Genomic DNA, 136538 nt, shown 5'->3' with positions numbered 1-136538 from the left:
TAAGAATAGTGAGTCTTCTGGCCCATTAACATGGCATATCTCTCCATTTGTGTCTTTTTTCCTGTCTTTCATCATTAGTATGTAGTTTTCAGTGTACAGATCTTGCACATTATTGTTAGATTTATGCCTAAGTATTTCATAGCTTATACTTATAATAATTGCATGTTTACTTAATTTCGGTTTTTATTTTTAGTTACAACTCTATCAAAATACAAGTGATTTTTGTGTATTGATTTTGTATCCTACAATCTTACTGAACTTATTTATTAATTCTGAAAGCTTTTGGCAGATTCCATCAAACTCTACATCGAAAATCATGTCATCTGTGAATAAAGACATTTTTACCTCCTTCTTTATCTTTCTTTTATTTCCTTTTCTTGCCTTTTGCATTGGCTAGAACATATAGATCAGAACTGAATAGAAGAAATAGGTGTGAAAATGTTTGTATCGTTCCTGATCTTAGGGGGCAAGCATTCAGTCTTTCGCCATTATGATATCAACTGAAGATTTTTCCTGGATGCCCTTTAGCAAGTTGAGGACACTCCCTTCTATGCCTAGTTTAGTGAATTTTTATAAGAAATGGATGTTGGATTTTTTCAAATGCTTTTTCTGCATCTATTGAGATAATTATATGGTTTTTAGTTAATAAATTACATTGATTGATTTTCAGATGTTAAACCAACACTACATTTCCTGGATAAACTCTATTTAGTGACAATGCATTATACTTTTTATAAATTGTTAGATTTTATTTGATTAAAAAAATTTCTTAGAATTTTTGCCTCCATTCTCATGAGGGGTAATGATGTGTAATTTTCTTTCCTTGTAATGTCTCTGTCTGGCTTTGGAATCAGCATAACAATACCCTCATCGAATGAAAAGGGAAGTACTCTCTTCTCTTAAATTTTCTGGAAAAGTTCGTTTAAAACTGTATTATTTCATCCTTAAATGTTTGGTAGAATTCACTAGTTAGGGCATCTAGGCCTGGAGTTGTCTTTGTGGAGAAGTTTCTAACTACAAATTCAATTTCTTTAATGGGTATAGGGCTATTCAAGTTATTTATTTCTTCCTGAGTGAGCTTTGGCAGTTTGTGTCTTACAAGGAATTTGTCCATTTCATCTGAATTTATTCCTATAAAGTTATCCTTCTGATATTTGTAGACTCTGTAGTCATCTTATCTCTCTTACTCTTTATATAGGTCATTTGTGTCTTCTGCCTTTTTTCCTTAATCACTTGGACTAGAGATTTATCAATTTTATTGGTTTTCTCAAAGAACCAGTTTTGTTTTCATGTATTTTTCTCTACTGTTTTTCTGTTTCCTGTTTCAATGGAATCCCACTCTGACCTTCATTATTTTCTTTCTTCTGCTTACTTCGGCCTTAAATTTGCTCTTCTTTTTTTCTAGTTTCTTAAGTGGTAGCATTTAATTTTGATATGTTCTACTTTCATTTTTATTCCATTCAAAATAATTTCTAATTTCACTTTTTATTTTCTTTGACCCATGAATTATTTAGAAGTCTGTTATTTCATTTCCATACATTTGGGGATTTTCCAGATAATTTTCTAAATGTATTGAGACTTGTTTTGTGGCCCCAAATATGGTCTATTTTGGTAAAAGTTCTCTGTGCACTTAAAAAGAATGCTTACTCTGTTGTTTTTTGGTGGAGTGTTCTACAATTGTCAACTAGGTCAAACCGGTTGATAGTATTTTTCAAGTCTTCCATATTCTTGCTGACTTTCTATACCAAATGTTGAGTGAAGACACTGAAACCTTCATTTATAATTGTGGATTTGTCTATTTCACCTTTCTTTCAGTTGCTCCACTGATTTGCTTTGTTATCAGAGAAATCTGCTGTTATCCTTATCATCTTTCCTTTCAGCGCAACATGTTTTTTCCTCTGCCATCCTTCTCATTTTATCTTTCTACATAACATGTCTTTTTATTCCCCTTTGCCTGCTTTTAGGATTTTCTCTTTATCATTAGTGTTGAGCAGTTTCATTTTGATGTGTCAGTATAGTTTTCTTCATATTTCTGTGCTTAGGATTTGTTGTGTTTTATGGATCTGTACACTTATAGCTTTCATCAAATTTGGAAACTTTTCAGCCATTATTTCTTCAGATATTTGTTTGCCTTTTCCTCTTCAGAGGCTCTAATTACACATATATTAAGCTGTTTGAAGCTGTCCCATAGCTCAATGATGCTCTATTCAATTATTTTGTACTTGCTTATCCCTGTGTTTCATTTTGGATAGTTTCTATTGCTGTACCTTCAAGTTCACTAACCTTTCCTCTGTAATATCTAATCTTCAAGTTAATTCTATCCAGAATATTTTTTCCTCTTAGAAACTTTTACTATCTTCTTTAGGAGTTCGATTTGGGTAATTTTATATCTTACTGGTCTCTACTAAACTTTTGAAACCTATGGAATACAATGATAATAGCTATACTAATGTCATTACCTGCTAATTCTACATCATTTTTTAAGCAGTTAATTTTTCTCCTCATTATTGGTAGCATTTTTCTGCTTCTTTGCATGGCTGGTAATCTTTGATTGATGTCAGACATTATGTATTTTACCATGTCAGACACTAGATCTTTTTGTTTTCCTCTAAGCATTAAAATTTATTCTGGGATGTGGTTAAGTTACTTGGAAACAGTTTGATCCATTCAAGTTTTACTTTTAAGGTATGCTAGGTGGTATCAGAACAGCATTAAGTCTAAGGTTAATTATTCCTCAGTCATGAGGCAAAACCCCTTCTGAGTTCTCTATCCAATGCCCTATGAATTATGAAGTTGTCCAGCCTGACTGGTAGGTACCATCCATATCCCTGTGTGAGTGCCAGTCACTTTTCTCTGATACTCTCAAGTGGCTCTTCCTCAGCCTCAAGTATTTCCCTCACACACATGTGCCTAACAGTACTCCACTGAATATTCGAATGGAACGCAGATCTCTAAACTCTCCTCCATGCAGCCCTCTCTCCTCTGGCACTCTGTACCCTGAACTCCTGCTTTTTTTGATCCCCTCATACCCTGGCTCCATCTCTCCTACTCAGAGAGTCCACCAAGCTCTGCCTGGGGTCCCTCTGCCTATACTATGGTCTGAAAACTCTCTCAAGGTGGTGAGTGAGGCACTTATCACACTCACACCATTAGTTTCCCATCTCTCAAGGATCATCATCCAACACTGTCTGATGCTTGGTGTTTCTCACATATTTCATCTTGTTTTCTAGTTGTTTCACATGGGAGGGTAAATCCAGCCCCTGTTACTCCTTTGGTTTGGAAGCAGAAGTTGCAAAAGTATATGTAATTTGTTAAAGTTTCCAAACTTGTTTCTTAAGTTATATATATGAGTTTATGAACTTAGGTATCTTTTTATGCAGAGGGCGGTATATGATCTCTAGGTATGAAAAGTTTCTTATAGGAAAACATACTTAATTCATTAATGTGTAAGGAACCCACTATAAAATTATTTAACATTCCTGCCGAACCACTTCATTCTTTTTTTATTGAAGTATAATTGATTTACAATATTATATTAGTTTCATGTGTACAGCATAGTGATTCAATATTTTTATAGATTATACTTCATTAAAAGTTATTACAAAACAATGGCTATATTTCCCTGTGTTGTACAAATAGATCCTTGTTGCTTATTTATTTTCTACATCCAACCACATCATTCCTTAATGAAGCTGTGAAAAAACTGTTCATTCAACATGTACGCAGTCTTCTTAAGCTAAACTCTTCACTAGAGATTCAAGAGAACAAAACCAGACCAGCTGGCCCCTCCCTCTGGGGCCCTATCCTTTGAGTTCAGAACAAAAGAATTGCTCTTGCTAAGAACATATTAAAGCACAGTTTTAACTATTTCCTATCGACAAGATATTTCCTTATAGCCCCTACAGTAGTCTCTTAGGAAGAAGAAAAGTAACGGAGCTTTCCACATTTAATATACCGTCAGTCATGTCATTTGAAACTTTCTCACATATTTTTAGCATAAAAAAGAAAAGTTTAAATTTGACATGAGAAAGTATAAGTTAGAACATTTTTAAAGCAAGCAAATGACAGTGAAAACTCTAGTGTCTCCCTGTATTTTCAAGACTCAGTATGTGAACAAAAGAGAGAAAGAGAAACCCATCTCACCTAGCTAAGGAAGCATGTAAGCAAAGGGCATCACCTCTTTCTTTCAAGAGAGTAGAATTTCAAAGCCTTATAATTTGGTAGGGGGGGAGTGGGGAGGGGAGAGGAGTCAACTGATACCATTAAAGTTAATTGGAGATTTGGGAAGGTGTGGATGAGAAAACTCGTTGTCCACTGCTTTTACCCTGTATTTCTTCTTTTCTTTCTTTTTTATCATAAAGTTTCATTTTTGTGTTCTAAGGTATTACAAATAAGTTATGTAATAAGTAGATGTGAGCTAATGAGTCTACTTTTATCTTTTTATATATATATATAATACACACACGTGTATGTGTATACACATGTATAAATTATTGCTGATATTTCAATTTAATACTTGGAATTACAATGATCAGATACATGTTTCACACTTGAAATGAGATTGTTCTTATAAAAATTTCCTATTAATTTTGACAAATGTAAGTTTGAAACTTTGTGACCTCACTCAGATACATCCTAGAAATCAATGAGCTTAGTTTTTTTAAGAGTAAAATAGGACATTATCAATGAGTGGTGTGTCTGGAATTATAGATGGTATCAGTAACCCTAACAACTTTAGGGACAGAGGCTTGCACCCAGGGATGGGGGCGGCAGCAGCAGCTGCACTGTGTTTGAAACCAGAGCACTGGTTAGTGAAGGACACAGTGTCACGCTTGATTTACTTAGAAATCATCTCACTTGTTTAGGAGCTCAGTTAGAAAATGAACTTAACACATTCAAGCCAAATCGGAATCATCTGAAATTCCTTCCATCCACACCTCATCTCCCATCTAGGAGAAAAAGGACAATTTCAATCAGAATAAATATATACTAAAAATCCACGTAAATTACTAGGTAAAATCAGTATTAACTAGACAGTAGGCTATGTGATCTGTATCCAACAATATAAAACTTCTGAAAGTTGTTTAAATTTACAGGACTCCTCCATGGTGCCCACCAATAAGTTTTATACCTAGGATGCACGACCAAATGATTTTAGACAACATGTATTCACAACCAAATGGTGGACGATCCTTTTGTACTGGACAAATCCCAAGGCTGGGGATTAGGGAATTAAAGAATTCGTGTGTTACTTAAATATTTTTACCAGTTTTAACATATTGATCAGTTCATTAAGGTCCAGTTTACCCTATGGACCTTAATGAACTGATCAACATGTTAAAACTGGTCAATCTTACAGCAATCTTCAAGGTTTATAATATCATCTCAGAATCCTTTATGAGAGGGTAGATTATATATCAGTGTCTGGCATGGTGTAGGCACTTACTACATGTTGAACTTACTGAATATTTAGTGAATGAATACCCTTTAAGAGCAAGGACTGTACCTTTCAGGCTGTAGCTCTTTACTGTTGCTAGTAAGATGACAGTCATTTCATTGTTATATAGGATCTAAGTCAGTGAAGATTTTCTAGAAGCTAAGAAAAGGTCACCTAAAAACTTTATTTCATAACCCCTTCTTATTATTTTTAAAATAACAAAATCCATATAGAGTTCCAAAAATAAAGCTACATATTTCATGTAGACATTCCATATTCATTTACACCTTCATCTGTTTACCAAATATTACCGAGCTTCTATGAAACATTACACATTATACTATGTCCTGTGAATACAGAACAAAGGAGATGGTTCTGATCAGCAAAAAGTTCACCATTGATTGAGGAGACACACATCTAAACTAATAATTATGATACCTATGGGGAGCAGACCAGAAAGAACACATGTAGTAGATTCAAAGAAGAAGGAGTGATTGAGTCCAGATAGGGAAATCAGAGACTTTATTAAGTAGGGGTGGAAGTGGGAGGAGGAGATACCTGAGCTGAGACTTTAAAAACAATATAATTCTGTTCATGAAAAAACTGTATAATGTAAAAAGTCTGCAATATTATAAAAATTATTTGCATGTAAAATCCTATCTTATCTTAAAAAGGAGGTAGAGGGAAAAGATCAAAGAGAGTTAATTAAATTTAAATATCATGCCTCAAACAGGAACACTCAAATATAGTATTTTAGTATTTTACTCAATGTTGAAAATGAGCTGAACAGAGATTAAACATAACTTTGGATAATTTAAAGGAAACCGCTTTGCAAAATTTTACTTTCCAAAAAAGTGGAGGATGTATAAGCAAAGAAAGTAGACCATACAGAAAAAAGACAAAAATTTTATTTTTTTAATTTATTTTTTACGACAAAAAGTTTAAAGGAGCATCAGGGAGGGAAGTATAGAAAAACAGAGAGCAAAGGGAAGCATGACGAGAGTATTAATTAAAAATTTGCAAGTATAAAATGGATAATCAGTCTATGTTAAAAGACCTGTGGGGCTTCCCTGGTGGCGCAGTGGTTGAGAGTCCACCGGCCGATGCAGGGGACACGGGTTCGTGCCCCGGTCCGGGAAGATCCCACGTGCCACGGAGCGGCTGGGCCCGTGAGCCATGGCCGCTGAGCCTGTGCATTCAGAGCCTGTGCTCCGCAACGGGAGAGGCCACAGCAGTGAGAGGCCCGCGTACCGCAAAAAAAAAAAAAAAAGACCTGTGAATTGAATCAAAAATCCAACTAGCTCTTTATAAGAAACACACCTAAAAAAAAGTATCATAAAAATCTGAAAAGTATGAACAAATACAAATTATGCAAATGCAGAATAAATTAACAACAGAAAAAAAAAGAGATAAAAATCAAATAAGTAACTTAGAAGAGTGAAATTTTAACATGATAAAGGGTAAATTTACAATGTACATGGAAAAGTGAGATACATTTGTATGCCCTAAATTATGTTTCATTAAATATTGTTAAATACAGGGAGAAATGGGCAAAATCACTATAGTTAGTATTGACAGTTGTTCTTGAACAGATCAAAATTCAGAAGCATTAAGTTTATCTTTCAATACACCATAGTGAAATCAACATTTGTCTTAGAAATTCAAGTCTTAAAGTAAGAAAATTGTTTTTTAGAGAAGAAAGTAATTATTGAATTTAGAAACAGCTAATTAAAATTTCAAAAGGCAAGCCTCAAATAGTCAGAAATAAACATGAACATAGAGGATAATATAATTAACAGGGCTGATTTCATGCACATACACACACGCATGCATGCACACACATATACACACACATCAGACTGTGTACTTCATTGCTCACAGAATATCTGTAAGGAGTAAAAGTACGTTGGAACATAAAATCACAATAAAATTCAAACCAAAGCAATAATCAAAAATATAATAAACTATTTTCTGAGTTGAAGAAAGAACTCCATGCGTAGATTGAAAGGTCACACGTGTTCTAGATTAGACCACCGATAAAAGTACCCATACTTACATACATATCAGCAAAGTTTTGGAATGCAGAGACATAGAAAATATTACAAAAGTAATCCAAACTGATTAAACAGATGTCCTACAATGGAAATAAATATGGTGTCTCTCATCCTTCTCTGCAACTGTGAATTCCTAAAACAGTGGGAAAATGGCAAGACTGATTCCAAATTCTATATGCAGTGAAATGAATATAAAGACAATAGATATTGTCAGAGAAATGAAAGAGACCTGAAAATGTCCCAAACATACTCCCTTCTTGAAGGTACTATGGTAACATTATGTTAAATAGTTTGCACATATTATTTCATTTCATCTTCCTATCATCACTACAATATAGGTCTTTGGTTCCACTTAAAGAAGAAACTAAAGCCTAGATTAAGTAACTCCCCCCAAGCTCACATACCTAATACCAGATGGAGTCAAGATTTCAACCCAAGTCTGTTTGGCGACAAAGTCCTTGCTCTTATTTGCTAGTTTTGATAATTCCCTTAAATAATTATTAGGATATCTTTCCATCAAAACATTAGACCAAAAAATACACAAATTTCATGACTATTCAAGAGCTCCCTAATCACCCCCATAGCCTTCCAAGTGGATGCTTTTCATGGCACCCGTCAGCATCTCGTTCCTTTTATTTCTCTTCTTTTGAATCTCAGGTGGATAGAATTAAACATGGCATATATCACCATTAGTTCAGGCACATTCTTCTGATTCGTATTATTTCTTCCATCCAATACTATCCCCAATCCCCTTCCTTTCTCTCCTGCATGAGCAACATTCTCTTTATGTTTTCTCTTTGTCTTTGCTTCCAACCTATCTTCCAAATAATTATATTCATGGTCTCTACAGATTCCTGATCTATTGTTCCTCTCTGTCCCTTATGAAGCTTTGTTGTTTTGTTTTATCTTAAGCACATGGTTCATATTTGCCTGGAAAATCTTTCTCTATCTCATTTTTTTCAATTCAATTAACTAATGTGCCCAGCGTAATCATTGAAAAGGCACTCTGACACCCGACACTGAAGGCTAGCTTTCTAATACTTCTTAACAGAGGAAGAGAGGAGGCCAGAAGATAAATACAGGTGTATTTATGAATGAGGACTTTTCATCCTACTGCCTAGACTGAGAGTAACAGTAATGATAAACAAATCTGGAGATATATATATATATATATAAAGTCAAACCAGAAAACCTTTCTTTGTGGTGTTCAATAATGTTGCCTTATACTATTTGAAAATTATTAGGAAGAACAGTAGGTAAAGAACAGAAGTGGAAATATGTTAAAATATATTTCCAGTAAATTTCTAACCTCCTCATCTCCATTTATGAAAAGTTAACCTCATTGCCTTCCTCAAAATGCTCTCAGCTTGACAAGACCTTTTTCATAATAGAAACTAATTCCTTTCTATTTCATTGTCCGTCATTAAAGCATTTATTAAAGTGTGCTATTTATTAGAGTTAGTTGTGTTTGATCTCCCAACTGAACTGTAAATCATCTTTACCATTTCTAACAGGGCCTTGCACATTGGTGCCCAATAAACATTTGTGTAATTGAATACATTAGCGCACAGAAGTATCTTTATGTATTTTATGATTTTAAAACATTGATTATGTGACTGCCATCACAGGGAAAAAAAGATGATTAAGACAATATATGCCAATATATTTTGAGATCAAAGATAAGTGTTAATATATAATATTAGTATGTTGTGATTTTTATTATTCCCATTACCTTAATCAACAAAACAAAACTGCTTCTAGCTTCTATGGAATTACCTTGCTTTGAAAGTACTTAACTCTTTTTAGCAAACTAATGTCTTTATGCTTTTTGGTACTCGTTTTACAATCCTGCATATTATAATATTGCTATAAACTGAATGCTTGTGTCCCCCTAAAATTCATATGTTGAAATCTAATCCCCAATGTGATGGTGTTTGGAGGTGGGATCTTCGGGAGATGACTAGGTCGTGAGGGCAGAGTCCTTATGAATGGGATTAGTGTCCTCTAAAAGAGACCCAAAATACTCCCTCACCCCTTCTGCCATGTAAGGACACAGTCAGAAGATGGCCATCTATGAACCAGGAAGTAGGCCCTTACCAGACACCAAATCTGCCAGCATCTTGAGCTTTGACTTCGCAGCCTCCTAATCGAAACATAACTGTTTTGTGCTAAGCCACCCAGTATTCTGTTAGACCAAGACAAGTATACAAAATGTTTGTATCACCCATTCTAAATACTTCATATCTGGAATTTTAAGTGATACGAAACCTTACTTTATATTTCCATGAATATTATAAAGTTCTCCCATCATGATTTCTTTATAGTATAAGCATTTTCAGCACGTATGCAAACAAAGGTAACACTTTGAAACCTTTATGCTATTTGATTGAATATTTTGTTGTAAAGAAGCAATTTCATTAGAACTTTGAGCAGATTTATTTGCTGTAAAGTTAGCTTTCTACATCTTTGGTACATTTTAAGGAGGTACTGTCATGTTCAAATTATTATTAACTCCATCCTTAACTACAGATTACAGATGAAATGGTTGTACAGATTCATCTCAGAGAAACAGAGACCTGCCCCCACCCAATTTTGTTAATTACCAGTTCAGCCAGATGTTTAAATAAACATGTGTGTCTTGAGACATTGCCCAAGGGTCAAGATAACCTGCTCTGTGTAGAACTGTAGGAGTGTATGCTCTTATCAACAAATGACACTGCATATGGACCTGCTTAGAACTTGTCTCTGAGAATACATGGGAAGAATTATTTTTTGGGAAATAAAATACAAAAGAAGAAAAAAACAGCAGTAGAAGTAGTTTGAAATTTAGATTCCAAGTCATTCTGGACTTGAATAGAACAAACAAGACCTTTACCACGACACAGTAAGTAGGAAGTTATATGGACTACCGGTTAGTGTAGATGACTCAGCGCCCTCAGTGGGAAATAATGGCTAAATCCAACAGGGAGACGGGAAGCTGGGTCTCTCTACTGAAGACTGTTAGTATCATTCAGGAGAGCCCTTTGGAGAATTTGAGCTTAGAAACCATAAAACCAGGCAATCCTCAGGTGTAGGTGCTATTCAAAATTTTGACTTCTTTGCATTACTCTTAGGCAGTTTATGTCTGTTCAGTCCTTTCCAAAGAAGGCTCTTGACTGAAACTGAATCAAAATTCTCACACTGCATTCTTCAGTTCACCCTTCTCTAACCTTCACAGTGAAGACTTTTAAAACTTAAAGCCTGAAAAAGTTTACCTCTCCTGAGGCATGGTGATGCTGCCTCTGATCTGATAATGAAAATTAACTGATCAAGACTCCCTTTTCCCTCAGAGCCAAATCTGAGACTGAATAATAGAATTTAGAATCTAAGCAACTGCATATCTCTTTCCTACCCTGCACCTGACTTCCTACTTCTGCTTATGTTTCCCTTCCTCCTTATTTTCTATGTCTACTTTATTATTATTATAAATATGTATTCCCACTGTAAGGATTCAAATCCTTTGTGTATCAAGGTGGTGAATATGTAAGGAACTAAATGAATATTTATGACCTGTCTCCTTAATACCTTGATCCACCTATTAATTCTTTATCCTCTGTCCCAAGGCATCCTCTCCTCAGTAAATGGCTCCACTGTCTACCCAGATCTCGTGCCAAAAACCTAAGAATTATCCATAATTCTCTTTTCACCATCCTTCACATACAATTCATCAGTAAATTCTACTGGCTCTTCCTCTTAATTATATCCTGTTTGATTTTTTTGGATTTTTCCCCCCTCCATCTCTATCACTTCTGCCCTGGAATACCAGCTCTCTTCTGGAGTGCAAAAAGAAATCACTAACGATTCTCTATTATTCCCCTCTTATTCCACTACAATTCCAATTTTAAGACTGTATAGTTTTAGAGCAGTTTTAGGTTCATGGCAAAATTTAGAGGAAGGTACAGAGGTCCCCATATACCTCCTACCTCCAACTGCATAGCCTCCCCCATTACCGACGCCCCCACTAGAGTGGTACATGATGAACCTACATTAACATATCATCATCACCCAAAGGCCATAGTTTACATTAGGGGTCACTTTTGGTGTTGCAGATTCATTGAGTTTGGACACATGTATAATGACACATCCACCATTAGTATCACACAGAGTATTCTCACTGCCCCCCAAATCCTCTCCTCTCCACCTAGTCATCCCTTGCTCCACTCCTAACTCCTGGCAACCACTGATCTTTTTACTTCTCCACAGTTTTGCCTATCCCAGATTGTCATATGGCTGAAATCATACAGTATGCATCCTTTTCAGATTAACTTCTTTCACTTGGCGATACGTATTTAAGTCGCCTCCATGTCTTTTCATGGTTTGATAGCTCATTTCTTTTTGGCGCTGAATTATAAACCACCGTCACCACAGTTTATTTATCCATCCTACCTACTGAAGGACATCTTGGTTGCTTCCAAGTTCTGGCAATTATGAATAAAGCTGCTATAAACATCTGTGTGCAGGTTTTTGTATGGACATAAGTTTCCAACTCCTTTGGGTAAAAATACCAAGGAATGGGATGGCTAGATAGTATGGTAAGAGTATGTTTAGTTTTGTGAGAAACTGTCAAACTGTCTTCCGAAGTGGCTGTGCTCTTTTGCATTCCCACCAGCAATGAATGAGAGTTCCTGCTGCTCCACACCTAATTACTCTTTTAATAGAGTGATCTTTTAAAATATAAAGCAGATACTTCTCTCTGAGAACATCCTTCTGAGGGGTTCTATCGCACTTTAAATAAATTCAAAACTTCTTTCTCTGGCCAACAAGGTACCACATAATCTGGCCACGGCCTATGTCTGTCCTTCCAATCACAGTGGTCTCCAAGCATGTGGGCCATCCTTCTTCTTCCTCAGACATGCCATGCTTACTCTCGTGTTTCCGCCTGCCGTTGCTTCTGGCCAGATCACTATGCCACAGAATGTCTCGCAGCTGCCTCCGTCTTTCAGGTCCCGCCAACCTACCTCAAGTTCTATCTTCTAAGAGATGCTTTCCCTCACCACACCACTCTTCCCCCTCCCCCCGGCAACATTATCAAGCTCACATTGCTATCTCCCATCACTTATCACCTCTTTCCTCAGTTTTACTTTTTTCCATTGTACTTATCTCCATCTATGTCTTATTATATTTCTTCATTACTTATTTATCTTGTTATATTTGGCATTACTTATTTATGCCTTCCAATATAAGTTTCTTGAAAATACGGGCATTGTCTTTCATGAGTATTGTTTCATCTCCATGTCTAAAAACACATATACTAGGTGCTCAATAAATATTCATTGAGCTAATGAATATTTAATGTTTCTTAAATATAAAGCTCAACTACTTGAATTAGGCCAATGAGAAATGATAGAGAATAGTAAGACACACTGACTTCTAAGAGCTAAGATCTCTTTGGAGGGACAAGCTCAATACATACAACACAAATAGAAATACAAGGACAATCTAGGGAGGGCCAACACTGTGCTATTGTAAATGAGCATGGCAAGTTCAGTGCACAGTGGAGAAAAGCAGCCTGTCTCAAACTTACGGTGGCCCAGAATTTGCTGCTCCTTGAATGCTAGGCTGAAAAGCATGGAGATTAATCTTTAAGCTATCTATCCTGTGTCAGAGGTAGACAGACTACATGTGTCAAAATCCTGGTTCTGCCTTTTACTTTCTGGGTGCATGTCTCTGTTTCTTATTTTCCGTGTTTATAAAACAGGAATAATGATAACAAACTCATTCGTTCAACATGTTCACCCATTCATTAATCTAGAAATAGTTTAGTCTTTCACTTCAAAAGACAAAGGTTCTTGGGGCTTCCCTGGTGGTGCAGTGGTTAAGAATCCACCTGCCAATGCAGGGGACACAGGTTTAATCCCTGGTCTGGGAAGATCCCACATGCCTGCAGAGCAACCAAGCCCCTGCGCCACAACTACTGAGCCTGCCGTCTAGAGCCCACGAGCCACAACTACTGAGCCCATGTACCACAACTACTAAAGCCCACATGCCTAGAGCCCGTGCTCCACAAGAGAAGCCACTGCAATGAGAAGCCCACGTACCGCAACAAACAGTAGCCCCTGCTCGCTGCAACTAGAGAAAAGCCCACGTGCAGCAACGAAGACCCAATGCAGCCAAAAATAAAATAAAATAAAAAAAGACAAGCGTTCTATTCTCATTGAACTTCCTTTCTAATAGGCTAATATTATAATAAATATCGCATGTGTTTATTATGTAAGATAATGCGTGGAAGTGCTTGGCACAGTACCTGGCACCAAATAACCACTCAGAAATTTAGCTATTATCATTTTTATTAGGCATTAGGTAACACTGTAGGTTTGGGAGCAGGAAAAAAAGTTAAAAGTAGTGTTTTAGAAAGAAAAGTCTATTTACAAGAAATAGAAATTATTAGAAAGGATTGAAATCAGAGGCAGAGAAACCAGTTATGATTTTTATAATTTGTATGGCCTCCTACCATTCTGCCTAAAGTAAGTATAACTCGAAACTACATCTTCAGTTTTACTGGGATTCTGATCATCTTCCTTAGGGCAATTCAGTTGCCTCAATCTTGCCAATAATAGATTCTGGCAATGAACTGCATCTTGGTAGCACACTTAGAACCAAGAGTAGATAATAAATACAGCAAAAACCATGTTATATCATGGCATGCTCTCAATTTTTATTTACTAACTAATCACAGGTGTGTAATATACTGGGTAGTATGCTGTGCATTCTTCCCAAATTAAATAAGTTCTGATATCTGAGAGTTCAAAAGTGAGTAGGGAAGAAAAATACATAAGCATATTCTTGGAAAGTGGTGGAATTTTAATACGAAAGTTCCAAAGAAGAGCAAATGGCCATCAGAGAAGACTTCATGGAGGGGATAATGGGATATCCAAGAATTAGTAGGGGTTTACCAGTCATAAGTGGAAGAAGAAATAATAGCATTATTTATTGATAATAATGGTTATCACTAACATTCATTGAGCACTTACTATGTGTCGGTTACTATTCTGAGTGTTTTATAAGGATAAACTGACAATCCTCATAATAAACCATGAAATGGCTACTAGTGTTATTCCTGTTTTATAGATGAGGAAACTAAATCCCAGACTTATTAAATAACTTGCCTATGGACACCTAGCTCTGAAGGAATAAAGGATGTATTTGAATCTGAGGAATCCAATTCTAGACCCCATGCTCATAATCATGTGCTCTTTCTCTATAGCATATATTGCATTGCACTAATTTCCTATCTAATTAATATTCTTTAGCAAAAAGATGTGTATACACATCATGTATACACTGATGTGTATAAAATTGATTAATAAGAACCTGCAGTATAAACAAACAAACAAAACAACTAATACTAAACTTTCTTTGGGTTATTTGTATGGAAATATGTTAATATAAATGTTTCAGACATTAAATTTCTAAAAATCTTACATGTCTGGTATAATGTTATAAGTCATAATTCTAGTTATTACTTTAAAATGTATATCTCAGAAATAACTAAATTTCCTTGTCAACTGCATTATTATGAACTTTCATCAAATCTTTAACCGTGGTCATTTTTAAGTCTTTTGTCATTTACAGACAGTTCTGGGTGTATTCTGATGCTTTTGCAAATGTGCTCCTATAAAAGGGTTTCATCTTCAAGGAATTCATGGAAAAGACTCTGACAAGTACAGCTTTCTGATAACTGACTATACTGCTGAACTGAATGAATAAGCATTTTCAGAACTCTAATGGAAAACTGATGAACTCATAAAAGTGCTAACAAAAGATCAAGATGAAAAAAAAATTACATGGGACTGAGTGAACTGATGAGGATGATTATAATTTTTGTGACTTTCTGTTTCCATTAAAAAAAAATCCCACAAGGACTCAGAGGCAAAAAATATACAAATCAATTTTCACTGCAAAGTAAAGGAGCTGTTACAGTGGAGGATTACTGGACTGAATGTCAATATTATGACATAGTATGAGTGTGCTTCGTGTTTGGTAATTGCAATCATTGTTGCTTTCGTTGTGGTCATCCATTTACAATGGTTGGTGCCAGTCTATTTATCTCTTGTAAAAATAAAATACAGTGTGTGTGTGTGAAAAAAAAAATTCACAAGGTGTATTCTGAAATACAGAATTGTGTATGGAATTGTAAAGGACTCCAAATAACCAAAACAATCTTTCAAAAGAACAAATTTGGAAGACGAACTTTCTGGCTTCCAAACTTACTACAAAGCAACATTAGTCAAAACAGTGTGGGACTGGCATAAAGATAAACACATAATATTGAGAGTCCAGAAATAAACCCATGTATGTATGGGTCAACTAATTTTTCACAAGTGTGCCAAATCATTCAACTGGGAAAGAAGAGTCGTTTCCCAAAAAAATGGTTCTTGGACAACTGATATCCACATACAAAAGAATGAAGTTGAAACCTTACCTTACACCATATACAAGAATTAATTCAAAATTGATCAAAAACCTAAATCTAAGAGCTAAAATGATAAATCTCTTAGAAAAAAATCTAGGGGTAATTCTTCATGACCTCGGATTTGACAAGGATCTTCTAGGTATGACTCCAAAAGCATGAGCAACAGAAACACATAGTGGAACTTCATCAAAATTGAGAACTGCTGTGCTTCAAGAGACATTCTAGAGAAAGTGAAAAGACACCCACAGAAAAGGAGAAAGTATCTGCAAGTATATATCTGATAAAGGGTTTGTACCTAGAATATACAAAAAACTCTTCAACTCAGTAATAAAAGACTAATAATAAAATAATAACATTGGATTTTTACCCAATTTAAGAATGGGCAAAAGATCTGAATAAACATTTTTCCAAAGAAATATGCAAATGACCAGGTAAGCAACTGAAAAGACGTTCATCGTAATTAGTCATGAGGGAAATGCAAATCAAAACCACAGTGAGAGGGGCTTCCCTGGTGGCGCAGTGGTTGAGAGCCCGCCTGCCGATGCAGGGGACACAGGTTAGTGCCCCGGTCCGGGAAGATCCCACATGCCACGGAGCGCCTGGGCCCGTGATCCATGGCCGCTGAGCCCGCACGTCCGGAGCCTGTGCTCCGCAACGGGAGAGGCCACAACAATGAGAGGCCCGCGTACCGAAAAAAAAAAAAACCACAGTGAGATACCACTTCACATCCTCTAGGATGGCTATAATCAAAAATTCGAAAAATAACAAGTGTTGGGAGGATGTGGAGAAATTGGAACCCTCATACAATGCTAGTGGGAATGTAAAACAGTGTAGCCATTTTGGAAAACAGTCTGATAATTCCTCAAACAATTAAAAACATAGAGTTATTATATGATCCAGCAATTCCAATCCTAAGTGTATACCCAAATGCAAACCATATGTCCACACAAAAACTTGTACAGCAATGTTACCAGCATTAGTCATAAGTATTCAACAGGTGGAAACAACCCAAATGTCTATCAGCTGATGAATGAATAAACACTGTGTCTACCCATACAATGGAACATTATTCGGCCACAAAAAGAAATAAAGCACTGACATATGCTACAACGTGGATGAGCCTTGGAAACATTATGCTACATAAAAGAAGACAGTCACAAAAGACCATTAATATGAAATGTGCAGAGTAGTCAAATATATTGAGACAGAAAGTAGCTTAGTGGTTGCTTAGGGCTGGGGGAGATGAAGGTTGATAGCTCAAAAGTATCAGATTTCTTTCTGAGGTGATAAAAACTGTTCTAAAGTTGACTGCAGTGGTGGTTGCACATATATATCATTTACATAGACTTTAAATCGTACATTTAAATGGGTGAATTGCATGTTATGTGAATTACAATAAAGCTGTCAAAAAAAAAACCCAAAACAAAACAGAAGTTAAAAGGGAGAAATAAACAATCCTACTTTCAAACCCTATCTCTCTAGCCACCTCCCCTGTGGACGGTTCCTCAAACACTGATTTCCCACATGTTGTGAGAGCGGAGGGTATAATCTCCTTACCTCTTCCTTGGTCATGGGACAGAAACATAAAAGGCTTTTGTGCCACAATCAATTAGATTTGGAACAAGATATCCATCCCTGGGAATCACCTGCTACTTCATCTATCAATGTCACCAAAGTATTGGTGACCTGAAAGAGCAAGGTCAGGTAAGTAAACACTGGAAGAATTTGGGAGATGCCCAGTTTTATCAATAGTTTTCCTTTTCAAATTGGTACAAAGCAGAAGTTAGAAATTCATAGTCATTCACAGTAGACGTGACACCTGACCGTCCATATTGGATTGTCAGAAATGAGAAGGGGATTTAAGGCAAACTATGGATATTTTGTTTTATTGGGGAAGTAAACCCTCTAACAATCAAGGAATAAAACCAATCTTTCAGACTAGTAAAATATAATTTCTGTTATAAAAAAATGGTGCTTCTTTATCTTTCTTCCAAGAGGGCACAATAAAAGGATAATATTTTTTACAGCTCTAGCCAAGTACAAAGACTTCCTTAATATTGCACAAAACTCCTGGGATATAATAAAGATTTCCTAGTAACTAAACTAATTTTTATACCTATCCTAATATAGCTGTCCAATATCTAATTCACTGATTTTAGAGTAAAATAATCAAGTAAATGTAAACTCCAAAAAGTAGCTAAACCTTGCCTGTTTCCAATCATTCCATTTCCATCCAAGACACATCATTTTGTAACACATTTTGTAGGCCACTTTACATGTTCATGCATGTGTTAAAATAGCAGTTTAGCATAGTGGTCACGAGAATAGATTCCTGAGGTCGACTGCCAGCATTTGAATCCTAGCTCCTCCATAGTCATGTGACTCTGAGTTAGTCACTTAGCCATCCTGTACTTCAGTTTTCTCTTCTGCAAACTGGTGAAAATGTAAGTATGAACCACATAAAGTGGTTGTGAAGATTAAACGAGTGAACACATGTGGAGTTTGTGGAACAGAGGTTGGCACAGTGATTCTCAGTACGTGTCTACTATCACTCCCTAATTTTGTTTTCACACATTATATCATTTGATGTTCAAATTAGCCAAGATATTTAAGTAGGACAGATATAAGCAGTCCTAGTTTTTTTTTATGCACTATATCCTTGTAGACTGTATTTTATGTTTGTATGTGTTTGTGTTAAAATCCTGATTACACACATGCCCTGTATCCTGATTATGAATTTCACAGTGCTCTGCACACCGTAAGCATTCATTAAGTATGCTATGATAACAAAACAAATGAAAAAGATACTTACGATTTCGTGCATCCATTTGTTGGACAGTGATAGAAACTTGCAAATAAGTGGATAAAAAATAACAACAGGGCTTCCCCGGTGGCGCAGTGGTTGGGAGTCCGCCTGCCGATGCAGGGGACACGCGTTCGTGCCCTGGTCCGGGAAGATCCCACATGCCGCGGAGCGGCTGGGCCCGTGAGTCATGGCCGCTGAGCCTGCGCGTTCGGAGCCTGTGCTCCGCGACGGGAGAGGCTGCGGCTGTGAGAGGCCCGCGTACCGCAAAAATAAATAAATAAATAACAACAATCAGAAATATTATTTCTTATGAGGCAATATTAGCAAACAAAAAAAAAAGCACAGATAAGAAATTCAGAGAGAAAACACAGGTTCTGCTGTACTATTATTTAACATTTGAGGAAATGTAGTTCCTACGTGTCTAAATGCATTTTACTTTAACCAAGGAGTTAAAATGCTCACAACCATGAGTATTTACTTATATAAAGTATGTACGTATCATTTGTTTGTGTTATTTGAGAATCAAGTCAAACCACAAACACTGCTAGAATCACTGGGAAGCCCCTGGTCTCCTTCCCTAGCCCACTGGTCAGCCCAGGGGCTCAGCTTTGGATCTACTCCCCTTTGGTTTTAGACCCAGCACCCATTTCATCACCGTGCTTCAGAGCTAAAACCTGCAAGGGATTCCACTCCACTATTTGTCCTCACAAGGAAAATAATTCTCTTTGTCATAAACAAATTGAAGGGTATTAGTAAGAACGTAACCAAAACGTTGAGGAAGCTGGTAATCATATCAGAGAAGCCCAGACAAAGACACTGGGTTGATTAGTAGAAAACAATAAGGGATCAGGTGTATCTGATCGCTGACTTGGACTAGGTGAAAGGCTAAGACAGGGAAGAGGAATTCGACTTGCTCGTAGAGGACTGGTGACTAAATTTAAAGGATATAGATGTGGACTTCAGATGTGGAAGAACTTACTGATAATCAGAATCCTTGCATGGTCCTGAGATTCCTGTCCTAGAGCCGTATCAGCAGGGGCTAGACAATAACATGACAGAGATGCTCTAGAAAACGTTTCAAAACCAGCTGAATGGAGTAACCGCACTAAATGATCTTTAGAGTCTCAAGAGTAGGAATCTACGGCTCTGCAAAACCAGGGAATATAAGTAAGAAAAATGTGAATAAACGAAAGCTCACAAAAATGGTTTCTACAGGACCAAAACCTTCCAATAGCAAACTGTGTTTTTCACACATTTGAAATTGAAAATGTAATGCGCCATTAAATGTGCATATACATAGTCAGAGTACTAAATATTTTACATACTGCTGTGGGTTAGACTGTGTCCCCCAAAAAGCTATGTTGAAGTCCTTCCACTGCCCCCAGAACGTGTGATCATGACTTTAATTGGAAATAGGGCCTTTACAGATATAGTCAAGTTAATATGAGGTCATACTGGATTACTGGGCTCAAAATCCAATGACCAGTGTCCTTATAAGGAGAGAAAGATTTGAGACACGTAGATGCAAAGGGAAGAAGTCCATGTGAAGACAGAGGCAGAGATTTATGTTACGTAATCAAAGGAATGCCGAGGATTACTGGTAACCACCAGAAGCTAGAAGAGGCAAGGAAAGATTCTTTCCTAAAGTGTTCAGAGGGAGTATGGCCCTGCCAGCACCTTGATTTTGGATTTCTAGTCTCCGGAACTTGAGAGAATACATTTCTGCTGTTTTAAACCCCGTAGTTTGTGGGACGTTTTACGGCAGCCCTAAAATACTGATACGCACGCTTTATTCTCTACAGCAACAGTACGGAAGGAATTAGGCTCTCTAATGACGGATGGAAATCCTAAGACTGAGGAGGTTAGAAAACTTGGTCAGGGTCACACACTAGAAAACTGCAGGAACAGACTCCATCCAGGTCTGAATTCCTGACTCCTATCCCCGGCTCCCTGCTCCCCTCTACAACAGGCACTCACCCAGGGAATGTCACACACATTAGTACTGGGGGCATGAAGGTCATCTGACTTACGCAACAGAGCTTCCACCTCCACTTAATTATTCTTGCCCATCCCAGAGGCGCCCAGTTTTTGGCCATCATCTGTAGGGAGCTAGAAGTTCTTTCAGTACCTGACCTGGGGGGGAGAGGTAGGGTTCAGGAATAAAAGCAAAGTGCAGATCAGTTGGGGCCTTCCTCCACAGCACCTGTGTGCTTATCCTGAGCAGCCCCACACCCCTGTCTTCCTACATTTAATCAGATATAAGATATTTGCTGAAGTTTGACTTATTGAAAAGGAAATATAATCAAAGGTACTGAAAACTTTAGACAGGGAGATTAAAAAGTAGTAGCTTCCCAAATAAATATTCTTAGTTGTCGGCTTAAAGGATTCAGGAAACAGGGAATTCCCTGGCAGTCCAGTGGTTAGGACTCCGTGCTTTCACTGCCGAGGGCACAGGTTCAATCCCTGGTTGGGGAACTAAGATCCCACATGCCTCTCTGTGTGGCCCAAAATTTTTTTTTAGAAAAAGGATTCAGGAAACAATTGCAAGACAGTTTGAAGCCATCGCTGGTTTCTATTTTACTCAGAGTTGATCTAAAAATATCATAAGTATTTGTGACATCTTTAAACAGATTTTTTTAAACCCAGCGTAGGGAAAGCAACAAAGAAAACTAGAATTATGGATGAGCTTCTGAGGAGCGCCAATGGAGGCTGACATTCCACCTCGCACATGTGGTGATCATCTGGGGGTTCACGTGCCCCTTCGCCAGAAGGAGCTTCTGGTAGGAGATATCTGCCGGCTGGTGGTAAGCAGCTGCCCGACAAGCCTCCAAGTGGTTGCCTGCCTCGCTTGAGTGAACCTTTTAAAATATTTATATGTACGTGCTAATAAAAACCAAACAATGTACCCAGGTACCTTTTTTTTTTTTTGCGGTACGCGGGCCTCTCACTGTTGTGGCCTCTCCCGCTGCGGAGCACAGGCTCCGAACGCGCAGGCTCAGCAGCCACGGCTCACGGGCCCAGCCGCTCCGCGGCGTGTGGGATCTTCCCGGACCGGGGCACGAACCCGTGTCCCCTGCATCGGTAGGCGGACTCTCAGTCACTGCGCCACCAGGGAAGCCCGCAGGTACTTTAAAAAGTCACGAAAATACTGTGCCACTGTGCTCAGGGAATTGCTGAATTTTACTTTTGAGAACACAGTGCTTCACAGGAGTCATGCTGAAAGAATTTGTGTATGTAGAAATATGAAAGTCAGATTGATCTGCAGTGGTAAACTACTGACATGGTCTCAGATGTCTAGAATGCAGTTGTGAATGTAGGTCTATGTGGGAAAGGTCATTTAGCCTACACAGAACCATCTCAGCTTCCAGGACAAAGCGGGGCAGTGTGCTCCAAAGAAGTTCTCAGGCTAGAGATGATTTACCCTGGCATTCGATTCACCCAACATTTATTGGATGGATATTCAGTGTCTTGAAGCAACTGGGGTTATAAAGCTGATCCAACAGCAAGGCAGGTGGCGTAGTGGGTGGAAAAAACATTAGCTTTGGAGTCAAGTTCCAAATCCCAACTTGTGCGGTCCACAAGCTCTGCTGTCCTGGCAACTCGGCCTCTCCTAGCGTCAATGTCTTCATCCGTGCGCTCGTCATCACGTCAACCTCACAGGCTATTCTGAGTATTATCAAGTGAGACTGTGCGTGTAAAGCACCTAGCCAGGACTTGCATGCAGCAGCATGTCTCAATAAATGTGTCTTTCTTCCTTTCCCTCTCCAATTCTCAATCCCTCCTTGATAGTAACCTTGGTTTTATGTAGGTCCTACCCTACCCCCAACACCTCCTGAGTAAGACTCATGCCAGCTCTCCTGCTCCCCGAGGCAGAGGACCACATGACACGTTCAATACCTCTGGACTGAGCACAGAGACGGGGCCCCTGAGACAAGGCTGGTTACACAATTGTTGAGATTTGTAGGTTATGTTCAGGATTTTATACTCTTTCATTGTAGTAATAGGAGACACAACAGTTTTAAATAGGCTTTCACTGGAGACTGAACTTTGGGGACAGGTGGGGATGCAAGGAGACTTTTGCAGTAGTTCAGTAAAGAGACAGTGGGATTCTGGATTGGGGGGACAGGGCAGGTGTCAGTGGAGAGAAAAATCATTGGATGAATTTAAGGAAAAATGCAGGTAAAATGGTGAACTGGAGACTGTTTAGATATGCAGTAGAGGGAGAGAAAGAAAAAAATCCATGTCGCAAACATAATTGCAAGAGCTTAGAATAGCATCTGGCACATAATGAACATTCAATAAATGTTATTATTATTACTGTACTTAATATACAATATGTTAAAATACACTAAAGCACACATAAATATGATTTTTTGTTAGTACAAAATCATGAAAGGATTTTTATAGTTTTGCTTCTGAAATTCTTTGCCTATGGCATCTCAGTGAATTTACGATTTGTTATATTTTTATTATAAGCAACTTGCATATTCAGGAATTCTTACAAAAAGGGAAATCTAAGCTACAGATCATTTCCAAATATGAAAATTTTGTGAATACTAATTTCAACAATTAATGAAGTTGACTTAATATTATGTTCTGAAGACATTTAAACATTTATCAGTTGTTAGTTTTATGGTTTCCTTTTTCAGATTTTGGAGCATATCATTTGTTTTTAGGACTCAAATATTTTCAAAGGACCTTAAAAAAGCTCTCAGGCCCTAAGTCCCATGCCTGTTATACCTAATTAACAGAATGGACCCGAACCAGTGGACAACTGAGAAAGCACAAAGTGAAGCCAGGATCAAAATACATCAGATTCTGCTAAAGGGGACAATTTGGAGAAAATGATATCACATGATCTAATTTTTCTCAACTTTTATTAAATGGTTCCCAGGCTATCGCCTCCTTAACTTGGGGAGTTTACTAAATGTCATTGTAGTTTAATACATACCATTTACCCTTTTATCTTATGTGTAAATAAGAGCTTATCAAATTATGCCTTTCATCAGACTGTTTAGGATCAAAGTCACTGCATATTAATGATTATCCTTGTGAAAGTATAAGGTTTTCAAAAGGCAGCAAACACTACCTCTGCAGGATAGCATTTTTGACCTTAAAAGGACATTAAATATCATATAATCCAAAAAGGAGAAATGACTTGCCCAAAATCATGTAGCAGCTACTGACATGACCAGGGAAGTCAGTCACTCTGCAAACACTCTGACTAGTTCTTACCAGAGTTCTTACTTGAGTTCTTACTAGTTCCTTAAGAGACAGATGAATGCTGGTCAGCGACTTGTAGCCTAGAATCTCCGTATCAGCTCACAAAGCACTCAGAGTGTTCATACTCTGGTCCCATAAGTAAAGGTAAAAACCTTTAGAACTCACTGAGAACAAATTAGGGAGATTTAAAATGATCGAAACAATCCGGCAGGAAATTGGTTATTTACTACGAATTCTACTTAAGGAACTTGAATGCATTTACGAATTTGCCTGAAATGTACAACGGTAGAAGAAACAAAAACAAAAAACACTCTACTTTTACCATCTCTTCCAGTGGAAATCGTTATAGTTAGTGGAATTTTTCGCAAGTGATTCACTTAATGGCTTGCAAGAAATGACCAACTGAAACTTGATTCATATAAAGAATAACTTTTATTCCGGACAATTCCTACCTGTTACTGCTAGTGGGAAATATCATGAGAAAAGTGAATGCTATACTGATTTTCCAGAGGGTAACACTGGTCATACTAAAATGTTGGAAAGTGAAGCACTACTTTCAGTAGTGTTGTGATAAAGGAATTCTAACTACCAGAATAATTATTCCTTTTCATTGCAGCTACTACTAATTGAGAGCTTACTATGTACAAAACAAAATCATTTAAACTTCATGACACCCCAATAAGTAAATATTACAATAAGTAAATATCACTTTTACAGATGAAGAAACTGAGTTTCAGAGAATTTAAACAGCTTATCCACAGTTACAGAACCACTAGGCTTCAAACCCACATCTATGTGATAGCATGGCCTTGCTGTTAAGAAGTATACAACTCTACATTTGAATCACAAGGTATTAGCCAGTTGTTGGGCATTTCTAAAAACATCCCTGTAATTGGTTACAAGGGCCTAAAGATGGAGCTGGAGTTCTGACAAGAGGTAGAGATCTGAAAGTCATTGGTGTGTGGATGGTAATCAAAGGAGAGGATACATTGTTTCAGTCTTTTGAGGTTTAAATTTGAGACCATCTCATTCCAAAAATATTTAGGGAATATCTATTCAGACCAGGCACTGTTCTAGATGCTCGTGATACATCAGTGAACAAAGGAGACAAAAAGATCTCTGCCTTCCTGGAGTTTACATTCTTATGGGGGGTGGAGGGAACACAGATAAAAACATAATAAATAAGTAAATTATATAGTATGTTAAAAGGTGATAAGTGAAATGGTGCTAAGGTGACTACCCGAGGAAGAAGAGAAGCAGAGAGAACACCAGCCCTTACTAAGACTCCTGTGAAAATTCCTATGATCTGCTTAGTGGACACATCAATAAATGGAAAGTGAGTTTCCTATCAGCTTTAGTACTATTAATACATCTGAGGTGATCCAGAGAGTCTGGGTAAAAATTAAAGTTTTGTAAATGGCTGACTAATAACTCTGGAAGCAGGCCATTGCCCCTATGTACCCCAGGGATGCTACCAGAAGCTAGGAAATCCCACAACCCAGGCAAATACAATCACAACTACAACTCTGATTGTAACTAGCCCAGTGCCCTAATTGAAACAAACAAACAAAAATATGGCATCTGTGTTGGGATGGTCTCGTCACCATCTATCCACCCAAGTTTCTCCTTGCTCTGACCAAAATCACGCAGTAAGAACCATTGCTCAGGAATAGACCCAGAGCTTCTCAGACTCCCAGGGTCATCATAGTTCCTCACTCCAGGTTTTTCCCACCCATTCAGCAGCAATGCAAAGCAGACAGGATGAGCCTTTCTTGTGTATGAAGTAAACAGAGCAACAATGAAGTGTGACTTCAGGGGAAGGAAATGGTTTCCTGCCTACATGAAACAACACATCTATGGAGGAACAATATCTACGAGTAGTAAAATACTCAACTGTAAAATGAAAACATCAATTAAAGCAGAAAAAGGTTCATATCATATACAATCCTACAAATTGTATCTTCAATTATTTTACCTGACTTAAATTTAAATGTATGTGCCCAGACAGTCTCAAAGATATGTCCATACTACGTTACAAGGATTTAAATAGCTGTATCTTGAAATTTATTCTTTTTAATGTGAATCTGCATGGTAGAATGAATATCTCTTGTTGTTTTGTTGCTTTTTTTAAATCATAGTAAAACAACACATTGACATAAAATTTACCATCTTAACCATTTTCAAGTATACAGTAGTGTTAACCACATGCACAGGATCTCTCGAACTTTTTCATCTCGCAAAACGGAATCTCTGTACTATTGAACAACTCTTTTCACCCTCCCCCCAATGCCTAGCAACCACCGTTCTACTTTCTGTTTCCATGAGTTTGACTACTTTAGATCCCTCATATAAGTGGAATCATGCAGTATTGGTTTTTCATGAGGGTCTTATTTCACTTAGCATAATGTCCTCAAGGTTCATCCATGTTATAGCATATAAGAAGATCTTCTTCTTTTTAAAGGCTAAATAATATTCTACTTTTTTAAATAAGTAAGTTTTCTATAATAGGATACAGGCTAAAATATTTAAACTTTCCATAGGAAATTATAATTATGCAGGAAAAAAAAGACTTCTAATAGTCCAGGAAGGTATTCTTCAGTGGCTTCCCATATCACTTCCTAAACCAAAAGTCTTACTCTGTGTTATTTTAAGTTTAAAAATATAAGCATTTCAAGTGATATTTTGACATGTCACTCTTTGGCTGTCCGAGTGTGAAAGAGGTAGGCATGCAGCATGGGAGCAGGGTAACTGAGCTTCTCTTGCTTATTAAGTTTCAATTAGGATGACACTAATTTATTAGTATTTGAGTAAATCTCTTTCCATGGGAAACACATGACACAAAGTATTATAAATATTAACCCATGTAGACAAAAACTAAGATAAAACAAAGTTGTTTCCTTTCACACTTAGGATTTACTGAAATCCAATTTTTTCAATGCCTAAATTGTTTTCTCCTTTAAAGCCAGCTAGAAGTGTTGACTTTATATAAAAGTAAGAAATTGCTATGTTAATTTTGATCAAATATGTAAAGCTGTCACAATCTTTATTATTTCAAATACTTTTTAAAAGACTAGGTATACATTATTAATAAATGCATAAAGAATTAATATAAGCAGATATAATAATCCTAGAAGAATTCAATACGTAGTCAGGAAGTACTGGCTAGAGACTCCATCATTTTGGTTTCACGTTGCTATATTTTTCACTCTTCTATAATACTTTCAATTAACTACATTTGTGGAACATTAATCACAAGTGTCAACCTGCTCCCTCATAAACTTTTTCTCAGAGCAATCATAAGTAAAAATCAGGCAGAGAAAAGAACTTTCATTGCTTAATTCTTGTCTTTCTTTTCCATACTCCAGCTCTTCCCAGACAGATGGTGTACTTCACTCCTTGACGCCTTTTCAGACTTCTCCTTTCAAAATATTCTTCTCTGCCCCGCTCTTACCAAACCTGAGTTCATTATGCAAAACTCAGTTCAAAAGGTACCTCTTCGGGGAGCCTTTCTCAACTCCCTGAGGCAAAATTAGTCTGTATTTTAGTACTAACTCTTTTTATTGTAATTATTTACTTGAAAATCTATCACCCCATCACACACATAATTCTCAAGGATAGAGACTATGCCTCATTCATTTTTATAGTTACGGCATTTATTACAGTACCTAGCACATGCATAATAGGCGTTCAGTACATGTTTATTAAAGTCTTATTACACACACACAAACACACACACACACACACAGATTCTGCTCATTGTTAACACACTGCACTGTCTCCACTTATTTCACCACCTGCAATATGGATTAATAAATTTTTACAGTGAGATTTTTAGAAAATTGTACCAATATTTAAAAATATTCATTAATGTACATTAACTGATCTGGGGGGGAAAGTACTTTAGGAGAAACTTTGGATCTTTAAAAATATACATAGATGATGCCAACAATTATGCATTTGATAACTATAACTCTTGGGCACTAGGCACTCACAGGAGAGTTCTCTCTTGTACATTATAAAACTTTCCCTAAGCTCTTTAAATTGTAGCTAATTAATATTACTTATCTTTAAAATGTTATGATGGGGCTTCCCTGGTGGCGCAGCGGTTGAGAGTCCGCCTGCCAATGCAGGGGACACGGGTTCGTGCCCCGGTCCGGAAGGATCCCACATGCCGCGGAGCGCCTGGGCCCGTGAGCCATGGCCGCTAAGCCTGTGCGTCCGGAGCCTGTGCTCCGCAACGGGAGAGGCCACAACAGTGAGAGGCCCGCGTACCACAAAAAAAAAAAAAAAAAAAAAATGTGATGATGATAGTAATGTTAAGCCTGATGGCATTTATTTCATTCAAGAAGTGACCCAAATAATTACAGACAAGAGTAGGTAATGCTAATACAAAGAAGGGCACTTTGTAACAAAACTACTTCAAAGTCCAAAGGAGTTCCAATTTTTAACAGTTAATGGTTAGTGTGGTTAAAAGAAATAGTTCAAAATAAATAGTGCCAACCAATGAGAGCTCCCCAAGTTTGCAAAGCATTCACTGTTTCCAGACGCCCCAGTTTCTTGTCTCTTTTGATCTGATAGGAGTTAACCTCCTACACCATTTAGTTTTTCCCACTTCCAACATCCTAGCGAATTGGTCAGAAAAAGTAAAAATAAAAACAAAAACACAACCGACCCCCCATGAAACATTAACATAGTACCAAAACCATGCACTGAAAATAAAAAGCCCTCAAACTTGGAGCTGGAAAGGGGCTGAGAGAGAATGTTCTTAATACTCCTCTCTTTCCTGAAATCTGCAGACAGCACTTTTACTTCCCAGCTAATTCAATACAGAAAAGCTAAGAATTAGCCCAGCTTCATTTCTTTAACTTGCAGACAAGGAGCTTGATTTCTAGCAATGATTTTATTTTAAGAAAGAACCATTGCAAGAAAGCAATTTGGAATTTTCATGGGGATCATAACATTCCATTCCATCTTCTTTGTCCCTTTCCTCCTCTTCTTCCCCTCTATCTCCCTGCCCCTTCTTCATTTCCTTTCTCTATGTTTGAAAGAAATCTAACCACCCTTGACCTTGCTTGTTTCAACAAGACCATTTCTAAATTTTCCTTTGATGGATCTAAGTAAAAGAAAATGCATTACCAGCTGTGTTTCCCCACTATTTAGCAGAACTACCTCACTGCCACAGTTCTGGGATGCCAGTAGTGAAGTATCACCAGTGACTGCCAACACCCCTGAAATACCAATACAGTAAACTAGCAGGCATCAAAGGGATTCCTAAATCACACTGAGGACAGTTTTATTACCCATAAAGTAGAAAACCCACACAGAAGAGAAGCTGTCCTGGCTTTACTGTTTATTGGCCAGGTGGAACTGATTAAGAATGTGAGAATCTGTGGTACCAATAATCATGGGCTTCTTGTGTTCAACATAAGAAAGGGTTTCACATAACCCAGCAATAGCAGGGCATTAGTGCTCAAGAAATCCAAACTTGGAGCTATTTATACTCAGGACTGGGCTAGACAGGCTGGCTCAGAGAAAATAATCTTAAGAGACGAGTGTAGAAGACACAGGAATGACTCTCAGAAACCACAAAGAAAGCACAGCAGATTACAATTCCTTTGCAAATGATTGTAAAGATTACCCCAAGTGAAATCAGCAAAGGCTATATTAAAATGGATGGGTAGCTTATAACCAGTCCTGGCTTTATTTAAAATCCTCCTTACAAAGGGGGCCAAAAATTGCATTCCCTGCAGGAGATACTTTCTTGTCTGCAGGCTGCTTTACCAGATGTTGCAACGGGGAAGGATGCTACTGAAGAAGTTAGATCAGGGAGAGAGCAGCCTTTCATCTCTAATCCTTTCATAGAGGAAAACAGCCCTGTTTTATGGAAATTCTAAAGAAGAATCCAGAAAGACAAAACAAATATAATAGGTGGTCTGTATTCATAGTATGAATATTCTTTACATGGCAAAATGTTTGGCGGCAGCATTGCTTTTAATGTGTCCCTAGTACATTTTACAAATGGTTTTATATATTTTTTAAAAAACCAATATGCCCTTATGTTTCCAGAGGCATCTATTGCATAATCTAAATATACTGTGTGAAGATTATGCCTAAAACCTATATACTGCATTTACCATACAAAACCAAACGATGACTACTGAAGGCCAAATATTACAATAAAGTTTGATGATTTTTTCATGGAATAATAAGTAATTAAGATACGAAGACAACAAGACAGATTCAGGTAGAGCTTTGCTTTTAATGAAATCATTCAGTCTATATCAGATAAAAATTCTCACCAGGAATTGAATTTTCAAAACTCTCATAATTTCAGATGTTATTCCATAAAAACTTTATAACTCGCCTCTTGAATTACAAATGATTATCAAAGAAAATAAACTTTACCCTAAATATGTGGAATGTAAGTCACTAAAAATAGCTCTTTTACTAAAGAAGCTAACACTAAAACTTTAAAGAAGGGAAATATGAACACATATGTGCAGACAAAAGTGCACATGTTCATAAATCATGTATCAGTCATCAATAAAATAAATGTGGAAGCACAGCAAGTAAAATTAGAGCTTGGAATTTGATTACTATGGTATATATTGAGCCAAAAGAAAAATGAAACAGCCAAACATAACTGTATGAGTATGCATGAGAAACCATCCGTTCCCAGTACATCTGTGATTACTTAGAGCATAATTCTTTGTGAATCTGAGTATCAAAGATCATCAAAAGCTCTACAACAAAGCAAGAACCTTTCAAGCACTTGGTACATTCTCAGTGATGAGTCCTAAGTCTGGCTTAACATTGAGAGTTGAATTTCAGAATATCTAAATTCTGTTCCATTTTAAGACTAGAAGCAACTTATTTCATTCAACGATCGCTTTCAACTTGAAGGATTAGGATATTCCTGGAACGAAGCGGCCTTCTGCTCCCTTTGTTATTTTTTCACTATACACATGTAGAGGATTAGGCATGAAGTCATGCAACAGCTGTCTGGTCGTGCGTGTGCTTTGGTCCCAAGGAAATTCATCACCCACTTGCATTGCAGCGGTTAATCTGCAGTGGACACATGTTGTAATCAGGTTCAAGACAACCAAATGAAGAGCTTAAAGGATAGAGATTATTTTACTCATTAACTTCTAGACCTCTAACTCAATTTAAAAAAAGGGTTTTTTTGTTTTGATTTTGAGTTTAAATAACTCTCAAGATTTTTTGAGCTATATTGCAATTTGTCAATATCTTATAAATCTTGAAGCTTCATTTAGAAAGTTGAGTTCAGAAAGGAAAATTTCTACAACTGTGCAAATGTGTTGCAGACCTGCTCAGAGAATTGGGGGGTCATGAGACAAGACAGAAAAACAGGAGGCAAAATCTCCTATGGAAGATGAGTTCTGTTTGCTGAGTGAAGGTCTAAACTGATCACAAGTCAAAACATGGGCAAGGGCTTCCCTGGTGGCGCAGTGGTTGAGAGTCCGCCTGCCGATGCAGGGGACACGGGTTCGTGCCCCGGTCCGGGAAGATCCCACATGCTGCGGAGCAGCTCCCATGAGCCATGGCCGCTGAGCCTACGCGTCCGGAGCCTGTGCTCCGCAACGGGAGAGGCCACAACAGTGAGAGACCCGTGTACCGAAAAAAAAAAAAAAAAACAAACATGGGCAAGTCAGGAGAGGCACCCTGCCCACAGGGAAGAGAACACTCAGGAACTTGAACACCTGTCCACTCTGCAGCCAGCGAGGAGGGCCTCCTCCACCAACCTGCCTGACAATGAACGAGCGTCTCCCCCGGACCCAGGCTGAGCAAGGCCTCACAACCGTCCTGCTTCCTACATGCCCACATATGGACTGACGTGTGTGCATTCAGTCCTGTATTTCCCAGTGCCTTTATGTGTTTTCACCTGCTTGAAAGGATCTGAGCTTCTAGAAGACTCCCCCCAAAGAGCTCGGAAAAGGTCTACCTTCACCCTGTGTGGCCCCACCCCCAAACCCAATTCATTCTCCATGGGATGATTTTACAAAGTACAAATTTGATCACATTCTCCTGCTATTTGCCAGTTTTCAAAACAAAAAATTTTTTAAAAACAAATTTTTCTCAGCACAGCCTTCCATCTTTGCCCTGTTACATTGACTTAGGTGTCCTGGGTATAACCCTAAAATATTGCTTATAATTTCTTATTATTTTTGTTAATACTGTTATTCATATTATTATCATTCTTATCATTTCCACCTTCCTCTGCTAAAGTATCAGCTCTGTGAAGTCACTGCTCTTTCAGTGTTACTTCCCTAGTACAGTGTCTGGCATATAGTAGGCATTCAAAAATCGTTGAGTGAATGAATGAAATGTATTGCTCTTGGTTATTATGGCTCATTTCTGTTTATAGAAGCTATATTTTGGAAGAGGAATATTTGCCCTGGAAAACTAAAGAACAATACTTTGAAGACTTTTATTTCAGGTTTACATCTAATATAGATAATATGCTATATTGCATGTAAGCAGTGTGTGTGTGTGTGTGTGTGTGTGTGTGTGTGTGTGTCATACTCAGACTCAGGACTGCTGGGACTTTGCCATCTGTACACACCCAGCACACCAGAGCCTTCCCCTTCTTGCCAGTGTGGTCTATGAACTCAGTACAGTAACGTAACCTTGATGTGGGGTTACTCAGGCAAATGAAGCTGCTAGGATTGCCACAAATTACCCCTGCTGGGTGAATGTTCACATTTTTGAGGTCTTTGCACTAGTAAGAAATAAAGAGCCTTAGAAGAATGGCATAAAAACACCCTTGCTTAAATAGTTGAAAGGTTCAAAACATCGAGTTGGGGGCAGATGCAAATTATTATTGGCATTTGTCAGCTTTGCATTTCAGCTTCCCTTTTCCTCATTACAATTTTGAACTAAATTTATTTTTCTTTGGCTTCTTCCCTACACCCTCCCGGACCCTTTTTTGTCGAACAAATCTATTTCCATATGGTGCCTGTAGCCAGGACAGGAAGACCATCGGCTTCCCTCGGCTTTCTGTGTTCTCTTGATTGTTACAAACTACCCCAGAGAACTGGATTCCCTTGACCTTTAACTTCCCCCTTCCTGGTCTCCGAAATGGAATCACTTGCAGATGAAGCAAGGCTGAAAAATTGCAAACATTTGGGTGCGAAGGTGATTGAGGCTCCCTCCAGAGTAGCTCTGTGCATTGTGTTTTCTTGTCATTGATTTGATTTCCAAGCCCTTGATCTGGCCTGAAAATTACAAAAGGAAGCCAGGGAACTTAAGGTTAAAAATGGAATTTTTTGTTTTTAGAAAAGGAAAAAATTGCTATTACATCAAAGTGTTTTATTTCTGAAAATTAATTCACAAGCACCTTCATGTATAGACTTTAGATTCCAGGTCTCAAAACACCTAGATATATATGTGTATATGCACACTTACACATACACACACACACACACACACACACACACACACACATATATGTATATGTGTATGCATGAGTGCATGCATAGAATTTTCTCTAATTATCATAAGGTCCTTATAATACACATGTTATTATTAAATGAAGGGCTTAAGAAATTTTCCCAAGGTCACACAAGTAAACCAGCAATTGTCAGAGCTAAACTTTGAAGTTTGGTCTCCCTAATACCAAAGTTCATGTTCTTTCCACACACGATCCACTCATAAGTACTATATATTATAAAAGCCCAAGCACGGCTTCCCCGGTGGCACAGTGGTTGAGAGTCCGACTGCCGATGCAGGGGACACGGGTTCGTGCCCCGGTCCGGGAAGATCCCACATGCCGCAGAGCAGCTGGGCCCGTGAGCCATGGCCACTGAGCCTGCGCGTCCGGTGCTTGTGCTCCGCAACGGGAGAGGCCACAACAGTGAGAGGCCCGCATACAGCAAAAAAAAAAAAAAAAAAAAACCTCAAAGAAAGAAATAAGAAAGGGACTATTCTCATCTCACATATATCAACTTACCCTGGACATCAACTGGCCCTTCATAACTGTGTTGTCTGTGATTGCCCATTCTTAGAACTTAAATTACTTGAGATTTTACCAATATTAAGCATCTCCAACATCGTATATAACCTGGGCCTGATATAAATTATAATGAACATATATGTCATATTATTTTGTGTATCAAATACTAAATATTCCAATGAATACAATGTTGTGCATCTCTCTCGCAGGTGCATTGAGGACTCCCCAAATTAAACAGTGGGCCCTCCAATAAATAAGAGAGGGCATAACATTTCCAACCACAAAAATCAGGTCTCTGCTAACACAGAAAAGTTATGAACTGAAACACTTATCTGGAAAATTCGAGTTCCAAATTCAACTATGACAGGAATTGAGAGCCTGAGGCAAAATACATCATAGAGACTAAGTTCAAATCCATCTCAACCACTGTGTAATAGGTCAGATACTCCAGACCTTCAGGGTTCACATGGATTCTCAACAGAGAAATCTCCACGTGGCCACTTTCCCAGTCACCATCAATTACTCAAAATGAACAACTATCTACACATACTCTTTCCAAGTAATTACAACCACCTGATTAACTTAGGCACAGAAAAAAAAGCCAGGACACTTAAGAAGTCAGAGAAGAATCATCTAAGACTAGAGACCATGGCTATGTGATCCCCCAAGACTAAAGCTCTGAATACTGACCCCCTGAGATCCATGGAGTAGAAATATATGGCCTGCGATGGCTCAGAACTCTAGGAGTCACACTGATTGTTCCCAAATCACCTGTTTGGCCACAAACAACCACTAGCGAAAGGAGGAAAAGAAGAGATTCTCCAACTTCGCATTTCCAAAAATTCGTTTTTGAAAGCAAGGATTCCCCTCAGAACTTAACAGCAAATACATGTTATGGCCTTAATCGTGTGGCATTATCTTATGTTCAAGCTTCCCCCAAATACTTAGTTTTATGTTAGCACTGGTTCTCCTTAAATGAAAAGCCTCCTGAGAGGACGTGGAATACGCACCCATCATAGTCCCGTGGGAAGACCCCCTAGTGGAGAAAGCATATGTTTGTTTCCTGGCATCTCCTGCCAGCAAGGGCTCCAGGGCAGGACACATCCTGAAAGGACTTTCTTCTTCGTCGCTCTCTGGGTCCCCTATGAAGTTGACTTGCCAGTATATGTATCTACTGACATCAAGGAAGATCTGATGTAGAGCTTTGCCAAAAGGAACGATTTTGTGAAAATAAAAATGTAAAGACAAACCTTCATGAATGCATCATTGCCTAGTTCCAGAGCCACTGTTTCAGAAAATGAGAATCAGGAAAACAAAGTGAGAACAGAACAAGACATCAGCCCCACTGAAGCTCATGATCAAGACGCAAACTCAACAAACCTGAGGCTTATGAGCAAAACCCACTGTTGGTTCAAAACCTCGGGAACTTCTCAGGCAAAATCTGAAACTGGCTGCTACAAAGGGAGGGCAAGGAGAGACCCAGGGAGGGCAAGGCAGACCACTCTAGATCGGTAGGTGGCAGTTTTAATGAGCAAGGGAACTTACATAGGAGACCTGTCTTAGAACGCCACAAAATGAGTAGATCTCTGCATCTGTCCACCAGAATCTTAAAGTTCATATGGAGGCCTGACCAGGATTCAGTCACATATTCAGTCCAGATGGTCTCAACAACACCTTACTTTCGCACGACTGTATCCTTGAAACCACCTCCTGGTGTGGGAATGGTAGGTGGAACATACCTTCCAAGGACAGGGGAGTAAGTTGAGGAGTCTCTGATTGCCCAGGTCCAGCTCTTGGGTCAACCAGTGGTCATGTCCTCTCGAAGGCCTCCTCCAACACCAATTCCCTTGATCAAATCAAGGTGACGGTTCAGCTTCTCCACAGAGGTCCTGAGGGGGCAGTCAGGTTCCATCTAGCTCTTATTTCAATGGGTGCTTCCAACAGTGTGTCTTCTGCTCAAACTGGTGAGATTGGAGTTGAAAATACTAGCATGGATCTCTCTAGCCACACTTGTTTTATCTGTGTATTTTCTTATTACTAAGCACAGTGCTGAGAATAGAGTAAGTGCTTAATACATGTTTGCAGAACATAATTGAGTCTAAGATTTGAAGACAACTTGAGAGATGTGCATTCCCACTGTTCACACAATTCGGGAATCCAGTGTACACCATCCCTGGTGAGTTTTCATCCACCATCTATTAATACTTCAAGGAACAGGGCTATCATTTCTTGTCCAAGTAATTCACTGTATTTTTATCATGATGGGGGAAATTTCATCCTTCAAAGTTATAAAATGCCTCCTCCAATTTTCACTCACTACTCCCAGTATTGACTATATAAAGCAACACAGAACACAACCATTTCTGCATGACAACCTGTCACACATTTCAAGACAGCTATCCAGTCTACCCCAAATTTCTCTTTTCTGGGCTAGACATACCCTATTACCTTCAGCTATTCCCTTATGACACAGGTTCCTGTAAGTTGAGAATGGAATTTCTCAGGACTTAAGATCTCCAGACAGATCTGAAAAGTAGGACACACTATAAAGTAGTAGATGAAGAAGTTCCTGAAGTCTGGCTTGCCCCAGAACATCTCCTCACATCTGAAATTCTGACCATTAGACATTCCTTCTCTAGGGGAACTACTCCCTGGATATCTGTTAAAATAAAAATACTCAGTGGAATCAAAACACACTTTCCATCATTATTCAGTAGTTCCTTTGCTTGGATTCCTTTATCACATAGCAAAGCATCCCCTTGAAAGGGAAAACACAGAACTCTGTTTGAATAGGAAACTGTTTGATATTTGATAAGAGAACAGGAGAAGCCACACAAGCTGGTGTGTCTCTATTGTTATACAGTTAGTTTGATTCCAACTTTGTGGGGGGTTTTGGTGGGGTTTTTTTAAATTTATTTTTTCATGGAAAGGCATTTTATTTTAAATATAGCAGTGTGTTTTAATCAATCATGCTGTAACGAACATTCTTTCAGATAGACGTGTATATCTCTGGTTCCATAAAATACATTACTACAAACTGAATTTACTGGAACAAAATGCATAAAGGTTAAATTTTAAACTTTTTAATAAATGAGTAATACATGAAATGATTCTCCTTGAGAAGAAGGAGGTGGGGGGAGAGAGAAGGCAAGAAGGAAAGGAAGAGAGGCAGGGAGGTTCTAGTCTGATGAAGCTGAAATCCTCTTGGCCACATACCTTCCCAATCCAAGGCACATCCCCTAAAACAGCCACTGTTACCAGTTTGCTGTAAATCCTTCCAAACTTTTTTTTTCTCTACATTTGCATACAAACATGAAATCACGGAGAATATATATACATTTTAAACAAATATTACATGTTATTTATTCTTAAATGTACTCCTCTCATCTGCTATATCATACATGTAATTGCATGTCTACACTACTCTACAATTCCTTTATGTTTAGACACTCCTCTGCTGATAAAACCAAAGGAGTTTCTCAGTCTTTCAAACAATGGTTCAGAGAATATCTTTGCAGAGGCTTCTTTGTGCTCATTTCTCTGATGTCTACTGAGAAGCATATTGGTGGCTCAAAAGGTTATGTGCATTTTATTTATTTATTTTTTTCTTGAGCGTTATGTTTTATTCGGGGGGAATTTTTAGGACTTCAAGCCCGGGAGGGAGCACCTCAAGTAACCCTGAGAGAACTTCTATAAGGAGGCCAGGAGGGGAGCCACATTGCTCTCTCAGCTGTGCTGTGTGTTAGTGCCTATTTCCCCATACACTGGTCCAAGCGTGCTTTTAAAAGCTTGCCCATCTGGTGGTTACGAAGTAGCACCTAATTTTTGTTTTGTATTTTTCTTGATTATTAATGAAGTAAAACATTTCTCTTCACATTTATTATCTATCTGTACTTTCTTTTTTATACATTGACTGTTAAATACTTGCCCATTTTTCTGTTAGTTGGTCTTTTTCTTATTGAAATTTGGAAGTTTTAAAAATGTGAAATATAGATACCAATCTTTTGTTATATGTGGTAATTTCCCAGTGTTTCATTTGTTTTTTAAACTTTGTTTAGGGTCTATTTTTCAAGTTGATTTTCAGTTTGCTAATGCAAGCTTTCCCTACTTCAAGGTAGGGAAAATTACTCCATATTGTTTTCTTGCAAGTTTTTAATACACTTGACTTTTATTCTTTAACTGTGGGAAGTAGAAACACATATTTTTTCAAAATATACAGTTGTCCCACAACTTTTTCCCATTAATTTGAAAGGCCACATTTATCATTTCAAATTATGACTTACCCATAGTCCATTTCTGGGATTTTATTGTATCCCACTAATTCATTTGTCTAACCCCACACTGTTTAAATTACCATTAACTCTTTTTATATGTTATCTTGCCTATAGATAGGGCAAGTGTCTCTTTTGTTTTCTTCTTTAAAAAATGCCTATTCTTGGATATTTTCTCTTTCATATCAGATTTAGTTTGTTAATTTGCATGAAAAATAATTTTGAAATTATAATATAAATAGTATTTAGTTACTAATTTGGGGAGAATTCACAATTTTTTCATGATTTAGTCTTCTTATCCGTGATCTTTATGTCTCTATGTTTATTTAGCTCTACTTCCCTAAGCCTTGGTAAAATTTACTTTAATTAACTGATTTAATTGTATTCATTTATTTTCCATTTTAATACCTGATAGTACCATTAATACCTAGTAGGCTATTTACTACTACTACCCCATTACTACTCCTTTTCAAAAATTTTCTACCTCCTTTTGCTTATTTTATTAAATAACATTTAGCATACTCTTACCTAGTTCTAAAGTAAAAACCATACTTTGTCTTCCTCATTATGAAAAGGCACATCTATTTCAAGCAGAGGTGAAAAAAAGGGACACATTGAGGGGAGTACATTCCAGCAAAAAGGAAAAGCTTCTGCAGAAACAGAAAAATAGGAAGTCACACGGTATGTTTGATGATTAAACTGTGATGTTAGGAGCACATGTTGAGGGGTGGCAGGTAGTGACAGGAGGTAAATTGAGAAATGGAAGAGGGGATCAGCTCATGGAGAGCTCATGTGTTCCAGGATTATGGTACAGGATTTGACTCTACCGTATTTACCTAACTGTGTGATGCACAAATTTAAACCTAGAGTTCCATCACTAGCATCTAATTACTAATTACTATATATATATATATATATATATATATATATATATATACATAATAGAAGTATAGTTGATTTTACAGTGCTGTGCCAATCTCTGCTGTACAGCAAAGTGACTCAGTTTTACACATATAGACATTCTTTTTTTTTTTTTTTTTTTTGTGGTACACGGTCCTCTCACTGTTGTGGCCTCTCCTGTTGCGGAGCATAGGCTCCGGACGCGCAGGCTCAGTGGCCATGGCTCACGGGCCCAGCCGCTCCGCGGCATGTGGGACCTTCCCAGACCGGGGCACGAACCCGTGTCCCCTGCATCGGCAGGCGGACTCTCAACCACTGCGCCACCAAGGAAACCCTAGACATTCTTTTTTGTAATATTCTTTTCCATTATGGTTTATCCCAGGAGATTGGATTCCTGTGCTATACTGTAGGGCCTTGAGCAAACAGAAGCTCAGAATTTAGGTAACTTTACAAGGTCAAGTGCTGGCAAGTGGTGAAGCTGGGCTTGGAACCTAGGTGTGTCTTATAAGAAAGGCCTAGAAGCAACTATTTACCTGTGACTACCAGTGTCGTGTCAAAGGGACCCAGGGGCCAACTTGAGGCAGTTCCACTGGCCAGAGATGGGGTGACCTGAGCACCAATTAGCACAACTCAGTGGACTTGAAACAATATCAAATATATGTGAATCCATGAGATCATAAAGACACTTAATAAAAACTTGGTTTTATGCCTTTAAAAATAAATAAATAAATAAATAAATAAATAAATAAATAAATAAATAAAATGTAATAGTTTGTATCCACCAACTCCAAATTCGCAGTCCATCCCTCTCCCTGCCCCTTCCCCTTGGCAACCACAACTCTATGTCTGTGAGTCTATTTCTGTTTTGCAGACAGGTTCATTTGTATCATATTTTAGAGTCTACATATAAGTGATATCATATGGTATTTGTCTTTTTCTGACTTCACTTAGTATGATAATCTCTAGTTGCATCCATGTTGCTGCAAATGGCATTATTTTGTTCCTTTTTATGGCTGAGTAGTATTCCATTGTATATATGTACCACATCTTCTTTATCCATTCCTCTGTCGATGGACATTTAGGTGGTTTCCATGTCTTGGCTACTTGTGAATAGTGCTGCTATGAACACAGGGGTGCATGCATCTTTTTGAATTATAGCTTTGTCCAGGTATACGCCCAGGAGTGCTGGATCATATGGCAGCTCTATTTTTAGTTTTCTGAGGAGCCTTCATACTGTTTTCCAGAGTGGCTGCACCAATTTACATTCCCACCAACAGTGTAGGAGGGTTCCCTTTCTCCGCACCCTCTCCAGCATTTGTTATTTGTAGACTTTTTAGTGATGGTCATTCTGACCGGTGTGAGGTGGAACCTCATTACAATTTTGTCAAATCACCATATATTTTAGTTGTGATTTCAGATATAGAGACTCCTAGCACAGCTGTGGGATGCATGCTCGTGGCCAGGCAAGTCATGTTCTAGGTGAAGAAATCTATCTTAGGAAGGGTGTGTAAAATCAGCCAATAAGCACCATCAGAGAATAAAGAGTGAGTCGAGTCAGGTGGATAGACTTTTCCCTTCTTTGTGGAAATTAGAGAAATAAATGCCCTATAGATTAGCAAATTTAAACAGAGCAGCAAAAGCAAATCAGTTTTTTAAATGGGGGAGGGTGAAGAATAGGAAGACTGGGGAACAGGGCAGAGGTTTCTGAGAACGAAGGGTGAGTCAGAAATGCTAAATGTTCCCAGGTAGCCCCTTGCTCTTCCTCTTTCCTTTACCCCTCCTTTAGGTAATTTCTTCCTCCTGTGTCTAGCCTTCCTCTTCTCTGGCCTCCCGTCGCTATTTGCCCTGTCACTGTTCAAGCAAAGAATCTTTATTTACTTCCCTCCTCTAAGAAAACATTCCTGGCCCGTTATTATGGGGCTGTATCCTCTGCTGGAAGGTAAGAAGTGGTCCTCTATTCATGAGAGGAAGAGATCCTACTATAGAACAATTCAGTTCTCTGCTGCTCTGGAGCTCTACTGGAGCTCTCCCAGATCAAATGCCCACTTTCAAGGACTCCAAAAGACAATTTTGGTCAGGGAGGCTTTTAGCATTTCTGGAATCAAAATGAGCCACTCAGCAGAATGGGCCTGTTAGAAATTTCTGAGCAGAAACATTGTCAAGAGAAAAAAAAAAAAAAAGCTGAAACCTAAGACACTGTCTTCCCTAATGCAGGACATCTGGTTACCTTATCCTAAGGTAGTCCGTGCATCCGAAAAATATAAAATGCAACCCACTGATGGCCAAGTTAACTCTGCCACGTGAAGCTTAAGCCTGGAATTTCCTGTATTTGTATTTCAATTATAATTCATTTTCTGGATTGATTCTCCTCATTCTTCCTGAAAAGAGGTTAGGGAGAGGGTTGTCGGGGAGGAGAGAGGGAGAACAGAAAGGAGAGAGAGAGAGGAAAAGAGGGAAGGAGACGGGAGAAAAAGAGAAAGTGTTCAAAAGATTTGTGAAGCTGACATTTAAATGATCATTCCCTCCCACACAGGAGGAAAAAAAAGTCCTTAGCCTGAGAAAGAGAGATTTTAAGCAGACATTTAAGGAATCCCAGCATTCAAAAGAGGTGTGAGGCTTATATGTGTTTTGATTATAGCAAACATCATAAAACACTTAAATGAATACGCTCATAAATAAGACTATTAAGTCACCATCCATCAAGTTTATCTGCAGAGTCTTTTCCCGTCAAATGTCAGAAGAGTAGTTTTAGGGGCTCTTTACTTACACACACATTTTTGCATCAAAATTCCACAATTCTTAGGGATCCAATTTTGAAAACAGTAGTAAAAAACCTTAGCAAAAAGGGATGACATCTCAGTCCTAATCTACTTTTGTGCAGAAGGTTGTTCTTAATGTTCCAAAGTAGACAGGCATGTCTGTGAAATTGCTGGGTTTGCCTGACTGAACCTAGGAAGCAGGCATTTCTCTGTGTGTTTATGACTCTGTGGTCCTGAGTTTGCCACCTGGTCTTCCTCTTTCTTCATTCACATCCTGGGTATAATCAGTGCTGTTGCCAGAGCTTGCTCATCTCAGCTCCTGAGAGCTGACTGCGCACCTCTCTCCTCAGTTCCACGTACAGGAACCCTGAGAGTCTGCGATTGGCCACGGTGGGAATCCTGACACCATGGACATGGTAGAACATTACAAAAATCACAGCTTTTCTCCAGAGAGCCAGCTGTTAAACATTTACCGCAAAACAAAGTATAAAGTGCAGTATCCATATTGTCAGTGTGCTGACAGGCTTTAGGGACATTGTTCAAAAGTGTGTGATTTTTCTATGTCGATTGTAAATATTCTGACTCTGTTTACCAAAGCAGTCTACATGTTTATTTGAACAGGGTTCGTTATAAACCATTATAGAAAATCATTAATAAAGAGCTTGATTCCCTGTTACTTGGAAAAACAATGAACTTTCAGGTCGGGATTGATCCCAGGCTAGAAGTTAATTGAAGTGACGGGTGCTTATTCATGACACATCAGGCCCATCCCAAAGCTCCATTTGCCTCTCAGTATAATTCACTGAAGGTGTCATGAAGGTCCCTCAAAAGTAATCTCATCTTGGACGTTAAAGGGTTAGTCAGAGCTGGCAAAAATTCCAGGAAGGAGCTAGGACATTTGCAGTATAGTTCGGAGTCTGGGTAATTTGCTCCTCCCTCTTTGGTCAGCAAGGATGACAGAATGAGCCAGACCACACTGATGTGAACCACCTTTGTGCGAAGCTAAATGACACTCCTTTTCTGATCCGGGCCAATCTGTCAAGAGGGCCTCCCAGAAGGAATTGTGTACTTGCAAAACCACAACCCCTGAACTTGAGTCTGTTTCTATTAGAGAATTCTTTCCCAGACATTATGTCACTCTATTTTTCTTTTAATGTTGTTTATGAACAGGTCTGCAACTAGAGTACAGGAAATGTGTTGATTATACTTATCACAATGAAACTGTTTTTCCAAACACTTTACAGTTTTCACGCCAGTAAAATAACTTGGAACATCTTGAGTAGATAGACAGTTTATTCATTAAATTGTATATGTATTCATTTATGATGTAATTTTCTATTTCAAATATTCAGATCTCATAACAAAGCTATTCTCTCCTTGGGGATTGAAGCAGTGGTTTTATCTGGTTAAGAAATACAAAAACAAAAATGTATCCATTTTTCAAAGAAATGATTAAGCACTGTGAGACATTGACAAGTTTTTTTCCAAGCTGCAAAAATGTATACCCAAGCGTTTCCTGAATTTTCAAAGGAATATCAGCACAATATACTTACAGTGTATTAGCAATACAGAATCAATGGCTTTATAGCTATGAAGGATGAAGTCCCCCCCCAAAATCAAAGAGCTACAGAAATTAGAAACTAGAGTCTTAAAAATCACGTCTGATTCTCTAATAGAACAGAAGAAGAAGCCAAATGGTGAGATTAAATGATTTGTTGGGGGTCATACATGTGGTAAGGTAGCTGCAGCCTTGGCACTAAACCAGGCATTCTGATTTCCAAGAGCATCCTCCGTGGTACCACAGTCTTTCCAAAATTTGCAGTCAGCGTTCCAACAGAACATTTGCAATGTGACAGTTGTGCCTCCACTTCTCTAGTTTTTTTGACGTCTTCATTTTTAAACTACATACTGTAATGAAGCACCTTTACTAGGCATATGTTGAAATAAAGTATTAACTCTTCTGAGTTAACCATGTTACATCCCATTTTGCCAAGCGTAGGCATTGTATTTCTGGACATATGTTCTAAGTCCAGTATAAGTCAATCCATGTCAGGAATGATTATAATTCACAGTTAGAGAAATTAAGGCAAAATAGGTTACTTAACATATCCAAACCACAGAGTCATAGTTAGAGTCAGGTCACTGCTTTCTTTCAAATTAGATTGCTTTCTAATTAACTACACATCAATTTAATTTTTTGTAACACAGAGGAAAACCACAAGAGCAACCCAGTGGCTTCAATTACCCAGAGCAAACACTCACTTACAGATGCCTCTTCTGGGCTGTAATGTTGGGAAAAGTCCTCAGTGTAATGGAGATATTCTAAATTCAGCCCCCATGTAGGAGAACCCTAGTACTCTCTACAGCGGAGGTTGCTATTTGGAAAGTTGATTGTTTCTATTCTTTGAGCTCTACCCAAATCTCATATTCGTCTTGTATGTGTGACTTTTTATTTGTTCACTTATTAGTTTTCAACTTTTAGAGTTGAAAGAGGTCTTGAAGATCTTGTATAATACAGGGATTCCTTCAGCATTGCAAACAATCATCTAGCTTTTGCTTAAATGTCTCCACTGGGAGGGAACACATGGATTCCACTGTCAGAAATCTTATAAAAGCCCTATTGCAATGCAACAAGAAGGGCTGTATCACATCTGTGGTATACTTCCCCCAAATTCGTAACATTGGTCTAATCATAAAAAAAAAAATCAGATAAACCCAAAATGAAGGGACATTCTAAAAAACACCTGACCACCAGTTTTTCTTTCTCTGTTTTTTGTTTGTTTGGGTTTTTTTTTTTTTTTTATTCTTCCATTCAGTGAAAGTTTATTGAGTTCCGACCATGAGCCGGTCACTCTTTTGGGTGTTTGGATATAACAATGAGAGAAATCCCTGCTTTTATGAAACTTGCATTCTAGTAGAGGGAGGGAGATAATAAACCAAACAAGTAAGTAAGTTGTATAGTTCATTCGAAAGTTTTACACATGGAGAAAAGTAAAGCAGAGAAGGGAAAACGAAACAGTTTATAATTTAAAAAGAGTTGACCCCTAGTTTTTAAAAGTGTCAAAGTCACAAAAGACAAGGAAAGCCCGAGAATCTGTCACACAGTGGAGGAGCAATGATGACTAAAGGCAATGTGGTATCGTGGACTGGACCGTGGAACAAAATAAGACATTAGTGGAAAAACTGGGGAAACCAAAACGTCAATTTCCTAGTTTTGATAACTATACCACGGTTCCATAAAATGTTTATGTTGGGTATTACATTACATAAGCTGCTGACATTAGAGGAAGCTGGGTGAAGGGTGTATAGGGAGTCTCTGTACTCGCTTTGCAAATCTTCTCTAAGGATAAAATTATTTTAGAACAAAGTTAAGTAAAAAATAGCCTACAAAGATATTATTTCTATTTAACGGTGAAGAAAGAGTTTGATTAAGATGTGAGAGTTAAAGAGCAAATCTTTAACTTGAGCCTGTTCATTACCTTTCTGTGTGCCTTCATCAACCTTTCGTTGAGAGGGTCCATAAGAATGAGTGCTCAGTCTTATTTTGAACTCAGCCTCTGCCACTCACAAACCTAGACAAACGTCCTCAGCTATAAAAGGTCAGGGTTATGGGCACAGCTTTCACGCTCAGTAACTGTTAGCCTCCTACTGAATACCCACTGAAGGCACAGAAACCAACTCAGCTCATCTCCAAGCAACCACTTCAACAGGAGTCCTCAAACCTAGCTGAGCAACAAAATCAGTTGGAGAACTTTTGGAAAATATAAATTCCCAGGCCCCAAGGCATGTTTATAAATCTCCTCAGGTGGTTCAAATGTGCAGCCAAATGGGAGCCACTGCTCTTTAGTGCCTAGAGGCTCACCGAGGGGGAGCTCTTTATGCAGTGTTCCTTGAAAGTCAAGAATTTAAAGCTTCGCCTCTGAATGAAGCACCAATAGATCCTTCATAATAGGTAACATTATACACAGTTCTACCTTCCCTGTGGGAGCATTGGAAAAGGGGCATTTGTACGTTATTTAAGGCGAGGTATAACTGCAAGAACTTAATCTCCTAGCCAGCCCTAAATGCAATTACATATTTACGTGTTCTCGTTGTAATCATATTGTATTTAATCCTCTTGCTTTCATTTGTCAGTTTACTAGAGCCAGGAACATGCCCTTTCGTTTAGCTTGCGTTTGCTCATTCAATTACTCAGCTGTCATTTTTCAGAAAATAGTCATGACAAGTTTGGGCCAGGTGGGTAAACCTACCCTGGGACAGAGGACAGTAAGAAAACACTGAACAAAGACAAAGAATAAAGAGGGGACATTGAATAATGATTTACATTTTCACCTAGGGGTCAAGCTTATTGGTTAATGAAGACAATATATAATTAAAATATCCCCAAATATAAGTGTGTGTGTGTACATGTTCATGTGTGTGTATGTATATATACACACATACACACACGTGTACGTGTGTATATGCAAATGTATACATGTATATAAAAACATAAAGCCAAGTACATGGTTTTCTTTTGGAGTCCAGGGTAGGATAGATAGATAGCATGATTAAAAAAAAAAAAATTTAAGAGAAACTACCAGGGGCAAGAAGAGAACAGCGTGGTGAGTAAATAAGATTGAGATTTGGAGATAGGATTGATTAGGCCAGGATTAAAGACAGAAGTGAAGCACTGAACAAGAAAATAGTGAAGAGCAGGCGGGTTACCAAAGGAAGCTACCGCATTTCAGCTACTGAATCACGGGACCACCGCTTGAGATCAACTCACTTCACTGGTTCTGGCTTCTGCTCTGGGAATAAAGATGTTTGCAGAAGACTCATCCTGCTTTTATTTCATAATGATCTTGAAATTCTCATATTCATGCTGAATATTATTTTAGAACAGAATTTGATTTTTATATTTGTCTTACAAAGAATTGTGATTAAAAACAACTAAGCATTTGTACATGCTTTGCAATCTTTGGCCCCATTTCTCTTCTTGCTGTGTCCCCCTTAAAAAGCTGTTCTGAAAACACAGCTTATTCAAAATCAATGGGCAATCCGCAGGTGGATTAGCTCCAGGGGTCACATACAGAGATAAGGCCATGGCTTATTAATGAGCAAAGGTCAGGCTTGAGTTAAGAGAATGGCTTCCCCATTGCTTAGCCCCCTGCCTTCTCTCATCACGTCATAAAAGCTTCTAAAATGTAGGCACTCCCATTAATTAACTCTTAAAGAAGATTTGGAGTTTACTTGTAGACGTGGGGTTTTTTTCAAAATTGACTTGTACTCATCATAATTTGGAAAAGTGTGACCTTAAAATGTCTTCAGAGCAATAGTTCTACTTCTAGAAATCTATCCCAAGAAAAGGATCAGAAATGCTAAGATCTATGGAAAAATAACTTCATCATTGCATTGTTTATAATATGAAAAATCTACAAACAATCCAAATGCCTCACTTAAAGGGAACAATTACATATAATAAGATAGTCATATAATGATGTCTTAGGTGACTAAATTATGTTTATGAAGAATTATTAACATAGGAAATCCTTATGATTATAAGTCTGTAGAAAAAGCAAAATGTTACATTATTTCTAAAGAATGATTTAAATTAAATATAAATGAGCATGTTTATGAAGCAGCAGAGGGTGATAGTTAAATGTTCAGACTCCGGGGTTAGACTGTTTGAATCTGTATTCAAACGCCCCACCACTTTACTCTGTGTGCTCTTAGGCAAGTTGCTTAACCTCTCTGTATTTCAGTCCCCTGTACGCTGGACACTAACCTACCTATCCCATAATATCTTTGTGAGGATCAAATGAAGAAAATTATATAAAGCACGTAGAATGTTTATAAAGCGCTACTCTGTGTACTTTATATAAATTTCCTCATGTAATAAACGCAAAATAAACTACGAAGTTATCGGTTCATAATCCTCAGTAAATGTTACCTGTTGTTATAATTATTGTTGCTTTTAATATTATTATTATTTTATTATTATTAATAACTTTCTTTAATCAAGGAGAAAAGAGGACCCAAATTGTTATAGTGGTTATCTCTACACTGTAGGTTTAATATGGGACTGTTAGTTTCTATTTATATTTTTCTGCTTTTTATAAATTTAGGAAGAGATTCATGCAAGGCTTTTAAAATCCAAGAAAAATGAAATCACCTAGTGTAGACATGAACAAAATACTGCTATGACAATTTTCAAACCTTGAAATGCTGAAGCGTATGCACTATAGTGATTACCGCTTCAAATAAGGAACACATGTCACACACTGTGCTTCTAACACTCTAGTGTCACTTCCAAGTTACTGACTTCAGCTTCTTAGACTAAGAAGGGTTTCCCCAACTGCTGAGCTATAATTTAAGCCTGTTCCTGCCCACAAAATTGTTAAAGTTAGACCAACCTACTCCTAATTGATGCACTTTATTTATGTCTTGTCTTTGAAGGAATACCCTTAAATGTAACATAGTCACCAGTGGGGATTGCTTTGTTTTGTTTAGCTGTGCTCCGGCTCTACCATCAAAAATATCATTCAAATGAAAGACAGAAATCCATGGAAGACAAAAGAACTTCCAATTCTGAAATAAGATGGCATCAACCCAAACTAAATAAGTAGGATTATTGCCACAGAAGAGCTGAAAAACTACCATGGGATTTAGATACCAATAATGACACATCTTAATTTGTTTTACATGCTGTCACCCTCCAGAGTGTAAATAAGATTTGATAAGACCTATAAGCTTTCCAAATCTCTGATTTATTTGTCCCTTCAGTCCAACCACCTAACACTGTCTGAAGAGCTCAGATTTCCACTCTGGGAATCCCACGTCATGTTTAATTCAATTGACACATGCAGAACCTCCTCTTCTCAGAAAAGCTTAAAGGTTGAATTTCAAAAGAATCTTTTCATATGTTTTACATTTAAATCTATAAAACCAGAAACAACCAAATTCAGGGGCCAATAACATACCAGTTCTAAGACAGGTTTGCTTGTTTCCGTTTTTATTTTTTATTACTCATGTACTACTCAGGACATGGTACATCATACCATGCAAATGTGAAAGCTGAAGAAGTCCTTCAAACCAATTCTCTTGGCAAAGGGGATAATTACAAAATAAGCCAATTACAGCAGTTGAGGCCAAAGGAAACACCGTTTTATTTATGTGACAGCCCAATTCTGTCACGTATGTAAGTAGCAGAACTCTCAAACAGACCCAGATTAGATCATCTGCAGGAATAAGAGGATGAGCCTACTCTTTGAGGGCAAATACAATAAAGTATGAATGTACTTTTAAAGAAAAAGAAGTGAAAGTGGGAAAAAGCATCCCCGTGTTTAATAATGGAAAGTTCTACCTGTATGCCACAGGATGAAGCATCAGAATTCAAGGCAGGAAGCCTCACCTGCAGCTCCTGTTCTGTCACCACAAGTTACTAAGTTACTTCATCCCTTCAGATCTTCGTTTTTTTCCTTCATTCTGGAAATGACGGTTTGACGCAATATATGCAAAATATGTAATGTATGCTTAATTTTTTCTCATTTTCTGCCTCGTGAATTAAAACAAAAAAGCAGCTCGATAGGGGCTTCCCTGGTGGCGCAGTGGTTGAGAGTCCGCCTGCCGATGCAGGGGACACGGGTTCGGGCCCCGGTCCGGGAAGATCCCACATGCCGCGGAGCGGCTGGGCCCGTGAGCCATGGCCGCTGAGCCTGCGCGTCCGGAGCCTGTGCTCCGCAACGGGAGAGGCCACAGCAGTGAGAGGCCCGCGTATCACAAAAAAAAAAAAAAAAAAAAAAAAAAAAAAAAAGCAGCTCGATGAATTTTTACCAAATTTGGAGTGCTCTGACTTAACATATAAGCTCCATGGACTATTTATGTTGGGGGTCTAATGGCATCTCAAAAGTAAGAGTCTCCACTGCCAAAGGATGGAGAGGAAATAAATTGTGATTTCAAAGTCAAAAGGGCAGATGATCCACATTTCAGGAGTTGATTAATAATGGAGCTGCTCTTACTTGGGTAACCCCAATAGCTAGCTCAAGGCTGAAGAGTGGTCGGGACTTATTAATTTGAAGATTGCTAATTAGTTTTCTGGAACAATGACAGTCTAGTTGTAACATAGATTTAGGTTGGCATGGAGAGAGAGGGCAAGAATTATTGCTTCAGGGCTTCCCTGGTGGCGCAGTGGTTGAGAGTCCGCCTGCCGATGCAGGGGACGCGGGTTCGTGCCCCAGTCCGGGAGGATCCCACACGCCGCGGAGTGGCTGGGCCCGTGAGCCATGGCCACTGAGCCTGCGCGTCCGGAGCCTGTGCTCCGCAACGGGAGAGGCCACAACAGTGAGAGGCCTGCGTACCGCAAAAAAACTCCACAAAAAACACAAACAACAACAACAACAACAACAAAAAAGAATTATTGCTTTAATGTGTGTTTGCAAAGCACTTCATGGTGGGCTTCTCAGAGCAGTAGGTATCCCTATTCTTTCCATGGCAACTCTACTTCCAGTTGACCCCCTGAGACCTTCTCTAGGACTTACTTTATCCATCATCTCCATATTGAAGTATTTTCAACCATTCTTTCCTCTCTGGTTCATTTTCTACATTCTAAAAACATGCGGTGCATCTTTTCCTGAGTCTAAAAGACTCGGCACCTTATATGTACCAACATTCTTGAGAGGGTGGGCTGTCTTCGCTGTTGTCATTCCGTCCTCCACATTCACTACTCAACCCAGTGCAACAGCACTTTGGATCCTATACCCTGACCAAAGTACCAATGACCCTCCCACAGCCAAGTCAGTGGCTCCCTCTCATATTTTGTCCTGATCGTCTCTGCAGCATTGGATGCTGTCTGACCTATTCTTTCTGGGATACAACACCCACTGCCAGGGTTTTCAACCACCATCTCCACACTGGCCCTGACCTTACTCATGAGCTCCAATCAGATCTCCCTGCTGACTGGCTGTTTCTTCTCAGATATACCATAGACATTTGAGACTCAAAATCTAGATCCATGAATTTTCACTAAATCTGCTAATCCTCTTCATTCCATTAATCAGTTGGTGACACCACCATTCATTCAGTCATTCAAACCTGGAGTTACCTGGAAGTTACCCTCATTTCCTTTCTTAATCACCTCTTTAACTCAGATTTACACCTAAATACTTTTTACTTTCAGTGCCTGAGTCCATTCCTAATGCCCTCAGTAACTCACAGAAGACACGTAGTACCAGCCTCTGAAACAGACTCCACGCCCACAGTCTCAGCTGCTCCGTTACTCCCATCTGAGTTTCTCAAGGTTCTTTCTTTGGCTCTGTTCTCTCTCTGGGATCTTTTCCTGGACAATTTCATACACTCTCAGAATTGCAGTCATTATGCATCGGTAGCTCCCCCATGATGTTGTTTTTTTTGTTTGTTTGTTTTGTTTTTTTGCGGTACGCGGCCCTCTCACTGTTGTGGCCTCTCCCGTTGCGGAGCACAGGCTCCGGACACGCAGGCTCAGCAGCCGTGGCTCACAGGCCCAGCCACTCCGCGGCATGTGGGATCTTCCCGGACCGGGGCACGAACCCGTGTCCCCTGCATCGGCAGGCAGACTCTCAACCACTGCACCACCAGGGAAGCCCCAGCTCCCCTATGATAATCGCTACTCCTAACCTCTGTTCCAAACACTGGTATAAAATTACCAGTTGTCTGGTGGATAGTCAGCATATAATAAACTTAACAAAAACTTAACAAATTTTCTTCCCCCCACATCTCCTCCTCTTTCTTCTGCATTCGGTATTCGGGTTAATTGCAACACTCTACAATGTCTAAACTGAACTCAATTATCTTCCTCTCAACCTGCTCCTCTTATCTTGAAGAGTGCATTCCACTCTTCAGAAAAGCTAGGAATCATCATCCTCAGCTCCTTCTGCTTCATCATCGGCCACAGCCACAGGTCAAGAAACCCCATGGATCCCAAGCCCTGAATGTCTCTTTCAAATACATTCTTACTTTCCTGTTTTGGTTTCCTATTTATTCATTCTTTTCTATTATGACAATAATTTATATTATTTAAGACTCATAATTAGAGAAAAAAATAGTAAGTAATTAGCATTTAGTATATTTCTGGGTTTTTTAAGAGTGTCTTTTAAAATACAGCCATAATAATAATGTATGTGCAACTTATATTCTGCCTATGCCATTAATATTCTCATCATTTTTCTTTGTGATACTATATAGACTTTAAGTTATCTTAAATGGCTGCAATAATTAACCTAGTGCACTTTGCCACATTGATTTCAGAGCCTCCCCCAAACGAACTCTTTGGGGACATCTTTATTCTTATATCCTTGCTGACCCTCCATAGGCACTTGGAAATTTGACAGATGTTCATAAGCAAGTGTCTAGTAAACAGATGGAACTTTCAAAGAATGCTTTCTTCAGCTTACCTAAATTATAACAGGCAATACTTATTCGCGGGGTTTTCTTTTTTGCATTTGTTTCAATGATCTATTGCTTTTTTATTGAAACATAATTGATTTACAATATTGTGTTAGTTTCAGGTGTACAGCAAAGTGATTCAGTTATATATATCTTTTTCAGATTATTTTCCATTATAGGTTATTACAAGATACTGAATATAGTTTCCTGTGTTATACAGTAAATCCTTGTTGCTTATGTATTTTATGTATAGTAGTTTGTATCTGCTAACCTCAGATTCCTAACTTATCCATCCCTCTCTTTCCCCTTTGGTAGCCATAAGTTTGTTTTCCATGTCTATGAGTCTGTTTCTGTTTTGCACATACAGATTCATTTGTATTATTTTTTAGATTCCACATATAAGTGATAACATATTTGTCTTTCTCTGACTTACTTCACTTGGTATGATAATCTCTAGGTCCATCCATGTTGCTGCAAATGGCAATGTTTCATTGTTTTTATAGCTGAGTAATATTCCTCAGTAACATTCCTCTGTGTGTGTGTGTGTGTGTGTGTATACATCTCAAACCAGTCATCTGTTGATGGGCATTTGGGTTATTTCTATGTCTTGACTATTGTAAATAGTGCTGCTATGAACATTGGAGTGCACATATCTTTTCGAATTAGAGCTTTCTTCTTTTCCAGATGTATACCCAGAAATGGGATTGCTGGATCATACGGTAGTTCTATTTTTAGTTTTTTAAGAAACTCCATACTGTTTGCCATAGTGACTGTATCAATTTACATTCTTACCAACAGTGTACAAAGGTTCCCTTTTCTCCACACCCTCTCTAGCATTTATTATTTGTAGACTTTTTATGATAGATAACAACCAATATATCTTATCAGATCTTTCATATTTATCATTGGTCACGCAGAAGGCATAGGTATTATTACTAGATCCTCAAATCAAACACTTAATCCTGGTCTCACAGTAGAATCTCCTACAGTGGGAGTCACTTAGTCTTACCTTACTTCAGAACCACAGTAAGGGGTTTAAAATATGGGCTCTGGAATCAGAGACCTAAGTTCAAAACCTAGTTCATTTATTTATTTAGCTTGTGACTTTGATCCAATTTATTTAGCTTTCCTTGGCCTCAGCTTCCTCCTTCTAACATGGTGATAACAACAGTAATTACTACGCAGTGTTGTCAGCAGGATCGAGAATCAAGAGATGGCATAAGGTATGTGAAGTTCTTAGTCAAGTGTCTAGTGTATCACAAGCACTGAAGGGTACTGGCCATTATAATCATTTCTCAATCTTGTGGAATAAAGTTTACACTCTGCCATGTGTTCTTATTGCTGTGGAGTTAATAAGACTGAGCCTAGCCCTCGTTTTTCACTTTATTTACTAACACACTCTTGGGTTTTCCTGCCAGTCATATACCTCCATCCTTCATCATTGAGAGACAGCCAACGGCCTGAGCAAACAGAGATTCCAATTCAGTCCGTGGCTTATCGTATCTTGTGTCACCCATCAGAGAGCGCTGTGGGCACTGTAACCAGTGGCTTCACTTTGATGATGATGCATACACTACCAAACTGACATCGAGATTGGCTCCTGTCTACACAACTCTCCAGAAGCAAAACATTCGTTCAGATCATTTATTTTTTTAACAAGTTACAAGAATTTACTTTGGATTTTAACAGACTGAAAAATGTTTTTAATTGCTATGATTGAATGTATCCATGCTTTTAATCTATGTAAACGGTGCTTTGGTCACTACTTATTTGTCCTAGTTAGTTGTAAAGGAAGTTGTGAAATACTATTACTAAATTTTTCTAATGAATGAGTTCCTGGTCAAGAATATCTCTGATATTCCCTGTGTATTTATTTGATCTTTTCTTTTTTCATTATTTACTTAAATTGACATATTAAAACCTACGTAAGAAGAACAAGTGAATGAAAACAAATTATAGTTAGAAGTGACAAACCTACTTCTCCCCCCGACCCACCTCCCCAGTTGCAAAGACCAGCTACATCTTTAGGAAAATCTAACTTTTACTCTTATGTAAAATATACCAAAACCACTTCCAAATAAGGCACTGTTTTGGTGATTAGTAACTTACTATTAAAATATCACAAATATGACAATTAACAGACTACCTGCTTGATCAACCTGAGAAAATTACTAGAAAGAGTTTTCAGGTTTTCATAAAGAAGCCAAGTTTCCATTTTCTTTCTCTTTATTTTCTTTAAAGTATCTCTGAAGTTAATTTCTTATAGTAGCTGTATATGGCCCCAAGCGTTAAACAGTCTAATTCAAAAGTCAAGTAAGATTGAAATAGTATCTCCATAAAATATAATTAATAATTGAAAGGCGATATTTCACATTTCACCTTGAAGGTTGTGTGTTTTTCTCCCAAGGCAATGCATATTTTTAAAATCCTAAAGTAATCCGCTTTCATGTAGTTAAGATATGACTTTATTGCTCTTACTATTAAATGAGAAAAAAAAAGTTTTGAGCCATTAAAGGTTGAATGTACCCAATAAAAAAAACAGCAGGAAATTCAACTATTATCAGTGGAATTTGAGTTGTATAGGCAGTTAATGTAAATCATTCACTCCAAACAGTGACCGTTGTCCTTCCTGCAAGGGCTCTCACCTTCCTTCCTTTTACCCACTCTACTTTTTTTTATTATAACTGAGTTTCCCACAGAAATGAGAAGCTCAGAACTCAGAATTTCAATGCACGTAAGCCCAGCTTTTACCCATTTCTCTCTTGCAGATGGCTAGGAGTGAGACGGGTATGTTCAACTTTTTTCTCTAAGGATACACTCCAAAGCACAGAAGTGTGAGATACTTTTGTGAAATCACAGCTACACTTATTCTGTGAATTTGCCCTTTCCAAAGTCATTGAGAGAAAAGTAACTGTATCAAAGTATGAGTTAAAATAAATCCAGTTGTATCATCCCACGTTTTTTCAAAGTGTTGGAGGAAAAGAGCAACACCAGCAAAGCAGCAAAGCCAGGCAGCTGATGGTTCCACTTGTAAAAACATTATTATTGATATAAACAGGTCAAGATAATGTTAGGAAAAAAAACTTACCAGATACTTCTTTAAAAGACACAATGTCTCCTATGTTTTATATCATTATATTTCTGTTGTCTGTCATTTACCAAGTTTTTCTCATGTGCTATGCAATGTAGTAAGCACATGAAAACACTACGTCAAGTCCCACAAAAATTATCTGAAATAGATATCATTACACCCATTTTACAGATTGGAAACTGAGTTGTAAAAACATTAAAAACGTTGCCAAAGATCACTCAGGGTTTGAACTCACACTCTTCACCACCACGGGTAAGTTGATCACATTTCTTCCTACCTTTTCCTGTTCAAAGTAGCTACTATTTATATGGTGCCAACTGTTCGGTCATTATTCATTAAATAATATTACTATGAGTTATTCTTTCATCACTACGTCAAAATAAATGCTGTTCAACTTTTCTTGGGAATTTTTACAATAAATATTTGTTTTGTTTTTCCTGTTTTGTGTTTGTTCCAGTAAACATTTCATGTAGGCTCTTCTGGGGCAAAATTACTTGGTTAGATCACTCAAAAGTTCTTCATTAATTTTTTTCCTCATTTTCTTAACATCTTCAACAAGCGCTCAGAAAATATAAATGATGTAAACAACATCAACAACAAAAAAAGTTTGCTAGCCTTACCTATGCTTCCCAAGCTTCCCACCTCTACCCAAGATCTTTACATCTGTATCTTAAAAGTTTCTTGAATTTACTTCTTTCTCTCAAATTACATGACCAAGGCTCCTTATGCATGGAGTACTCTAACAATCTCTTAACTCGTCTGCCTAATACTTCTTTACATCCCTCTGGTTAGTACTGAATACCTGTACCAGAGTAATTGTTCTAAAACATTAGTTAACTTGATACAACTCAACAACAGAAAAACAAACAACCTGATTAAAAAATGGGCAGTGGAGCTGAATAGATATTTTTCCAAAGATAACACAGAGACCAACAGGCACATGAAAAGATGTCCAACATCACTAATTAGTAGGGAAATGCAAATCAAAACCACAATAAGATACCACCTACACCTGTTAGAATGGCTATTATCAAAAAGGCAAGAAATAATGTGTTGGCCAGGATGTGGGAATATAAATTAGTGCAGCCACTATGGAAAATAGTACAGAGATTGCTCAAAAAATTAAGAATAGAACTACCATATTATCCAGCTATCCCACTTCTGGGTATTTATCCAAAGAATACAAAAACACTAATACCAAAAGATATATTCATTCCTCTGTTCATTGAGGCATTTATTCACAACAGAAAGATATGGAAACAACCTAAGTGCCAGTTCATGGATGAATGGATAAAGAAGAGGTGGAATATAAACACAATGGAATACTACTCAGCCATGAAAAAGATGGAATTCTGACACTTTTGACAACATGGATGGACCTTGAGGTTATCATGCTAAGTGAAATAAGTCAGATGGAGAAAGACAAATATTGTATGATTTCACTCATATGTGGAATATAAAAAAAAAACAAAGTAAATGAACAAACCAAACAAAAACAAACATGTAGATACAAAGAACAGAGTAGTGGTTACCAGTGGGGAAGAGGCGGAGGGGAAGGTGAAATGGGTCAAAAAGGATCAACTTTATGATAATGTATGGAAACTAAATTTGGGGGGATAAGCACACTGTAGAGTATATAGAAGTAGAAATACAATGTTGTATACATGAAACTTATATAACATTATAAAGCAATGTTACCTCAATAAAAAATAAATTAAAAAATCTAATTGCCTTGATCACACACTGTCATTGAATTGATATATTATCAGAAAATATCACATAGATAAAGGAACATAAAATATATATTTAGTATTTAAAGAATAAAATGAAAGATACCCCCAAGGATCTACCAACTGCATTAAGGAGGAGAACAGCACCGGTACCTTAGAAACCCTTGTGTGACCTTCCCAGATTACATTCTGTCCCGCCTGCAAGAAGGGAACATAGTCCTGCATTCTATATTAATCATTCTATGGCTTCTCAATTTAGTTTTGCCACCTAGCATGACATTCTAAAAATATGTATATTTTTAGTGTTGCCTCTTTTACTCCTCAGTGACCTTTTTTCTCAGCACTATGTTTTTGACATGCATCCCTGTTACCGCCTTTAGCCATGGTTCATCCATATTCTCTGTTATATAGTATTTCTTTCTATGAATATTTAAAACTTCATCTCCGTGTTATTGGTGATACACATTTGAGATGATTCTAGCATTTTGCTGTCATGAACATCCTGTTATGAACATTTTTGCACAGGCCACTGGTGTACACGTGCTGGAGTTCCTCTACAGTAATGTATGTAGGAGTGGACTGTGCATGATTCTTCTGGTAGATAATTACAAAAGGTTTATACAAATTTACACTCCCATGTGATTTCTCTTTCCTTTACATCAAGGATCAGCAATCTACAGCCCATAAGGCAAAGCAAGCCTGCTGGGTTTTGGGGGTTTTTTTTATTTGTAAATAAAGTTTATTGGAAACAGCCACCAATTGGTTACATATTGTCTACAATTGCTTTTGTGATACAATGGCAAAGTTGAGTCCTTACAAGAGAACTCCTTGCCTGCAAAGTCTGAAATATTTACCTTCCACCCTTTGCAGAAAAAGTTTGCCAACTCGTATTCTATATCCTTGTAAATACTTGGTATTTTCTGACTTTTAAAATCTTTGCCAATTTGATGCATATGAAATACCTCATTGTGATGAGGTATCACCTCACACTGGTTAGAATGGGCATCATCAGAAAATCTACAAACAACAAATGCTGGAGGGGGTGTGGAGAAAAGGGAACCCTCTTGCACTGTTGGTGGGAATGTCAATTGATACAGCCACTATGGAGAACAGTATGGTAAAATAGAATTACCATATGACCCAGCAATCCCACTACTGGGCATATACCCAGAGAAAACCATAATTCAAAAAGGCACATGCACTCAGTGTTCATTGCAGCACTATTTACAATAGCAAGGTCATGGAAGCAACCTAAATGCCCATCGACAGACGAATGGATAAAGAAGATGTGGTACATATATACAATGGAATATTACTCAGCCATAAAAAGGAACGAAATTGGGTCATTTGTTGAGAAGTGGATGGATCTAGAGACTGTCATACAGAGTGAAATAAGTCAGAAAGAGAAAAACAAATATCGTATATTAACGCATTTTTGTGGAAACGAGAAAAGTGGTACAGATGAACTGGTTTGCAGGGCAGAAATTGAGACACAGATGTAGAGAACAAACGTATGGACGCCAAGCAGGAAAAGCCGCGGGGCAGTGGGGATGGTGGTGTGCTGAATTGGGTGATTGGGATTGACATGTATACACTGATGTGTATAAAACTGATGACTAATAAGAACCTGCTGTATAAAAAAAATAAATTAAATTAAATTTTTAAAATTTAAAAAAATTACCAACAAAATACTAGCAAACTGAAAAAAAAAAAAGAAATACCTCATTATGGTTTAACATGTAAATATACCAAATTGAATTTGATTTAATTACTAATGATGTTTATCATCTTTTCATATGCTTATGAGCTTTTCCTGTTTCCTCATCTGTGAAATGTTTATTCATCTCTTTTGCCAACTTTTCTATTAGTTTTTGTTGAGTTTTCCTTTTGCCTTTTTGAGCCATAGGAGTTCTTTATACATACTAGTTAGTAATAATTTTTTAGTGACATATATTGGAAATATTTTGTCCCAGCCCTTGGCTTATCTTTTACTCTCTTTAATTTATGGTTATCTTTTGCTAGAAAGAAGTACTTAATTTAAAGTAACGTTAAATATCTTAAGAGACACTTCCATACCCAAACACCAGAATATAAAGATACTCTGTTATATTGTCTTCTCAAAGTATTTGTTTTAAATATTGCATTTCATTTAATCCACCTGGAATTAAAATTTTTGTGTGTGAGATGAGCTAGCACTCCAATTTTATTTTTTCCACAGGGATTATCACTGTTCCCAGCATCATTTATTACATTGTTCTTCCTTTTCCTATTGATTTACAATGCCTGTTCTTCTAAAATTCAAATTCCAAATAGAAAGGGATCTGTCCAGTTTCTTTATTTGTTCCTATTGGTCTAACTGTCTTTTTCTATGACAACACACACTGTCCCAACATCTGGCTGAGCAAGTAACACCACATTGATCATCTCTGCTCTTCCATATACATTTCAGAATTACTTTATTCAAGTCCATGAAAACCAAGTTAGAATTACTTTAAATTTTTAGGTAAAATTTGAGAGAATTCACTTTTTCATAATGTAAGGCCTGAGAACATAGTATATATGTATCTGTTTAGGTCTTATTAATATCATACAACAAAATGTTATAATTTTCTCCACAAAAGGCATGCATATTTTGACAGGTTTTTTTGGTGGCGGTGATTAGCAATTGTTGTTGATTTGGGGGATACCAGAAAAAACGTATTTTTCTGTTTTATTTTAATTACATTTCATGATTGTTGTAGGTACATGGATATAGAATTGAGTTCGTGTTTTTATTTCAGTATCAAATAAACTTGCAAAACTCTCTCATTGATTTCATATTGGTTAGAAGCAATGACAGTAGGCCTCTTTGGCTTGTTCTGGGTTATAAAAAGAATGCTTCTTACACTTCACGTTGAGTATGACACTTACTGTACACTTTTGTGTAAGACCTTTTTCAGGTTAAGAAAGTTCAATTTTATTCCAAGCTTGCTAAGGCATTTTATCATGAATGAATGCTGAATTCTGTCAAACTTGTTTTTAACTGGTTTTATTAATATAATTACTTTTTCTCCTTTAATCTGTTAATATAGTAAATTATATTAAATAATTTCTACTATTAAACCAACATTGTATTATTGGATAAACAATCTAGCTCATTAATTTTGAGCCTACTTCTGATGAAAGTATTTAAGGAGATAAAACTCATTCCAAAGTTTACTTTAGTTTCTACCAAAAGTTTTACTATATAATATTTTTGTTACCATTTACTTCTACTTATAATTTTAATTAGGTTTTTTTAAATCTATGAGTTCTTTGAAATTGTGTTTTTAAGTGTTTTATGTGTTTTAAGAGTTTGAAACTTAGATTCAAACTTGTTATCAATTTCTAAGTTCACTGGATTGTGTTTAAGAAATATAAGCTATATGATACCGATCTTTTGACGTTTGTTGAGAGTACTTTTATGCTTTAGAATGTAGTCAGTTTTCATAAGGTTCCTGGTATGCTTGAAAAAAAATTTTTTTTCAGTTATAGAGTACAATGTTCTCTGATAATGTTAAATAGATCAAACTTGTTAATCATACTTTTCAAATCTTCTATTTCCTTGCTGATGTTTTTGTTTGCTTGATCTATAAGTTACTGAGAGATGTATTATAAGATCCCCTAGTACAATCTGAGACTACATTATTAGGTGCATATAAAAGAGAACTATTATATCTTAGGATTGACTTAAAGTCTTCATCCCTAGGAATGCCTCTTGACTTAAAGTTTACTTTTTATGATAATAAAATAACCATACCAACTTTGTTTTGTTTACCACTGAACGATAAACTTTTTCTGTCCTTTGATTTTAAAATTTTATCCAAAAGTTTTAAGTATATATCCTATGAGAAGAATATAGCTGGAATTTTTTTGTTTTAAAATTCAACCTGGGGCTTCCCTGGTGGCGCAGTGGTTGGGAATCCACCTGCCAGTGTGGGAGATGTGGGTTCAAGCCCTGGTCCAGGAAGATCCCACATGCCACAGAGCAACTAAGCCTGTGCACCACAACTACTGAGCCTGCGCTCTAGAGCCCGTGAGCCACAACTACTGAGCCCATGTGCCACAACTACTGAAGCCTGCATGCCTAGAGCCCATAGAGCCTGTGCTCTGCAACAAGAGAAGCCACTGCAATAAGAAGCCACACACCGCAACAAACAGTAGCCCCCGCTCTCAGCAACTACAGGAAGCCTGCGCACAGCAACAGATACCCGACGCAGCCAAAAATAAATAAATTTATTTTAAAAAAATTCAATCTGACTTTTTTTTTGATTTTTAAAAAAAATTTTTCTTGGAGTATAGTTGATTTACAATGTTGTGTTAGTTTCAGATGTACAGCAAAGTGAATCAGTTATACATATACATATATCCACTCTTTTTTAGATTCTTTCCCCATATAGGTTATTACAGAGTATTGAGTAGAGTTGCCTGTGCTACACAGTCGGTCCTTGTTAGTTATCTATTTCATATATAGAAGTGTGTATATGTCAAGCCAAATCTCCCTATTTATCCCTCTCCCCCTTTTTCCCCCCAGTAACTGTAAGTTTGTTTTCTACATCTGTGACTCTATTTCTGCTTTGTAAATAAGTTCATTTGTACCATTTTTTTTAGATTCTACATAAAAGCGATAGCTTATGATATTTGTCTTTCTCTGCCTGACTTACTTCACTCACTATGACAATCTGTAGGTTCATCCATGTTGCTGCAGATGGCATTATTTTGTTCTATTTTATGGCTGAGTAATATTCCATTGTATATATGTACCACATCGTCTTTATCTACTCCTCTGTTGATGGACATTTAGGTTGCTTCCATGTCTTGGCTATTGTAAATAGTGCTGCTATGAACATTGGGATGCATGTATCTTTTCAAATTGCTTTTCTCCAGATATATGCCCAGTAGTGGGATTGCTGGATCTTATGGTAGTTTTATATTTAGTTTTCTAAGGAACCTCCATACTGTTCTCCATAATGGTTATACCGGTTTACATTCCCACCAACAGTGTGGGAGGAGTCCCTTTTCTCCACACCCTCTCCAGCATTTATTGTTTGTAGATTTTTTGATGATGGCCATTCTGACCGGTGTGAGGTGATACCTCATTGTAGTTTTGATTTGCATTTCTCTAATGATTAATGATGTTGAGCAGCTTTTCATGTGCTTCTTGGCCATCTGTATGTCTTCTTTGGAGAATGACATTTGTTTTTTAACTGGAGAGTTTAGTTTACTTATATTGATAGTGATTACTAATACATCTGGATTATTTCTATATTCTTCCTATATGCTTTTCACTTTTTGTCCCTTTCCTGTTTCTTTTTTTAATCAAGGAAATGGGAATTATTGAAACTTTAAAAATATGAAAGGGAATTTTAAAAAGTTTTACATAGGCAAGATGTACTCATTGCAGAAAATAAGAAAACACAGATAAGGAACAAGAATTTCTAAAATGCAACCAAACATTCCATATTCATCACCTTCATGTATATCTGTCGATACTTTTATTATTTTCCATATGTTCACTTAGATTGGTTATAATGAGATTTGTACACATATATAGTGTTGAAGTTTTTGAGGAGGAAAATTATACTATTAAATAATATTTAAGGACATCTCCTTAACAGTATAGGATAGACTGGATGAAAGAGATTAGCATCATAAAATGCAAAACAAAGAGGCTATTGTAGTTTTCTAAGCATAAGATAAAAGCATGGTTAAAGTGCATTTGAGCACTCAGCACCTACTTATCCTTGATAAATGTCACTAAAAGCCAAAAAAGTCACACTAAGTTTTAAAGAAAATCTTCATATCCCACCGTTATTAATGTAAGACATTAAGTCATAATTCAAGCATAATTTAAAGTCACTGAACCTTAGTTCTTTAATGATATCATAAATCTCAGCTGTGTGAAACAGAAATCAGCCCACTTTTGCAACATCTTGACAAGTGATTGGAAGATGAATTAATCAAACGTCTGTTCATCTACATGTCGTCAAATTACATTGGGGAGACAGTTTCACTCAATCAACCAATTGTTTAAATGTTGCAGAAATATAGCGTTCGTTTTAAAATCAGAACTGGCAGCATTTCTTTTGAAAGTTGCCAAGTCTGGGGCTATTAAAGGTTGTCCCGTCCCAAGAACTTTCCACTTGTAGCTGTCAAAGATCTTTTTTCTTAATTAAGCCAAAATAGTTGGATGTCTGAGCTACTTCCTGATTGCAAATTAAGCGTCTTTGGAAACCATTCTATGTCTTTCAGGCCTAGAGGCCAATCCATGGTGCTCTTAAGATTTATGTACTCTCTGGCCGGGAAAGCAGGAGGAGGGGATGCCACAAGGACAGAAGGCACTGTTCAGGGAGGCAAGTATTCCTGGATGGGACCTACCAGAGGAGGAGATGTGTCCGCTGGGGTGTGTGTGCTGTCATGAAAGGTTTCCGGAAACTGCCAGGCCAGCCTTGTTCCCACACTATGAGGACATTTGAGAAAGGCAACCAATATCCTTACCCTGCAAAGTTCATGTCTTCGTCCTGAACACCCACACTGATCTGTCCTGTGTTCAACAGCCTCGTTCTTCCGGGTCAGAGTTCTGGGTAGTTCCCTGAAAATGGCCACATACTACCTTTTAGACCTGATACTTAGCATCATTTTCATTTTCCCACTTTAAGTTTCTTCGTTTTCCTTTTATTCATTTCAACACACACACACATTCTTCTGAGTACATAAAATGTGCTAGGTGCTAGGCACTTGGCTAGATCAGGAGATACTGCGATAAATCATCTAGAAATAATTCGTGCATTCTCCGAACTCGTGAATACATGAGCTCGGAACACAGATGGCAAACGCATTATTCACAGTCACTCTTGAGCCTTCAACCATCCTGGATAACCATCACCCCCAGACAACCCCAACCCAGGAGTCTTTATTTTTGAAATGACTCAAATAAATAGTCCTTCTGAAAATGTGGCCAAGTAGGACCCAGACAGAGAGACGTCTTGGGCAAAGGCTGCAATCTGCTCTGAGTCACGTCACATCCGATCTGGACATACAGGTGAAGGACAGCACATAAAAGGAATAATTCACTTTCTCTATGCTAAATACAGTTGCCTGTTTTTGGTTGCTGGGTGTTGTTTTCCTTTTCCCATTTTGAGAAACTCTCTTTCTTCAATGAAAATTCGGTGGTGAATCATTGAGACCCCACAAGGAGAGAACTGTGCTCCGTGGAGGACACCTGTGGAGAGGGCCACCGTGGCAGTTCCCGCAGAGTGGGTCTGCTGGGCACATAGCCATCCAACCCCAGGCTGGCTCTGACCCAGGTTACGGTAATGCTAAAGATCTGCTTTAATCCAACCAAAATAAGAGCAGGCAGTCTTAGAGCTTTTAAAGAAAAAAAAAATCTAGTTCTACCTTTGACCCAGGCTATTTTTCTTCAAATATTTAAAGTTCAAAGTCACTGTGTGCTTATACTTTTATTTCAAACCAGAAAGTCACTCTTACTGTATTTGATCACCCTCTTATTTTAATTTGCACACTTGCTTAATAATAAAGTATGTGCTGGACTTTAGCCTAATATATCATGTGTATAATAATATTGGAACCTTTTTTCTTACTTATTAACTAGGAAATACATAAAATGCTGACCTTGTGGGTAAATGACTTTTGCATCCATTTTTAATCATTATTATGTTGCTAAAAGAGTTGCATGGGTAAGGTTTTAACAGGGCTCCTGGGAGACTTATACCAGTCTTTATGGAACACATTGTTCACAGCTGTGGTGGAATATCCATCACTAAAAATCACAACACTTTTTATTCCACATCAATGACATCACTGGTAAAATTTAACCTTAATTCACATGTGGGAAGCAGTTGTCTACCAATGCGAAATTATCCTCAAACTGATTCTAAGGATGAGGGAGAATTGCAACATAAAGCAATCTTATGATTCTATTTGCATTCACCGTTAATGTCATTTTCCAAATATTTTGGATAAGATTCTCAAAGGCCATACTTCTCCCCCTATGACAGCAGATGATAATCTCAAGACACTTCTTAAAGTATTAATAGCAATACAGTTTTCCATAAGACCACTGTACTGCCCAAGATTCCTCAGCCTTTTAATTACCCATGTTCTAAAGGTTTTTTGTCCCATAAAGACTTTCTGCTTAGAAATGTGACAGTGAGGCTGTTAGTGTCTAAAACCTAAACTGGTATCCTCTGAGAATCTTGATGAGGAATCTGAAATTGTACCAGGAAGAATACCAATAACAGGTGGATTTTTTATAGGCTATTTGGGTTCTCATTGATATAGAATAAGAAAGAGAGAAACAAATGGAAAAGGCCCATTATAAAGTCTCTGTTGTCTTATCTCTGATATTGACTTGTTTCATGATAACTTGAATGTCACCCTATATCCCTCTGTTGGGCGGCATCAGATTATCCTACAGGATGAAATAAGCCCCAAATTCCTTTTCAGTTAATGAAAACTAGCCTTCTCCTTGACTTCCTTCTTCCAAATAGGAGAAAATAAATGTGTTCCAATGGGAGAATATGATCAAGGAGGCAGAGGGGAGGACCACATAAGGGCACTCATCTGCAAGGAGCACATTCTGCTCCAGGGAAATATTTGCAACCAGAAATGCAAAGCTTCTAACAGTCACTCATTTAGACATTCAGCCAGGTACACACACCTCAGATTATGTGCAGCTTTGGGGATGCAGACCTTCAATGAAGTCTGACTGATTATTAAGCCATGCCAGACACTGCTCTAACATGGAGTTTCAGTGGTCAACAGAACCAAGCTGAGAGCCAGAGGGCTTGCCTTCTGGTGGAGGATGTAAGCAGTAATATATATATACATATAGAATATATGTACAATGTAATTTCAGAAAGTGATACTACAAACACGAAAAATAGGTCTGGTAGGGACTAGAGATTGCCCGGGAGCAGGGAGGGGAAGGAAGCTATTTTGAAGGTGTAGTAAGAAAAGTTTCTCTGGCAGGTGAAATTTGAGCGGAGACCTTAGTGAGGCAAGAACAAGCTAGAGGGTGAACGAGCTACAGGGAAGCACATTCTAGGTCCAGTGAACAGCAGCAGACACCGTCCTCAAGTGAGAAAAACCTTGGTATGTTCCAGACATAAAAGGAAGGGGAGCAAGGGTGGTGTTGCCAGAGGGAGAGTGGTGCAATATCAGCGGAATGGTGGGAGATGAGGTTGGGGAAGAAGCAGATCCTGTGGGGCCTCGTGGACCACGGGGAAAACTTTGGATTTTATTCCAAGTGTGAGAAAAACCACAGGAAGATTTTGAGCAAGAGAGGAGAGGGATCTGGTTTATCTTTTTTTTTTTTTTTCTCGGTACGCGGGCCTCTCACTGTTGTGGCCTCTCCCGTTGCGGAGCACAGGCTCCGGACACGCAGGCCCGGCGGCCATGGCTCACGGGCCCAGCTGCTCCGCAGCATGTGGGATCCTCCCGGACTGGGGCATGAACCCGTGTCCTTGCATCAGCAGGCGGACTCTCAACCACTGCGCCACCAGGGAAGCCCCTGGTTTATCTTTAAAAAGAAGATTTGGGCTGCTTGGTGAAGAACTGATTATGGGGACGCAAGAGAGGCATCAGAGACTGGGTAATAGGCTCTTCCATGAATCCAGGGCAGAGAGGATTATGGCTGGAACAGGCGAGTGGGAGTGGAGGTGCTGAGACTAGTGAGAATCAGCACACATTCCGAAAACACAGCTGACAGGACTTGCTGATGAGGGAGGTAGGTTGTAAGCTGTCAGAGAAAGAGAAGAGTTGAGGAGTCCGTGGCTGCGGGACAGGCAGTGCTACCAGCTGAGATGGCTGTTCACGGATCACTGTCAGTCTGTCTAGAGCCTCAAAGGTTCAACGAGCTCCCATCATGGGGAAGAAGCCAGTACACACACACACACACACACACACACACACACACACAGAGTCACACATCCTCTGATGAGTGTTGTAATAGAAATATACTCAGGAATTTCCTGATCTCTGGATCTTCCATAACTTTTATTTAAGCACTTCTTTTGTCTTAGACAACTGAATAGTGTGGCCTGTTGGGATATCTGATATTTCAGTCCTGGCTAACTGTACACATTTCTTCGTAGAGCAGCATATATTGTTCTCTATCATCTAAGTATCTATTGCTTGCCACCACAAAATGTATTCTCCTCATCCGTGTAAACATATGGGCAAGTATCCCTCTTTTTTTCCAAATTTCCATACTGGTCCCAGGCAACCTCAATCACTCACGATAGAATCATAGTGTCTTTTTCTTTGCTCTTTATGATTCGTCTACATTTGACAGAGCAGGGTGGGAAGAGAGAGGAGTTTCAGGCACTCATGGTAAGGGTTTCATCACCCACGGAAAGAAACCATAAGAAATGCTACGTGGTAATACAGGAAAATTAGTCCCCAACAATTCCAGAGGAGCACGTTGCAGATTCTCAAACTGTGGAGGGTGTGTTAAAATGCAGATCCTCAGAACCTATCTGTAGAATTTCTGATTCAGTAAGTTGGGAAAAGGGCCAAATAGTCTTTATGTGGGCAAGCCTCCCCTGTAACTGATGCTAGAGTTATACTGACCACCCTTGGAGAAATACTAGTATCTATTAATTGTTTCATTGTATCCTATGCTTTCTAAAGGGTAGACAGAGGAATCATATTCAATATAAAGTTTTAGAGCTAAGGATAATAAAAGATGATAGATAGTTCAAAGATTCTATGAACTAAACCTCCTTCTATTCTTTTAAATATCAGAGTTTCAAGAAGATGATTGCTCTTAATTTCAGATCTAGTCACATATAAAACACATCTGAGTTCCCAAATATGGACTGTCTTAGGCTATTCCAGTTATTTCTAATGGAGTCAAGCAGGCTACATTTGAGTGATTTTATAAAAGCTGATTTTTTAAAAAAATTATGTTTTTGCCTAGGGCAAAACTTTTAGGAAGAGCTTTTGTGACTGCAGTCAGTATGTTCACATTATGCATAATTTTGTTTCTAACATTCTCATCTTGGATCACAAGAAGTCAAGTATAATTACTAACAAGATGGAGAATTCTACCCGCACCTTGAGACATTAACATCTACTCTCACTAACACTATAGGAAAAGATTCAAAGTTACAAGGAAAAAATACGGTACATTTTATTGTTCTCTTCCCAAGCATATGAATTTCAGTGAGTAATCACAAACTTCAGGAAAATAATTATCAACTTCTAATGCTATAGAATCCTTTTGGAACAGATCCGCCAGCATTTAATGTAATTATAATTATCCATGTTTCCATTAACTTCCTAGGTGTACTTTCATTAGGTGAAATAAAGGTTTTGTACAAATTTCTGTTTTTAAGATACTCCTTGGCTTTTAAAAATTGTACCACTACATTAAATAATTTAATGTTCTAGGACAAACTGTTCAGCTAAACTTTATTTTTAATAACATATTTAAGAAATATATGAAAAAATCAATACACTTCTAAATTAATTATTTTTGTGTAGAGTCTCATAAAATCATAGATGACAGCTCCTAATCCATTAAAAATTAATTCCCAACTTTTAACACAGGGTAGCTTGTATCTCTAGCATTTTCTCTTATAATATTAGAAAATATAGATTTTTATCGGAATTACAGCAAGTTCATTTTCATGATGTCTATTACATTATTCATAATAAAATTATTTGTCATGGTGACGGATGGCTTAATAAGTATAAGTGAAGATAATGAAAGCTACTATCTTATAACTTGAGTTGGGTCTTTGAATGAGAGAAAGACTCTAATTCAAACATCACTGAAGGGACCTGGGCAAAGTCCCCTAAAGAAGGGAAGCCTTTGAGTTGCTCCTGGAGCAATGGATTTGAAGGGTAGCCTTTTTCAAAAAGCTGTTTGGGAAACTAGAATTCAAAACTAGCCAATCTTGGACACTTTAAAAAAAATTTCTCCATATCCTATACAAGAGTTAAAAAAGCATAAAAATTAGCATTAGCTAATAAACCAAAAACTAAAAGAGAACTCTGCTATCACATGCAAAGTGTCTCAACAATTGAAATATAATCTCTAGTATTAATATTTCATTTCTCTGGCCTTCTTGCATCACACATATCCCATTCATGGTTCCCCTAGTTAGGTACAGCCCTAGACAAAACTGTAAAGAAAGCAAAGCCTGTTTCCCTTTCTACATCTTTTTGTTTCTTCTGACTATCAACCACCAACGTTCTTCTGCAAGCCATATTTAGTTTCACAGAACACCGACCCTAAATGCCAACACCACCTTATACAACATTCCTGGAAGTAGGGGTGTACTGACATTACAGAAGAGAACTTTAGGGAGACAGTCACACCTGAGCATAGATAGTTAATCTCTAATGGTGAGATTTCAAGCACCACTCTGATACCCAGGCAGAGACACCAACTTTTATAAAGCAGAACCTAAGGTGACTAATTCATACATCTGCATAAGACAAGTATGTTTTCCCAAACGTGGATCAATGAAGACAGGAGGGAAGAAGGACGGAAAGAAAGGAGAGAGAGTGACTGCAATCGACCATCTTCAAGAATTACCAGGCAGGTTTCCTTGCTTCCCTTACTGATCCGAGTCTGCTGACTGGATCCCCCTTCTCTTGAGCACTAAGGAAGACCCTGGAAACCCTTGCTTCTTCTGACACTAGTGGAAAGCAGTGAGCACAGTGGTTAAGAGAGTACACTGTGGAGTCAAACTGCCTGGGTTCGAATCCCAGCTCTACCACAGACAAATTCCTTATCATCTCCATACCTCAATTTCCTTATCTGCTAACACAGGGATGATACCTTACATGGTGGATGCAAGAAATAACTGAGTTAATACATACTGAATATTTAGAGAATAGTAAGAATGGCAAGAGCTTGACAAATATTGAATATCCTCATTTGTGGAGGTGCAAGCTTCTGTTACTTCCACTCCACCTTACAAGGCAAATAAACAGAAGGAAGACATTTCTGTTCCTCACAAGAGTGCTAGAGGAACAGTAGTACGTGGGAGAAAGAATTAAGAAGAACTGCAGAAGAGATTGGTTCAAGATGGCAGAGTGAAAGGACATGCTCTCACTCCCTCTTGCGAGAGCACCGGAATCACAACTAACTGCTGAACAATCATCAAGAGGAAGACACTGGAACTCACCAAAAAAGATACCCCACATCCAAACACAAAGGAGAAGCCACAATGAGATGGCAGGAGGGGCGCAATCACAATAAAAACAAATCCCATAACTGCTAGGTGGGTGACTCACAAACTGGAGAACACATACCACAGAAGTCCACCCACTGGAGTGCAGGTTATGAGCCCCACGCCAGGCTTCTGACCCTGGAGTTCCAGCAACAGGAGGAGGAATTCCTAGAGAATCAGACTTTGAAGGCTAACGGGATTTCGCTACAGGACTTCGACAGGATGGGGGGAAACAGAGACTCCACTCTTGGAGGGCACACACAAACTAGTGTGCGCATCGGGACGGAGGGGAAGGAGTGGTGACCTCACAGAAGACTGAACCAGACCTACCTGCTAGTGTTGGAGGGTCTCCTGCAGAGGCGAGGGGTGGCTGTGTCTCACCGGGAGGACAAGGACACTGGCAGCACAAGTTCTGGGAAGTACTCCTTGGTGTGAGCCCTCCCAGAGTCTGCCATTAGCCCCACCAAAGAGCCCAAGTAGGCTGCAGTGTTGGGTCGCCTAAGGCCAAACAATCAACAGGGATAGAACCCAGCCCTACCCATCAGCAGAAAAGCGGATTAAAGTTTTACTGAGCTCTGCCCACCAGAGCAACAGCCAGCTCTACCCACCACCAGTCCCTCCCATCAGGAAACTTGCACAAGCCCCTTAGTTAGCCTCATCCATCAGAGGGCAGACAGCAGAAGCAAGAAGAACTACAATCCTGTAGCCTGTGGAACAAAAACCCTGCAGCCTGTGGAACAAAAACCACATTCACAGAAAGATAGACAACATGAAAAGGCCGAGGGCTATGTACCAGATGAAGGAACAAGATAAAACCCCAGAAAAACAACTAAATAAAGTGGAGATAGGCAACCTTCCAGAAAAACAATTCAGAATAATGATAGTGAACGTGATCCAGGACCTCGGAAAATGAATGGAGGCAAAGATCGAGAAGATGCAAGAAATGTTTAACAAAGACCTAGAAGAATTAAAGAACAAACAAACAGAGATGAACAATACAATAACTGAAATGAAAACTACATTAGAAGTAATCAATAGCAGAATAACTGAGGCAGAAGAACGGATAAGTGACCTGGAAGACAGAATGGTGGAATTCACTGCTGCAGAACAGAATAAAGAAAAAAGAATGAAAAGAAATGAAGACAGCCTAAGAGACCTCTGGGACAACATTAAATGCAACAACATTCGCATTATAGGGGTCCCAGAAAGAGAGGAGAGAGAGAAAGGACCCGAGGGAATATTTGAAGAAATTATAGACAAAAACTTCCCTAACATAGAAAAGGAAATAGACAACCAAGTCCAGGAAGCGCAGCAAGTCCCATACAGGATAAACCCACGGAGAAACATGCCGAGACGCACAGTAATCAAATTGGCAAAAATTAAAGACAAAGAAAAATTATTGAAAGCAGCAAGGGAAAAAGGACAAATAACATACAAGGGAATTCCCGTAAGGTTAACAGCTGATTTCTCAGCAGAAAGTCTACAAGCCAGAAGGCAGTGGCATGATATACTTAAAGTGATGAAAGGGAAGAAACTACAACCAAGATTACTCTACCCTGCAAGGATCTCATTCAGATTCGATGGAGAAATCAAAACCTTTACAGACAAGCAAAAGCTAAGAGAATTCAGCACCATCAAACAAGCTCTACAACAAATGCTAAAGGAACTTCTCTAAGTAGGAAACACAAGAGAAGAAAAGGACCTACAAAAACAAACCCAAAACAATTAAGAAAATGGTCATAGAAACATACATATTGATAATTACCTTAAACATGAATGGCTTAAATGCTCCAACCAAAAGACACAGGCTTGCTGAATGGATACAAAAACAAGACCCATATAAATGCTGTCTACAAGAGACCCACTTCAGACCTAGGGACACATACAGACTGAAAGTGAGGGGATGGAAAAAGATATTCCATGCAAATGGAAATCAAAAGAAAGCTGGAGTAGCAATACTCATATCAGATAAAATAGACTTTAAAATAAAGAATGGGGCTTCCCTGGTGGTGCAGTGGTTGAGAGTCCGCCTGCCGATGCAGGGGACGTGGGTTTGTGCCCCGGTCCGGGAAGATCCCACATGCTGCAGAGTGGCTAGGCCCGTAAGCCATGGCTGCTGAGCCTGCGCGTCTGGAGCCTGTGCTCCGCAACGGGAGAGGCCACAACAATGAGAGGCCCAAATACCACAAATAAATAAATAAATAAATAATGTTACAAGAGACAAGGAAGGACACTATATAATGATCAAGGGATCAATCCAAGAAGAAGATATAACAATTATAAACATACATACACCCAACATAGGAGCACCTCAACACATAAGGCAACTGCTAACAGCTATAAAACAGGAAATCAACAGTCACACAATAATAGTGGGGGATTTAACACCTCACTTACACCAATGGACAGATCATCCAGACAGAAAATTAATAAGGAAACAGAAGCTTTAATTGACACAACAGACCAGATAGATTTAATTGATATTTACAGGACATTCCATCCAAAAACAGCAGATTACACTTTCTCCTCAAGTGCACACGGAACATTCTCCAGGAGAGATCACATCTTGGGTCACAAATCGAGCCTCAGTAAACTTAAGAAAATTGAAATCATATCAAGCATTTTTTCTGACCACAAAGCTATGAGATTAGAAATGAATTACAGGGGAAAAAATGTAAAAAATACAAACACATGGAGGCTAAACAATATGTTACTAAATAACCAAGAGATCACTGAAGAAATCAAAGAGAAAATAAAAAAATACCTAGAGACAAATGACAATGAAAACACGACAATCCAAAACCTATGGGATGCAGCAAACGCAGTTCTAAGAGGGAAGTTTATAGCTATACAAGCCTACCTCAAGAAACAAGAAAAATCTCAAATAGACAATCTAACCTTACCCCTAAAGGAACTAGAGAAAGAAGAACAAACAAAACCCAAAGTTAGCAGAAGGAAAGAAATCATAAAGATCAGAGCAGAAATAAATGAAACAGAAACAAAGAAAACAATAGCAAAGATCAATAAAACTAAAAGCTGGTTCTTTGAGAAGATAAACAAAATTGATAAACCATTAGCCAAACTCATCAAGAAAAAGAGAGGACTCAAATCAATAAAATTAGAAATGAAAAAGGAGAAGTTATAACAGACACTGCAGAAATAAAAAGCATCTTAAGAGACTATTACAAGCAACTGTATGCCAAAAAAAATGGACAACCTGGAAGAAATGGATAAATTCTTAGAAAGGTATAACCTTCCAAGACTGAACCAGGAAGAAACAGAAAATATGAACAGACCAATCACAAATAATGAAATTGAAGCTATGATTAAAAATCTTCCAACAAACAAAAGTCCAGGACCAGGTCGCTTCAGAGGTGAATTCTATCAAACATTTAGAGAAGAGCTAACACCCATCCTCTTCAAACTCTTTCAAAAAATTTCAGAGGGAGGAACACCCCCAAACTCATTCTATGAGGCCACCATCACCCTGATACCAAAACCAGACAAAGACACTACAAAAAAAGAAAATTATATACCAATATCACTCATGAATATAGATGCAAAAATCCTCAACAAAATACTAGCAAACAGAATCCAACAACACATTAAAAGGATCATACACCATGATCAAGTAGGATTTATCCCAGGGATGCAAGGATTCTTCAATATACACAAATCAATCAATGTGATACACCATGTTAACAAATTGAAGGATAAAAACCATATGATCATCTCAATAGATGCAGAAAAAGCTTTTGACAAAATTCAACACCCATTTATGATAAAAACTCTCCAGAAAGTGGGCATAGAGGGAACCTACCTCAACATAATAAAGGCCATATATGACAAACCCACAGCAAACATCATTCTCAATGGTGAAAAACTGAAAGCATTTACTCTAAGATCAGGAACAAGACAGGGATGTCCACTCTCACCACTATCATTCAACATAGTTTTGGAAGTCCTAGCCACGGCAATCAGAGAAGAAAAAGAAATAAAAGGAATACAAATTGGAAAAGAAGAAGTAAAACTGTCACTGTTTGCAGATGACATGAGACTATACATAGAGAATCCTAAAAATGCCACCAGAAAACTGCTAGAGCTAATCAATGAATCTGGTAAAGTTGCAGGATACAAAATTAATGCACAGAAATCTCTTGCATTCCTATACTAATGATGAAAAATCTGAAAGAGAAATTAAGGAAACACTTCCATTTACCATTGCAACAAAAAGAATAAAATACCTAGGAATAAACCTACCTAGGGAGACAAAAGACCTGTATGCAGAAAACTATAAGACACTGATGAAAGAAATTAAAGATGATACCAACAGATGGAGAGACATACCATGTTCTTGGATTGGAAGAATCAATATTGTGAAAATGACTATACTACCCAACGCAATCTACAGATTCAATGCACTCCCTATCAAATTACCAATGGCATTTTTTATGGAACTAGAACAAAAAATCTTAAAATTTGTATGGGGACACAAATTTAAATAGCCAAAGCAGTCTTGAGGGAAAAAAACGGAGCTGGAGGAATCAGACTCCCTGACTTCAGACTATACTACAAAGCTACAGTAATCAAGACAATACAGTACTGGCACAAAAACAGAAACATAGATCAATGGAACAAGATAGCAAAGCCAGAGATAAACCCAGGCACCTATGGTCAACTAACTTATGACAAAGGAGGCAAGGATATACAATGGATAAAAGACAGTCTCTTCAATAAGTGGTGCTGGGAAAACTGGACAGCTACATATAAAAGAATGAAATTAGAACACTCCCTAACACCATACACAAAAATAAACTCAAAATGGATTCGAGACCTAAATGTAAGACTGGACACTATAAAACTCTCAGAGGAAAACATAGGAAGAACACTCTTTGACATAAATCACAGCAAGACCTTTTTTGATCCACCTCCTAGAATAATGGAAATAAAAACAAAAATAAATAAATGGGACCTAATGAAACTTCAAAGCTTTTGCACAGCAAAGGAAACCATAAATAAGACGAAAAGGCAACCCTCAGAATGGGAGAAAATATTTGCAAACGAATCAATGAACAAAGGATTAATCTCCAAAATATATAAACAGCTCATTAAGCTCAATATTAAAGAAACAAACAACCCAATCCAAAAATGGGCAGAAGACCTAAATAGACATTTCTGCAAAGAAGACATACAGATGGCCAAGAGGCACATGAAAAGCTGCTCAACATCACTAATTATTAGAGAAATGCAAATCAAAACTACAATGAGGTATCACCTCACACCGGTTAGAATGGGCATCATCAGAAAATCTACAAACAACAAATGCTGGAGAGGGTGTGGCGAAAAGGGAACCCTCTTGCACTGTTGGTGGGAATGTCAATTGATACAGCCACTATGGAGAACAATATGGAGGTTCCTTAAAAAACTAAAAATAGAATTACCATATGACCCAGCAATCCCACTACTGGGCATATACCCAGAGAAAACCGTAATTCAAAAAGACACATGCAGCCAGTGTTCATTGCAGCACTATTTACAATAGCCAGGTCATGGAAGCAACCTAAATGCCCATCAACAGACGAATGGATAAAGAAGTTGTGGTACATATATACAATGGAATATTACTCAGCCATAAAAATGAATGAAATTGGGTCATTTGTTGAGAAGTGGATGGATCTAGAGACTGTCATACAGAGTGAAGTAAGTCAGAAAGAGAAAAACAAATATCGTATATTAAAGCATATATGTGGAACCTAGAAAAATGGTACCAATGAACCGGTGCAGGGCAGAAGTTGAGACCAGATGTAGAGAAGAAACGTGGACACCAAGCGGGGAAAGTGGCAGGGGTGGGATGGTGGGATGAACTGGGAGATTGGGTATGACATATATACAGTAATATGTATAAAATGGATAACTAATAAGAACCTGCTGTATAAGTAAATAAATAAAATTCTAAAATTTTTAAAAAACTGCAATTAGAAGACCTAAATAGACATTTCTGCAAAGAAGACATACAGATGGCCAAGAGGCACATGAAAAGATGCTCAACATCGCTAATTATTTGAGAAATGCAAATCAAAACTACAATAAGGTATCACCTCACACCAGTCAGAATGGCCATCATCAAAAAGTCTACAAACAATAAATCCTGGAGAGGGTGTGGAGAAAAGGGAACCCTCATGCACTGCTGGTAGGAATGTAAACTGGTGCAACCACTATGGAGAACCATATGGAGGTTCCTTAAAAAACTAAAAATAGAGCTATCATCTGATCCAGCAATCCCACTCCTGGGCATATATTGAGAAAAAAACACAGTTCTAAAGGATACGTGCATCCCAGTGTTCACTGTAGCGCTGTTTACAGTAGCCACGACATGGAAGCAACCTAAATGTCCATTGACAAATGAATGGATAAAGAAGATGTGGTACACATATACAGTGGAATATTACTCAGTCATTAAAAAGAATGAAATAATGCCATTTGCAGCACCATGTATGGACCTAGAGATTATCATACTAAGTGAAGTAAGTCAGACAAAGCCACATTCATATGATATCACTTACATGGGGAATCTAAAAAAAAATGATGCAAATGAACTTATTTACAAAAGAGAAACAGGCTCAAAGACTTAGAGAACGAACTTACGGATACTGGGGGCGGGTGGGGGGGAGGGATAGATTGGGAGTTTGGGATTGACATACACACACTGCTATATTTAAAATAACCTACAAGACCCTACTGTATAGCACAGGGCACTCTGCTCAATATTATGTAATAACCTACATGGGAAAAGAATTTGAAAAAGAATAGATACATGTATATGTATAACTGAATCACTTTGCTGTACATCTGAAACTAACACAACATTGTTAATCAACTATATTCCAATATAAAATTTAAAAAAAAATAAAATTTAAAAAAAGAACTGCAATTATTTAATCTGCAAAGAGGAAAGCTAAGGACTATTTCTGGTAATAGCTTCTGTTTTGCCCAGAAGAAGCAGAAAAGCTCAAATGGCAGCAAGAGAGCAGAAGGAATTCATTTATGTGGGTTCTAAAGATAAATGCTCAGACTGAAAAGGTTGTTCAAGTCTGAAATCACTGCCATGGGAGTGGAGGAGGCTGCCTGCTGCAGACTTGGTTGTGCTGGGGGCAAGGAGATGAGCAAGGTCCCCTTGAAAGCTTCTTCATGCTCTGTGTCAGTATTTCCCTGGAAATCTTTTTGTATGTATGTTTAAACACAATAGAAGTGTGTAAATCTCTGGGCTAAAAACTTACGATTTTACCAGGAAAGTATTTGTTCTGCCTCAGTGTAATAGGAGCACAATGTCATGTTGAAAGGGACCCCAGAAAGCTGAAAATCCTTCTTCATTCTCTATTTGAAAATACTTGCACAGAACAATATTGGGAATTCTGTAGCTTGATAGTGATTCTTAGATTTAGGGACAGATACAGAGTTTTGAATTCAGGGAACCTGATTTTGGGAATATTCATGACAAAGTCACCTTAATAATTTGAGAGTCAGGCCTGGGTGAATATCCAATGTGTAAGAGAATGAAACTATAAATAAAAGCAGTAAGTAACTCATGTATAAGCCCTCTTCTGGTTTGGAAATGCAAATGAATTCTTAGTATATAGGCCAATTGTTCATCTAAGAAGTGGGAGAAAAATATTCTTCAGAAAAGTTCCCAGGAGGGATATGGGAATATTTTTAGTAAATATGCCTAATCATTCTTTTTGACCTCATGGCACAAATCATAACAAATTGAGTTATACAGTAACTTTCTGATACGGCATGACAAAATTCCTATTAAAATATCTCAGGATCTGTACAGTATGCTGTCCTAACACACAAATTAAGGGTTTTATATGAAAGTTAAAAAATGTTTTTGGTTTGTTTTCCATCTTAGCATTAATTCTTTCCCTCCTGTTACTTAGGACAAATAGTTGAGCGTTTATTTAATTCCAACATTCTTTTGGTCAATAATCCCAGCAGGAGAATGTTTCTGTAGTTAACTCACTTTATCTCCCCGAATAATGAAAAGAAAGCAGCAATTTGAGAGTTAAGTAATAGTCACTAGAATCTATCAGGAGCTTTATAGTGTACTGATGTAACATTCGTCACCCTGTTTTACAGGTAAAGAAAATGAAGCATAGAGTTGTTCGGTCAGCCAAAGTTACAGGGCTTCTGACCTCAGTGTCAGACTTGGGACCACCTTGCAGCCCCTGTAACAAATTCTCAAGCATTTGGATTTCTGCATTTCTGACAGGGTGGGCTATTATCTATGTGTTGAGATTCCCAGGGGAGTCTTAGTATTGCTGCTGGCTAGAGGAAGACATGGAACAGGGTAGGAAGAAGTGAAAATCTCCTGAGGTCCTTAAAGGAGTGGAGAAATTTGAAGACCACACACAGAAACGCTCTGTGCCTGGGGAAGGACACTCACCATTGAGAAAAATCTGAGGGTCACAGCCGCTGTGAGCCTTCACCCATTTCCCACCTCCACCACAGGGCTCCCAGCTCCCAGCAGCTCTAGCCTCCACTGAGGTGATTTCCAGGGAACCCAGTTTTGTCCACCATATGAGTTTTCCTCAGGGCACGTATTATTCCTAGCGGGTGACTTGAGAAATGAGTAAAATAAAAGCTATCATATGTTTAATTTATAGTTAAGTGAACACGCAGATAACATTGTTCTCAATTCAAGCAATTTCCCACAATTGGCCAACTTGAGAGAAACAGATGCGTGGCTATCTTCATTTTTCTAAATATTTTCTAAAGAGTTCAGACATGTTCATTGCAGCGTTTTTGCAAAGTAAGATTCTCTTCTCCTGCTCTTTAAGTGAAGCATGGTAACTTTTTTGTGAGAAAAGGAGGCTCTCTATTTCTTCTAAAATGCCTTAATGAATGGGAAAGATATGGTTAGGTTACAGAGTACAGCAACATTTGCTTTTGGCATCAGTATCTGGGGATTTTTGTGCTTTTCTTCCTCCTTTGCCTTATCTTTTTTCCCTTTTCACAGTTCACACTTACACAAACTGTGTCATTCATTGTAATGATAAAGCAAGTACTGAGTGTTTAGCTTTCATTCTTGTCCTTGGATGTTAAAACTGACAGCTTAGCACCTCTATTACTTTTTATCGGTGAGTCATTGCCCTTGCCAGCACTCAAGATAAGAAAGTCTCACACTTGCCAGAGGGAGAAAAAAAAAAAAAACAGGAAAACTGAAAAGAGCACTGGGGCTGAGTTGTACTAACCACAGAATGGAGGGTGGGAGGCTGTTTTGAAAATAGATGGACCTTGCCATTCTCCAAGACAAAGTTATAAATGAGAAACTGTCCAGTGTGATTTAGATCATTTCCAATGGAGAGTCAATTTTCAACTACCCAGTTAACCTGTATAAACCTCTAAGGAGTAGAGAAATTCAACACGTGATCGCATTTTAATCCAAACGTTAAAAGACCTACATTCAAAATGAATCTGATCACCTCACACTAAATCCTTGTTTATGAAAGACTAGCCACAAGAGCTGAAAATTGCCATTTGATACTACTGCACCCTGTGTGTGTGTGTGTGTGTGTGTGTGTGTGCGCGCGCGCACGCGCGTGTATGTAGTTATTGTGAATAACTACAGAATAACTACACCATGAGAGGATCAGAGAATTCAGTGATACGTTAAGGCTGTTTTGGGGGTCACAGTTATTCACTGATAAATTTGGGGAGATTAAACAAAATTGTATGTTCCTTTTTTCCCTCTAATACAGACCATCTTTCCTGGCACTGTGTCTTCATCCCTATTGTTTAGGTAATAAAAGAAACCGCACAGGGCTGTGAGAGACCTCAAAGACATTCAGTCCTCACCTGCTCAGGGAGACACGCCATGGAGGTTCTGCCCTGTAGTTTGTGAAGGGTTTGGGAAATCTTAGTTTGTGAAAATATTACATTGATTTAAAGTTTCCATGTTGCACTAGTTCGTCTTTCTATTGACTGAATGGTTCAGGATATACTGAGATGGAGAATAGCTATATTTAATGCGCAACAATGACTTTCTGTATCATCATAGTTTGCTCTCTCAAAACCTATGTGAACTTCTGAGTAAGCACAAGACACACCCATAAAACATCCTCTGCTAATTGATTCCCAATTATGATGACTTTAAAGTGGAACAAGAACTTAAAGATGCTTGCAAAGCAAGGTGTGTGAAGAAATCTAGATTTCTAATTTCTCCCCAGTTTTTACAACTGTCTCACCCAAATCTAATCTGACAGCATTGCATGTTAGTGATTACCTGTAAAGAATCTTTCCAAAGCTTCAAATTCATTATCATAGAAATGAAGTTACTTCTGGTAGATGCAATATTTAATTGTGTAATTATAGATATAAACAAGACTGGAACTCCAGTGGGTAGGAGCAAACTTGCAAAGAGAGGACTGGGGAGGGGCCGGTAGCCACTAGATTTCAGCTAGTCTTAGGCATTAGTCCATAAGTCTTAGAGAGGGAACAGAGAATAACAGCTAATCCAGTAAACTGATAAATGAAAATCAGATAAGAGAGTGTTTATTGTATCCCCAACTTACAGATGAAGAAACTGAGGTACTGAAAATTTAAGTAACTTAATCAACATCACGTAACTGGTAAAACCCGTAAAGGATATATAGGATACATGGCTATATGGAAAGTCATTATCACACATTAAGCATTATTTAGTAAGTACTAAAGTGAAAATGACCAATTACATTCCAGTGAATACCGGATGTGCTGGGAGTGCATTCGAGGGATAGCTAAAACAGGACTCAGGAAAACCTTCTCCAAAAGAGGGATGCTTAAGCCGAGGGGCCAACCAATCAGACAAAAGAGGGGCAGAGAATGATCTGGACAGAGGGACCAGCATGTGAAGGAAGGCCAAAGGGAAAGAGCACAGCATGGGAAGAAAACTGCAGATAGGTCCTGGAGTAAAAGAGAGATGAGCAAATAAAATGAGTTAAAGAGGTAAGTAGAGGCCAAGCACACAAAAACGCTGCATAAGTCACTCTAAAGAATTTAAGCTTTACTTTGAGGACAATGGGAGCAAGAGAAAGGAATTAGGCAGTTGAGTCACAGAAGCAGATTTGAGCTTCTGGGATATCACTTGACTGCACTGTGGAGAAAGGACTGGAATGCCAGACAGGAAAGAGGCTGTGTCAGTAATCCAAGCAAGAAGCTGATAGGGGGCTGAGTTTGCATAATGTCTATAGAGATAGGAGATATATTTAGTTGCTACCTTCATTAGGACTTGCTAATTGATTGATTGTAGGGGTGGTGGTGAGAATGAGGAAATGTGAATTAGGCTTCTGGGGCAGTAGTCATCTGAATGGAGGCAGGTATCATTCCTTGAGATAGTGAACTCAGGAGGAAAAGGAGTAAGTTTCAGGGGTGGTGAAATTTAATTCTAGATATGTTGTTACATTTGAACATTCAATTTGAGACAACCTACAGGTGGTTGAAATACATGGGTCTAGAGTTTAGGAGAAAGATCTGGGCTAGAAATATAGGTGTGGTAAATATCAGAATATGGATGTAAATGCAATTCACAAAAGAAGATGAAGTAATATAAGGAGCGTATAGAATGGGGAAAGAAAATGAGCCAACCCCCCCCCAAATGGTACCCAATTTCTGATCATCTGTCACATGCGTGACACATCAATGAGCAGGCCACCATACTCGTGGCACCATGCCTACATCTAATGGCACGTGTATAATGGCATCTTTCTTCTTTTTAAAAACTCCAATGCACTAAGCCTGATTTTCCTTATATGAAATAGATGAGAGAGACTGGGCTGGAAAATCCATACCATGACTGGGGTGTGCCTTGACACTCCCAAGCAGGCAAAATAATAACTCAAAACTGAAGTACCCTCATTATAAATATTTTCTAATTGTACATCATCAAAAAAAAAAAAGGCGGTGGGGTGGATGTTAACAGTAGCTGGAAAGAAGAGGATGGGGTATCATATCTAAAGTGGTGTGCCTCAACTTCACAGTTGAGTCTTTTCCCGCCCTCGTGAATGGTGTGTTCATACAGGTAATTTGCCACAGTGGAAATCAATGGGCATGAGTTGGAGTTCAAGTCTCAACTCTCCAAGCGATCTCCACTCCTCAATAATGAGCAGTTTAAGCAGCCCAAAGCATGCTTTGGCAGACAACATGCAAGAAACAAGGTGCAGAGGTGAAAGTATAAAAGTAAGTTTTCAGTTTTTGCCACAAACAAGTGTAGCTCCTCACCCAGAGGAGGAGGGTGTTCCCAGAGGATCTCTGAGGTCTCCATCATTTCCTGTGGCCTCAATCACCTGCAAGAGTAAGACAAGGCACAGCCTTCACTGGCAAGTCCTGTAGGCCTGAATCCTCCCCTGGCGGAGGGATCCAGCAAGTACTACTTCTATCCTGGTAGCACTCTCAATCAGGATTTGTCATCACTCAAGGCACAGGTGGACCATGGTGCATATATTAATTTTTCCTGCAAGGTCCTTGTTTTCATTTGGCTTTGAAATATTATGGTGACTACTTTTATTATTTTTACCTATGGCGTGCGATCTGTGATTGCCATCGCGGTATATTAGAAGGTCATTTCCCATAATTTCCCCCCAGCTCTATCCAATGCACTAACGCTGTCTATTTGTAACTCAATATACCATTTCCAATACCATGACTTTTTCATTTTATTACTCTTTTTACTTTTGGAACTGACATACGGAAAAAACGCGACCAGTGTTAATGTTAAAAAAAACCAACAACTGTATTTTTATTGAAACCATTGTTTCCTCTGTGAATAGTAGGATAATTTATACTTATTTTAAAATTTGGAATGCAAGGTTTCCTAATAACAGAACTAACTTTACTCCCCTTAAGTGCCCCCAAATACCTCCAACTCCGAGAGCTGGCCTAATATTTGCTCACTTGGTTGCTCACTCCCTTTTTCTCTTCAACTCCATTTGATATATGTTTTCCAGGACGTAGTGGAGACTTCTGGCCCGAGAGGCTGGAAAATGTAACTCGGAATTTCCTACAATCTCAGCTCCGCTTTCTCAGCGCTCCGACCCGGGGCGGGAGCCTTGTTATTGTCACGTGGCCACGGGGGCGAAGCGCCCAGCAGGCCAATGGGCTCGCGCGGGCCTTCGCAGCCCCGCCCCTCGGCTCCGCCGCGCGGGGACTTGGCGCTCCGCTGAGGGGAGGAGGCGAAAAAGTTTCTTTTGCGGGCGAGGAGAGGCCTTGGCGCGCGGACGCTGCTCCCACTGCAACTCTGACGCAGCTGGCCGTTCTTTTCGGTTTCCCTCTCGCTTCCCCGGGGCATGAAAGAACTTTACTGCCAGGACTAAAAGAAAGGGGTTTACCTGGGAGCGTTAGAGGACTGGAAGTTGGTGCAGGGCCCCGAGCGCGCGCCGGCGCGGATCCCGGGTCAGAGCGAGGGACTGCAGGACCGCGATGGGCGCGCCGACGTTCCGCGCGCCCGCGGCGGCTCTGGGATTGCTGCTGTGCGCGGTGCTGGGATGCGCGGGCCCTGCCGAGGGCGGCGGCCGCGGGGCCCTGGGGCCGCCTTCTGGGGTCGGCGCAGAGCACCGGTGCCCCGTTCCGTGCCGCTGCCTCGGGGACCTTCTGGACTGCAGTCGCCAGCGGCTGTCGCGTCTGCCCGAGCCGCTCCCGCCCTGGGTCGCTCGGCTGTAAGTATTCTTCCTGAGGGCGGAGGGGGAGCCACTCGAGATTCGGGACTGCGGGCGAGGGGCCAGGATGCTCGGCGCGCAGCAGCTTTTTCCAGGGCACCTCCTCTTGGCCCAGGCCTCCAGCGGCCCTCCGCGGAGATGGAAAAGGAGCCGACCGGGCCTCAGTCTCCCTCCATCCCCCAGCGCCTGGCGGGCCGCGCAGGTGGGCCCTGAGAGCGCCCCACCCGGCCGCAGGTGGGCGAGGGGATGCAGCCGCTGACAACTCCCAGGGGCAGAATCGACGTCCTGCGCCTGGAGCTCGCCTAGGGGGCTCAGATGCGCGCCCTGCCAGGCCGGGGCGGGAGAGTTGGCAACCTACTGCCGCCCTGAGTTCGCAGTTCTCACTTTGAGAGGATGATCCCGCGGCTCAATAGTTTCTAACAGGTTCATGCCACTTTTCGCGTTCCCAACTAGTAATCGAACGCGCTCCTTTCGTTTGGGAAGACCCCTCTACAGAGTTAGGTCACTGTCCAAGCTGTGGTGGACATCCTTTTGTTGTTCTTTACCCTGGGCTTAATTTCGCATTAGTAAATTCCCCTCTTCGACCAAACTGTAAGAAGTTGGCAAGAGTGATCAATGGATAAGGAAGGGAAGGAACTAGAGTTGTTTCAGAACCGAGAGCGTGATTTATGTAGCTTCTCAGCAGGTCCAGAAGGTTTAGGAGAGAGCGCTGGGTGCTGTTATGCAAGTTTGGGGATGCTAGATGTGAAGTCCGAAAACCTGAAATCACTGCCAACTGCCAGAACGAGGAAGAAAATGTAGTTTAGTTCCAAATGTCATCTTGTTCTCTCCCACTCTCGTTTTGTTAAAGTTGGAAGATTGGTGCAAAATGTAAACAGTCAAAACTTGTGTTTCTTTTTTTTCAAAGTAGCTATCCTGTTAAAATAACAAAAGTGCAGTCCATCCTTAATCCTGAGATTTGGCTGTAGCAGAATTGCAGTGGAAATTTGAAACTCTGGAAACAACTCTAGTCGACTGTCCTAACATCCAAATAATAGTGGTAGGAAGTTTGATCAGGTAGTTTAAGAAATTGTGTTTTTAAATCATTGTGCTCATCAAAGTCTTTATTTGTAGAACTGTGGACCATCAAAAGCATATTCTTTGTGTCAATATGCCTCAGTTTAATAAAAAAAAGTAGAAGTAGAGAGTTTTAGGTTGATATGTAATCTCTTATCATGGGATGTCTTGTTTAGTAGTTTTTATTACAATTGAAGAAGGAGATAAGGGCTTTAACCTAAAGCAGGAAGACTTTCAATTAGTTGTGGCTAATTCTGTTCAATTGCCTCTTGTGGAGGTCATGTTGCCTTATTCATGAGATGTGAATGGCTCTATTGACATCATATGGAACTGAACATTTGAATGACTGGAGGTGAACACGTACGAATAATAGAGGGATGAGAAAGAGAAAGAATACAGTGCTTCCTGGGGTGTGTTTAGAAATGCTCAAATCATTTACCAGATCTAACTTATATTCAGTAGTTTCTCAATTTTAAGTGGCCTATCGGATCATGCCAGGGTGCAGTATATTTTTGTGTGTGAATATCTCTTTTAAAAATTGGATGTCTTAAAAAAAAACAAACTGTATTGCTCTTGATTAGAAGTTGAGTTAAACCAAAAGGGGTTTGATACCTATTCAAACCTGGTCTTAAAAGTAGCTGACCTAATTAGGATTTTGTTTTGCAGATAATTTGGTGGCACACTAAAAACAAATTACAGTTTATTTGGTTAGCACAATCTTTAATTACATTTCCGCCAGCAGTAAATTGTCTTAATACAAGTCCACATTCCTTAAATGTATGCGAAAATAAGTTCCACTTGTACAAATAAGCACTACGCCTGTTGTCAGAAACCCTGCTGTGATCACTCATTGGACAGCTCTGTCATTCTTGTACTTGTGTGACTTTGTAGTTGTCACCAAACCATGTGGTCCAAATTCTTGATTGTAAATGTTTCTTTTGTTTGTGCCTGAAGCTCTAGAGGTCTCCTTTCTCCACCTTTGAAAGGAGCAGAAAAAATACATGGAATTGAGCCTTAACTTCTGTTTAACTCGGTATTTGGAGCAGGAGGCATAAGATAGCTGCTTCTTAAATTTTACATAATTTGAAAAGCTTTTAAGGAGACTATTCCCAGAGTTCAGAAATAAGTAGAAAAATGCATATTGTTTTTCCCCATATCTTAACTTCCTTTTCCTCAGGTAATTAAGAAAGTAAAAGTTCTCCTTAGGAATACTTCTTGAGAGCACTCTTCAGAAAAAGTTTGGTGTCTAGCTTTTGTTTCATTTGTTGAATTGGTAAGTTAAAAACTTAATCTATTTAATGTACGTGTGTGTGTATTTTTTTCCAGTTTATTCAGTTGTAATTTATGGCCACAGGAATCCCATGTGTGAAAAGTTGAATTGTTTGAGCTGTAAAATCGTCATATTGTAGTTAGTTCTCTTTTCAAAAAGGAACTTTTAATCCTTTAATGAAAGTGGCTCTTAAAACAGTCAGTATTTTCAGCGTTCCTTACAACTGCCTTTAAAAGCAGACTTGGGTTTACATCTAGAGTGTGTGCTTACAATGAGTTGGGAGCCCAAAGAGGAGTGCTAGTTAGAATATGTTTACTTAGCCAAAAGAGGGAAAAGTTGCCCAATTATCAAGAAGGGTTTCAAGTATTATTAAAATCTCAATGGAATTTCAGAACTATTTGTCTTCTCACATAGAAAGCTTTGAGTTAGCTGGGCTCAGGCAAAAAAAAGTCTGAAAGGTACTTTCTGCTGGTGTGGCTTCTTTAGTGTCTGCCTGTTATAAATCCTCTGGTTCGTACCAAAATTGGGGCTCGGGTTAGGGGTATTAGTCCTTATGATTTTCACAGCTGTTTTTCTATATTTTCCAGACTAAAACTTGAACATAGCAGGCTGATTTATGAGTCACTTTGGATCAGTGTCTTAAAACAGCTACAGCTTGGCTTTTTGTTTTTCAGCCTTCCAGATTTCTGCTGAATTAGCAGCTCTGCAGGCCCCAGTGGGATTGATTAAGAAGCTTGTGCTGGATTTGCATTTTAAAATTTGACTTGGAAGTCAGATTTCCAAATGCTAAAAGGAGGAAAATGAGAGCTGGAACCAAATGTTGTATATTAATTATTTTCCATATATATTTATTCGCTTGCTAATATGCAGGAAAAGAGACTTCTCTCTATTGTGTAGAGTTTGGTTTGCAAGTGTTTGGCCGGCTGAGTTTTGGGTAAATAGTTCACACCTCCCTACCTCGCCACCTTTCCCATTTATTAACCTCATTACAAAAAGTTTTTTAGGAAAGGTTTCTGGGGAAGGTGGTCATTACTGGAAATCTAAACAAACAAAGCATCTGCCTTCCTTATTGAATGTAATGGGGTTTAAGAAAACATCGACATTGTACAAGTTGAATTTGTTTTTAATGGTCTAGCCATAAAAAGCAATACAAGGAGATTTAGGAAAATATGGCATCCTTTAATCGTTTCTGAAACATAAACTGTATTAAATCTAAACTTAGGTGCATTAAAAGTTTCATGGCTTTAAGTATTTAGCAGTAAAAGTCACTTCAGGGATGATTTTTTTTTTTCTTCCCCATATAATGTGGTTTTAATAGTACACACAGCACTGGAATGGAAGTGGGTCACAATAACTGAAATATTTAAGGTTGCCAGCTCCTGCTTCTGGATCAGAAGTGAGGGGTCCCCAGCATGTGCCCTGTTCTCTGAAGGCACAGTTTCTCATTTTACAGGTCTTTTGTTGGAGATTTCATCCTGTTACTGGTCAGGAAAAAAAAAAAAAAAGTTAAAGCACGCCATCTTTTTATTTTTTTCCTCACGGGATTGCCCTGAGAAATAATCCTTAAAATGAAATGAAAGGTGGAATTTTTGTTTTTTCTAATCAAAAAGAAAATCACCTGTGTGAGCTGGGAATGCCAGATGGGTGCCCCCTTTCCAGTGAACACTTGAAACAATAGGGGATGCAGTTGTAGGCTTAGTGCAACGTTCTTTAGTTGAGTGGGTCCAAATGAGCCTTTCTGTTGATTCAGGCTACCTCCCAGGTGAAGACCTCTTTTCCACGGTTGTTTTTTAAAGCCTGTGGGAAATCTGTGACTGTCTGGGGTGCTAAAAGCACACAGGTTTTGTCTGAATCCTAACGTGAGCCGTGGGGCCCATGGTTTCCTTGATGAACTCCAGATGGATGCGAGCTGGGCCGTGAGGGAAAGTGTCTGGTTCCAGCGTGGGGAGCATGCACAGCAGTGGTTGTAATTGCAGGATTTTTATAGTTTAAAGACTGTGCCAGATTTTTTTTCATGTTATAACTCTACCGGAACAAATCTGCTCATGTCTGTTACTGTCTGGTAGGTCTTTAGGCAAACATGTTTCAAATAAAACCTTTTGCAAAATTTTTTTTTTTTTCCTTTTAGGTGAAATAGAGAAATCCAGGTTTATTGTCAAAACAAAAATTCAAAGACTGAAAGGATCTCTGATTTCTAATTGTTACCCTAATGGATGTGCACAAAGTAACACTGCGCTTCTCTGGATGTGATTTCTCTGCCTTTTTTTTTGTTGCGGGAGGCATACTTAGGTATTGATGTATAGCAAATGGTTCCTGCTTTTCTCCAATCAAGTCTGGTTATCTCTAACTTCGGTTATTAAAAACTCTTCACTTTTAAGCACTGAAGGAGTTAATCTAGGAAGGGTGGGTATGCCTCTTTCAGTGGGAGAGCTTTCAGCCGTCCTGTGTGGCAGCCTGGTTTTCAGTAGCTGTTCAGCCATTTCATTTTCCTTAGACCAGTTTGAAGGCACTTAGTGTATTGACCAATATAACCAAGTATTTGCCGGATTTTGTTTCACATTTTCATCCTCAATGCTGAGCTGACGTCCTAGCCTAGAATACTGCATACGTAGGCGTTTGGTTGATGTTCTATGGAAATGGTTACTAAGTTATATTGAGTCTCTGAGTTGGAGGCAGGTTTATTTTAATAATTGAAAAGAAATCTGATCACGGATCTCTGAACAGTCTACTAAACTTTGTTAGGTGGTTGATGTGGTTTAAGTTATACATTATATTGAGATACTGCGATTTGGAGAATTCAGGAAAGCAGAGCGTTTGGGTTGTTTCCTACCTGCTCAACACACACACACACACACACACACACACACACACAGAGCAGTACTTTAAACAATTTGTTGCCTTAACCCAGGGAAACAAATATGTGTGAAAAGGAATTTCTACTTTGACTGTAATAAGGACTCTGATGCTTAGTTTTGTGATAATAAGGTTTCTTTAGAGGTTTTAGTTTCAGCAACCTGACTAATTAGCCACTTTTCATAAGCTATGACTTCATCATATCAAGGTGGAAGTGAGGAGTTGGTAGTGGATGGGGAGGGTGAAGCAAAACAACCAGTTCACAAAGGATCTGTTCACCCTGGACCAAAACCCATCTCCTAAAACATTTGCGGGCTTGGAGCATTTGAATCTGCCAGCCTCCTGAACTAACTTTGTCCTCAGAGTTTGTATTTTGGAGTTTGCCCTCTCGTTTATGGGCAGGATGGACCAATTATTTCTTATGCTGTCGCTAGTGTTGAGAGGAGTTCATAAATCCACTCTGTCTTGCCCATCATTAAGCATTATTAGTGATTTTTGGAAACTACTTATAATTTTATTTTTGTTTTTTCATAGGGACTTAAGTCACAACAGATTGTCTTTCATCAAGGCAAGTTCCACGAGCCACCTTCACAGCCTTCGAGAAGTGTGAGTTCAGCTACTTTCTGCTTGCGGTTGGAATCAAATGTACCACCTATCACAGTATTTAATTGTAAAGAACGTTTGGGTTACAGGGAATTATTTAAAACTTTTAACTTGGAAGGGATCTTTAAATAATGTTATAAAGTTTTCACCTCTGTGGATTACAGATTGCATAATCTGCTTCTCTCTCTCTCTCTCTCTCTCTTTTGGCATTTATAGGAAACTGAACAACAATGAATTGGAGACCATTCCAAATCTAGGGCCAGTCTCAGCAAATATTACACTTCTCTCCTTGTAAGTGAACGTTAGGAGGGTTTTGAATGTATGTTTGCGGGGGCGGGGGGGGGCAGGAGGGGGCAGTTCCATATGGGCTAGAGTACAGATCTTACATGCAAAATAAGCTTCCTTTAAACTGGTTGACTTGTTTCCTAGCCTGTCTCTCTCTCTCTCTCTCTCTCTCTCTCTCTCTCTCTCCCCCTCCCCCTCGCGCGCGCTCCTAAATTTTAAGTATCATTGTAACAAGAACACTTAACACTATGCTGTTATTGCTGCTGTGGCCTTCAAGACTCAGAGAAGCCACCTTCACCCCATAGGGACATGTATTTAATTATGGTGACTAGGACTTAAATTCTGGTTATCACTCAATGGTCTACATGGGATCTGTGGATCCGGTATTACATAATTCCTAGTGGAGAACGATCGGAGTTATTTGGGGAGGAGAAATGGAGTCGGTAACGAAGCACTGAGGTATCCTCTTTTATCCTCTTTTAAGTGTGGCGCCTGCAGTGGAAATCAAGGTCCAGAAACATCAAATCAAAATATCGACTTGATACAGTTAAAATTCAATAGGTCATTGAAGTTAGAAATATCATTGCATGTTATTTTGCAGTTCTGAGTTTTCAGATAAGAGTAAAATTGTGTTAAGTTTTGTGTATTATTAGGGCAGATCACATGTTTATATTCATGCAGTGGAGATGTTTTGGAATAATGTTAACTTTTGGCCTTTAAAGACAGCATTTAGAATGAGCATGGTTTGATTTCTAAAATTAAATAGTCTACCACCTTAATCTTGAGTAATTTAAAAATATATTTAAGCCACTGAAGTTTAAAATGTTTTCCTCCTTCAAACAACTTAAGAAAAAAAGCACCATTGTTAGTTGTATCTGGGAAAGGTGTTAGGAGGGTTGAAATTGTACAGTAAATTTCAGGAAATCTGTTCAATTAATTACAGTGATCACTACCCGATTGCTTACATCTGGTGGTTTATAGAGGTTTGTTTTTACTGAGGGCCCAGGTCAGCTAAGTCACGGGTACAGCCCCTGTGTCTGCTTTCCTCTGTCTGAATGAGAACTAAGTGACATTTGATACTGATGGGGTTTTTCCAAAGATCAGAAACAGAAAGGAATAAAAGAAAAAGCAGTTGGTATTTGACAAATAAACACTGAATTTAAAAAAGGTTTTTATGCTAGCATTAATACCTGTTTTGGCTTTCCCAATTGCTTAAAATTTTGGAGTCTGAATGGAATACTGCTTTTGATATCCTTAACATCTTTAGCTATTCTCATTTGACCACTGGGGCCTATTTAAATCCCAGGGAATGCCACTTCCTTGCCCTGCTGTCCTTGCCCTGTGTATTGGCAGATACTGTCAGCATGTTCAGGGGGTCTTGAGGGTCACTGCATGATTCATGGCTGAGAGGGTCTGCAGTAGAGTTTGGGAATCTGGGTGGGATGAGGAAAACAATCTTCTCTTTGGCATGGTATAGAGGTGAAAGTGCAAGAACTTGTAAGGAAATTAGAAAGTTTGATGAGAAGTAAATAACCTAGTGATTTTTACACTTTAAAGCTGTAGTTTGTAATTAGAAAACTAGAAACCTTCAACATCTGAACTCTTCTCCATATTTTTGTTTGTGTTTCACTTTAGTGAGTGCTGAATAAACTTTACTGAACTCGAATAATCTCACTTTCTTCCCCTTAATTTGTCGTAGTACATCTAACCAGGGATTGCTTTGTTCCTCTTATATAATGATAGATCCTATTTATTGCCTAGATCACATAGACTCTCCAAAGAGTAATTTATGTCACGGGCCTGCTAATTCCATGTGCATAGTAAACATTGTTTTTATATCTGTGAAATATCTTGAAAAATTTACTTCTCTGGCTGTTCTCTTCTGTAAATGTTTTGTTTCTTCTGTAGGCTTCTTTGGATTTCGTAATACATAGTCGTTGTTTCTAAAGCACTGTTAATTTCCATCTTGCGTAGGGTAGACTGTTTTTGTTTATATAGAAGCACTTGAAAATAACCAGAGCCAAAAGTCAGTACTTAAATACATTTCTGAAATTTCAAAAAAAAAAAAAAAGTTAAACCACATAACATGGCTCAGATTAGAAATTTGCTATAGCACCACAATTAAATCCCATATCTTTCCAAGTAGTTCCCAAGACTATCTGACTTCTGTCAAGATTTCTTTCTTATACCATTGCTGCTCTGTGCGGTGAGGGCCTCTGCCAGCTGGACGGCCTGGATGCAGGGAAGACTGTACCTGGTAAGACCTTCCTCTTCTCTCAGCTGCAGGAGCCAACAACTAATATTGGGTCAGTTGTCACCCATGGCCAGAGATGAATTCACTTAGGGACCAGTTCTGATAATGTCAGGGAAGCCTGGTAGAATGCCAGCATCTTGGAATGAAGGTTGGATTAGCATTCAACTTCCCCATTAACAAAGCTCATCTCTGACCATGGGAATTTTCAGGAGGTAAAAGACCTGAATAGACTTGCTTTCCTTTGAATCCCACACAGCAGTAGCTCAGAAGTCAGCTGGCACGCTGTGGGCAAAACATGGTTTGTGTTTTGTGTTTATTTTTCTTAATTTCCTAGCCACACATGGCAGGATGGTATATTTTAAGGGAAGAAGTGGAATAATTTTTGGAATGAGCATATCTTATACTAAAACCGTTGACCTGGCATAAGCGAGTTGATTTTACCAGATGTGATAGTTCTGGCTTCTTGTATGTTGCACGAGCTGCCCAACTTTGGACATTTTTGAAACCTGTAACCTGAGTTAGGGCAGGTTTGAATCCATAAGTTATGTAACATTACTGTTGAACAAGAGGCCTTATTGGTCATAAAATAGAGCTAGTTGGGTCTTGTCTTGACACTGATCGTTTATATGGTATCGTCCAACATGCAGGTGCTTTGCCTGGTATCTTAGACTTGAAAAGGTTTACATGAAGGAATGTCAAAGGGAGACCTAGATTACTGGTGAAAATGTAGATTTCCTGACCCCATCCCTAGAGATTCTGAATTAATGTGTTTGGGTGGGGCCCAAGTAAATCCATTTTAACACATCTACTTGAGATTCTGATCAGATATTACATACATATTTCTGAATTACTGAAGAGGCCAAGTTGTCATAACCAGATAAGCCTTTTTTCATTATTATCTCGAAGGTAGAGCATTTCTCCCAAGTCCATCCTTTTCTTCATAACCTGTCATTTTTTCAGAGATGACAGTGTCATCCTTCTAGAGAGGTTATTACAAATACTGATCACTTTTGCCGGTGGGACCCCAACAGGTGTGCGCCACCGCCATTGAAGTGACTTAAAGCAGAGTGAGGTGATTAGTTTTGCTATTGGAAAACGTCATTCTGGCTTTAGTGTGGAGAATGGCCTGGCAGTGGCAGGAGGGGGCTTAGAGGGGCCAGATAATGAGGAAGCCACCACAGTAGACCTGATGCGATGGTGGCCCTGTTGTCCCATAGCGCCGCTTCCGTCGAGTCAGTAGAACAGTGATTAAAAGCAAAGCTCAGGTTGGATGGCTTGCCATTAATAGCTGGCTCTTCTCTTTGGTAGTTTGTGCCCTTGGGCAAGGTACAGTCTGTCTGTGCTTCCTACTCTATAAAACGAGAATAATAAAAGCATACACCTCATCAGGTTGTGGTGAGGATTGGGAGAGAGAATGTAGTGAAACCTGCCTGGCATAAGCTGAGTGGTCAGTGGACACGAGCCACAGGCATGGGGATGACGGTCATTCATTCAACGAAAATTTATCAAAGAAACAAACAGTGCCAGGTTCTGTTTAGAGTGCTGGGGACACCACAATGAACAAAGCAGACAAAAAACTCCCTCTTACTGTGAAGCTTCTGTCCATGTGAGGGGTGAGAGAAAAATAAGTAAACAAACTTTAAAAGAAAAGGTAACTTCAGTTCTTGATAATGGCTGTGAAGGAAAAGAAAGGAGGGCGAAGGGATGGAGAGCTCGGTCGGCTGCCCTTTAGGATGGTCAGGAAGGCTGCTTTTTGAAGACTTACCAAATCCTGCTATGTGTTCGGTGCTATTCTAAGGCCAAAGTTCAACAGTGAACAAAACAGACAGAAATCCCTGCCTTCGTGGGGCTGACCTTCTCATGGAAGGAAAAAGACAGAGAGTAAAATAAATAAGAGATGGGACTTCTCCGGTGGTCTAGTGGTTAAGAATCCGCCTTCCAATGCAGGGGACACAGGTTTGATCCCTGGTCGGGGAACTAAGATCCCACATGCCGCGGGGCAGCTAAGCCCGTGTGCCTCAACTGTAGGAGCCCGCGTGCCGCAAACTACAGAGCCCACGCGCCGCAAACTACAGAGGCCACTGACTCTGGAGCCCGTGCGCCACAACTAGAGAGAAGCCTGTGCACTGTAGTGAAGATCCCGCGTGCCGCAACTGGGCTTCCCTGGTGGTGCAGTGGTTGAGAGTCCGCCTGCCGATGCAGGGGACACGGGTTCGTGCCCCGGTCCGGGAAGATCCCACATGCCGTGGAGCCGCTGGGCCTGTGAGCCGTGGCCGCTGAGCCTGCGCGTCCGGAGCCTGTGCTCCTCAATGGGAGAGGCCACAAAAGTGAGAGGCCTGCATACCGCAAAAAAAAAAAAAATCCCGCATGCCGCAACTAAAGACCTGACACAGCACCCCCCCCCCAAAAAAAGAGAGAGATGTGATCAGAAGGAACTAAGTGCTAGGGAGAGAGGAGTTATAGGAGTATGTGTGGTGGAAGAGGGGGAGCAGTTTACAGTTTTAAATGGGGCTGAGGGGAGGGGCCCACTGGGAATGTGACACTTGAGTTAAGGTCTGCAGGTGAGGGAGGGAGTCATGAGGAGCATCCTGGGGGTGGGGGTCATCTCCGTAAGCCTCCCCTGCCCTGTCCAGGCCCATCTTGCCTTGTATATCCAGCTGCTACATGGCCATGAGATGACCCTGTTCATATTTTTCTCCCCTGACTATGAGACCTCTGGGGCTGACTCTTGTTTTCCCTAGTACTTAATGCAGGTTATATGGCATACAATCGGTGCTTAATTCGTATATGAATTGAATTAAGGAATACTTATGGAACAACCACATGCATTTAACATGATTCAGACAGATCTCCTCCTAGAGACTTAGTCTATAGAAGAGGCTAAAAATGTACAGTGGAGAAAATGCCTACCTGTGTCTTAACCTGTGTTCAGCTGTGCATGCTTGGCAAGAAACAAAATAAAAAACTATAGCAACAGCAATGCTAATAATTAAAAGAAAGAAAGGAAGAACACAAGAGAAGTAATTTAAGTAGCAGAAGGATTTAGCTCACCATTCTGCCCAGCGAGCGCATGCCCTGGAGTGTGTGTGAAGTGAAAGTATGCAGGAAATAAAAGCCCCCTTTCCCATTTGCCTTTTGAAGTGTGTATATCTCAGACGACTGAGGATGACTGGTCTTCAGAGATAGATATATTTCCTAGCCCCTGTGCCCAATGTGCATGGGAACTACTTCATCAGGTCCTGAACTAAAAATTCAAAATACAAAACAACGACAACAACAAAACAGGAAATTGATCTGTCCTAACACCAAAGGAAAAGCTGGCCCTACAGGAATCATTGAGAGAGAGAGAGAGAACATATGTGTGCATAAAAAACCTTTGCTGGTGTTTTAAGGGTTTTTCAGGGGTGTGTCAATGATAGATGATCTTCCCCCCTCCACGGGCTTTAGAACCTGAGTCTGCCTGAGACGTGGCCCCATCACATCATGTGTCCTCCTGCATGGGAGAGGCTTTGGGGATGAGAGTCCTGCCTTCCATCAGAGGTCTGATCTGATTTATATGCTATGGAGAACAATCCTGGGTAGTAGGGAGTCTTAGCAATTCCTGTAGCATGAACAGTAGTCATTGTAGAATTTGGAGAAGGGTGGTGACCTTTCTTTCTTCAGTTTTGGAACTCCTACAAGCGCAGTACCTGTGGTTCTCCCATGGCATGTGTCATACCTCTCACTCCAGGGTTGGACTCGTGTCTTACTGAGCTCTCTGTCACCTCAGGAGCCCAGTCCAGTCTCTGGCACATAAGAGGTTCTCATTAAATATCTGAGCAGATGAGAGATTTCGGGCCCTTGTGCGGAAGTAGAGAGACCTGAGCTGGAAATGGGGCCCCCCAGGTTTTTGTCTTGTTTCACGCTAATGACCTGTCTGACCTCAGGCAGAGCTAATGAACTCTGCTTTGTTTATCTGTAGGAACAGTGTAAGATGTCTGCCCGTCTATCTCATATGGTTCCGGTGAAGGATCAAATGGCATATTGTACATGAAAGGGCTCCGGATGGCGTGAGCGACCACAGCTGCTGCTGATACAGTTGCAGTGGGCTGGGGGAAGGCACAGAGACTGGGGCGGGGGGGGGGGGGGGGCGCGCACAGTGGATTCTCAAACAGGAGGGTCACCGGAGGAGGGCAGGATTTAGAAACATTATCCTGGTAGCAATAGATGAGGGAGGGAGGAAGAACTTGGCATTTGGGGTGAGTTATCAGGAAAACTTTTGCTCTCTTCAAATAGTTCCAAAAAAATCAGTGAGCACCCAATTATAATTACTAAATGAACACCGTTTCTAACCTGAGGGTTTATATAACTATAAGGTGGATCTGGAGCTGCTTAAAGTGCCCCCAGAACACCACCTACTATGTGCTGAGTGCTGGAGAACAAAGAAAAATAGCACCCGGCCTCTGCCTCCCAGGGGCTTTGAATGAATGTAATGGGCAGACAGACAATAAAGAATAAAGAGATACTCCAAGGAGGAGATGCCCTGGTTAATAGAAGCAGAGGAGGGCTGTCCTTTCAATGTATGTAGAGTGAGAGGGTGAGTGAGGCCTAGACTGGGAAGGAGACTTGGTTACACTGACAGGGATCAGCTTCGGTGTTTTACAGGTTTTGGGGGAGTACTTGACTTTTTTTTTAAGCAGAGGAATGAAATAACTACATTTCAATTAAGCACCAAATCTGCTTCTCTCCTTTTTCTCAAGTAGTCATTAAACAGTGCTCATATTCAAAGTCAAGTGTCATAGACCACTCAGTAATGCGACTTTGATAATTAACAGTTATGCCTTGCCGAATACCTGTTATCCATCCACCTTTAGAACTGTTCTCTGCTCTGAGCCTTGCTGTATGTTAGGGCCACACCTCCTTTTCCCACAAAAGGAAATTGACCATTGCGTGGGAGTCACGTGAGCGTGGGCTTCTGTATGCTGAAAGGAGTAGAGTTGCACTAATGACTAGAAGTCAGATCTGCAGTGTTCTGTTAACTGTGTACTGAACCCGGCACCATGTCAAGTGGGAATTCCATCCAGAAGCATGCATTCTCATTACAGTCCCCAAATCAGACTAATGAAAAATCAGTTTGGGAGACTGAAGAGGCTATTGCCTGGTTGCTTGGCACAGAATTTATTTAAATGATTCACCAAATTCTGCTTATAACTTTGAAAATGCATTGTTATTTTAATAGCTCACAGCTCAGAAATAAAGCTGCATGTGGGAAAGGCAAGCATTTTTATATGTTCTCAAGTGATGGTATAGCTAAGTAATTTTATAACCGGGAGGTAAAGCTCAAAGGTAAAAACAAACGTTTTTTTTTTGAACCAAAGCCTATATAAGTCAGTATTTGAAAAGCAGTCACCAGTGTATCATGTCAATTAAGGAAATTAGGGAGACACTTCACTCAAAATGAGAACTTCAGTTTCTGGGGAATCAGGGTTCTGATGAAGTGGACACAAACTGTATCCCATCTTTACCCACATGTGGGTGTAGACGAGCCCAAGGAATTTGACCACCTTAACTGAAAAATTCATCCCCAACTGTGTGCTCTACAGATGAGGATAAATGGACTAGTGTCTTCATATGTGAAGGACATTGCATTCAAGGGCCACCACCTTCACCAGTACAAGCAAGCCAGACATTACTGTGTTTAATAGCAGTAAGCTCATGAAGCCCATGTCTTACAGAACAAACACATAAACACCTTAATATGATAAGTTGTAATCTTTTATTGGATTTTAAAATGTGTGTATGTGATTTGCACATAAGAGAGCTCACTGTACACAGAGCCGTATGTGTAATACTCTCTAAGTTTACCTTCACATTTAATCATAAACTGGTCCCCAAAATACACATTTGCTAGGTTTTTGTATTCTCAAGTTACAGTGGCTGTATTTGAAACATAAATTTGTGATCGTGTCATGGCTCTTTAAACCCTTCAAGAATTTCCCATTGCTCTTAGATCAGGAGCAAAAATCCTTCTCAAGATAGACAATTCTCTGCGTGACCTGAGTCCTCTTTTCCTGTTAGCCTTCTCTAGAATCATTCCTCATTCCTAGGAATGTGCCAGCTTGTTCCTGCCTCAAGTCCCTTTGCCTAGAAACACTCACCCTCCCCCAGCTTTTGCTAAGTTAGACTTACACATTTTCATATCTCATTTATTTACAGTGTCTATGTTGTTACCATAAATGCAATCCCATTTTCAGTTGTATATTTGTGATTCTTTAATGTCCACTCCCACCACCAGAATGAAACGTTATAAAAGCTGAGATCATGTCTGTTTTTGTCCCCGTTGTAACTCTGTCATGTAACTCAGCGCCTGGCGTATGGTGGCCACTCAGTCCATGTTTGCTAAATGAATGACTGAGTCAGTTTCCCAGTCCAAATTAATACGTAGTTAATTGCAGAGGAGACTAGTCAGTTAACCTTTTTGTTCCTGCCTCTCTGTACACACTTAAAATTATTTTCATTAATAAAACTTTGTTCCAAGGTGGCAACATTCTTAGATTTGACTTGGTGACCCAATTGGGCACCTTTCTTCAATGATGGCTCTTAGAGCCCATAAAATTGACCCACAGTCCCTCGAACTTGACCTTCCAGTATAACTTGCCACAAGAACTCCTGTTTTACCAGTGTTTATCCTGAACCTACAGCCTTTTCTCATCCTTTCCCTCAACTTCACGTTAGCCTTTTGTTGGCTGCTTTGAAGTATCAAATACAGCTCCTGCCAGAGACTCCTCTCTGCTTGTGAGGCTTGTGCTTCCAAGACCAGACAAAACAATAACGTTCTAGCAGTTGCTTTTCATGACTGGGAGGCAAGATTCAACATGTGTCTCTGTCCTGGCCTAGTTACTTTTCCTCCTTCTCTCCCTTCTTTTACTGTCTGTGCTGTCCTCCGTAGCCTAGAGGTATGGGATCTAGTTGTTGGTTAGAGAGACCAGAACAATGAAACAGGGCTCTAACCAGCACCTCCCCTTCTCTGTCTGGCTGCAAGTTGCTTAAGTACTAAATTCAAAACATGAAAGAAAAGACAGTTATAAATATTAGCACGTCCTTTCTAGCACTTAAAGTCACTGGCCTGGCTGTCTCCCTTCCTCTCCAGAAAGCCTTAGCTGGTAGATAGAGCAGTCTCTAGATTGAGGCTGAAGGCAGCATGAAATATTAAGGTAATATTCACTGCAAGTACCGTTCAGCACAGGATAAACATGGTATACATTCTGGGACTGTCAGTTTTACAATGCACAAACCATTTTAAATTTTTTATAACAAAACGAACATACGGAGTTAGAATCAAAACGAGCATAATTATTTTTGAAGAAAATAAGATGCTTTTGTACTTCATCACCAATGGCCATGTCATCCTGCATAAGGATGGCCTGGGAACAGAGGGCAGTACTCTTTAAAGACGAATGCATGTTTACAGAGTCAGGACACTCATCAGTTCATCGTATAAATCCCTCTTTCCTCTTATTCTCCTCCTCCTGTCAGTCTTGCTTTCACTTCCTCACCTCTGTCCTCATACAAGTATCAAGAAAAGGGTGAAGGGAATTAGAAATGGTTTACTGTATTATATAACTGGTCAGAACCCATGTCATGTTGGTTTTGATTGTCTGCATGCAATCCTTGTAACTTTGAGTTGGAAGAGACATTTCTCACTGAACAGAGCTCTCTGGAAGAGAGGTTATGCAACCTCCCCTTGAGCCCTTCCGGGGACAAAAGCTCACTCCTGGGTGAGGAGCTGTTCCATTTGGAATAGTTCGAATTGCTGGGACTCTTTATTTGTTAAGCTGGGCTCTGCCTTTCTGTAGTTTCTGCCTATTGTCCTAGGTCTGTGCACCGGGGAGAACAACTTCAGTCTATTTTCCGCATCGTAACATAATACTGACAAGTCTTAACCTGTAAGGTCTTCTTAAAGCTTTCTCTTCTCCTGGCTCAAGTTCCAGTTCCCATTTTCTATACGATGTGGGGTCTAGACCAGTGCGGTCCAGTAGAGCTTTCTGCGATAATGGAAATGTGTGCAGTCCGCTGAGGTAGCCGCTGGACACATGGGGATTGAACACGTGAAATGTGGCTGGTGTGATGGAGGAATTAAATTTTAAATTTCATTTAAATTTAAAGAACCACATGTGGCCGGTGGCTGTTATGCTGGGCAGTGCAGGTCTAGACTCTGAAAGTCCTCCTGTCACACTCGTCCTTTAGCATGACACTAACCTCCAGTGCCCAGAGCAAGATATTGAGATGGGGTCTAATGCAGAACATGGTGGACTGTGTCTCTTGACCAGAATATGGGATGTTAATGAAGCATAACATGATGTTAGCTTTTTAAGGACCGTGTTGTGTTATTGGCACATAACCAAGTTGCGGTCAGCCGAGGTCCCCAAGTCTATTCTCGCACGAATTGCTTCCAAATAGGCCTTTTTAAATGATTGATTAAAAATTCAAAACACTGCCTTTCCCCAGCTTAATTTCTCTAGTTGCTTCTAGACCATCATTTTAGTATATTGAGGGGTTTGGGATCATAGCTAATGGATGAGTTGCACTTGATTATTCACATCTCTGTTCATATTCATACAAACGTTGACAGCACAAGGCCACAGGCAGCCTCAGTAGCAGACCACTTAGCATCTTCCCTAAAGGTCCATGCCAGTCTCTGAATAAAGACTAGGGATGCAAACTCACTTGTCTGTGTGATCATCACCACCGCATATTCTGTGTCTTATTCACAAGGACAAGTTAAGTACTTGGTGAGATCAGGACATTCTGTGTTTGTGATGTTCCTAGCCCATTGGTCTGTGGACCATATCAGAAAAATAACGTGACATTAATTTAGCCTGATGTGTTCATACAGGATTAATCCCCTGTATGAGAACTGTTTATTAATTTGAGGTTCAGAATAATGATGCCATGTTTTCTGGTTCATAGTGTCATCTTAAGGTAAAATTTGCATAGGCTAATTTTTTGTTAGACTAAGTTGAATGATGTTTCAATTTAAAAAATTACAATAACTTGTGAGGGAAGGTTTTTAGAGAAAAACTGGTCTTATTCACTGATCAGATTCCCATTAAAGACGTCCTATAAGGCATGGTGGACTGAGCACATTTGTTTCACTCTGCTCCATCCTGGAACCTCCTTAAAAATGAAAATAAAGGACTAAAGTGCACACAGACAGGAGCAAAGAGCAAACAGGAGAGGAGACAGTTCAAATGAAAGATTTCATTAAAATCTTTCAGTCCTGCACACAAGTTGTAAATGATTTAGAGAGAGTGGAGTGAATCCCAAAAGAAGCAAACACTTTTTTGCTGCAGAAGCTCAGGATGCTTCAGGAATTCAAAGTCGGTAAAGATAGGGATGCAGAGTAGGACTGAAAATGGGGCATTGGTGAAAACTCTTTTATAAGAAGCAGACCTCCAGGTTCCCCCTCCAAAACTTAAGGCCCAGTGACCAACCCTCCCTCGATGGAGGCAGAAAACTAGAAGTTTACTCTCTAGAGAGTTGAAACGAAGTCTCTGGAATTTGGGGCACAGGCCCAGCTGGGCAAGGGGTGGGGATTGAGGGCAGCATCTTCTGCAGTCAGGGAAATTAAGTCTGATCTGAATATGAGGATGACAGTCCTCCCCTCAGCTTACGTTCCTGTTCACCTTCCCAGACACGAGCAGTCAAGCTTATCCCCACCAGCCTGGAGGTTGGAGGATCTGAGCGATTAGACAGATGCATGTGGGTCCATCATGAAACAGACCACCTGTGGTGAGACTCACCAGTCAGCAAGTCCTTACCTCACAGCCCTCAGCAAGCTTTCCGGGGCCGCTTTTTACTAAATATGAGTGGATAGCCAGTGATCACTGTCTCTTGAAAGGGCTTGTAAGAATAAAGTCAGAGTCCGAAATACATACGAAGAGGGAACCAGAGACAATGGAAGGAGAAGGGAACTTCAAAACAACTTAATATCTCCAGAGAGAAGAGAGATGTTATATCCACAAAATAAGAAAAGAGTAGTAAATAATAATAATAAAAGGAATATTTCAGGAAATAAGAAAGGGACCCTTAAAAGTTAAGAATATAATAACAGGGACTTCCCTGGTGGCGCAGTGGTTAAGAATCCGCCTGATGGTGCAAGGGACGGGTTTGAGCCCTGTGCCGCGGAAGATCAAACCTCTCAATATACTGAAATGATGGTCTAGAAGCAACTAGAGAAATTAAGCTGGGGAAAGGCAGTGTTTTGAATTTTTAATCAATCATTTAAAAAGGACCATTTGGAAGCAATTCGTGCGAGAATGACAATAGACTTGGGGATCTCAGCTGACCGCAACTTGGTATGTGCCAATAACACAACACGGTCCTTAAAAAGCTAACATCATGTTATGCTTCATTAACATCCCATATTCTGGTCAAGAGACACAGTCCACCATGTTCTGCATTAGACCCCATCGCAATATCTTGCTCTGGGAAGAACACGTGCCGCGGAACAACTAAGCCCGTGCACCACAACTACTGAGCCCGCACGCCTAGAGCCCGTGCTTCACAACAAGAGAAGCGACTGCAATGAGAAGCCTGCGCACCACAATGAAGAGTAGCCCAGCCCCCGCTCGCTGCAACTAGAGAATAACCCGCGCGCAGCAACAAAGACCCAACACAGCCAAAACAACCATAACAAAATATATATATATATATATATATATATATTTTTATAACAGACACTTTAAAAAGGTAATAGAAGTGTTGGAAGACAGTTGAAAAGCTCTCAGAAAGAAGAACCAAAAGATAAAAAGATGGAAAACTGGAGAGGAAAAAATAAGAAAATGAGAGGATCAACTTGGAAATCTAATTGGAATTCCATGAAGAGACATCTGTGGAACTAGAAAAGAGGAAATTATCAAAGAGGCAGAATAATTTCCCAGAGCCACGGAACACACATCTCTAGGTTGAAAGACCCTACTGAGTGCCAGCAAATGGAAAAAAAAAAAAAAAAACCTACAGTGAGGGACATTACTGTGCTCTTTAGAACATCAGGGTTAAAGAGAAGCTCTGAGAGGAGGAAAGATCAAATACAAAGCAGGTCACCTGTAAGGATAAATAGTGGTTCTCCCCTCCCCAGTGTGAGCCTCACAGCATCAGCAGCAGCTGGGAACTTGGTAGAAATGCAGATTCTCAGGTTACACCCAGGCCTACCGAAACGGAAACCCCGAGTGTGGGGCTCAACAATCTGTGCTCCAAGAAGCCCCCCACTCCCAGTTCTGGTGCCTGTTGCAATTTAAGAAACACTGGAGTTGAGAAGCAGAATGGCCTCTGGCTCCTCAAACTTACATCCTTGAGTGTTGTGATAGGGTAAAACAGTCTTCAAAACCCAAAGGAACATGGTTTCTAATCTCAGCTCAGTACACGCCCAACTGTCAATCCCATAAAGACATTTCCAAGTATGAAAAAAAAAAACAACGTACCTCTACAGATGGTTTCTTAGAAAGCTCATGGAGGATATGCCCCAGGAAAATGAGGTAGTAAACCAAGGAAGACTGGGCAGCCAGGAATTGGGACTCCCCTAGGAAAGAAATCCCCCAAAAGTGAGGCCAGGATCTGTAAGAGGCTGCAGTTTTATATGATGATTATGTGAAGCCTCTGTAGCAAATCTGGTCATTTGCTGAATTGTCATCCAAATCCACAACTCCTTAGAGCTGGAAGAGGACATTTCCTTCCATTTCCTCCCATTGACAGTGAGAAAATCAAGGTTTACAAAGTATGGTAGATCAAGACATACAACTGGGAACAGACTCAAAATCTACTTGCTGGGGAGCTGTGGTATGAACTGCTGCTTCAAAGAGATCCTACTTGTGACAGGTTGATTGATGAATGGAATCCCAGTTTTATGTTTACTTTTTCTGGCTGGCAGCTGTGGTGGTCATACCACTTTCTGATGGATGTATGCATCTTGAACCACAGTTGAGGTACATCCTCATGGGCCAATCTAAAGCTTGATCTAGAGTTTCAAGACTAATTAAGACTATTTGGTCACTTCAGCATCTTGAATCCATTCACTTAATCCTGAGTTTTGGGAACCAAATATGAATCAGAGATTTTCTTCAATCACAAGTAAATCACAAACTTATGGGGAGACTCAAACTCACAGCTTAACCATAGCAGTGGTTTGACCTGTGAAAATGGCTGTGGAAGACCCTGCCTCAAAAGAGAGGTAGGGAAAATTTTTTTAATTTTACTAAATAAAAGTAGAGTTAATTTTTACTATATATACTTCAATTATTTCAGATTAAAATAATGGTTGAGTAAGTGTCTTGTTTAGGATCCTGTTGTCTTCTAGGACCTGCCCTTAAATTTCTGTTTACATAAAAGGACTAAATAGAATTTATATTTGGGGATCAAAAAAGGTTTTTTATGTGGTGTAAATGAGTTTCCAACTTATAGTTCTTCTTTCAAGCTTACATGTATTATAATTGGCACATAACTAGGGCCCTGATTATTGAAGGATCTCTGTATTTTAAAACATTGTGGGCAACTTTATCATGTTCACAATCCAAAAGATAATTATATTTTATGTTGACCTGACTTTTAGCAGAAAGAACGGATTCTTTGCTCCTACGGTGGCTCCTTTGCTGCTCAATATCTCTGCTTCTTCATCAAGAATCTTTCTCCTTGCAAAAGCTTCCTCAATTGGCTTTATCCTTAGATGCCACAGGACCAGTGGACCAGTCTAAACATGTGTTCTTTTAATGAAACTTCTTAATTATCTTTTTAGAAAAAAAAAAAAAGATGAGCAGAGACAGTTTATTTTTATCTGCATGGAAGAGGTTCTTTGCTTGCTAAGTCTCTCTGCTAAAAGAAGCCTAATATTATAGGGTGTTAGTTATTCCAGCCAAGGTAGTTTTCAAGGAAGCTTTTTTTTGGTGGGGAGGGGGTGTTGGGAGGGGAGAGGAGTTATTGTTGGAAATATAAGTGATCTTTAATATGTTTGCAAATTTCGTGTTTTCTTTAACAGCTTGTAATACCTTTATAAATGGTGTTAAACCAGTTGCTTACAAGTTACATATAGCAATCAGTATTTCCTTGGGGCCAGGCCAACTGTCCCAGTCAGTATGGTTAACGTGCTTGCTCTATGGTTGTGTACAGTGACCACGGATTCAGCAATTTTTTGGCTGCAGTAACTGAATTGGATTTCAGGGATGTGGTCAGGGTAATGCATTCTAAGAAAGGGGGGCATTGCAACATGTTAAAAAAAATGGTTTCAGATTAAATTTCACTGCACATACCCTCTCTAAAAGGAAAATGCCACACGTGCATACCTTCTCTAAATAGCCAAGTTTGCACGTCTTTACACATCAAGCTGCAAAGCCTTCAGCTGCCTTTATGTTGTGCAGTAGGTAGGAGACACCTGAAACTATTGACAGATATTTCTTATGCACCAAGAAGCTACACTTTAATTGGTTTCAGGAATTCCAGTGTGAAAAAACCTGATATTCTGGTTCCTCACAAAGAATATTCCACTCTGGGACTCTCTTCTCTGACTCCAGAAATAAGCTCATACCATTTATATCCACTTAGGTGTGCATAAAGTTCTTTTGAGACGCTCATGCTTTCTGGAGATCACCGTGAGTCAAAAAGAACCAATCGTCATCGTACCAAGTGGTCAATAACCTCATAGATTGTATTTTACTGTTATTAATCTAGTCCGGGTTTACATTAATTGCAGGTGTTCCGACTATCAGAACAAATGCACACATTTCTTATATATAAGAATAACACATTTGTCCATGTTCCTAGTGATTACAGACATGAGAATGCCAGAACTGGGCTATTCTGGTCAGTCACATCTCACACCTGAGCAAAAGGGGACCCCCTGCTTTAGGGGGCCTCTCGTACAAGCAGACAGAACACAGGGGTAGTGAGGAGTGTGGATGGGAACTCCAGTAGTGCTGAACTGGGTCCCAGTGTCCAGAGGCTGCAGAGCTGGAAACCTGAGCCTGTATGTCAGGGGAGGGGGAAAGCACGGCCTGTGCCCTGGAAACCAGAGGAAGAACGGTGCTTCGCCCCCAAAACGGGTGTCCAGGCAGACGGTCGCCATTGCCCCTCCATCCCTCCTCTGTCCTCTGTACTTCCTCTTGCCTGTCCCCTACCCAGTCTTTCAACCCACTGCTGCCAGAGAAGTCTTTTCAAAATGCACATCGAATATTGTCACCCCGCCGTTCGAAATCCTCTGTCCTCCTCCCTCTACTTGATCTTGAGACAAAGGCCAAATGCCTAACATGGTTTACAGGGTCCCACTTGACCTACTCTCTTCTCCCAGCACCTCACTCGTCAACTTCCTCTTTCTCCCGTTTCCACTCATTTCCTCAAGGGAAAGAAGCCTTGTCCTGGTCTCACTTGCTTCTGCCTGGAACTCTAGACTCCTCCTTGCCACGGGAAGTTTTGCTGATGCCCACACCCCTCCCATCACTTTTTAGGAGACTGTCCTTTCTTCTTCCACTTATCCCTCTGGTGTCCACTCCCTTTTGCCTGCCTGTTCTCCCCCACTAGAATTTCAGTGCTGTGAGGTCAGGGACCATATCCGTCGTGTTCGTTGTCAGATCTTCAGGACTCTCAGAGCAAATATCATCATGTAAATATCATAAGTTGGGTTTGCTTCTGCTTAAAGGTATTTGGCAAAGGCTGAAAGATGAAATTAGCAACGAAGTGAAACCATGATTGTTGGGCCTGAGAAGCTGAGGCTGACATACCTGGGCCTCCTGTTATTTCCATGGCCTCTGAGAACCCTGAGGGAACCATCTGCATTCCAGCTGACCAGGCCCCCAAGTCTGTGTTTGTCTATAAGGGACTGGTTATACTTGACCTCAGCAGTGATTTGACCGTGGAACGCCTTGTACTATCAACAAACATAGATGACCAAAATATTCGTGGTTGTTAAGATGGATTTGCACAAGGCTGAAACGCCTTCCTATGCTCAGAGTACAGATTTTTGAACAATGGAAAGATGACATTTCCACATTAACTTAAGTAATGGAAAAAGATAGTTTGTTTTGTTTTGTTTTTTGTTGAAGCATTGCACATTTCCTGCCAAAACTATTAATCAACTGCAGTGCTTTAATATGTTCATCAATGTTGGCATTTATCCATATTTGGAGAAAAATTGAAGCTGGAGTTGAATTGAATCTTTGGCTCCTAGAAGTGGTTACTTGTGACCCACTCTATTATGAAGTATGTTTATTTTGAGGGTTTTAGGTGATTAAAAAGATTTTTTAATCTGGTTTTTAAGGTAGTTGTCTTTTTTTTAAACCCTTCTTGTTTGACATAAAGGAAGTTTTTTTTTCTTTTATTTTAAACTCGTACCTATTAGGTGGTTATTTGCCAGTTAGTCTGAGAGCTAGTATGAAACTGGTATTTGGATTTAATTCAGTTCCATTAGAACAGAGTTAAAATTTTGTGATACAGGGACCATTATCCTGGCAGTTGTAAGGGATTTTTGTGCTAGGAAGCAGTGCTGACAAAGACGCACTGTACAGGCTCCGTTTATAACTGAGCACTTTCACACTGCAATTTAGGAGGTGTGCAGCTCAGGAAATGGCTGGCTTTGGCTGGAGCGTACTTGAACTGCAAGGAAAATTTTATTCGTCACTCAAGTAATTGGCAGTTTTAATACCTTGTTCATAATTACCTTATAAACAAACGAAAACACAAACCAAAGATTGTATGGCCTGTTATCTAACTTGTAGCCTTATTTGAGCAACGTGATAGACACCTGTGGGTCTCCCTCTCCCTCCCACCAGAAACCAGTTTGCTCCATTTATTGCGAAAACCTATGGCTGTTTCTCCTTGTTGTTAAATGTAAGCGTAGCTGTACTAGCTAGCCCCAGACAACCTGGGGACCAAAACCAGATGCAGAATTTGATGGGCGGCAGTGGCTGCGGACCAGAGGGAGAGGGAAGGAGATGAGAGGGGGGTGTTTCAGGGTTACTCTGCTGTTTGGGGGGGGGGGGGCTTCCTGGTAATGCAAACATTTGGGTTGTGTTTTTAAGAGAACATTTTTGTCCCCTAAAGTGTGGTTTCCTTTAACCCACACACCCTGACCCTGAGGCCCTGTGGCTTGTCTCTTGGACTGAATCCATCTCCAGGATGTAGAAATTGACTAATTGTCTCACTTGCATTACCCTGTACCTCACAGCTAGATCAAGGGGTTTACACACTGAGGAATCCAGATGTGGGAAATGGTCAGAATCAGAGGTCATGGCTGACTTGACTCTAAACAGAATCTGTAAGACTTCATGGGAATCTGAGGGGCTTGATAGTTGTGACTTGTACATGGGACTGCTAACCGCGCCCCCCCCCCCTGCTTTTTTTAACCTTACTATTATCACAGAGTTCAGCTGTTAGGGTATACATCACCCCTGCCTGTTACCTTATATAGGATTACTTTAAAAATGGGGTTAGATTTTTGGATGACTTGGGTCAAAAAAGACGACTCCCCGACAGTCCTTAGAAGTAACACAGGGAAGATTTTTCACGATATTTTGAGAAGTTTTGTTAGTTCATTGTTATTTAAATAGATTTAAAATGTACAACCTGGTTTCTCCACTTACTGGGGAGAGCAGCACCTGGCATTTGCACACATTCAGGAAGCTGGTCTTCTACCCTGTTGGCTGCCAAACATATGCAAACTCTTGGTGACCCTCTTTTCCTCCTGAGGTGCAAGCACAGACTGGGGGGACCCCAGTTTCCAGGGCATCCTTAGTGTTGGCACGATGAGGGCTCAGTGAGCTGGTGTGGATTCCCACAGCAGTTTGGAACCAGTAGCTCAGCATTTTTGCAAGGGTGGGAAGTGGCGAGACTTTCTGGAGGTGCATCTTCACCTCCAGAAAGTAAGAACTTAATTGCCAAAATTAAGTTGTTTGAATGTTGGAAACTGTGTTCTATGAAACAGCCTTCAGGGATTGCTTTGGGACCAATAGGGACTTACTCTGTGAGGTGGCCTGGGGGGAGTACTTGGACTTGTTAGGTTAAAAGCTCTAGTTTCCTAATTTCAACAGCAGAGAAATGTTATTATGATTAAATGGCATGATATATGAAGAATGCGTAGCATAGGGCTTGGCATCCAATGCCGTCAGCGTTATTAGATTCCATATACATTCCAAGACGGGGATAGATCTATAGCCCTGCTTTAAAGGAGCTCACAGTATGGCAGAAAAGACCAACAGCGTAAAAAGTGCTGTGTCACACACAGCAGAGGATCTTGTGAAAACACGTAAGAGGTGCTCCTAACTCAGGAACCTTCCGTGACGGTGAGAGGCCTGAGAGTTACAATAATGCAGAAGAACTTAATGAACTCAAAACGCTATACTAATGCAGTTATTGGTAAGAAAGATACACATATGAAATCTCTTTCTAAGTTTTCCCCTTAAGTGAGGGTTTACCTAAAAATGGCAGCACGTGACTTATATGACATACAGAGTTCTACTTAGAGCCCTCCGTTGTTTCATTGTTCCTTGAGCTGTAAAGCGAAGACCCTGGACTCTGCCATCATCCCAGCCCTTCTCCCTTGACATGTCATTTTTCCCCTGCCTAATGTCTAAAAAGTCCAAGCTACCTGGTCTAATATGACAGTTAAGATGGCTTGCGCATCATTTTGGTTCCTGTTTTCTAGCAAGATTGTTGTTGAATGCTGAATCTCCCCCTTGGAAACTGTTGTATTGATGACCTTCTAAAAGCTTTGCCTTGGCCTCTTTTTGTTTTATTTTGTTTATCTTTTCTCCTTTGTGGTCTAGTGCTCACCAGTAGAGCTTTCCACGATAGTGCGGATGTTCTGTATGTGTACTGGCCCATTTGACAGATACCAGGCACCTATTCAGGATCTGACATGTGGATACTATGACTAAGGAACGGAACTTTAACATTTAATTTTAATTTAAATGTAAAGAGCCACATGTGACTACAATGTTGGACATCATGGTCTGGGGTTTAAGATAGTTAATGTCAAACTTTTAAAAAATCTAATTGCTCCCAGAGGTTATTTAGACTGGTGTGCTCTTATTTTTATAATAGTCAAAGCCTTGGAGCATATCCACTGGTTTTGAAGACGATGGCAATGCATTGAAACTTGCTATTTCCAAAGAAAAAGAGATTTCTCTAGGATGGCTTTTAAAAAGCCCAATCTGATGAGTATCTTAAGTTCATTGACACCCGTAGTGTGTGTGCTTTCCAAGGGAAAAATTAGAAATGCATTAGGACTCAAGAAGAAAGAATAGGGAACTAACACACCAGTGCCTGGAATATGCCAACTTGGTGCTAGTCATTTCATATCCCATTTCATGAAATGATGAGGAAGAAAGACTGTTAACAAAATAAGAGAAAGAAAAATCAGTTTAAGTGCATCGCATTTAGATAACCACAGCTGTTAAACGCACCCAGATTTATATCGGAAAGCTTTTCAAAATTCTAAAATTATGATTTACTATCTAATGCAACATTAAAGTGACTGAAGAGTTGCTGTTTAACTTTTTAACGTGCTGTGTAGAACAATCAGTTTTCCAAATTTCTGAAGAACGAGTTAGAAATAGAACATATTTTTCACCTTTCAGATTGTTGTACCATTAACCCTGTTATCTGTGCTATTCTTTAAATCCAGAGCTGGAAACAAGATTGTGGAAATATTACCTGAACATCTGAGACGGTTTCAGTCCCTCGAAACTTTGGACCTGAGTGGCAATAATATTTCAGAGCTTAAAACTGCACTTCCACCCCTACAACTCAAATATCTGTAAGTCAAGTTGTTTTTAACAGTTTTCACCCGTGATGAAAATATTGTGCTATATTAAAAAAGGAAACAACTTTAAGATAGGAACCAGAACGCTGACCATTTCTTACTGCTGATGGATCAAAAATGTCACTTCTTACTGACTGGTAATTTTCTGTAAGCCCGAATAACCAGTCTTCATTTTCTTCTTACACTACTGGATTACAAAAATTGAGACATCCTTTGACTGTTATAGAAAAGCCAAGTGATTCTGTAAAAAAATAATCAAAATTAAACCCCCAGTGTATTTCATTAATAAATGAATTTCACAAAAATTGGGTAATGTTTGTTATCTTCAAATATTTTAGTCACTTTTTCCCCCAGAGATATGTGTGAATCATAGTCGATATTTGCCTGCAAGGGCGTAAAGAGTTAATTATTTTAAGTGTCCATTGTTACAGTGATGGGTAGGTTCTCTGGAGAGTCTTTCATATACAGAGAATACATGCACTTTAACTTCCCAAAGAACCAGAAAGAGAAGCTCATCTTCAGACTTTCAACAGGTATATCAACAGCAACCGAGTGACATCCATGGAACCTGGGTATTTTGACAGTCTGGCCAACACACTCCTGGTGCTGAAGCTGAACAGGAACCGAATCTCAGCTCTCCCACCCAAGATGTTTAGACTGCCTCAACTGCAACACCTGTAAGTAAAATGTCCTCTTAGATTCTGTTTCCTCACCTCCTCTAAACCCTTGGCACCTCCCCCCTAAAATCCACAATGTGGCAGAAGGAGTTTAGAAGCAAGGATGTAGCCACCTTTCCTCTGAGAGCTGGAGTTGTAGAACCACTGAATCAGAAAGAGCCCTAAAAGTCACCCGGGGGCTTCCCTGGTGGCGCAGTGGTTGAGAGTCTGCCTGCCGATGCAGGGGACGCGGGTTCGTGCCCCAGTCTGGGAAGATCCCACATGCTGCGGAGCAGCTGGGCCCGTGAGCCATGGCCACTGGGCCTGCGCGTCCGGAGCCTGTGCTCCGCAATGGGAGAGGCCACAACAGTGAGAGGCCCACGTACCGAAAAGAAAAAAAAAAAAGTCACCCGGTACAGGCTTCTGCCTGACAAGGCAAGTTGGATTGTTCCTGAAAGAGTGAGCAGTGTAATCATTGAACAACCTCCATACAAAGCCATCATGATGGCACTGAAGACATCATGGTGACTCTCCACAGCTGTGGATCGTGAGAACCGTACCAATGACTGCAGGGCCCCTCATAGCTTAAGGAGCTGTAAAGCGCTGTCTCCTTAATAACGGTGGAATAATCTGTGAACAGGCTCCTGCAGTATAGTGGTTTTCAGCCTTGGCTGCACATTACAGATACTTGGGGAGCTTTTCAAAATCCCAGTGCCCAGGCCACACCCTAGACCAATTACATTAGAACCTCTGGGGTAAGATCCAGGCTTCAGTAATTTTTTAAAACTCCCCAGGTGATTCCAGGGTGCAACCAAGGTTGAGAATGACTGCCTGAAAGAGGAAGCATTCAACACAGTACAAATTGTGACACAGAGGAGTCAACTTTTGTAAGCAGTTGAACAGGATAAACTTGACGGCCCTGCTCCTGAATAGACCTTGTGTTCTAATGTAATATTCAGTACTCCATTCTGGATACTTTAAAGACCAATATTAATGTGTTTACTTCCATCCTGAATGGACAACAGCTTAGAAATTGAAGTGCAATCTGGTGTCAGAATTTGATGATCGCAAAAATACATCACATGTTTCGGAAGGAAATTTACTCACTGCTAGTAAATCAAAATTCTTCTCAATAAAAATGCTTAGAAATTTAAAGCATTCTATGTAATTTAACACAGGCTGGTTTAACTATATTGCAGTAATGTCACATTTTATTACTGCTTCCAGAGTTTGTCATATAAGCTAACTGTCTAACTGTAACATCCAATGTAGTGAACTGAACCGAAACAAGATCAAAAACGTCGATGGGCTCACGTTCCAAGGGCTTGGTGCTCTGAAGTCTCTGAAAATGCAAAGAAATGGAGTGACAAAACTTATGGATGGGGCTTTCTGGGGGCTGAGCAACATGGAAATCTTGTAAGTGCGGGTGATCAATTCCTACTCAGGCGGTATGATCTTGGAATGCTCAGTGAGCATTCAGCAGCTCTTATTTGAAATCCTATGTTAAAATCTCATCGTTTACAATCTTATAATTTAATATTAAGTTTTGTTTCACGTAATGTGACTGAGAATTTAATAAGCATAGTCTTTTCTGCTGATGTCTTTGTGTAACAAAAGCTACACATCTCATAACAATAGGAATATGTAATAGGTTGTAATATGTCCCCTTTGAAGAGTCTAGATAATGAACTTGGGATCCTGCTTTTGACTCTTATTGTAAATGTAGGCAGCTGGACCATAACAACCTAACAGAGATTACCAAAGGCTGGCTTTACGGCCTGCTGATGCTGCAGGAACTTCATCTCAGCCAAAATGCCATCACCAGGATCAGCCCTGATGCCTGGGAGTTCTGCCAGAAACTCAGTGAGCTGTGAGTTGCCTTTTATTCTCCTCAGGTTTGAGAGCAGGAATCATGCCAGAGCATGAGCTTCTTACCACTGATCTGTGAAATTTTCATAACAAAGTTTCCAAGGTGACAGCCTTTTGCACAGGCAACCTAGTCATAGTTTTGTGATAAGTTGAAGCCAGCTCTGCCGTTTCAGTTCTGTGGCGCATGGGCTAAAGCCATGGTGGTGATTCTCAAATAAAGAGAATTTTTTTTTAATTACTGGGATTAGAAATAATGTTTACCTGAGTATTATTAAGAAGGCAGAGTTTTAAAATAAGGGTAACTGTGGCAATATATATTACCTGTTTCTGTTCTTTTTTTTAAACAAATCATTGCATTGAACTGGAAAATAAAAGCTATCGTTTGTTTTTTGGTTCCTTTTTCCTTTACAGGGACTTAACTTTCAATCACTTATCAAGGTTGGATGATTCAAGCTTCCTGGGCCTAAGCTTGCTAAATACACTGCACATTGGGAATAACAAAGTCAGCTACATTGCTGATTGTGCCTTCCGGGGGCTTTCCAGTTTAAAGACTTTGTAAGTTACACATTTTGCTGTTTGTCCATGAACCTAATTGGTTCCTAAATGTGCCCACTTTTCTCCAAGCAGATTTCCTTTGTTATGAAGGAAATGTGTACAGCCTCAGAAGTAGTGTCTTAATCTTTCCCAGATCAGTTTGATTAAGATCGGTCCATTTCATCCATGTGTGCTTCTTAAAGGGATTAAAAAGGACAGTGATCAGATTGGTTTGGTGATTACAGTCAGCCTTCTCAGGATCTCCAGGAAGTTGGTAACCGCTCAAGAGGAAAACAATTTCAAATCCACTAATTTTTCTTCCTAAAAATGCAGATTAAAAATTACCCAGAGCAAAAAAGATATACAAAGTGCAGCAAAGGAAGACGCCTGTTTATCAGACCAGTTACATCCAGACTTGATCTCTGTCCCAAGAGGAAGAAGAGGGAGTTGGATTAAATGGCCTTTGAAAAATCTTTCAAATGTGAATTTTAACGTTGTGCAACGGGCTTTCGATTTTTGCACTGTCAGAAAGTTTTGCTGTGTTCACTGTTTGAAGCATTACATGACTGAAAGACATGCCCTGTGCTTTGGCGAGCTGCTCCTTGTGTGGTTGGAGCAGAGGTTTTAAAGTTTAATGTATTTTTCAGACTATTCAAGTCTTTCAGAATTTAGTCATCTTGATAGAGGAGTTAATAGGGCCGGAATCAGCTCTCCTCATCTCGGACAAAAGTATAAAATGCTGCTGAGGGAGGAGGGCAGGAGGTAAGATCTATGTTAGGGAGAGAAACAGTTTTCTATTGTTTTGAAAGGGGCAGAGAGAGATGATATAGGCAGTTATGAGGAATTATTCCAAATCACATGCCACCTGGGGGGGGAATCTTCGCTTTCTAAGCATATGTCTAACAAGAATGCCTGTATCTTTTATTAAGTACCTGGTACCACTTTCTGTAACTCTCCCTTTTTTGAACCAGGGATCTGAAGAATAATGAAATTTCTTGGACCATTGAGGACATGAATGGTGCCTTCTCTGGGCTTGACAAACTGAGGCGGCTGTGAGTATGATTTGCCTCATAATTGGCGTGGCTTTCTGACCTAAACATTTTGGGATTTTTTTGGCTACACCGTGCAGCTTTCGGGATCTTAGTTCCCCAACCAGTGATTGAACCCCAGGGCCACGCCGAGTCCTGACCACTGGACCGCCAGGGAACTCCCTAAACACTTTGTCTTAATTGAGCTCAGTTCCACACACAAGTTGACATCTTTAAAAAGTTTTAAAACAGGTGCTCAATCTGGTTGCTACCCTTTGTCATCTCCCCAAATGACTCCTGTTATACGAGATGTGTATTGATTAGATCTTCTTCCTTGGGTATAGTGGTTTTACTCAACACTTGGGTTAGTGCCGCTGACTTTAGTATCCAGATAAGAATTTTCAGTTGTTTTGAGTGCTTAGACCCTTGGGATTACTACTGTGTAAAGGTTAGTGCACTAAGTTCAGCATTTTGAAACGTGCAGTGTTGCCCTTCCCTCACAGGAATGTTTAAATGAAGCGATCCAGTGACCAATGATAACACTGCAGTGGGTTCCAAGCAATTCAGGATAAAAACATGTTTCTATTTAGCCACAAAATGGCCTTGAAGATGGCTAAGTTCTGTGTTTTAAGCAAGCAGTCTTCAAATTGACTTCCATTTAGTCCTAAACTTCTGTGGGTGATGAAGATATCCATGGGGTGGGTGGGTAAGGAGAAAGTCTCCAGTATTACCTGCTTTATTTATTAGTGTTCTGAGACATTTTACTTGGAATAGAGTTTCTACCTCTTTGAAAAATCACTGCTTTGATTTAACCATCAGAGTAACTTCTCGAATACCTATTTTTGCTGGGTTCTCTGACGAAGGCTTTGCAACCATGCTGAACCATATTACTGAAATAGATGGCACGGATACATTTATTTAAGGATATCTTGTTTAATTGAAGAAAATAGAATATTCACAAATGATTTAAAAAGCAATTCTTTTCAGGAGAGTTGCACTCCACAATGGCTTTTACTAACTGTTCCATTATAATTTTTTTTTTTTTAAGGATACTCCAGGGAAACCGGATTCGATCCATTACCAAAAAAGCCTTCACTGGTTTGGATGCATTAGAACATCTGTGAGTAGCAGGAATTTAGTTACCCTAAAGGCAGTCTGAAATGGTTATCTACTTATATGTCATGAAAGGTAACACAAACTAGTACATAATTTTGTTGGTATCCTCTCAGTACAATAAAATATACACATCTATCCTTTGTCCTTTGTCTACCTACCTACCTACTTGTCTGTCTGTATATCTATATGAAAGTATAAGTGTACAGGTGCATATTTCTTTTGCCTTTAAGGGCATTGCCATACATCACTTCGGGGTTTTCTCTTAGTTATTTCTCTCAAGCAGTGGTATATTTAATTTTTTTAAAAAACTACCATTTATCACACACCTACTGCACATCAGGCATTATGCTAGGTACTTATTTATATTTTCTCATTTAATCCTCACGAGAAAACTATTTAATAGCTACTGTTATCTTAATTTTTAAGTTAAGATGCAGTGGCTCTGAGGGTTCATTGATTCCATCGGACAGTTAAGGAGGCAACGCACATCTTAACGCTCAAAAAAGACAATCCCTCCAGTCCTGGAGAGTGACAGGAGAGTCTGAACACTACTTTGAGAATTTTGTTTATTGTTACTGTTGTTTAATTATAAAGCATACAACCCGTTTTTCCTCCTTTATTCTTTTTCTCACTGTCTTTTGCAACTAACCTGTAAGTTAGCAGCTGACAGAAGCAGGGCTCAAACGAGGGCAGCCCCTGCTCTCATAGCAGCTCTTGCCTTCACCTCTTCTGCCCCCAGTAACTCCTGGCACACATGTCTGAAATGACACTTAGGCACTCGAATATTTTCAGGCACTAGGAGCACAGCCTTGATAGGAGTCAAAGCCTGCAGGAGCACAGAGCCAACCAGCTTCTGATAACCGTGGGTGCACGTGTATGTGTTCAGTGGGAGTCTGAAGCAGCAGAGTGTGTCCACCCTGACTATTAAGGAATGCTTATAGCCAAAAGTTGTATTATCTGTTAACCTGGACAAAAGAAGTTATCATGTAAGATACACATTTGCTTGGTACCGTCACTGGTGCCGTGTGTTTAGCTGTTAATCTGTGCACCACCATCTTGCCGTCTTCGCAATGACTCATTGGTTGCAGGGAGCTCTGGATCGCCAGCCACGCCGCCGGTGTAGCAGGGCAGGTTGTAGGGGATAACTCTGCAAAGCGTCATCTGGAAAGGCGGGCCAGTATTGCTGGGCTCACTGAAACAAATTATTTTCAAAGGGAAACTAGCCAAAAGGGTTTGTCATCTGACCCATTTCATTTCTGGGAAAGTGGAGTTAGTGGATCCGTGGACCATGAGCCTCTGCTTCAGTTTCCTAAACCTTCGTGACTCTCTCAGCCTCTTTCTCCGCCCACGTTTGGGACCTCGATTCTGTCTTCTGTTGCCACTTGTCTCATTCAAAATCCCTTTTCTCCACCCTTTTAAAGGAAGACAGAGTAGTAATCACTGTGGAGAGGACTTTAATCCAGAGCGCTCATAAGCACCAGTTAAAAATAAAGCCAGCCCAGAATATTGTCTCATTTTATAAATGTCCTGCCTGAAGCGTTTGTTGGTTTGTTTGTTTTAGTGAGAACCTCTTGTCTGAACACCTACCTGTCTCCCCATGAGTGAGTTGTGTGTGACAGAATAGGCTAGTGACTGAGAGCATAGGTTTGGAAATTGAAAATAATTGAGTGCAAATCTTATCTGCCCCTTTCACGCCAAGCCAAGGTAGTTATACCATCTGCTTTTGGGTCGATGTGAGAATTAAATGTAATAATATGTAAACGTAAATCACTTAACATGGTTGCGTATCACAGAAGGTATTCTATACAGGATGGTTTTTTAAAAGCATAATTACGAGGAATTTTATTTGTGCATTTAAAAGTTACTAATGGTTACTAATTTGAATAATAAGAAGTGTAATAAAATCACATGGCAGAACAGCTTAGGCCCTTAAGAGTCAAAAAACCTGTATGTGGTGATATGAAATCTCTCTCACCGTAACAGAACCTGCCTCTGATGCAGATATCCTTGTTCTTGAATCCAGGCTTCCTAATGAGTTCTAGTCACCCCCATCTGTGCATCTCAGCACAGAGAGTATTTTTGTGGCGAATGGCGTGGGCAGCGTGGGCCCACCCTTTGCCTGAAGGCACATAGTGACCATAATTCCCTCGAATGTATGTGATTTGCTTGCTTTTTCAGAGACCTGAGCGACAACGCAATCATGTCATTACAAGGCAATGCATTCTCACAAATGAAGAAACTTCAGCAACTGTAAGCTTTTCTTTTCCTTCCAAGAGTTTCACATAAAGCATGGAGGGGGAAACTGACGTGGGGTGGATTATCCTGGATTATGTATCTATAGAAAGTGTCTGGCACATTCATCACATCACTTAACTTTTGTTACCAGAAAGCAAGAGGAGTTGGTTTTTTGTTCCCTTTGTTGAAAAGAGGAATTTCTTTTTCTTTCTGTTACAAATTGGCGGTTGAAATTTGTGGGACCTAGTACAGTACAGTGCCTCATCACAGTAACCAGTTTTCAGTAGTAAGGTATTTTTGGTGTATCAGCACTTCTGTCTCTGCTGGTCAGTAAGAACACCACCACCAACAAAAAAACAGTGCGAGTTCCATGTCTTGCATTTTAAGATGGACTATAGAATATTTAGTCCATGGGATGTGTGTATTTGGTTTCCCCATTCATTGCTTTGTTAATATTTACTTGAGTTTAGTTTATACTTGTAGAAATCTGCATTTCGTACAAAACAAATTGAATGTAATTACTCTCCTCAGGCACTTAAATACATCAAGCCTTTTGTGCGATTGCCAACTAAAATGGCTCCCACAGTGGGTGGCGGAAAACAACTTTCAGAGCTTTGTAAATGCCAGTTGTGCCCATCCTCAGCTGCTGAAGGGAAGAAGTATTTTTGCTGTTAGCCCAGATGGCTTTGTGTGTGGTGAGTGGAACTATGGCCTTTGACTTTTTTATTCATTCTTCTTTTTTTTTTTCTCCCAGTTGTCCAAATAATGGACTTCAATAAATGTATGTTCCCTTAATAAAGCTCTTATTTCTGCTGAGGTAGATGAGAATGGATCTGTAGCTTGCTGAGGACCACAGTTTTACTGATGGAAAGAAAAATTTTTTCTGTAATTTATAAAATTGGCATCAGAGTGGTTGGGTAGAAAGAGAATGATGTTGGATCTTGGGAGAACTGAAGGATAGTCACAGCCCTGCTACTTAACTGTGATTCCCTGAATCTCAGTCTTCACATCTATGAAATGGGAGCGCTGCTCTCTGCTCTCTGCTCTCCCCAGTTCCGGGGGTTGTTGAGAGGCTCTTGTGAGCTCAGTGAAGAGACTGACTTAAGTCCTGTGCAGATGCTGTTTATGGTGAGTAGAAAGAGAAAATTATTAGCTAGTGATTTATAGTCTGCCAGAAATTTTACTATTAGTGGGTAAAACATTACAAGTAACAGAAAGTTTGAGTTTATTGTAAATAAATGTAAGGTCTATTGTCTTAGCATCTAAGCATCTCAGCGTTAGAAATTTGCTTACCCAACTTCAGATAGCAGATCTGGATCAAAAACCCAAGTTTTCCTCTCTCTGGTGCCGTCTTCCGTCTGCTGCACTGCACTGCCGTTTACTATTTGCTGCCATGGAGACCTTTGGAAAACTGAATGTGCGTACAGAACGTGAAATCAAAACTTGTTTGAATTTTAGTATGTGTGTTAAGATACTGCAGAACCTAATTCTACGTTGGCCTTTAAAATTTTATTTAAAACTGCTTTGCCTAGGATTGTTTAGCTAAGTGCAAGAAAACCATATTTTTTTTAGGTTGCAGCATTAAGTGGTCCCAACAGTTTCTGGAAATAAAACATCTGATGTAGCTTTTGGATCTAAGTAAGCATTTGGCATTCATCTGTAAGGGCCTGAGCTATTCCTTTTCCATGGTCTTGATTTCTCAGTTCTGTAGTCTTCGAGATATGAACTCTCTATTACTTTGAGACACACACACACACACACACACGCACGCACGCACGCATGCACACACACACACACACACACTTTCCCATATCTATATAGTACCCATAGATTTTTTTACCAGATGAGAATTTTAGAATTATCACACAGAAGAAGAAACTATCTTGATTACAGCATGCAGGCGTGGCATTGGAAATTACCTGCATTGCAGTTGTCAGAGGGTCCCCCATACCCCATTCATAAACACACACACACACACACACACACACACACACGTAATTTTTTTCAGAGCACCCAAGTAATACATTTTGGTTGCTTTAAGATGCTTCCTTCTGGGTTTAGACCATCTCTGAGAAACTGAAGTTCAAAAAGGTAACTTTTCCAAAAAGTAACAGAGAACTAAAAATAACTGTTTGAAATGAAAGAGTTGCTTAGCTGTAATTATAATGTAGCTCTGACAATGTGGCACCGCGACCTGATGGACTGTCCACTCTAAACTCCAGGCTGGAGCCAGGGGCTCACAGGGAGCTTGAGAAATGCTTTTCCTTTCACTACAGGATTGTTTTTTCCTGCTCTACCTAAAAATGACTGGTCTTTTTAATGAGTTCTATTTTTGGTAAGTGGTGTTAATTTGCTGCCTTTAGTGGTATTGATTATCATTATTGATGTTCGATGTCTTAATTTTTCTGCTTATTTATGAAGAACATGGGGAAAAAATGCAGTTCCTAATAGCATTTCAAGATGATCCATGAGCCTGGAAGTGTCTTAACTGATTTCTTCTTGTATTTATGTTAAAAAAAAAAAAAAAAAAAGCCAAGAGGTCTGCAATAAGCTGTATTCCAATATATCAGTCTCCTCCCAGTTAATGATGGATAAATAGGGCTCAGTCTCTAGTTGAAATGAATGAATTACTTTATAAACTCTCTCCCAGTCTGTTATTTTCAACACTGGGACTGCTGGTCCATCTGTGAAACATACACAGAGGGTAAAAACCTAAGCCACTGTTTGTTTTGAGTTTCTTGGTGTTCAGATCTGAGTAGCATTTGGACTCAAGCTTAAAACTGTTTTGTTTCCTCCTCTCCATTTTGAACAGATGATTTTCCTAAACCCCAGATCACAGTTCAGCCAGAAACACAGTCGGCAATAAAAGGTTCCAATTTGAGTTTTATCTGCTCAGCTGCCAGCAGCAGTGATTCCCCAATGACTTTTGCTTGGAAAAAAGACAATGAACTACTGCATGATGCTGAAATGGAAAATTATGCACACCTCCGGGCCCAAGGTGGGGAGGTGATGGAGTACACCACCATTCTTCGGCTCCGCAGTGTGGAATTTACCAGTGAAGGGAGATATCAGTGTGTCATCTCCAATCACTTTGGTTCATCCTACTCTGTCAAAGCCAAGCTCACAGTAAATAGTATGTGATCTGACTTTTCCTTTTGCGTTTAAAGATATGTTTTAGAAACATATTTCTCATTTCCTCTCTTTTTCTTACTGCTAACCCTATCCTCTGCTCTTACAGTTCTCCACCTAACCCTTCTCACTCCACAAGATTAATAGTCTTGGTTAAGCAAGCAGTTTTTGTGTTGAAGACCCCATACTTAGCATGGTGGGTAACCAAGATGAACCAGACACTTTTTGCTCTGTGAGAGTTCACAATGTACTGGTCTGATGTGGGAGGCCATGAAGTGTAGAGTTAAAGGATATCACCTTTTTTTTTAAAATGAAGTATAGAAAAAAAAAAATGAAGTATAGTTGACTTACAATACTGTGTTAGTTTCAGTTGTACAGCAAAATGATTCAGTTATATGTATTTTTTTCAGATAATTTTCCATTATAGGTTATTATAAGATATTGAATATAGTTCCCTGTGTTATACAGTGAATTCTTGCTGCTTATCTATTTTATGTAAAGTAGTTTGTATCTGTTAATCCCATACTCCTAGTTTATCTCTCCCTTTCCCCTTTGGTAACTGTAAGTTTGTTTTCTGTGTCTGAGTCTGTTTGTTTTTTATATACATATTAGTTTATTTTTTAGATTCCAGATATAAGTGATAATATTTGTCTTTCTCTGTCTGACTTCACTTAGTATGAAATTCTCTAGGTCCACCCATGTTGCTGCAAATGGTAATATTTCATTCTTTTCTATGGCAGAGTAAATATTCCATTGTGTATATGTACCACATCTTCTTAAACCAGTTATCTGTTGATGGGCACTTAGGTTGCTTCCATGTCCTGGCTATTGTAAATAGTGCTGCTATGAACATGGGGGTGCATATATCTTTTTGAATTAGAGTTTTCATCTTTTCCAGATATATGCCCAGGAGTGGAATTGCTGGGTCATATGGTAGCTCTATTTTTAGTTTTTTAGGAAACCTCCATACTGTTTTCTATAGTGACTGCACCAATTTACATTCCCACCAATAGAGAGCACACCACCCTTAGCTCAGAGATCTGGGTTTGAACCCTACCACTCCTACTTACAGCTGTGGAACTCTCAGCAAGTTACCTAACCTCTCTGTGCCTCCTTTTCCACATCTTTCAGTTAGGAGTAATAGTACCTACCTTATAGAGGTATGATAATTGTTAAATAAAATAATTTGTGTAAAGAACTTAGCAGAATGCCTGGAATAGAGTAAGTGCTCAGTAAATGCAGTAAGCTTTAGCTGCTGTTCATAAAAGTGTCTCATCCTGTGCCTTGTGTGGCAGGTAGACAGTTGTACAGTTTAGCATTTAATTGTTTGTATCTTTCATGGTAGAAAATATGATTCATTAATGCATTCATTCAATAAATGGTTGCTGAGGCCTGACACATCGAACAAAAAATTGTGAGACAAAACACATGTCTAAAGTCATAGAATGTTAGAGCCAGGAGGGACTTAAAAAAAAAAGAAAAGATGGTGTGGTCAGGGTAACAAAGAGATAAACTCATTCGCCTAAAGTCTCACAGGTAATTATTGAGGAAACTAAAAAGCAACTGGAAAATAGCAGAAAGACCATCAGTCTGAAGCTCAGGTGACCTGTTTCATCCTGACTCCATCATTTCTGTACCTGTGTAACCTTGAGGGAGTACCTTAATCACTCCATCTCATCTTGCAGTTGGAAATAACCCCTGCCTTACTATATCAGGGACATTCATAAGTATCAAAAAAAAAAAAAAAAGGAATGAAAATGAACCTCTCAAACTCCAGAATGCTAATTGCCCATGTTGTGTCTCTGATTTCAGTGCTTCCTTCGTTCACCAAGACCCCCATGGACCTCACCATCCGCGCTGGGGCCATGGCACGCTTGGAGTGCGCTGCCCTGGGACACCCGGCCCCACAGATAGCCTGGCAGAAGGACGGGGGCACAGACTTCCCGGCCGCGAGGGAGAGACGCATGCATGTGATGCCCGAGGATGACGTGTTCTTTATCGTGGACGTGAAGATAGAGGACATCGGAGTGTATAGCTGCACCGCTCAAAACAGTGCAGGAAGCATTTCTGCAAATGCAACTCTGACTGTCCTCGGTAAGTGGATATTTTCAGATTTTGTGATATACGTTAGTCTTAAATATACCAGCTCACCCAAAGGCCCTAAGAAGCTGTGAGAAGTTGTGTCCGAAGTTGAGAGGGTGAGAGATGATCATAGGACACTGCCCTTTCCTGGAGGGGACAATGGCTTCTCAGAAGCTTTGAAGTCGCGAGTGTGTTACATCTTCAGGCCTGTGGCCAGTGAAATGAATCTGCTCCCTCCCATGTGAGGAGGGGGAAAAGTAAATGCTTTGATGCTTTCCCTTTTGCAGGAGTCACCTTTCTCTGCTCTTTCCGTCATGCAGTCTCTACCAGAAGTCTTAACAATGTAAAGAATATAAGAAAATAAGTGTATAAATAGATAGAAAGGGCCCTAACTTTTTTCTCAGCCTCCCATAACCACTGTGGAAATCTGAGTTCATCTTTTATCATTTACCTAAACAGATGCTTTTTAAAAATGTGAGCATGTTAATCATTTGCGTATCTTTGAAAGAGTAAATCAGAGTAACCTATGAACACCAAATAATAAAAGTAAATTATTTTCAGAATTTTAATATAGGCTGGGACATCTAGCACTAGGAAGTTTCCCTTTAAAAATGTAAACATTCTGATTTTTTTCATCCATCAACACACAGTTGTGCTTGAATTTATTTTTATACATTTTCTAATTCTAAAAAATGTCTAAAATGTTTTGCTTTGCCCCACTTCCACCATTCCCCAGCCTTGCCAAGAGTGAGACAGACTGAGAGAAAGGAAATAGTAAATATTATCCTTAACTGATGTTATAAGTAAATGACAGCCAAATGATAAAATGAAATCCCAGATGCTGTATACGTGTGTAGGGTCTTAAAGAAGCATGGGCGTGAGGTTGTGGGAGAATACAGTTTTCAGCTCCCACTTGAATAAATTTAAGCACGAGGTCTTATGCTGTGCGAACCCTAATTTCATGTCGGAGATTAAAAACATAACTTGTCATTTCAGAGACGCCATCATTTTTGCGGCCCCTGTTAGATCGAACTGTAACCAAGGGGGAAACGGCCGTCCTGCAGTGCATCGCGGGAGGGAGCCCTCCTCCCAGATTGAACTGGACCAAGGATGACAGCCCTTTGGTGGTCACTGAAAGGCACTTTTTTGCAGCAGGCAACCAGCTGCTAATCATTGTGGACTCTGATGTCAGGGACGCCGGGAAGTACACATGTGAAATGTCTAATACTCTGGGCACCGAGAGAGGCCACGTGCGCCTCAGCGTGATCCCCACCCCCACCTGCGACTCCCCTCAGATGACCGCCTCGTCACTGGACGATGATGGATGGGCCACCGTGGGCATCGTGATCATCGCGGTGGTTTGCTGCGTGGTGGGCACGTCACTCGTGTGGGTGGTCATCATATACCACACACGGCGGAGGAACGAAGATTGCAGCATCACCAACACAGGTGTGTCAGCAGAAGCCTGGCACAGGGTGCAGGAGTCGTGTCTGTGCTTATGGTCCCACCGTGATTTCCTTCTGAGTGTGTGTCTCACAGTCTCAGGCCGTGTCACAAGGGTGACTCATTTGTTTCAAAGCTGCAGAACTACGGTTAGCTAAAAATAACACCCTGGCCCAGAATAAAGCTGATGGTTAAAGATGAGTGCTTTCTGTCAAAACCTCATCAGAATATCCTGTTGGCTATGAGAGACGATCCAAATCACAGTGTAAACCAGTCTGACCCTGTCACAAGCTGGTGATGGAGGACCAGGAAGAGCCCTTCAGTCATGAGGCTCACACCGTGCCGTCGTTTTTCGTTTTGTCATGTGTGCATGTGTGTGTACAGGCATCTAGGGAAGATTCTAGTTATTGGTGGGAGAGGGGCTTTGACTTATATGTGCAAAACTTCTACATCAGTGAATAATACTAAGTTGGGAATATGGCAGAAATCAAGCTTAATTCAAAACCTTAGATACGCTCCCGTGAAAATTACCTTTACCTTTGTCAGCATTTGTTGTTTTTGAAATTTGGGAGGAATATCCCACAGGCCATAAAGTAGAAAGTCAGCTCAGGTGCCCCAGAGCAGCAGAGCCCTGGTTTGCCTTACATCAAGGTTTTGCAAGAGTCGACTGATGTGATTTGAACCGAAAACCAAGCAGAACGTACCGTTCATCAGGGAAGCCCCTGTGGCATTTACGATCATTCTTGGTTAATGGAATGCTGTTGTTTGATTCCAGATGAGACCAACTTGCCGGCTGACACCCCGAGTTATTTGTCATCTCAGGGAACATTAGCTGACAGACAGGATGGGTACGTCTCCTCAGAAAGTGGAAGCCACCACCAGTTCGTCACTTCTTCAGGAGGCGGATTTTTCTTACCACAACACGGCAGTAATGGTACGTGCTTAAAATGAACGTGGGCTGTAGTTGTTTTGAAATAACCCAGTGGAAATTCAAATATAATATTAATTTTCACAAGAAATTGATACCCGCATATATGGAGGGCCCTGGCCCAAAATCACTAGCAAAGCTGAAATTAAATAGTTATGCCCTTCTCTTAAATACTAGACAAATCTTTGTTTCTAGCAATAACAGAAGACAAGTAGGTTAAATAAAATTTAATTCCACCAGGCGATGTAATACTTCCTTTACGTTGTAAATGTTCTTTGGCCCTGGGTGTTCTTCTTACTTAAATGACATTAACTGGTTTCATGTGTGGTCTTAAAAAGTCAAAGGATTTAAAATCGTTCTGTTAGAGACATCTAATACTGACTCTCACTTTAAGAACTGTATTGTTTAAAGAATAATAAGGAGTCAGCATAATACAAGGGCATCAGCTTGGTTCAAGACCCACTTCTGACATTCCCTGCGTAACCTTGGGCAGCTATGATCCTTCCCTATTAAGTTGTTGTGAACATTAAATACAATGATAACGGAAAATGACACATATTAAGGGCTCAGTAACTAGCAGCTAGTGACATTATTCTCAAACATCTTACTATCTTTTCCCACAAGTGTTGATTGAATATCTGCTCTGTGATGGACTCCGTAGTTGGGAGGGAAGAATATTTGTTTTCAGTTTCACAGTTTAATCAGTGGTGAGACAAAAAATTCCACAAATAATTGCAAAGTGTTTGGCAAGGCAGTGATAGAGGATATAGAGATAGAAGATTTGAGCAAAAAAACTGTAGTCCCGGGCTTCCCTGGTGGCGCAGTGGTTGAGAGTCTGCCTGCTGATGCAGGGGACACGGGTTTGTGCCCCGGTCCGGGAAGATCCCACATGCCGCGGAGCGGCTGGGCCCGTGAGCCATGGCCACTGAGCCTGCGCGTCCGGAGCCTGTGCTCCGCAACGGGAGAGGCCACAACAGTGAGAGGCTCGCGTACCGCAAAAAAAAAAAAAAAAAAAAAAGCTGTAGTCCCTGTTAGACTCATTTGGCTGCAAAGAGCAGAGGCCCAAGCTTATTCAGCTGGAGCAGGGTTTACTGAAAAGATGCTTACAAAAGTCTAAAGGGACAGAACGGGAGCATAGTAGTGCCATGTTGCCTGGATGCTGGGGCTGGAGGTTGGCCCCCCCTCAGAGCAGCCCTAGAGGCCACTGGCATTACTGAGTCACATTCTGCACACTTGCTTCTCGCTGAGACCACCACCCACCCTCTGAGTGCCCAGTTCTTGCTGCCCAGGTACATGGTCCATCGTGGCATCTCTCACCCTCATGATGTCTCTTGTCCTTCAGCTGCTGTGTCCGCTACTAACCAGCATATCATTTCTGGGTCATTTAGCTGAGATACTCATGGATATGTTTTTGTTTGTTTGGCCGGGCTCATCTTTGAGCTGGCCATTAAGAGGTCATTGGTTAAATGCCAATGCCTTATACTGGTCATCAGTGACTTTCTGGAGGAAGCAGGCAGTGCTGGCGGCATCATGTGGTTCAGACCATGGCTGCTTCAGCTGCAGTGTCCTTACACAGATCAGTGTCTCTTGGAAACTAGGTGGGGCCAGCAACGAGGTTAGCTCCAGTTCAATGGTTAATCAAGTCCTCCTTTAGTAAGATACCACACATTTACGCAGTTACTAATCCGTAGGCATCAATAAATTTTGAAAAAACTCTACCATAAATTTCTACAGTGTTTCCTTTGTATAATAGTCTATCTAAACTTTTCATCTATAAATATGGAAACTGTCAGAAGTGGAGAGAGACTGTTGAATGGTACTTGAACAAAATTGATTCAGTGACTAAGATGTGGTTTTTAAAGGGACATGCCACATTGACAACAGCAGTGAAGCCGACGTGGAAGCTGCCACAGACCCGTTCCTTTGTCCCTTTTTGGGACCCTCAGGCCCTGTGTATTTGAAGGGGAGTGTGTATGGCTCAGATCCTTTTGAAGCCTATCATACAGGTATGTGGTTTTCTTATCTGAGTTCCGTTTCCTGGAGAGACCTCCAGAAGCATTAACTCTGTCTCCGGATATTGTCCCCAAATTTAAAAGGTTGTGGTCCTGACCCAAGAACAGCTTTAATGGAACACTTTGAGTCCAGTTACATAAAGAAGAAGGAGGGCTACCCATGTCCTCATCCTTCAGAAGAATCCTGCGAGCAGAGTGTCAGTGATACAGGATGGCCTTCCCATGTGAGGAAGTTACTCAGCTCTTCTTACTCTCAACACGAAGGACCTGGAATGAACAACTTATGTCTGAACAAGTCTTCGGCAGATTTTAGTCCAAGTCCAGAGCCAGCATCAGTTACTTTGAGTAAATCTTTCATGGGTAAGTTTATTAAATTATTAGACACCTTGACTTAGGACCCACATTCCAAGCTGCATGCAGGAGAGCTATGAGAGCTTTGAATGCCAGACTGGTGAAAAATAGTTTTTGGTGTCGTTTTTTTGTTTGTTTTCCTTTTTAATGATGCTGTCGTGACATTGTATTAGTGAGTATCTTTGTTTCTAAAAGCAAAGGCAGATGTGCGGATTTTACTTGATTATGTATTTAATCCAGCACTAGGCCTTAGGAACTTTCTGGGCAACTCTGTGTGTGGCATCATCTAGAAGACAAGAGTTTTGGAAGTGACTTAGGAGTGCAGTTTGTCAGTCATGTGGAAAAAGTGGTTTTGGGCTACAACAGCCTTTGGGGTGGAGTTGTGTGCACAGCATGACTGTGGTTTGGGATGTCTGGTGGCTTATAACTGAACTCACAGTCAAAGGGCAGACGGCGTCCTACCTGGCAGCAGCTGCTCATTAACCAAGCTGGACTACCTCCCGCGAAGGAGACTGTCAGAGCCCTAAAGCCCTCGGTGGTGCTGGTGGACACTGGCAGGCGCTGAGGTTCATTTGTGGATTTTTTAGTCTAGTGCAGGGGGACGATGAGATGGAAGAACTGAGATCATCTTTTCACTGCATGGAAATACGGAAACATTAACCACAACTTTTTTTTTTTTAATAGAATTTTAAAATGCTTTACCCAGCTTTTAAGAAATTTCATGTTTTGTCATGGTATCATTATTCATATTCCTTTTTGAAAAAATGAAAATAATATCTTTTACATGACTGAGGCAATAATTTGAGTCAATGGAATAATAATTTGCTACTAAGGAAGAAAGGGCAAGACATACGGGTTGTTTTGAGAGAAATGTGCTATACTCAGGAACAGTTGACTTGTACGTTACTATCCAAATGCGTTTTGTGGAGAATTGGGGGCTCTCAATTAATACAGCTAGGACTCGAGAGAACTTCTGTTGGGGAACTTCATTGCTCAGTGGTGAATGTTACTGTAAGTCCTGAGACGTGGTAAAGAAGGGCTGCTTGTATTCAGTGGATGTGTGTATAAGAGGGGCACACATGCCCTCAGCTCCATTCTTTAAGGTCTTTCTCCATAGCACAGATATACAACCATACACCTGAGTCCCATAATGTGGACTTGTAGAACGTCCGTGGGGTATTCACATTCATGGGGGAAGATGCTCCTTCATTTGAAATGCATTTTGTTGATTGCTCCGAAAGGCCCCATGTGCTCAAGGGGATTCTTTCTTTCAGGAACGTTTGGAAAGCCTCTGAGAAGACCTCACCTGGATGCCTTTTCAAGCTCTGGACAGTCATCAGATTGTCAGCCAAGAACCTTTCACTTGAAAGCTCGTTCTTCCCCGAACTTGGACTGTGAGTCAGAGGAAGATGGGAAAGAAAGGACAGATTTTCAGCAAGAAAATCACGCATGTACCTATAAACAGACCTTAGAAAACCACAGGACTTCAAATTTTCAGTCTTATGACTTGGACACATAGACTGAACGGGACCAAGGAAGAGTTCTAACATACTACCTCAAGTGGACTTTTATTTAAAAGAGAGAGAATCCTATGTTTTTAAGTGGAGCTATGAATTTTAAAAGGATAAAATGTCTTATTTATACCAATGGACCAAAATTACAAAAAGTTATAAAAATTTTATACTGGGAGTAACTTTCATATAAGAATACCTTTTAAAACTATTTTACTATTTTATAACTTTGCTTTATGCAGAAAATATGTAAATTAATGGTATAAATCCATGACTATTTTATGTATTTTTATAATGCCAGATTCCTTTTTATTGAAAATGAGTACTAAAGCATTTTAAACAATAACTGTCTTGTACGTTTTTTGAATAGAGGTCACTTCATTTTAGTTTGCACATTACATTGAATAAATGTGTCATTTTGATCCCAAGCCCCATCTATACGATAACAATCTTCATTATTTTCAACACATTGTAGGCTTAGTGATTTCACATTATGACGTCTCACGTTGGTGAAAATTGCATTCAGCACGTTAAAATACGAACACATGATTGTTCTTTGTACCTCCCAGGGTGGTTGTAATATAGACTCAAACCAGGGAGCTACAGAGATCTGAGGTACATTAATTTATTTCTAACTCTACAAATGAAAAGATGTGTTGTAGTCCAGTGTACTGTCGTACAACCACCATTGCTGAAATCACTGCTCACGCCACGTTTCCTTAATTATAATAATGCTTTATGTCGTCTAATGCTTTGTGCTTTTCCAAATAGTTTCACATCCACCATCACTTTGATTATAACAAGAGTGGTTTATTTCGCATTTCTATGGTTAAAATGTCTAGAGCAGATGTGGTGTTCATCCTCTGTTCCAGGTTATAATGGGATGCTGGTGGAATTCTTTGCTGTGCTTGGCTTTCTCCTGAATGAGCAGTTCTTACAGAAAAGGTACGCTTAAGCTATTCTGCAACATTCTTAAAGAATTAAAATATTTTCCTAATTTGGTCACCACAACTCTACTTGTTAAAAACTGAGTATCAAATCTGTTACTTAAACGTATACAGTTATTCAAAATACTTGTTTTAAGCAGTATTTAGGTGAAAATATCATTACATGACTGGCCTATATACACATACAAAAAAGAATATAGTCATTTCCAAAATTAAGTGACATAGTTTGAAGTAATTGAATGAAACAAACATTAGGTTTAATAATTCAGATGGTGAAACTTTTTTTTCCCTTATTAGCACTGAAGAAGTTCATATAGTACATTAAACTTTAAAATCTACTAACCTGTTGAAGGTGTGAATTTATGTCATTGTCAGTTCTTTGAACTAAATTACAAGCATGTATTAGAAAAGCAGATTCTTCTCGGAGGGTTTGTTGGGGGTAACGTTTTCCTATTTAGTGAGTTTAGAGCTTTGTTGTTTGTGAGCCAGAAGCCTGGAACCCAGATTGCAGTAAGATTTTCCTCCTTTAATTTAGACACCAGAGTCCAAGACAGGAAGTTGATCCTTCCTGGGACCACCAGTGACTAAGAGCAGAGAAGTGATTTTGTATGGTTTGACTTTATCATATTGCTAGATCTTCCAAATCGTGTTAATTTGTCTTCATTATTGCCAGATGTGATCCAGGCATCGATAAGGGGTCTACGCAAGGATTAGGAACTTCTTTTAAAGGATTTAATTTTTCCGGACTTAAGCGCAAAGGTTTAAATCATTAACACCTGAAATTCAAATGTTAGATTCACTCTACATTAATGTGATTTTTCTTTTACTTTTCTTGTGTGCTGAAACTTATGGATGACATATAATCTTAGCTGTCTGGAGAAACAGTGGGAGCTTTGCAGGAAAAGAATTTGCAGGAAAAGAATATCTATAATTTTGAGACTCCATATTGAATTAACAAAGTGAATCTAGTAGTTTAAGATATCCTAAAATAACATAGACTTAATTAAAAATGTAGATAAATATCAAATCACTTGACTTATTTATGAGAAAGAATGCTTACAATTTTCAGTTTGATCTTTCTGTGCTTTGTGGTACAAGACTTCTTTTACAGGGTATCTTAATAGATGTTCACACAACTTTTATATATTTTCTCTCAATTCCACTATTGGCACTAAATGATGGGATAGTTATTGTGTATAATCTTATCTGTTTTTTTAAGATATTGGGGAATAAATATTCCTTAATTGTGGTAGGCAACGTTTTATAAAAATCAAATTTCTATGAAACATCACCATTTATTTTCAGTTAGAAAATAACCAAGAAAGAAAGAAAACCAAAAAAAGAAAGAAACCAAAAGTTATTTCTCAGAATAAAGCCAATGGTAGTTACCATTTTAAAAACTTGATAGAAAAAAGAAGGGATGATTTGGTATTTGTACACACTTGAGGAGTTTTAGTCCTCTTGATTTAATGTGATAGGGAGTACTTTACAACCAACATTACAATAGATGTGCTACCCTGGTATTTTTCAAAGAGAATGAGAACCAAATGTCATTGCAAAATGCCTGCTCTGTCTCTCCTGCTCTTGGAATCTGCAGTGATTGGAACTGTGTAATGGGATAATTTAGAACTCACTATTTTTAAAGACAGCATTCTTTTAACACATTGAATAACACAATGTCCTGCCAAAGAAGCTATTAAAGTCTTCAGAGAGGGGTACGGTTTCTTCATGACTTGAATAGCTTCAATATTCCAGAAATATCCCATTTCCGGAACTTATCATTTCTGTGGGGCATTTCTTAAACTAACGTATAGAGAGTACTGAACAGTCTCGAGAGGTTTCAGATTTGACCTAAAATGGCTCAGGGGTACTTTAGTAGGTATTTCAAAAGAGAAGAGGATTTGCCCACAATATTTATACTGAATTATCCCAATATTTGGGGCCATTTGGTTTTTGGTTTTTGTTTTGTTTTGAGAAATGTGATACCGGTAGGGTGTCTTTTAATAAAGATGTTCGATTTTACCTGAGGCATACAATAAAAATAAAACATACATAACAGTCTATTATAGATTGAAAGGTATAGTTTATCGAATACATTCTTACCATTGCAAAAATTTCAAGTTCTTTTCCCATTTGTATTCTATTTAGTATCAAGAATCTGAATTCTATATCCTGAATTCCATATCCTACCATACAATGATTGATACCTATGAACACAGAAATTATATCTACTATTCACCTGTAGCTTTTTAGTAGAATTATTTTTTTAATTAAAGAATTTTTAAGAGTACATTTTAAAGCATAAGGCAAAGCAATTCACGACTGTTACAATTTCATTCTTGGATTTCTTCTACAACTACTTTTTTCTCCTGTCTTTATTGGGTTTCATGGTTGATTTGGCCTTTAAAGAACAAGTTTAACTTTTTTCTTAAATCACGTTTGAATATAACACCTAGTGCCTTCATTCTTTGGCAATACATTGAGAGTACTATCACTGTTTTGGTGGTTATTGTGATATCTCTGCATATGGCTCTTTTCCCCCACTCATTACAGAGTGGGAGAAAAATAATAGTACAGAGTAAAACTACATATAACAGATATACATCCACACTTTTTAACGTATCATCTAGAGCTATCTCTTTTTTTTTTTTTTTTTTTTTTTGCATTACGCGGGCCTCTCACTGTCGTGGCCTCTCCCGTTGCGGAGCACAGGCTCCGGACGCGCAGGCTCAGCGGCCATGGCTCACGGGCCCAGCCGCTCCGCGGCATGTGGGATCTTCCCGGACCGGGGCACGAACCCGCATCCCCTACATCGGCAGGCGGACTCTCAACCACTGTGCCACCAGGGAAGCCCTAGAGCTATCTCTTTTAAAAAAATTTTTTTTAATTGAGGTATAGTTGATTTACAATGTTGTGTTAGTTTCAGGTGTACAGCAAAGTGATTCGGTTATACATATATGTATTTATGTACACATATATATATTCTTTTTCAGATTCTTTTCCCATATAGATTATTACAAAATGTTGAGTATAGTTCCCTGTGCTATACAGTAGGTCCTTGTTATCTATTTTATATATAATAGTTGTGTATACGTTAATCCTAAATGCCTAATTTCTCCCCCCCAGCCCCCCGCATATGGCTTTATTTTGACCTATCTACAGCTCAGAGTTGGAATTTGGTAACAACACACCGTCGGTTGTCAAACTTTTTTATGTATTTATTTTGCATAGGTGATGTGAAGTGATTAAAATGATGCTTGTCCCAATTACCAGTGGGACAGGAAACGGGTTCATAAATAAATTCTTATCATGCAATGTGTTAAATACTATGGGTTAGTAGGGAGCCTGTCACTGGCACCGATTTCATCTAATTCTAACTGAACTACCTCGATGTGTTACATGCGCTCACTCAGCATGTCCTAGAACAAGCTGATTACCTGGTTTTTCCACCTGCATCCCAAAACGATTCCAGATGGGGCACTCCCTTTTTTGTTTAATCATCAGTCATCACCATTCCTGTTGTTTTCCACCTGAATTTTCTCAAAGCTGTTTATATCTTCCCCCTTATCCCATTGCCATAGCCAACTTCAGACCCTTATCTGTCTCTTGCCGTGGTGTCTTCTTGTCCCTTGTCTCTCTCTCTCTCTGTTTCACTGTTACCAGAATTATGTTTCTAAAATAGATCTAAATGGGTCACTTTTCTGTTTAAAACCTCCGATGGCTAAACTTTCAATCCTAGTTACAGTGTATAAGACCTTTTACACACTGATCCCAGCCCACCCTTCAAGCCATGTCCCCTCCCCACCCCCAACTCCCAACATTTGTACACACAGTACCTGTGACCAGCCCCTATGCCCCTCTGTGGCTTTATTTTGACATATATACAGCTCAGAGTTGGAATTTGGTAACAACACTGTCAGTTGTCCCTGTGCATATTTTATCTTTGGTTCAACAGTTTTTGAGGGACTACTACGCTAGGCGCTGTCTTAGATGCTTGAGCTGTAATACCATTAAAACAAATATTCTTCCCCCAAAAAGCTCCTGGACAGACGACAGAAATACTACCCTGAAATATTTTTTCTCTTATCTGGCAGAATCCAGCTCCTTTTTCAAAACCAAGCCTTTCCTTTTACCCCAAGCACAGAAACTTCTTCCCTTAGGACTTTCTATGAACCATGGTGAGAAAAACCATAGGGAAGCTGTTAATTACAGAGCCAGCTGTGATGTCATTGTACAAGAAATACTAAGAACAGTTAACTTGTATGTCAATAGGACATTTTCTAGGAAGAAATAAAGTAAGTTAAAAGATCAGTGGATTTTTTTTAAAAAATCACCGGATGTTTTGGTCTATCACTCATCAGGAAAATCAACTCACATTCAGTCTATTAAAGGTCTACTAAAGGTAAACAGGTGGCTAGGTGTGTCATAATAAAAGATATTAATATGATCAGTTAATTAGTGGATGTGATTTGCCTTTCTTATGACACAGCTGATCACTGCTCAAAAAAACAATAAAAATAAAAAGTGCTGTTGCCCACGCAGCATAGTTCTTTTGAGTGGCCTTATAATTCACATGTTACATGGATGCTAATATCTAAGAAACTACGCTAATAATAATAACAGCAGTGTAGGAAAAGAAAAGCCATTAAATCTGTGCAAAAACTCCTTGTGATCAAAAGTTAGAATTTTCTCCATAATATTTAAAATGTATAGTTATACATTTATAACATAAAAACTTTATTATTGACATTTATTTTTTTTAATCTGAAAATGACTAGCCCCTAGACCTCCCCTTATTTTCCTCATTGAACCATAATTATAATTGAAGCAATAGTTTTCAGGCATTATGCATTAGGCATCACAGGGCAGTGTGATACCTAAGAAAAGGGAAACAAATGAGGTGAGCCCTACGATACCAGGTGAGACCCATGTACTAGGCGTTAGCACAGGAGGAAAATGGAGCCAGCCATCTATCTGGGGGCGGAGCTGGGAGTCTGGGAAGGCCAAGGCCACTAGGGCACTACAAAAGAGAACTGCACAGATAGAGAATCCCAGAGATCTGCAGAGGGTCCCCCTCGAGTCTTTGGCTGAGTACCAATCAGAATCTGCGTGTAAGGCAACTATCAAAGACCAGGGAAAGAGGAACCTGTAAAAGGATTAGAACGAACAATTCTCGACGCTCCCAGAGGGGCCCACCAACCAGAGTGGAAAACCTCATGGTTCAAACTGGCAACAGGGAGAGTACTAAAGACATTGCCTCAGCAGTGGGGCAAAATTAAGCCTGGTCTGAAGACTGCTCTTGTTCGACCTAGAAAAGCTTCAAAAACAAGCCTTGAAAGGATCAACCTGTTTTCAAGTAACTTAGCTGTCTTTCAGAACAAAGCTCAAGAATATTTATAGGAATTCAGAAATATCCAGCCCTCAACGTGGTCAGATTCACACTATTTGATATACAATAAAACATCACCAGGCATGGAAAGAAGCAGGAAAACCTGACTCGTAATAAAGGGGGAAAATCCATGGCTAGAAACACATCTAGAAATGACACAGATAATAAAATTAGTAGATAGGATGTTTAAAAACT

The 136538-nt window shown here is 39.5% G+C and overlaps 1 protein-coding gene and 1 long non-coding RNA gene across 3 annotated transcripts; one reads left to right on the top strand and one right to left on the bottom strand.

Annotated features, from left to right (window-relative positions):
* Positions 1 to 30899: 30899 nt before the first annotated feature.
* Positions 30900 to 83420, bottom strand: LOC132433839 (uncharacterized). The gene is made up of 4 exons (XR_009521218.1): positions 83216 to 83420; positions 82579 to 82643; positions 63614 to 63707; positions 30900 to 31037 (listed from the first exon to the last, which is right to left on the bottom strand). It is a non-coding gene; the product is annotated as an uncharacterized lncRNA (long non-coding RNA).
* Positions 83421 to 83547: 127 nt separating this feature from the next.
* Positions 83548 to 130372, top strand: LRIG3 (leucine rich repeats and immunoglobulin like domains 3). 2 transcript variants are annotated; one of them, XM_060025124.1, is made up of 19 exons: positions 83548 to 84011; positions 89725 to 89796; positions 90010 to 90084; positions 110976 to 111107; positions 111647 to 111790; positions 113042 to 113185; positions 113496 to 113639; positions 114050 to 114193; positions 115144 to 115224; positions 116249 to 116320; positions 118495 to 118566; positions 119083 to 119246; positions 121364 to 121684; positions 123493 to 123774; positions 124759 to 125211; positions 125981 to 126139; positions 127996 to 128139; positions 128230 to 128505; positions 129771 to 130372. In XM_060025124.1, the coding sequence occupies exons 1-19, from the start codon at positions 83776 to 83778 to the stop codon at positions 130013 to 130015; spliced, it is 3360 nt and encodes a 1119-aa protein (XP_059881107.1). In that variant the 5' UTR covers positions 83548 to 83775; the 3' UTR covers positions 130016 to 130372. The 2 variants fall into 2 exon arrangements, with proteins under 2 accessions (XP_059881107.1, XP_059881108.1); XM_060025125.1 differs by lacking the exons at positions 83548 to 84011; positions 89725 to 89796; positions 90010 to 90084 and adding an exon at positions 92229 to 92335.
* The last annotated feature ends 6166 nt before the right edge of the window (positions 130373 to 136538 follow it).

Source organism: Delphinus delphis, chromosome 11, assembly GCF_949987515.2.
Source record: "Delphinus delphis chromosome 11, mDelDel1.2, whole genome shotgun sequence".
In the NCBI taxonomy this organism is placed as follows: domain Eukaryota; kingdom Metazoa; phylum Chordata; class Mammalia; order Artiodactyla; family Delphinidae; genus Delphinus; species Delphinus delphis.
The sequence above is the reverse complement of the archived record's forward strand: the minus strand, read 5'-3'. Positions and strand labels throughout refer to the sequence as shown.

Bases quoted from the DNA above. Each gene is read 5' to 3' on its own strand.
- LRIG3 (XM_060025124.1), top strand. From the start codon at position 83,776: ATGGGCGCGCCGACGTTCCGCGCGCCCGCGGCGGCTCTGGGATTGCTG. The intron at 119,247-121,363 runs GTGAGTGGAACT...CATTTTGAACAG, and splicing joins CCCAGATGGCTTTGTGTGTG to ATGATTTTCCTAAACCCCAG. The intron at 126,140-127,995 runs GTACGTGCTTAA...TGGTTTTTAAAG, and splicing joins ACCACAACACGGCAGTAATG to GGACATGCCACATTGACAAC.